This window comes from Larimichthys crocea, chromosome III (assembly GCF_000972845.2).
Source record: "Larimichthys crocea isolate SSNF chromosome III, L_crocea_2.0, whole genome shotgun sequence".
In the NCBI taxonomy this organism is placed as follows: domain Eukaryota; kingdom Metazoa; phylum Chordata; class Actinopteri; family Sciaenidae; genus Larimichthys; species Larimichthys crocea.
In genome coordinates, this window is record NC_040013.1 from 50,028,848 (window position 1) to 50,145,345 (window position 116,498).

The following is a 116,498-nucleotide window of genomic DNA, read 5'->3' on the forward strand; positions in this document are numbered from 1 at the left end:
ACCTCCAGCTTTGAGTTCTGTGTGTAGCCTTGCAGGAGGACGGAGAAGCTGAGAGTTTTGTAACCTGGGCTCACGTGGGTGTCCCAGTGGGTTTGTGTGGCATTGTTTTTCACCCTGTCGTTCCCAGTGAGGTCATGTCTCAGGAGGTCATTTCACCCAGGAGGTCTCCAGCTCTTACTAAACACATTCCACTCTGTGCTGTCTGGGAATGAACCGGGCAGCTATTTTTACTCAGTTACAAACTTTCAATTACACTTTAGAAACCCCAATTATTATTATTTAACGAATACTTCATCATTTTAATTTATTAGCCCTAAAGGTCATTACTAGTCATCAACCTTTGAATCTGGACTACTTACATTTAGATGAATTCAACTTTTACAATGCCCCCCTGTAACTCAGCCTGGTCCTGGTAATAAAAGTATTACTCAACCTAAAACCCAGAGTCTTTATGGGCAGCCAGTCAAGAGGAAACAGTTCTGACATGTTCTGTTAGACCTCTGTTTGTTTAGAGAAGGATGGGGCTGTTCACTGCTCAAAAATGGATATTTATTATGAAATGTAAAATAATATACATAATCATGGAAGAGTGGAATAATCGTAGTGTTGGTGTTTATTGTGTAACGAGGCCTGTAAATCAGTCTACCATCTCAATGGCTTGCTTATATTCTGTCATCAAGGTTCATAGTTCATTTATTTCCATTCTATAACACAGATTTGTACAAGTTGTACTCTCTTTATGCTACACAGAAAACAAACAAATAAAAATGATGATGGACTATTGAGGATGAGCTGAGAAGTTGTATAGCCTGAGGAAAGAAGATGCTCTGTAGTCTGACGGTATGGCAGTGGATACTTCTGTATCACTTGCCACGAAGCAGGGTGAACAGGGTGTTGCTGGAGGGATATTGTAGCATTAAATGTCTTGTGTATCAAACAGACCAAGAGAGTAAAAGTATCATGTGTGCGCTGACAGCTTGGATGACCTGAGCAGCTGTCACATGCAGGCGTGTGAGTCAGAGCGGACAGGGTGACAACTGTAGCAACACAAAACAAGGGTGGGGAAGGAATATAGGGTCAAAGGTCAGGGACCACAGCACAGTCACAAGGTCCTGACACTGTGTTGAGAACATTTATTGACCATTTACACAGATGGGTGCTGCAGTTGTGACTGTGTGTGGCCTAAAACTACAGCTCCCTTACCTTAGCACTGTAGAACTTACAATAAAGAGAGAGAGTGTTGGAGACAGGTATAGCCTGGCTCCCTGCTGCTCTGGTTCACACTGCTTTCAGTGTGTCATGACTTAATGACACCTCTCATCATCTCCTGCCTACTTGACTTTTATATTTTATCAAGATGACTGCCAGTATTCAAAAAGGAACCATTTTAACAAGCAGTGTTGGAAACTTACTCGAGTACGGTGTGGCAAAGTTTAGCTTGCTTTAATCAGTCCAGATGGTGACTGACTCATGCATGTCTTCTCTCTGGCTTACTGTAGCTTTATGCACTTGCTGCTGAGAACGTATAGTACTACAAACCTGTATACACGATTACACTGAATTTGACTCCGCTGAGCTGCTGCTGGTATCAGCACTTGCACATACCCGCTACCTGCGACACTTCTTGTACATGTTAGACTGCTCCCTATATGCCAAAGAATACCGAATAGAGTTCTTGGGGAGCTTCAGACCTGTCAGATTTGTGATCAGTGCTTAGCCTATGGGTACTATAATCTGTTGCTTTCTGCTTTCTGATCGATATCAGGGCATCCTCCTGCACCCTAATCCTAACACCTCGGACTTGTAAACCCCAAGAAAAGTTTGATATATTTAGAAGTCCACATAAGGTTTAGACTGAAGCAACTAAAGACTTTAGCACTAGTTCAGCCTCAACATGGCTGTGGACAGTCACTGTGTCTTGCTGTTGTTCACCAAGAAATCCAGGTCCAGCATGCAGCACCCACATGTCACAAATTATTGCGTTAACATTTCTATTTATGTACAAGTAAAACATCTTTAGAGCACAGCCAGGTTAGCTGTTTCTCCCTCCACCAGTCATTATGCTAAACTAAGCTAAACCTGACTCCAGACAGGAGATTGCGATTGGTCTCATCTCACCCGAATAAATTTGCTTCATAAAATATTGCAGGATTCCTGGCTTCTTCCTCTTTCAAGTTTCTACCCAGTGACCTTCAGCTCTCTGTTCTGTTTCCCTGACTTTTAAACTGCAATCCATCTATGCAAAAAGCTGCCGAAAACCAACCTTGGTTTCTCTGTGCCTCTTGGTCTCATGAAAGCTATCATGGGACCATCTATTCCCTGCGTTATGAATTATGAATCACTGCTAATAGCCTGTTTCTTTCTTGTTTAACTTATTGTGGCCACAGCTTTATCACTGTTGGCTGCTTCCACTTGGACTCCCTACCTCAGTGATCATCACCTACATTACACTTCCTATCGCTGTGTTATTATCTCATTATAGTATTACAGAGGCAGGGGCTTCCATAGCTTGAAGAGGAGGAAGCAGACAGGGTCTCCGTCCGAGTGACCCTCCCTGAGGACTTAACCTACACCGTCCCACCTCACTGCTGCATAATGGATGAAGGACAGACATTTGGAGGGAGAGGGAGGAATGGGGAACGGGGCCCTTATTACCTTGTGATTCATTTTTAATGAGGTAAACAGGTCTTTCCAGGTCACCTGCAAGCTCACACACACCCATGGCGGGTGGTGTGTCTTCCCCATCGGCTGCCTTATTGCTGCCCGCTTTGACATCCTCCATGGCTGCAGGGGCTCCATAGTATAATTAGGTCTCACTGTCATTGACAGAACGTGTCTCACTTCCCACAGAGTCCCTTTCCTTTCCTTCAAGTTAGATGCCACCAATTATACAGTGGCAAGAAGACCTTATTATAAGTGCTCGAGGCAACCTTTGCCTCACTTTTCCTCTTGCTGCCACTAGATTAAGTTTTCCAGCAGTACGTTATACACTATGAATACCAGCAACACAATTAAGTTAGTGTATATTGTTTCATAATTGATTTCATTGCACTTTGCAGCTCATAAATTGGATTTTAAATAGGTTGTGTAGTGGAAACCTGTTCTTTTAAATAGTCCTTTTGCAGTCCAATCTCATACCACATCAGTGCTGTAACATACAGTGCAGGTAGTTGTTCTCTCTCTTTTTTCTTGGCATGTTATTGTAACATTTCTCCGTCTGTATATATGTTAAATGACAGCTGATAAAACTGAACATTGCTGTGCTCTAATGGAAATAAAATGGGCTCCCTCAAGCAGACGTCTGGTTCCGGAGCGGCAGAAATTGGATGACAGGCGAGGATGCACGTATGGGGTGTCATCTGGGAAATCAAACCCGCTCAGTTCACTTGCTCTGCAAGTCGGTGAACAGGTACGCCTTTGCAAACAGGGAGGTGGAGAACTCCCACAGCAATTCTCTGTGAAACCTGGCAAGGCTGTGAAGGAAGGAGAGAGAAAGGGAAAGAGAGAGTGCGACAGGAAGGTGAGAACAGGAACAGATGGAGAGATGCAGGGAATCTACATTTACAGTCATTTAAAACAGGTGCTATACATAGCCAAGCTTTCAACCCATCATATCATCTAAATGATATCATTACAGCCAGAAGTCATTAAAAAAAAAATCTATGCCCCCGGACTATATAGATTTCTTCCGTCTCCCCGGGGAGCGCGGATGAAAATGAATTTAAGGCCCCTCAAGTCATTGAATTCGCTTTATATCACCAGATAGCCGTGCTACATATGTGCCATTGTGCTGTATATAGGATTAGAGAGGATATTTTCTGCCTGACTAGCTACCGGCTCTCAGCAACAAGATGAGGATCATTTCCCCTGCTGAGAAAAGCTTCACTCAGTCTGGACGAAACCCTCAGCATGCACAACCCACTGATGTTCCGTTCGGATCTTCACGTATACCACTTTATCAACATGTGGCGCGTTTGAGATTGAAAAATCATATTTCCCCAAAAGCTTTTTCCACAGAAGTTGGAAATAATTGACTTGTTCCCTGGACATGCGTCATTAGCACTTCCAAAGTTTGCTCAAGAAATGATACATCAAGAAAAAAAGAAAACCTGCATTTGTGGAGGTCTTTATCGTTCCCCACCGTCATCCCCACCAGCAAAGCTCTGTATGATCAGTCTGAGGGGTCATATTCTGACTTAATGAGTGTCTCACCATCCTCCACACTGACGCTCATGGAAGATCTTTTGATGAGAATTTCTTTGCCCTTTGAAGTCTGTGTTTTTCTCCTCAGAATAAGGGGTCGATAGAAGCTGGCACAGGATCCTCTGGAGCTCTTTGTTTCTGTGTTTATTTGAGGGGGTTCTGCCCGTTTAGATCACATTCATGAGTGCAGAACGGCTGGTAATTGCAACCAGCATATACCTCCAGCAAAACCTAATCAAGAAATGGTTACCAACCGGCTGTTTGATCCAGCATGTTTCTTTGTTTTTTGTTTTTTTGTAACTTTTTGATTCAAGGGCAGTCACTGACAGCCAAACAGGTATACAATTTCAAGAACTCAAACTCAGAGATACCAAAGTCCTAATCCTTAAGATTTGTACTACTTCATGTTAGCTGTTAGCTCGTCAGGTACAGTTGTTCTCTAACTAGCTATGCAAGTAGTCACTGTTTTAATGATTTACTGAAGCGCCACCATCAAGTGACAACCAAGAATAGCAGCAATGATCAGCAGTATTCAGTGTTTGCCTGGCTCTGCATCATCATCAGTCTCACAAATGGAGTTGAGGTGGTCAGTGTTCTCTCTGCTGCTTTTAAGTTCTTAAATGCTATGTTAATGCAGGCCCTGCATTCACTCATATCTTGCTCTCCATTGGCTTGCCTGCTGCAATTTGCTGCTAATGGTACAATCACCCCCCTCCCCAAACCCCCCCACCCCTCTCTCTCTCTCTCTCTCTCTCTCTCTCTCAGTCACTCTCTCTCTCTCTCTCTTTCCAGCCTTGAGGCGTCCCGTTTCAGCTCCTTCGCTTTCAGTCACAATGCTGTGGAGCTGGTGAATGGGTGGGGGGCATTTAAGAGAGCAGTAGGTGGGAGTGGAGTCTGACCGCAGAAGGACTACTGTTTAAGAGAAAAGGGAATTCTCTCTTTCACTCACTCTCTCCCTCTCCCCTCTCACTGCTGCTCTCCGTCTCTCTATCTCCCTCTCTCACCCCTCCCCCCCTCTCTCTCTCTCCTCACTGGCTGCACAACATCAGCTCTCTAGGTAGACTCGAGTAAACACTCTAAGAGAACAGAGAGGAGAGGGAAGATGACAGAGCTGTCAGCACTCTGAAAGATACAGGCTGGTGAGAACATTTGTCAGGGCTGGCTGATAAGGCTCTTTTCAGCGCTGCGTCTGCTTCAATTTTCTAATCAGTGGAGAGGCTGTGAGCATTGTGTGTGAGGTAAGTCACCTTCTTTACCTGTATGGAGTTGGAGTGTTTGAATAGGAACAGAATGAATGGACCAAATTCTGTGTCTAAGATAATTGAGAAAATAGAATTGCAGAGCTTGACAACTTAATAACTTCAACCACATCTCAGCTTTTTTTTTTACACTTTTATATGAGTTGATATTAAAACTTTCTGGACAATTATTTTCATTTTTATCAAATACACAGGGTACAACTGAGTATCATTTCCATGAGCCATTTCTTCTGTCAATGATTAATTGTTTGATTGTATGAATGAAAAAATCTTAATCACAAGTTCTGAGTGTGAAACATTTGATTTGCAGTTATTTTAACATTTGAAAAGCACAAACCCCCCGACAGTTATGCTTGATAAATGACACCAATTATTAATTGATTATTTAAATGGTTGTCAATTAATTAACTACAGTAACTGCTTCATGTTAATGACCAGGCTTAATGCTGTATTCTCACCTCCGGTGAAAAATGTGGGTGATGTTAGCAATAAAAAAGATCATTTCCATTCATCAAAGCGGCTTCTGTAATTCATCCTCGTGTTTTACAAGCATGGACTTCAGAGACTGGCTTAATGTTGCTCTTTACTGCATGCACCTGGGTGCTAATTATGTTTTACTGTGAAAGTTTTTCCTCTTGTTGGCTATTTTTTTTATTTATTACCAGAGCAGGTAAAAGAGTAATGTCTTCAGAGATGGAAGTCTGTGATGATCTACTGAATTATTCCACTTGCATTAGGGCTGATGCTGAGTTGTGGTCTGATGGGATAGCAGAGGGGAAATGTGTAGTGTTAGTATGTGTGTGTGTGTGTGCTGCTTCTCAGAGTAGGTCCAGCTGTACACTTTATGGTTAGCAGCAGACAGTAGGCTGTGTAACCCAGGAGACGGACAGCTGCTCTGTATTAGATGCTGCTGGTTGGTTCCTCTCCAAGATCTCCATATACACTGGCTGTAAACTGGCAGCTCCGCTGACACACAAACAAGCATGCACACACTCAGTGACTGTTTGTCTCCATGTGCTTTCCAGTCTTTATCTCAAGATCAGCCTCATTTGTTTGTCAGTTGTGTCCCACACAGAGACTGCAAAGAAAGACAAACAGAAAATGTAAAGGAGAGGATGTTTGATGGATTAGTGGATCCATGGATGGATCTTATTCTTGCCTGAGTGAGCTCTGAAACTGTACCTAGACTAGAGTGGAATTCATCACTGAGAGCTAATGAAGTTCTTTAAGGTAAGCCAGCAGTTCCTTAAGGCAGGGTAAGACCAGATTTATTGCAGGTTTCACAGATATACACTGCATATCCTGAAGTTGTTTGAGGAAAATCTTATCCTTAAGGGACAGGGTAACAGAGCCCCTATGTACATCTTGAGAGAAGGTTAGAGGAAGGGAGGGAGGTAAAATGGTGAGTCAGTGAGGAGAGAGAGATAGAAGTGGGTGTGTATAGAGATGTAAGGTGGGCTGTAATGGAGACCCACGGGGTACCAAGGCATAAACTACCAGATGGTAATTGTGTATGATGAGGAGATGCGGAGATAATGAAGCAGTGTGACTTCAGGTTCACTGCAGACTTGTCAATTCATCTGAAATAAGATTTTTGTTTGATAGATGAACACAAGTTTCTGCTCACATACTGACTACTTCTGCATAATAGACGTGCTATCCAATCATAGGTGGCAGTGCAGGCTTGGTGCATTAATATTTCATGATGCTTTGGCTGGGCATATGAGTAGCCACTAACAGTGACACTCAGCATAACGATGAGTGGGAAACAGGCCTTTGTTTGGACAGCTGTTAGCTCCCAATGCTCCATGCCCCCCAAAGCTCTCTGGGTGGGTGACTGTCTTTAACCCCACTTTGTTCCTCGACTGGTGATTGAGAGCAAACAGCAATCGTGGGTATTCAAGATGACCCATGCTGGGCAAGACTCAGGAGAGATGCAGAGATGTTTTGGTTTGACTAAATGAAAGTCATCTTTAATTCAGGCTGATCCAGACTCCCTTTGCTGCCTTTGTCTCTCTTTCCTGAGTATATGTTTGGATAATTTCACCTGTCTGTGCTGCCCAGTGCATATGAGCACCTGTGGTCCAGATGATTCTTGGTTCCTTAAATCTCGTAAACTAAAAGACACATTTGTTATGAGAGGAGAGTGGGGAATACCTGAAACTGGGATTAATGGTTCCCAGGGGATGAACACTACTGACTTCCCCTGACCTTTCCTCTAGCGCCACTAGTTGGTCAAAATGTTTATTTGTCAATTACTTGTTAACAATGTATGTGGGGCATCTTCTATCCTTTCCAAAAGGGCATGAATCACATTTGGAATATGAATCATTACATGTAAAAAAACAAAAACAAAAAGACATGTATGCTGGTATACTGCATTTGTATGTATACTGATTTTCTGAAATAAGCTCATCTTCTGGTTATAGAAGAAGAATCTTGTTTTCTCAAAGTCTTGGCTGTAGTTGAATTATTGCATGAAAGAGTGGTGTGCTTCTTTTTTTCTCCACAGGCTTTGTGTTCTAATAAATGTTTGTAAGGCTTAGAATTTGCACCAGTGTGTGTACAAATGTCACCACAGTCTTTTCCTGTGTCCCAGTCAGATTAGTCATCACCACAGAACAAAGACCCCCCTCAAAGAAATCTCGAGTTTTAAGCATTCCAGATGGTTTTTAATGTTCCTCCAATGCTAATGTACGGGAAAGGAGTGGAAGTCTTGGAGCTGTGGGATCCGGGATGCCTTTGTATTGGCTTGCCCTCCATTGGAGGCACCCAATAGATGAACACATGTGGTAGACACTTCGTTCTGACACTTTGCCTCCACCAGTGACCTCGCACATTGGAATGCATGAGCCATAATGTTCTTGGAACAAGATGGGGGCCCGTTTGAGAGGGACAGACAATTTAAACTGGGGAAAATGGTAAAAAACAGGGAAGCCAATGAAGAGACGACCCCAGCGACCAGGGTCATTAGGCTCATACAAGTGTCTGAATGGAAGGCACTCCCAATTTGGACACGCAACACGCTTCAGGCTTTTATCACAGACAAGGACAAACAGATGTCCGGGTATCACAGCCAACATGCTTGCTTCCATTTCTAGTGGAGAGAAAAAACCCTTTCCATCCTGTTTGAATGGAAGTAACCAATAAACCTCCAGTGTAAAGTGCTGAAATATGCAGACTTTCAAAAGCTTTTACATGCTTACTCAGCATTCTTTGGACTTGGACTTAAAAATATCTCCCTTTTCAATGGTAGAAAAAACAAGAATCCGGACAGTTCTTGGTCGCTTAGTATCTTTGTTGGTAGTACCTTTCAGTCACTGGTAAACTGATTGATTTCCATAGTCCTCTATATACTTCTTGCTCACAAGACGTGACAATCATGCAAAATAAGCTAGCCAAAGATTGAGATTGATTACCTGAGAGGGAAGGTGTTAGTTACATGGTAAGTTTAGACGAGTCCCAGAAGTTGACATCAATACCTCTGTGTAGCATTACGACACAGCAGCAGCAAGGTACAAGCTAGATTTTTATAGTAATTGCAGTGCAGTGTGAAAGCTGAGGAGAGGAAGTAGGTAGAATGGAGGGCTTCGCAATTACAAGTGTCTGGAGAAAACAGCAGGTGGATGTGCTGTAAAGGCTGTGCATGAGGCTGCCAAGTCTCCACACCACACAGGGGTTAGGCTAATAAATAGTAGGTCACCAGCACCCAGCATGTTAAAAAGCTCATGAACAATGACTAGCATCCAACCTCTCCATCTGGACCCAGTGAGAACAGCAGCGCAAGACGGAGGCACTGCAGGGGAAGAGCCATAAAGAATATTGATGGGCCTCGGGGCGAGCCGTGAGTCAAATCACAATGCAGTAAAAAGTAAATTGAGAGTTGACTGTCTGCTGTACGATTGACCCAGGGAGCGCCCTCATTCGCTCAACATTCGTTTTCTCCGTATCTTAGTGTCAAAGTTGGAAATTGGTTTTGGTTGAAGAGATAGACTTTTTTGAGTGCGGTATCAGTCAGACATGTCAACACAGGCTCCAAATCACTCTGGCGGTCCTGTGAGCCCGATAGTGCTCAGCCTTGGCAGAGCACTCTCTCCGAGTATCCTGATAAGTGTTTCTGCTGGTATCTCAGATCCAGCCTCCCTGTCCGCCTTATCAGTCATGAACACACTAACCCCCACCACTCCCCCACTATCTGTGTCATCAGATCCAATGGGGTCACATCAGAGAGCCAATGAGCGCAGCGTTGGTTTGATGAAACCAGTCTTCTTTTCATCCATCAAAAACAGCGTATTCCCCATTTTACCTGTTTAGCAAGTCAAATTCTTTATTTTTTACCATATGGGAAATAATGATAGAGTGATATTGATATGCTTTATTGATTTTCACGTCAGTGCCCTCAATCAGATTTGCTTGATGTGAAGTAAAATATTTATTTTCATTCTTCAGAGGCAAAGAACCTTATATAAAATATAAAAATATAAATACAGTTATTATATACATTTACACTCATCATGCCAATCACGATGGCCTGGCTATATATAATATATATATAATCAGGACCTCTCTGAAAACAATCTCCTGAAGTATGAATAGTAATTTTCAAAGTCATTTGTCAAATGATTTCACTGCACTCCCATTCTTCAAGTCATTTTCTTAATGTGGAAAAATCTGCCAGTGCAAACAACAATGTATTCTTCTCTCTGCTTGTGTCAAGAAAATATGACTTTAAACGTCCAGCGTGTCAGAAATAGGGGGCTGTATTTACAGAATATGGCAGAAATGGAATATAATATGCAAAACCATGTCTTTAGCAGATTGTAATCACCTGAACATAAGGATGCTTTAGTTATGTTTCGCTAGATTGGGCTTTTTATATCTACCATCTGAATATATTCACTTTGAAAATAATCAACTAATCAGTTAATCTACCAATCAGTTCAGCTTTAAACTTGTTAGCAAACATATACACATTCAGCTGTTACAGAGCAACATCAGCTTTTTGTGTAGCTGGTTCTAGGCTGGTCATCCTGACAGATTTCTTTTAGCTCAGATCACATTTGGTCAGGTTGGCCTGTGAAGCATGCACTGACCTGCTGAACCCTAAGTTGGCTTTGAAATATGCATCTAACAGATTGGACAGAAGCTGGAAGATTTTTTCAGAGGAGCAGACTGAGAGGAGACTTGTCTTTACCCAATTAGCTGTGTCCTAATGTCATGGTCTGACCACATCACTGCAACCAAATCCTGCACTCAGCCTCTTACCTGTTCAGTCAGTTCCTTCACATGAAATAAGTAAAACCTGACCTCTTACACCGAAACCCTGCTGAGCCTATCCGCGGCGCGTTGTGTGAGCATTGCATGTTTGGTCCGTCCCGCACGTGTCTTCAAACCCCACCGGGAGCAGACGGGCCGGTGGGGTTTGGGCTTAGTGTTAGTCTTGTTTTCTAACACTGCATCTCTTTAGCCATCAAATGAGCAGTTTATTCTGCCATCAGGGTTTTGTGTACAGTTCAGTGCAACAGCTATGGCCGCATTGGTCATAAAAGGAAGAAAAAGAAAGACGGTGTGTGTCTTCCAGAGCGTGAGGTGATAAAATTTGAAAGACCTTTTCTGAGAAGCAGCAACAACTGTACCATCGATTGTCAACTCAAGCTATGCCTCTTCCTGGAAATTCATTTCTGTGTTTGATGATTATAACTCACAATGATAGTGCTGTCCTCAGCAACTCGCTATCTCTCTGGCTATGACCTTGGTGGAGATACAGGATCCAAATCAATATTCACCTGCTCTGGCTCAGGACATATGTGGCAGGCTGCTTTTTCACCTTGCAAGCAAGTTAATTGTGATAAATATGTTCGTCAGCAGATTTAAACCCTTGTGGATTTGTGGTTCTTTGGGATATGAGATTGCTCTTTAAAGTGGGATTATAAAAAGCGGTTTATTTGACATGGCAGTGAGTGACCATGATTGAGGTCCATTTTCCTTGTTACAGTGTGACAGTATCTCAAGGTGACAAGAGCCCCAGACAATAACCCTTCATTCAGTCCTTATACCAGCGACCCAGATTTGGATTCTGCAGAAGGCAAGCTGAGTTTTTTTGTCATGAGTGACCTACAAAACTAGGCAAGCTTGATAAATTCTTCAGAAATGAAAAGAAAGCATGTGCATCCCATCAGACCTGTTTAACATAGAGTCCTGGGACTTGATTTGTAGTTGTAGCCATTGAATATTTACAACTTTTACACATCAAGTGGGGCACACTGCTTCATTATTCAGTTTGTTTGTTGTAAAGTTATCAGACGAATACTGGGTTGTCTGTTCACAGTGCTGCAATTATCCATTGATAGTTAGCAAATCTTTCTTTTCCATTCTTACAAATCACTGGCGTGCATTTAAATAACTTACCACACGTTGCCGTTGCAGACTGATAACACTGGCCTTTCCTTTGTGCCAAAACAAATTGCATTTTCTCTTCAGAATGGCTATACAGATAACCGATGCTTGCTGAGTAATAGTTTTATTTTCTGATTTATCTTGGACCTGCCATATGGTAGAGTCTCAACAAAGGTGAACTACAGTGATGATTGAGGTTTCCTGCATGGGGCCCTGCCTAATTTGAAATAAATCCTGACTTGTGTGTACATTTGTGTGCCGTCCTCCCAGGACAGAAAGTCTGCTCATCAATCACACAACCAACTGAAAGTAAAACTTGCGTTTGAAAGAATGCAGGCAGTAGGAGGGAAGGAACGGTGGTAAAGCAATCATCCATGAAGGATTTATTTATTTCCACTGAAATAGCACTGTCCAAATGGAAACAAGATCAATGATATAAGTGATAGAACACTCCAATAAGACAAATCTTTGGATGCCATGTTGGGTAGAGGGTATTGGGTAACTTGTGGATTTGCACAAACTAAAGTCCTGGTTTTACACTTATCTTGATCTCCCTGGTCCTGCGGTCCTAAGAAACAAATGCTTTCTTTTGATTTACCTAAGGATTAAGTGTCTAGACTTTCACAACATGGGAACAAGGCAACATCTCAGAACATGCTGGAAAATACTTGTTCTTACACGGAAGGATGAGGTTACTGTAGTGTCAGCTGTTTGGAGGTGCAATGTAATGTTTTTTACATTACACTAATGGGAAAATCAGGGATGTATGAGAAGACTTACGTAAAGAGGCACCACAGTGGATCGTAAATTCTATATTCTTTTGATGTCAGTGTTTATTCTGGCCATACACACAGATACACTTTTGATAAGGAAGGCTTGTGCATACCACTGGCATACATTTTAAGTTGCATGTTGCATGTTGCACATGTGATCTACATGAATCTGTTTATATTAAAGAAAATTCATTTTCTATGTAACATTCAGTTAGTATTCAAATTTGCACATCTTTTTGGGCATTGGCCAAAAGTGACACACACACACACACACACACACACACACACACACACACACACACACACACAGAAGCTAGAATGATGGAAAATAAAGAAGTCATATTTAAAATAACATTTGGGCCATTGGCTGCTAATACTAATCTTGGGTTTAGGGAAAGGGTTAGGGTCAAGTTAAAATGATTTGATGTTTGATTGATACACCATTTTACTTTTATCCTGAAACAACAATTGGGTTCAAATCAATGTAACATTCCTGATGGCAAGCTAAATAATCACTTTTGAAATGGACCCCAATTGAATCTTTAAAGCATTTCCAGCTCTCCACTGTGTGAGGTGTACATCTTCAAGTGTTTCCTTAGCACTCATTTACAACACAGTAATTTAGATCAGTTCCACCAAATCTGTGTGTGCCAGCAGGTTTCCCCCAGTAAAATTCGGCTAACATGCAAGCACAAGGCGGGCAACAAGCTTTGTTGCTGTTTGAGAAGCTAACTATAGAGCACAACCAAGTGAGAGAATAACAAAGCAGCAGCAGTCAGATTGTATCAAGTCCATGTCTGGAGTGCCAGCAACCAGCTGCATTAGCATAGTGCCAGGACCACAGGGTGCTCAAGAAGGAAGTCCAAACAGAGGGAGCAGCTCTGTGTTTCTCAGGGTCACACTCAGATTCTCGTATTGTGATTGTTCTGCTTCATAATAAATAGTAATAAATGGCAGCTAAGAAGAAAAGGGGGCAAATCAGAAGTTTTCTCTGACTCTGTGGAAGTCTCTTCTCTTCATCTATGTCTGAATAAAGCCGAGTTTTGCCAGAGCCACAGATTCTCACACAAAGCTTGCTTTGGTCTTTCAGGGTTGCCTCGCTCAGAGGTCCATGTGGAGAGCAGCCAGCCTTCAAAGTGAGAAAGCCAACCATCCGCCCAGAACTAAAACCTTAGCAGCAACTCAAAGCAATTTTCTGGCTATTTTGTTGATTTAATCCCTAGTTTGTGATGCTTGGGCACAGCGGTGTGACTGTATTCGGGTGTGTGTGTGTGTATCTGAGGGGGGGCTCAGCACTCCCATCAGCAAGCCACATTAGCAGTTTTACAGTCTACCTATCATGGAAGCGCTCATCCTTGCCTGTCTAATCAGAGGGCTGGGGAGGGCTGGGGGTGAACTGTGGGATCCCTCCCAGCTGAGCTCATCTGTCAGCTTGCCTAATCACACACCAGGTTGGGATGAGGAGACCAACCACCTCTTCCTCTTTCTTTTGGAACATTATCTGCTGACTGTCAGCCACCGTCTCAGCACACGTGAAAATGGCCCGCAAAAATGCCCCATGTTTCTTTTTCTTTTTTTTTGCTGCATCAACATCAGTGCGACTAAGTCAGGTGTAGCAGAGAAAATTAAACTCCTTCATACATATTCCACCACAGGGTTGGAATACGCTGTGTATGCCTGCAATCATGCATTTTCATGTCAGCTACCCAGACATTTTCATGTTGGCTACTAAGAGCTGCTATTAACCTTTAGAGCAGCCAAGGCACACACTGGTTTTATTAGAGTTAGGAAATGATTGGTGTCAGCATCTCTGACAAGGTGTGGTAAAAAGTGAAATTATATAAACTCACACTGAGCCAGACACTTTAAAAACTTTAGTGCTGTGCAAAGAATCTATATTCATCATTTTGTTCCTCCTTTGGGTTCCTGTGGCCTGTGTCTATTATCATGTTTCAGTATCTAAATAACTCAAAACTGGATTATTAGAGAAACAATACATAAATAACATAAATAACACCTAATGATGGATGTAACAGACCAACACCAGCCTGCAGCAAGGGCATAACTTTGACCAACCTGTACATTTAATTTAATGCTAAGATCAAAGAGCAAAAAAAGGTTACTTCAGGGTTTTTTAAGGTTACCACAAGCTCAGCACATTTTAAAAGAACCATGTCTAAGAAGTGTTCAGTAAAAGCAATAAGATTTGTGTTACAGGAATGAAAGAAAACCAAGTGGCTGTCAGAGCAGTCCAGGAATGCTGACCTGCTGGTTTGCAGGTGGCAGGGATGTTTGTGCTTGCCCTCTGTGCTTTACAGGAAACCTACAGATGGTCTAAACATACGCTGGTATTAATCTGTCAGCTTGGTTTGTGGTCTGCAAGAGGAGGCTCTCTGCCATGCAGGTGTTCTAAGGCTGTTTGTGGCAACCAGAGAGTCAATGGTCTCCACATGGTCAGAAGAAGAAAGCTTCACATTCCCAAGGTCACACACCACCCCCGCTGTAATTGTCACTCTTCGTCTTAGGTGGAATTGTGAAAAGAATGCCCCAATGTCCTCTGAGAGCAGAGGGGCTAAAATGGGTCAGAAGCAGCAACAGGGTTGGAAGTGGTCTTTTGTTAGGGGCAACAGAAGAAGGTTAATTGCTTTTTAGTGGGATACTATAATATTTCAGTCCAGCTATGGTCCCCAGTGGGTGTATGTGGGTATGTCATGGGACTTTGTTAATGAATATATCCCGAATGGCAAGGTCAAACCAGAAAAGTGACTATCCAATAGAATTCTGCATGTGTTTCTATGTGTTCTACATTAAGAAGAACTATGTGAAAATGTTATGTGCCTGGAAAGTGAATTCTGAGTAAAAAATATATTTGTTTTTTTCCCTCTGTCTGTTTTTTTTTTAGAGACCACCTATTTGATACCTGATTCTATTCTGCACCCAGCTCCTACTCCCACAGAAGCCGCAGTGCCAGGGTGGTATCATGGGGATGAAAGGCTTCTTCTTAGGCTGCATGACCATGGCCCTGCTCTTTGAGCTCTCCACCACTGGCCTGGTCAAGAAGGTAATCCGCCACCGTAGAGACACACTGATGCCCAAGAAAACCCAGGAGAACCTCACCATGCCCCACCCTGACCAGCCAGTAGTGTTCAACCACGTCTACAACATCAACGTCCCCTCCTCTTCTCTCTGCTCCGTGGACCTCGACTCGCCTGGTGGCACTGAGCCCAAGCACAAAAATGTCCCAATGGACATGCAGAACACCGAGCACATAGAGCACACGGAGGATGGCGACAACCAGATTGTCTTCACACACCGCATCAGTATCCCCAAGCAGGCATGTGGCTGCGACAACCAGCTGCCAGACATCAAAGATATCCTGAACAGGCTGGAGATGCTGGAGTCTGAGCTGTCAAGTCTGAGAGAGCAGTGTAGCAGTGGGGCAGGCTGCTGTGGATCTCAGGTTACAGGTAAGTCTATACCTATACCTGTATGTGCTGTTGTACTGTAATTAATGTGTTGTAATGCCAGTGTGTTTTTAGTTTACTATACCTGCAGTCAAATCAATAAGGGAACCAATGGAGCCAATTTTGCAAAAGTTGCACGGGCAATAATTTCTGAAAGACCATAGTAATGGCTTTGCATCTTTTAGCCCATTTACTACAAACTGACTGTATTTTACATTCCAAAGCATTTTCCATTTTCATTCATTTTATTACGATATGCAAATCAACATTTAAAGACATTAAAGTAGGTTGTTTGCAAATGAAAAAAAATGTTAATATTTAAATATATCACTATAACTGATTGTTTTTCTTTGCTGCATGAAAATAACGGACCTCTGATTTATCAGAATCTAACACTGACAAACTTTGTAATAAAAAAAATGACCATTATCCTTTCCAAAATGTCCAAGTTTCTTGCTGTTAGTATCCTATCACTACTTGAATTTGAATAACGCAAAGCTTTTTAGCAGCTGACTGTTAGTTATGAGTTGTTCACCGCATTCACCATTGGAGGAAGTTTAGAAACTTGTAACCGTCATACCACTTGATATTAGTGTAAACTGTCAAACTATAAAGTAGTTCTTTCTTGCCTTCACCAGGTGAAGTATCTACAAAGCCCTACTGTAACGGACATGGGAACTGGAGTGCTGACACCTGCAGCTGCATATGTGAGCCTGGTTGGAAGGGCCCCAACTGCACTGAACCTGAGTGCCCCAACGACTGCCAGGACCAAGGCCGGTGTGTGGATGGCAAATGTGAATGCTTTGAAGGCTTTGGTGGGGACGACTGTGGTATTGAGCTCTGCCTGCTGGACTGTGGTGACTATGGCCACTGTGTTGAAGGCTCCTGCCTCTGTGAGGAGGGCTTCATCGGTGAGGACTGCGCCCAGACCAACTGCCTCAACAACTGCCTGGGCCGCGGACGCTGTGTGGACGATGAGTGTGTTTGCGATGAGCCATGGACGGGTTTCGACTGCTCTGAGCTCATCTGTCCAAACGACTGCTATGACCGTGGACGCTGCATCAATGGCACCTGCTACTGTGACGAGGGCTTCACTGGAGAAGACTGTGGCGAGCTCACTTGTCCTGGCAACTGTAACAACCGTGGCATGTGCGTAAATGGTCAGTGTGTGTGCCAGATTGGCTACAGTGGAGAGGATTGCTCAAAGCTTACCTGTCCCAAAAACTGCAATGAGAGAGGTCATTGCTTCAATGGGAAGTGCATCTGTGATCCTGGATTTGAAGGTGAAGATTGCTCCATCCTCTCATGCCCTGACAACTGCAGTAACAGGGGCCAGTGCATTAATGGACAGTGTGTATGCGACGTAGGATACCAAGGCGAAGACTGCAGTGAGCTCTCCTGTCTTAACAATTGCCAAGACCGTGGCCACTGCGTTAACGGACAGTGCGTATGTGACAAAGGCTTTGCTGGGGAGGACTGCAGCATCAAGACCTGTCCAAAAGATTGTATGGGACGTGGTGAGTGTGTGGATGGCAAGTGCGTGTGCTTCGTTGGCTTCAAGGGGAAAGACTGCGGCGAGCTGACTTGCCCCAATGACTGCCTGGACCGTGGTCACTGTGTGAATGGGCAATGTGTCTGTCATAAGGGTTTTGCCGGTGAGGACTGCAGTGAGAAGACATGTCCCAAAAACTGTCTTGACCGAGGTTACTGCGTCGATGGCGAATGTGTATGTTATGAAGGTTTTACTGGGCCAGACTGCTCAATACTGACCTGTCCAGAGGACTGCCTGAACCAGGGACGCTGCGAGAACGGAGTGTGTGTATGTGACGAGGGATTCATTGGAGAGGATTGCTCTCAGGGTAAGGTAGACTGTGCAATGCATAGTGTGTAGCTTTCAACAGGTTCATAACAGCGTTTTAATAGAATAAAATAAAATTCTTCGACATGTCTTAGATGCTACAGTCTACAGGATTTTATTCCATGTTTGCCACAGTCCTTTAATCCTTTTTTGGTAACTTGGAGGCAGTACTTAAAATGACGAGTTTACAGTACATCAGCCTGTAAAGTTGATTTTTATTGCCTGTTTACACATCCAGCAGACACATTATCAGGAGATTATAGAGTCTTGTTCCTGGTGAGCGAAATATAGCAGTCTAATGTTTACTGTACTCCTTTTTGAGACGAACACCTAAATCTCTGACTGAATTAGCTTCTAAATGCTCCACTATGTTAAAAATATAGTTGCTAACATAAGATGATGATTTACTTTTATGAAATTTATTTTGTAGTTTATCTGATTTTTTCTCAGGTTTAGTGAAAGAATTGGAATAATTGAATGCCTTTAGTTGGTTGGCAGAGTGATGTGAGGTAGAACAGTGAGGTGATTATCAGTGTTCTTTGTGCATTACTCAAAGTCTAAAAGTCATTTAATTCAGTAACAGTCAAGTTTATAGTTAACGCTAAGAGTAACCAGTGTTACACTAACTTTGTCTATCTCTATGGAGCTTGTGAGAGTAGTGAGTCTGAACCAAAACATTACAGTTAGCTAAAAGATGTAATTTCACACATTGCTTTATTGATTTTTGCAGCTTTTAATTAAAACAACGTACACGCAGCTTGATTTTAAATAGACACAACCGAGCTGACCTTTTGTGCCATAGACTATACTATATAACAACAATAGCATCCAGAGACATTACATAATGTAAATATCTATATGGCACTGAATCATGCATTCAATGTTCAGATTTACTTAAATTATGAGATAATATAAAGGCCATTCCAAATGAATCAACTCAGTGTTATCTCATCTGCTATATAAAAATGTTGCTGTAAAAGTGTACCAAATCAATGAACCATTGGCACATTTCTTACCTTTCATTTCTCAGGGGAAAACTCATGTGATTATATTACAAATGTTTTAAAACCATCAATACAAATCACTGATTTTCAGTGTGTCTTCACAGTCTCACCACCCAAGGACCTAACAGTGGTGGAGGTCACCCCAGAGACAGTGGACCTTTCCTGGGAAAATGAGATGCGTGTTACTGAGTACCTGATCACATATGTGCCGACTGCCCCTGGAGGTCTTGAGCTAGACATGCAGGTGCCCGGGGACCAGAAGATGGCCACTATTCGGGAGCTTGAACCTGGTGTGGAGTATCTGATCAGCGTCTATGCTGTGCTTAACAACAAGAAGAGTGTTCCTGTCAGCGCTAGGGTGGCTACACGTATGTCAATCTTCTTGTGTAACAGTTTAAAAAAGTGTATATATCTAGATGAAATAAAGTCAAAGTTTTATTCTATGCCTCCCAGATCTGCCTGAGCCTGAGGGACTCAAGTTCAAGTCAGTGCGGGAGACATCAGTGGAGGTACAGTGGGACCCGTTGAACATTCCCTTTGATGGATGGAATCTCATCTTCAGAAACACAGTGAGTCTTGCTCTCCAATATGTAAATTAAAGGAGCCTCTGTATTTCAGGATGGCATTGAAAACTAGAGCTTACCACAGCCTACATCATTATCCCTATTTTCCTCTGGAAGAAACCGTATATGACCTAGTGCTGATCCCTTACTTCAAATTCAGTAATTGCCTAATGTGCATACACGAGGATCAGGATGACTATCCTGTGGAAAATGGTTTAGTCAGGCCAAAATATAAAAACACAGCAGTTCGAACTCTTAGCATGTCCTGACATGGCGAATATTACTCTGTTTAACACTTTATTTTCCTTTTTGAATGAAGAAACTTTCATAGAATCTTTAGAAACATGGAATCTTTTTCAAACACTACTGGGATCTAGTCAAAGCCACACTCTATTAAACTGAGTCCCCTGTCAACTCTTAAGTCCAAACGCCACCCAGAGCGCCATTATGTATGATTTGGCAGTTTTTTCCTCCCACTCCCACTAGTCTTTGTAGTAGTTGATGACTGGTGTTTTCGGTGCTGGCAGAAAGAGGAGGATGGCGAGATTCTTAACTCCCTTGGCCGTCCAGAGACCACCTTTGAGCAGTCGGGTCTGGGCCCTGGCCAGGAGTACGAGGTCAAACTGGAGGTGGTGAAGAACAACAAGCGCGGACCGCCTGCCTCCACGAATGTCATTACAAGTAAGTGTTCACGCTGCTAACTGGCTTATCATGCTTTTGTTTTAGACTTACAGGAATGGTCACTTTGCAGCAGGATGCATACAGACTTATACAGAGTTATACAGAGTTTGCAATCGGTTCTCCAAGTTAACCCTGCACTGTATTATTTGCCTTTTGTCCTATGAGGTAGAGTTGAATTGTGTGGTATGAATGTATGCCAGAGGCAAAAAAGAATTGTTACAACATTGTGAATAGGTAGTCCTCAACTGCTGACTGCCTGTGTAGACTTCATCATATGTTATATAATTTATACATTGGAGGGATATACCCCTCGATTATGGGTTCTAGTAAGGCAGATAGAAATTGATTACAATGCTAAGAATTCAAGATATATATCAAACAATTGTAATCTCAGCCTCTTGGTATTGATTGTAACCACTGTATTCAGACACATGCAGGAGAATAAGCCTAAACGGCCCTTTCACCATTCCGGCCCAGTGCTGCAGATTTAGTGTGTGATTTTCCAGAAATAGAGCTTATTGTGGGATAAATTGTCACTTGGAGCCGTCAACATTAAATGCACAAAACAGGTTGTCACCTCCATACCTTGTGTAGATTCATTGGTTCTGTATCAGGGTTGTCCATTTTGCAGCCCCCAACGGAGTATTGAAAACAGTCTGACATATTATGTCAGGTTGAGTGATTATCTCATTAGATTTCATTGTTTTGTTGTGATTCAGTGAAGGTAGTAAAAAGAGATATGGATTTCCAACTCTATTGGCAAGTTATGAGATACCTCCATAGCTCCACCAAGTCATAAAACTCAATGGCGTGTAACACTCTGAGGAACTCAGGGATGGGGATTAGTAAAAAGAGGGAAAACAGGGCTGCATTTGTGACTTCACCTGCCAGACCCACCACCAACTGCCAGGCTATTTTTAGGTGCCGACAATGGGAGTAGGTTAAAACCGCGCTCCAACTCTTGATAAAGTTGTTAAATGTATATTTATATAAGTGAGCCTTGGATACCAGCATCTCTGAAACTTAAACCTGGGCCTGCTGTTACCCCTGGGAGACTTCTTTTTCAGCAAAGTAGATTCAACAGGCACAGCAATGTTCACCACATTCAGCACAGCGATTAATAACTGGCAGGTCCATGTAGCAGTGGCTCAGGTCACTTCTATGTTTATTTATGGTGGGAAAATGGTCTGCACTTTGCCAGGACTAATAGAAGTTTATGCATGGAAATGTCATTAGAGGCCTATCATCACCTTTTCTTGTACACCCAGCAGTGAAAGCAGAGCTGGTATGTGCATTCAGATGGTTCTTGTTCAATTTCTGCAGTGTCATCTATAGTTGAACTACAGAAAAGGAAGTGCATTGAAAATGGCAGGGCTTTAATTTTATAGTATTTTGATGGTTGGTTCTTATGAGTAGCACACACTGTTCCATATGCTAAGAGGAAAATGTACCCTATACGCTCTAAATCCACTTTATGTGAATAAACAACCTGAAATATGACTTTATTCCGTCACACGTAAAAGTGACTGAAGATGCTTTTAAAGAAATAGTTAGACTTCTTAGGAAATAGTTTTATTCACTGTCCAAGAATTGAATTGTGACTTTTGCCATTATCATGAGGTTGCTAGGAAACTACCTGATACTCAAGGAAGTCAGTGCCCCAGTCAGGAAATATCCCATCGCACAACCCCCCCAAAAAAACTACAACGGATAGCCAGATTTTAATACCCTTGGACAGCGCCAGGCTAGCTGTTTTCCCCTGTTGCCTGGGCTAAACTAATCACCTCCATCAGCAAGAAATCGAAAAAGTGTAAATCCCAAATTTCTCAAACCCATGACATTCTCCGCCACACTATTTGCCAGAGATGTTTACAAATATTTTTTTTCATGGTCAGCAAGAGTTGGAGTTAGTCAGTGTGTATGGTTGTAAAAAAGGACTGGTGATTTTGCACACTGCTATTCAACACTGGTGGAAAAACAGGCTGTTTTTTCTTCAGCATAAAATCCCCAATGGAGTTATTTTAAACAAACCTTGTAATGCAAGAAAAAGTGGGATGATTTTTTCCCCTATCTGCTGTTTATGCACTCATGCACACACGTGTACACTCACGTGTAAGCACTGCTTAGATAATGAGGTTCAGAGTTTTCTGTGTCGCTCAGACTTAATATCTCCTGTTACACCAGCTTGCCATTACATATCGTGGGATTTACATATTTGCATACCCTCGACCCCCCCTCCCCCCCTCCAATTCAACCCACCATGCGTAGAAGGCACCTGTCAAGCAGACTCAGAGGGAAGCCGGCCTCCCAGGAGAATGGTATCGTGACCCCCCGAACAACACACATGCAGCCTCCTCAGAAGACGAATCTGCTCTCGAATGCAGATTCTTCATTTTATCAGTGCTGCACAGAGGGATGACTTTCTAAAGTTGCTTGCGTGTGACAAATCAATTTGAGCGCCGGTGAAAAGTGCCCTTCATGGCGCAGGGATTTGATTTGTAAATAGTTTGAATAACCCCATAAATGCAAGAGGGATGTCACATTTTTTTCCAGCACCTGCATTGCTGAAATGACTATATTCATATACACCTTCATTCCTCCAGCCCTCCTGACACCAAGTTTTTTAAATCCAAACAGCAATCACAAGCTGACCATAAGCACAAATAACTTCTCACCTTGCACGCATTTCCACTTTTTTTATGTTATACTCTCATGTAAATGAAATGGAATGTCTGCTATGTGAGTGTGAGCAAAAGACATTGAAATATTGCTAATAAGGGTCCTTTAACAATCTTCACTATGCCATCCCTTACTTCTCCAGTGATTGATGCCCCCAGCCAGGTGGATGTACGTGACGTGACGGACACCACAGCTCTGGTGAACTGGTTCCAGCCCGTGGCTGAGGTGGACGGGGTCACAGTCTCCTACGGCCCCAGCTCTAATCCTGCTGATCGCAACGTGGTGGAGCTGTCCTCCACTGACACGCAGTACCACCTGGGAGGCCTCACCCCCGACACCCAGTATGAGGTGTTTTTGACAGCTCGGAAGGGAGAACGGACAAGCATTCCTGTCTATGAGCCTTTCCACACAGGTTATTCTATACTAATAATTTGATGTGTTTTCAGGCTAAAAGATAGATCTACATCTACATCACATCACATCACAGAGCCTTTACTGTTTATTATAGCCAAGTATAATGAGTGGGGCGGTAGACCACACACACTTTATTTGCCTCTATGTTTATAAGGGAGGATATCCTGCTGATGTGCAGACGTGGATGTCTGTGTTTTTGAAGGACCAACTTCAAAAAAAGAGGAATAATGAGAGAATTCCCCCAATGACTCAACTTAAGAGTTAAGCCTAGATTAGAAACACAGTTAAATGCATGTCAGGGTAAGGTCTAAACTATCTAAAGGCCATGTCTTGTTATAGATCTGGATGCCCCCAGAGACCTGCAGACAGTGGAGCTGACGGATGAGAGCATCACTCTTGAGTGGAAGAACAGCCAAGCTCAGGTGGAGAACTACCGCATTAAGTATGGACCTCTGTCTGGAGGCGAACACGGAGAGCTGCTCTTCCCTCCGGGACCCAAGGACAGCACCCAGGCCAAGATCACTGGTACTGGATCCCCGTAGCACACACACACACACAAACATCCATTCAGGTTTACATTGCCACTATTAGCATACACATCTACATATGTATGCATATATACACTCAGTGGTTAGGTGTAGAACCTATGCTGACACTGTCACAGATGTTTTAGCATCTTAGCATAGTAGTGATGATGCATTATATTGGAGGTGTATCGAACAATCTGCTCCACTCATGTGTACATCATGTAACAACCATAGTAATATAACTGTGACCTCATTAATACACTTCTAATTTAATTTACACATTGTTACTAAAAAGTGAACATTATGAGCTTCATAAATGTTACGGCAGTGCTGCATTAGAATGTACCTCATAATCACTTACTAATGAGACCTTCTTTGACAAGAATTTACAAGTTGTTATTAATTTATAAATCATGATTACTAATACATTTATTAGTCACTAACAACTTCTGGGTTGACAGATTCTAAATGTAATATGTTGCTAATTTGTAATAAGCCATTCTCTACTCAGGGTTTATAAGTTAATAAATGATTTACTAATCCTTAATAGAAACCACCGGCTAATGAGAACAACCTTGTTTATGTTCATATCGGTGTATTACAGAGTTCACGGGATTTTGCAGTAATTAATTTATGACCCTGTGCCCACTCACCATGTCAGAGCAATTAGAGTAAGACTAGTCCTGATCGCAGCCTGAGTAAAAAGCCTCCTACTCAGCGAAACGAACGGGCTGTTTCGCAGCATACGTACTCAGTGTTTTCTTTTGTCTGCTTTGAGTTCACATTAGCCCATTACCACTTTGCATCCAAATGACACAACTGAAAAGCGTCTGTGGGAAAGAAAAAAAGACACAATGTGAAGTGTTTATTCTCCTTATTCTTAGGCAAGTGTTTGTGGTGCTTCCCTGTTAAAAGTGAGTCAGTGTTATATTCAGTCTGCTCATTTCCAAAATGGGTTGCCTTTGGTTTGTGTCGTGAAATGTTTGCCCCATCTACAAAAGGCCCACTTTATTAGAAAATCACCAGGGGGGTTTGGCATTCAGACTTTAAATGGAATAACACTGCCACTTGTTTCACTGTGAGAAACAAGAAAAGTAGCGCGTTTTTCATCTAGCTGCACCGCTGACATTATAAAGCCATGCTTTGAGGCCGATGTGTTTTTTTTCCCCTCCCGTTTGTTTCTACGCTATTTCCTACGGCATGGCAGGATTAGACACCATGAGAAACAAAACAAAAAAAAAGCTTCCAAAAAACGGGCTAATGGTGTCTTTGTCTGGCCCAATTCTTTGTCCTTGGGAGGCCCATCCCATGGAAATAAAGCACTTTGTCCATTCAGTGGACGTCCCCCTCCGCTCCACACACACCTCAGCACTTCTTTCACACAGTTATTATCTGTAATTGCCTTCACGCTCGTGATTTTATTGATAATGAGTTTCCTGGGCATTAGGTGTAATTTCATGCTGCAAGACTCTGTGTGTGATGACCTCTGTGGGAGTTAATAAAGGAATTAGAGGCGATCAGGCCGAAAGAGGGTTTAATTGTGGAGACCAAAGGGCCTCCAGTGCCTGCTGTATCATAGCAAGTAGTGTTTCTGCTCCGCAACAAGGGCCCTATAGATCCATCAATGGAAATACAACACTTATGTTCCACAGTGAGCACAGGTTTACCATGAAATGCAATTAGGTTGCAATCTATTGTGCAATCAAACCACATGAGAGCGTTTTTGTGTTTACCATAGGCTCTGGGGCCATTAGCTGAAACAGCTGGCCACTTGACTACAGAGCCTCCCCATCGTTCATTGGGTGACACCTCAGTGAATTTGTACAAACAAAGCATGACAGGGCTTTTTATTTCTCTATCACAGTGTTTTTATGTTGCCCTGTTATGTAGGCCTGAGACCTGGCACAGAGTACGGGATGGGTGTGACAGCAGTGAAAAATGAGCGGGAAAGTCTGCCGACGACCACCAACGCAGTGACTGGTAAGATGCTTTCACTTACACAGTACCAATATAATTACATCATATGTGTGTGTTTTACTAAATCCACACTGTCATATACTCATATTCTCCTTGTCTGTCTGACAAAGTGCTCACACAAAACAATCACTGAAAGTATAATTAGACAGAGCTTCCTGGTCTGAGAAGAGAAGCCAACACAAAAGTTTCTTCAACCTGCATTCCCTCTAAATGTCAACAGGGGGAGGCTCTATGATCTACTAGATTGTATTGAGTTTTATGGGTAAATGAAAGTTTGATTTCATCAATGTATAATTGCCTGAAATTAATTGTTGTTTTGTTACCTTACCCTTCTTTTTAGTCAGCCATGTTTTAATGCAGTTTTTCTACAGTAGCCCAGAACAGACAAACCAAACAATGACTCAAGATATGGCCTTTAGCATTTTTTGTGAGTTTTTGCAACCAGCATAGTTTCTCCTCCACACCAAAAAGGTAGGGTGAGACTAGTGGTATTCAGTTGGTTTCAATCTGCAGTCTCACTGGTAAATGCCACTACATACTACACGTTTAATGAATTCAGTGAAGTAGGCACAGTTTCCTCCTCAGAGAGAAGTCCACAGTCTGAATATCCAAACATGAATCCAAATCATCCAAAAGCAATTGTACCAAGGGCAGGTGTGATCCACATTGTTTGGACTGTCCCGTAATGTACTCTGTGTGGAATTCCATTGCTCCCACTATGCCCAGCTCTGGTCCACCTTTCTCAGGTGATCAGCCTGTATGGAAGTGTGTTCAGTCCCTTCTCTTTTAGCTTCCTTGGAAATGAACCAACCCCAGACTTGCTGGTCCTGGCCTGAGGCATGAATGTGGTTAGATTAGATGGTGTTTGGATGATTTGATATTTGTCTGTCAGGTACCAACAGGGATACAGTCATGAGGAAAGTCATAAGGAGAGCTTTCTTTCCATAGCCAAAATGTTGATTGGCTATGTTACTGTGAAAAGGATGATTGTGTGTAATAGCTTCACTATGAAAGTATCAGAATCAGTAAGTAAGTACATTTGAATGAAATGCTTTGATTAAATGTCACCAATGCACCAAACTTGTCAGCTGCCATTGAATGGAACTATAGACTATAGAAGTAACAGCTGAATCACTTGCAATATTTCACCGCCCCTTGGCAAATTTGCATCCAATGGTGTCTCTCTGTTCTGATATTATATGCTTTGCGTTCAGTCGGAACAGTTACAGTAACACTTCAAATCATGGCACCAGGGTTTGTCACAGATAACCTTTCAGTCTGAATGTTTCAAACAAGGCAGTCATGGCTAGATGAATCTAAAAGATGGTTCCCTGAGTCTTTCAGCCCCTTAACAGAATCTATATCACCACCATTATATCAGTCTTGCCTACGGTATATCTCAGGCACTGTTGTCTTCATATAGAAAATATCTAATTTCTTCTTTGTTTCAGTACTGCTGGCCTTAAAGTTTCCACATGATCTATTTGATTTTGTCATTTTGATTGCTTTAACTCTTTTGCTGCTGCAACAATCAAATTTCTTCTTAGGGTGAAGTAGTTCCTATTTTTTTGGTGTTTTTCCACAGTATTTCATTCAGTCGATGTGTTTCGAGTACCTTCTCATCTTATCTTTAGCTATTCAGTAAGACAAGAATGTTTATACTGTCACTGACTGTGCAGCCACTCTTTGCTGCTTTTGCAGCTCTAACTTCCAGTTCTTTTCTTTATTTGAAAGAAAATGTAGGCAGAAAACAAGTTCATACAGAAATGTCTGAGATAATATCTCTCTGTAGTATCATACCTTAAACCTCCATTCACACCTTATTCTCTTCATCTATAACCAGCCCTGGATGGTCCGAAGGACCTGACTGTTGCAGAGGTGACAGAGACCACCATGATGCTGGAGTGGAAACGCCCTGTGGCCAAACTGGACTCCTTCAGGCTGGTTTATGTATCTGCTGATGGTCACAAGGCTGAGGAAGTGGTCCCAGGTAGCACCGAGTCTCACACCCTGAGGGGCCTTACACCAGGCATGCTTTACACCATCAGCATCACCGCCGAGAGGGGCCGCAGGACCAGTGCACCCACCACCATCTCAGCACCCACAGGTCAGCAGTGCAAAAACACACCTTAACCTCAGAAGCAATGATCCTGACTGTGTCATAGTGCCTTGTTTGACATTATAGAATGTCTGAAATGACCAGGAGGAAACAGTGGAAGACAGAGGAAGCTTTTTTGGCACACATGTCTGGAGGTTTAGAGTTATCTTGTTGGCATTTATTCCAAACACTGACATTTCAGAACCTTCACTCTGTACTATTACACAGATAAGATTTCTGGCAATAGATATGTTTTCACAGCACATCCCTGACTTTAAAGGGTCGATTCATCAAAACTACAAAAAAATTATTTTCTCACATAAGTGGTTGTCATGCAGATAGTTTGGGCTTTTCAGAAACACTGTTCTGGTTATTCTACCTTTGCTATGGATAGGTTTCAGTGGAATTATTTTCTGTTAAAGAAATAGTCCCTATGAGAACTGGGAAAATATTTCAAAGTCTGTGCAGATAAAACATAACTATCGGCATGGCAACATACCACCAAAATAAATCATATTTTTTATACTTTAACTGAGCTGACCTCTAAAAACAAACCAGAAAGTTGTTAAAGTTTTGCCTTTGATTATGTAAATAGCTATAGGCTGAGCCTCGGTATTCAGTTTCTGTAAAACGTGTCTGAGACAGAGGCTCGTCTGAATGTAGCCCACTGTTTCCATGAGGTTTCTAGCTGGTAGCACAACGTTAGAGAATAAGAGAAGTTAACCACAGGTTCATTTTTTTGTCCTTTAGTACTGCAGCCAAACCGAAGCAATGAATTGAATTCATTGTTAGCTTCTGAATGTAAGTCACTCTGTCTGTATTCCCTGCTTCCCCCCAAAGGTTCATTATAGCATGTGGGACTATTTTTCCTGTTTCCCTGTATTTTTTTAAATGAAAACAAGAAAAGACAAATGAGGTGATTGTGGCATATTTTTCGTGCTGTGGTCAGGCTGCCTCCAAGCCAAACATTTCACAAGTAAATCTTCCAGTTATGCAACAAGAGCCCATTAAATGCATGGCTATGGGCAAAAATCAATATGGTAAGCAATAACTGTCTTTTGTTGTATTATTTTTTTTGGATTGCACGCTGCCAAGAAGAACAGAATACAGACTTCTAACTGTGTGTGTGTGTGTGTGTGTGTGTGTGGTGTGTGTGTGTGGGTGGGTGAGTGTGCACGTGCATGTCTACTCTTTATGTCTACTTGTCTGTGTGGTCATGTGTGACACGTATGATTGAGGGACTGAGTGGCTAAAAAGACTGAGATAGAGTGAAACTGAAGGGTGTGTGTGTGCGTGTGTGTGTGTGTGTGCGTGTGTGTGTGTGTGGGAGACTGGGGGTTTCTATGGACATGTGTGTGTGCGCCCCGCACAATGTTCATTCATGTGATAATTGTTGGCGTGAGCCCTGCTTCCCTCTGGTTTTGTGCGATTTGACCACGATGAACTGTGGGTCTGTCAGATAAAAGGCCACATGCTGGGACCCCTGTTAAAACATTGTCTCCAAAAATCAGCAGTCCTCTAATCCACAGCCTGGCCAATCTGCAGCCTTTATCGCCTCTAGACACGGAGCGCAAACACAGATCACATTCATTTTACAGGAGGGATTGAAGGAAAGAGGAGGGGTCGAGTGAGATGAGGTGAGACGAGGTTTTGGTCGGGTGGGGGTTCTACTTGTGCCTGACAATCATCGAGAGGATTACAAGAATTTATGTCTGAGTGTCTCAGGAGAGCTGCTTAACCGGCTCGCTTAGAATCGATACCAAGCCAAAATGTGCTTCTAAAAATCTCAATACTTTTAGAAGCAAAATCATACATGTTGAAATAAAAAACGACGTCATCCAAAGAGGGAAATTAGGGGACAAAAAACAGGATTATCTTAATTTAAACTAATGAGCTGAATGGAATCAAACACTGGAAGTTAGGCTCAGGAAACAATGACAACAGACATGTGGAAATGATAATGACTTCAGCAGTAGTCCAAACTTTAAATGCCCATATTTGTACAAATAGAAAACATGAACAACAATGTTTTATTGTTTGTTTGCACACTGTTAAAACCCCAAAGTATGAAACTAATCAGTCAGCTGTCTATTGCATTTGTTCTGTGTTTGATCACCAGCACAAACACCATATCATGATGACAACTCAAATTGCCATTCTTTTGTGCATCATGTCAGTGTGTCTTATTTCATGTGGCGACAGTGCATGAGCAATAGATTTCTCCGCAGAGAAAAATGCAGAACATTGAGCATGAAAAGAACAAGACTGTTGTCCTGCATGCATGAGGACGAAAGCACGGACATTGCCTGGTTTTAAGACATCGTTCTCATTTTCAGATTCTACTACATACTGCACAGTAGTATGATATGAATGAGTGTGTATCAAATGGCCGATATCAGAATGAGAGAATGATATCTCAGGGGATCATTTGATTAAGTCATGACACACATCTTCATCTGCATGTGATGGCAGTGAAATTTGACATTTTGAAAATTTAACAGCAGTTTCACGTCACCTTTACCAAATACAACTAAAAACATGAGAAGTCTCTTCAAAAGAATGTGTATTGCAATATGCAAACATTTAATACATGGTGTTTAATGTAGTATTTATAGACTTATTCATTATCTGTTTATACAGCAGCCTCCAATTATGGGTGAAAGGAGTGTTGAAGTTTTGAAAAATGTGAATTTATACTCATTTTACATCCTTGCAACTGTATTATAATGTCTTATAAACCATTTATTAAATGTTTATTTACGTTTTATAAACGCTGCATGCAACAGGAGCAGTAAAAGTTGTGACCTCAGATGAAAAGTTTGCAGCTATTGAACACAATGCTGACTCAAATCCTTCCCATACTACAGGGCCAGGACCTTGTGAAATAGTAAATGCAATTTCCTTGTCCATGAGAGATCTCATAAGCGATGATTCTAGCAGTGACCCCACCCCCCATCTCATCACATCGCTATTGTCTACCAGTCCATTTGCTCTCCTCTCTGCCACCCAATGAGAAGAGGATAATGGGGGCCTTGATTTCTACCTGCGCCATCTATCTCTGTCCCTTTCTAATCGCCTCTCTGAATGCTTGCACACTCAATGGACTCCAATTACAGGCTGCTGTGCGTGGCTCTGCATGGCCTCCCCATAGGTTTGAAGTGGACGGCGTACTTCTGCCATTCTGGCCAGGCTACGCTGCACCTTCAAATGTTAATGGCTCATTCACAGCCATTAATGGTTACTAGCTGCATCAGCATATATGCCTGCTCCTTTCTATCTTCAAGTCTTCCCTCTTACAGTATATGGTAATGTAGAGGAGATGGCGATAGGCAGTCATTGATAATAAGGCTCTTTTTTCTCAGTGACTGATCATGAATGATGTCAAGGCGGATTCATTGTTGGGCAGAAGCTCAGGCTTGTTTGTTTTTATATGTGCATTGTTGTCAACAAGAAAGGTTCAAATAGAAGCCAAGATATTGTCTGGACCTGTGTATGTTTGTGTGTTGTAAGGATGGACTGATACATGAAACCAGTTCTGGATTTTTGAGTCTCAGTCCCAAAAATTCCAGGATCAGCTCTGAAAAAACCTGTATCAGTCTACCCTTCAGTCTTCATTCTGTATGTCTGTTCCAGTCTTGTAACTCTATGTTGATGTGTTTGTCATCACCCAGAGGAGGAGAAGCCTGTAGTGACCAACGTCACCATCAGCGACGTATCGTGGGACAGCTTCCTCTTGTCCTGGTCTGCTGACGAAGGGGCCTTCCAGGCCTTTTTGATCGAGGTTACCGACGCGGAGACGGGCGCTGAGTGGCAAAACCACACGGTGCCCGCCGATGCTCGTAGCCTCGCCGTCTCTGGCCTCTCCCCCACCACCTGGTATAGGGCAAATCTGTACGGGTTGTACAGAGGGGCCGTCTTAGATCCTGTCTTTGCTGAAACCATCACAGGTATCGACACCATCAAAGCTGGGACCTTGCTCTTTCCTTTGCTTCCTTCTTCTTCTTCTGCTCACACAGTGAATTAACCAGTGTTTTCCATGTGGACTTTCTAAATGATGGTGTTTGTCTGTTCTTTGAGCTCTGGTGTGGCTGTTCACTCCTGTCCTTAATTGTTAGTTTTACTTCAATAGGTGTTATACACTTGTTATCACTGTCTACTCTTTCCATGCCCTTCAAAAATATCTTTCTTAATCAGCAACACATCTGCCGCTGTCATTGGCTTCAACACAAGTTCAAGAACATGATGCAGCAAAAGTGGAAGCAAAATCTTTGAAAGCAGAATATTTAAGTGAGCGTGCATCTTTTACATGTGATCACATAGATCTTAGTTTGATGAATCTTTGTGACTGGAACCTTCTTGATACTGTACCTGCAGGGATGGAGGCTTGTTTTGTTCCTCCCGTTGACATTTTCTAAGGCAATGAGTTCCATTTTCTGAGCGCACGCTGTTTACCTCTATGTTGGAAGTACACTTCAAAGAGGTGTACTGTATATAAAGTATATAAAGAAAGTCACTGAGGTGGAAGTAATTCTTCACGGGATAAACAAAATCTTATTGTCATTCAGACGGAGTGCAATATCCAAAACACCATAAAACACCCCCTCAGCAGCCATCCATCGTGCACATATCCTTCCTTTGATGCAGGGATTGTGAAATGGGCTAAAACTCCACCACAACACCCACACAAAACCCATTCAATCTATATTAGCCCAGCCGCAGATACACGTTTGATCCACCTTTAAGCTGTCAGTCTGCTTATTGGTATGGGTCCAGCCTGAAATGGCACATAGTCTGTTATGTAAACGGGTAGAAACACATAAAAAAAAAGGTCAATGTGCTGTTTAGCTGGTCCACAACAGGTGCACTGGTTTCCCACCCACTATACCAGTCGCTGTGATTATCAGTGATTAACATGCTGTGAATAATAATGTGTGCTTAACAAATGGGCTGTAAACACTTAAACCAAAATCTGCTAATGATACCTCGTAATGGCTTCTGAGTACCTTTACAAATAAAGCCTATCCAAACCACATACCTTTTGAGGACTAACATCCTCACCGTCAACTTATGAAACCATTCTGATGAGACTAGAAGGTCAAGAATAGCCAGTTTTGGTTTACTTTTTTTTAATGTCAGCATCTCTTCTGGCATTATCATTCAGCATTTCACTGATGAGGATCAGTCAAGTGGAAGAAAGATGGGAGGATTGACAGAGGACAAAAAAAAAAAAAAAAGAAAAAAAAAAAAAAAAAAAAACAACCCTGAGGCGCTTTTGTCACTTTGTGTGAGGCCTCTCTTCTGTATGCATCCCCAGTTCCCCCAAGCCTGGACTGCTCTTCATTCTCATGCTGCCATTGCCCCTGGGCTCTGGTGCTAGGGTGCCAGGGGCTTCTGGGGCCACGCAGAATATGGCATGCGCTCAACATGGCCCATTGTCTGCATGCTAATGGCTGGCGAAAACCATCTCAACATTTTTCATTAGCATTACTTAATCCATAAAACATTCCAACTTGTGAATACAAGTGCTGACTAATTTGATTATGTTATGCACGGTGGTCATGATCAGTCTGCTGGAGAGAGATGCTGTCGGGAAAATAAAGTCCTCCTCTGAAAAGCAAGTAAGGAAACTTTGATTACCAGAGAGGGAGTTTTATACAACAAATGACTGATGGAACCACAAAGAGATGTGGACATCACCCAGAACAAGTTTGACTCAGTTGTGATTCATAAGACCACAAGCTGCTCTCGTTAAGTTATCAGGCGAGACTGAATCAGATCTGGGCTTCCACTTGCAGACACCCTTTTCAGCAGGTTAGCTGGCGCCAGCGTGTACCTCCTCCAATAACAGGCTCCCTTTTGTGAGAAGGGATTGTGTTCCCTCAGGTCTTGGGGGGTGTGGAGGGATATGTGGTAGAGGGGTAGAGGGGTAAGAGGGGTGGTGGTGTTGGGAGGGTGAAATCAGTAGCAAGCTAGCACATGTTAGCTGATGGATGTGGCCCTCCCTCTCTTCCACTGACCAGCTAAAGCCTGGCCCAGCGGCTAATGAAGAGTGACAGCTCCCTGGGATTTGTCTGCTCTGCTTCTCATTTCCACCACTTCTTCTCACAACAAATGCCTCAATGCATTTTCCCTCACAATAAAAAAAAGGGGTTTCAGGCTAGTTCAAGGACCCCTGAGACCCTCACATTTGGTGTAGTGTTTTAATGAGCAGTGGGCTTTATTGAGGCTTTCCTGAGCCCACTTATATCTGCTTCTATCCAGGCTGCTTTAAAAGCTCTGTCTGGTCCATGTATCCATCTGTGCTGCGACCGGAAGTTCCTCTGGCTAATTAGCTTCAGCGGACTCATCCTCTGGAGAAAGAGAGCTTTTTTCTCCAGCAGCTGTAGAGTCTTGCTGTCTCTCAGCCTCTCTTCTTACCACTGCCATTATTAGCTGCTGCTGCTAATGACTGCTTAACTACCAGCTCTTACAGCACCACATGCACACACTCCCATCTTTATGCACATAGTTATGTCTGCACTGGACTGTGTTTGAGAACTGTTCTCAGAGAAGCAGCTGTTGTTCGACAAAGCTGCTTTACTTTGAAATCCCTGGAATTGTGCAAGAAAGGTCCAGGTCTATCACTTTTTTCAAAAGATTCCATTTTAGTAATAATGTAATCTACTACCATGGGAAGAAAGAAAGTCTACATCAGTATAAAAAAGTGAAATTGCAGTGAAATTGTGCTGAACAGAACCTGGTCCAAGTCAAAAATGGAGGAAGCTGTCTTAGCTTTTTAGCTGTGTGGCACCATACACTAACCTCATCTGCTGAAGTGTTTCAGCTCCATGAAAGAGCAGAGGGCAGAGGACTGCAGACAATTAATGAGGCAGGAGTCAGTGCAAGTCTGTCTTTTGACTAACTGTGTGAAATTAGACCTGTTGTAACAGAGTTAAGTATAAGATTATGTATTTCACTATTTCTTGAATAACTATACAAAATATTAGCATATGGATAATAAATAATGAGAAGCTGAGAGAGATATTGTGACTTACGATTCACTAGCCTGGTTGGTAAGCAGTTAGCCTTACAGCTACAGTAGTAAAAGTAGTTTCAGAACTAAACATTTCTCAAAGACGTGCAGATAAACTTCATGGTGCCACATGACTAATAAAAAAAAGACCTTTATTGATGCTTCCTAAAATTATTTCTGGTCTATGGTTTGCACAGCTTGTTATTTTTTTTATTTATTTTTTTTTTCCAAACAGATCATTTTTGATTGAATATTGAATATTGAATGTGTTCCCATGTTCAAACAGCAGTTTAAATTTTGATTAAACAGTGACCCAGTGCAGCCCCTAGGTCAGACTAATGTATTGTGTTACTAAGATTTTCTGAAAATCACTTCTAGTCACCAGTTTTTATATTACTAACCTCAGTGGCTTTGATATGTCCAGTTAACTAACCTGAAAAAAGATGCAGCTGGATACTTTTGTCGTGTAGCTCAACAACCTGCCCACTGTTTCCTGTTCATTTCAACCAGACTGCATGAAACTCTTTTTTTTCCACTCTGCAAACTCCTTATTTGTTGACTGATGCTGAGCTTCTACATAACAAATGCTGGCATTTGCACAATGACTTCACTGCCATGTTCCTCAAATGTCAAAGCACTCTTAAGTCCCACAGAGGAAAACTGACTTTCCCCTGTCAATCAGAGGCCGAACCAGAGGTGCAGGCTCTCCTAGTCTCTGATGTCACCCCTGAGAGCTTTAGGCTGGCTTGGACAGCTGAAGAGGATTCCTTGGACACCTTTGTCATTATGGTCAGCCAGTCCGAGGGCCCAGGTCAACCAAGAGAGCTGGTGCTGGGTGGCGAGGAGCGAAGCACGGTCATTACAGATCTCACAGAAGACATCGAGTACAAAATCGAAATCTTTGGGCTCATTTTGGGAAAACGCACCAAGTCTGTACTCGAGGGGGTGAGAACAGGTACACAGTGAAAGGACAGAAACGAGAAATCAGAAGTGTGAACTGAAACTCTTGGTCTTATCAACGTGGTCATTGTGGAGTCTTTGTCTTTTATGGTAACAGCATGAAAACATTGTCCCAATACCTATGTTCTAACACTTGTTTCTTATTGTATCACTAGTCTTTTGTCTACTAACTCGGTAACAAAGCGTCACAGTTTTTGTCCGAGGCATTTAATGCTGCAATTTGGCACAGACTGTCTCTGTCTTAAGAAATGAATCCATTTCAATGATGATGAACATGAACATGACCAATTCTGGCTGTGTGCCAGCAGCTATGAGAAACACTGAACACCCCACCTGTCTGTCAGTGTACCTGAGATAGCAGCAGAGGGCCTGTCATCATAACCCAGGTTTACAGCAATATCAGAGACCACATGGCAGCTTACCGGCTGCTGATCTCAGGGCTCCAGACTGCTGCTGGACCAGAATTAGACTGACATATGGGTTTACTGATATCAGCCTTCTATTAAAAATAGGTCTTGGCCAGTCTGATATGATGGATGAAGGTTTATTGATGATGCCAAGTTACCCTGTTTGTATTATAGTACTGACCACTTATGTTTACTCATCATTGAGTGATTATAATTCTGTGTAAATTGTGCACATATCAGCATTACAGCTTCCTGAAATATCTGTTGACCCCACTCAGGTCATTTACTCAGCTCTTGACGCTTGCTGCTTTCATTGTGTTGTCCCTGTCCAGTCATCCTCCAAAGTGTTGTCTTTGACCGCCTGGCTCCATGTGTCGGAGTAGTAATGTAGAGGGGGTGTGGGGAGGGGAGGGGGGCAGTTATCTGTGTCACATAGAACGGGTGGCTGTGTCCCCTGTCCTCCCTGGGGGTAAGGCTGTACTCTTGGGTTGCGTGGCGCATGTTTCACTTTTGTGTTGCCATGAAATGGGGGCAAGTTAATCTCCTCAGGTCTGTCACGGAAGATACTGTGGCTCTCTGTTAGCTGGGACGGGTCTCTCCATGAGCCCAGGCCTCCCCAGGCCCCCTTTGTCTGTCTACCTCGCTCTTTCTTACACACTCTCTTTTTCGCTCTGTTCTAAAACTAGTTCCTTTCAGTGGTGGATCTGCCTTGGCTACACATGTGTGTGTGTGTGTGTGTGTGTGTGTATGTCTGTTCTTATCTTGCTGCTTAAATTCTAAAGCAGGAAACGCTCACCATATGTTGACTTTGTGCCTTTTTTTGATGTTATGTGACAACACTAACACAGTCCTCATCAGTCCGAGAAGGCAGAACACATACTGACTAAACCTTCTGTTTTTTGTGTGTGTTTTCTCCCCCACCTGCGGTTTCTGTCTTTTTTGTGCCAGACCTGGGCTCACCCAAGGGCATCCGCTTCTCTGATGTCACCGACACATCAGCCACCGTTCACTGGGTGGTTCCAAGAGCTCGGGTGGACAGCTACAGGGTCACTTATGTGCCTGCTCATGGAGGTCAGTGACTATATGTGTGACATTCATTCACTACCAAGGGAGGATGTGGTCACTTATCACTTACTTAAGGGTTTTTTTGTGGGCAAGTTTTTCCTCACTCGAACCGAGGGTCTAAGGACAGAGGGTGTCACTCCCTGTACAGATTGTAAAGCCCTCTGAGGCAAATGTATTTTGTGACTTTGGGCTATACAAATAAAATTGATTTGATTTGATTATCGCAGCACTGTCGCTTGATTCAAGAATCCTCCAAATTATTGAAAACAAATTATAGAAGTTAAATATTTACAAAATAAAAATGTGTCCCCCAACAACCTTAAAGCGCTGACTTACATCCCTGCTTAGACTTCTTCCTATAGGCTGATTGTAATATCAGTATTAGCATATATATTCCAGGTTATGGATGACTTTATTGCCAGTATAGGCATTCTTACTGTTCTTTCCTCCCAACCAGTTTCATCCTCCATCATCTACATTCAAAACTCTTTTCTCCAACGATAGGCTGATTCTGCCCCCTAGTGACCAAACTGTGAATGAGAGGCTGAGGCTGAGAGCTCCAGAGCTAATGAAAAAAAATCAGAAATTGAGAAAAAATATTAAGAAAAATGTTTTGTTTTTTTTATTCCATTATACTCCCATTATATGATTGCTGCATGTAATATTTATAGATACATCACCAAGTAATGCCATTTAGCCATGTCAGACTCAGTGTCTATGTTTTGAAATCAAAAGTTAGTTAATTAAAAGTAGATTATAGATATTGATATCTACCCCTACAAATAGAACTGCTATGAAAAACTGCTAAATGCTAATAAAAACAACACAACACAGGTCTATGTATGTGTATGGGTTAAACAACCATAAATGGGAAAATCTATTTTAATGTTTAAAACATTTCAGATTCTGTCAGTTGACTGTAATAGATGAATGAAATATATAATATACAGTTTAGACAAAAGTATAGATTTAGCTTTAGAATTCTATTATCTAAATGACTACAAGCTTCTCTGATATATATTGTTATATAAATAAAATTGAATTGAATCTTATCTTAAACTCATTTTTTTTCTAATGACTCCCAGGTAATGCAAAGACACTGACAGTGGACGGCTCTGACTCTCAGACTGTGTTGCCCAACCTGACCCCTGGGGTCACCTATAAGGTCACTGTTGTTGCTGTCAAGGGTCAAAGGGAGAGTGAGCCTGGAGCAGACAGCGTCACCACAGGTAACGTGGAATTAACAATAATGATAAACTGCTTATATAGCCACTGTTCGATAACATTCAAAACAACGATGGGGTGTTTATTTATTAACATGTCTGACAATGTGTGTGTGCATGTGTGTTACAGCTCTGGATAAGCCCCGTGGTCTGACTGCAGTCAACATCACAGACACTGAAGCTCTTCTGCTCTGGCAACCTGCCATCGCTACTGTAGACGGCTATGTCATCACATATAGTGCAGACTCAGGTATGTAGTGTATACCTGTGTATGTACACACAATACAACACAGACAATACACAACACAACAGTTCTTCTCCCATCATATATTCTTGAATTATCATCGAGATGCTGAAAAACACAGAGAACTGATTCTTTCTGCAAAGAATTAGCACAGATATGCAAAGAAAATCAAGATTCTGGAAAGACAACATCACCAATATTCCTATAGGCAGGTTCAGATAAAAAGTCATAAAAGTCATGTTTGCTTCCTTTATACAATCAGCCTCTTACCCTACATGCCTGTCCTTGATGTGTTAACTTAAGGCCTGTCTGTTTGTGTTGTTCCAGTTGCTCCAGTAATGGAGCGTGTGTCAGGAAACGTTGTGGAGTTTCAGATGAGCTCTCTGACACCGGCGACACACTACACAGTAAAGGTCTATGCTGTGAGGGACTTGGCCAAGAGTGCAGCCACTACAACTGAGTTTACCACGGGTCAGCATTTCTTCCTAAAAGTTGATCTGTTTCTACCCTACGCCGAAGATACTGTTGTTTGTTTCTTGCATTGTTTGTGACATCAAGCAGAAATTTGTGAATGAATGATCAATTAAAACATAATCGTCACAAAAAGGGGCTGAACACCTGACACAAAGAGCAAAATATGAATTTATTGAAAAGGCTGTTGTGTTTTTAGATGTGGACGCCCCTCATGACTTGGCAGCCACTAACATCCAAACAGAGAGCGGCATGCTGACCTGGAAGCCGCCTCGTGCAGACATCACCGGATACATTCTCAGCTTCGAGTCTGCGGACGGCACCGTCCGGGTGAGTAGACACCACCAGATACTTGTCAGTAGTTCATCATATCTATAAAAAATGTGTTCTGCAATAAAAATATTGAACAATAGAACTTGTTTCCTTTTTCAGGAGGTGGTCCTGAGTCCCACTGCTGTCTCCTATAACATGGCTCAGCTCAGCGCCTCCACAGAGTATTCAGTCAAGCTGCAGGCTATTGCTGGTCCTAAGAGAAGCCGAGTCATCACTACTGTCTTCACCACCAGTGAGTAGAATGCACACACACTGGACAGGTTTCAACCCTGGTGGGCTGTGTCTGTTATAAGATATCTCATAAAGTATAAAGTAGGTGTATTTTAATATTAGTAATGATGCAGTGGGAGGGCATTTCGTAACACCTGGAAGTTCACTAGAAACATGATCCTTAAAGATCAGCAAACTTTTCTGCAGAGACAGCAGAGACATGGAATTTATCAGAATTTGGTATTTTAGTAGTAGTGACATTACTGTCAGATAATCAGTGGCAGCACTGTCTCCTCTCATCAAGAAGGTCCTATGTTGGGCCAGGGGCCAGATTTTTCCAGGTGGTTCAGTTTCCTCCCACAGTCCAAAGGTTAGATAACTATCAGGTGTGAATGTGTGTTTGTTTTCTTGATGGACTCATGATGCCCAGTGCATGCTGGGTTACCCAAAAAAATACCAAACATGATCTGCCACTCCCTCTGCACTACCTCATTCACAAATCCCCAGTCGGCTTAGATTATACTCCCTTGTTACAGAATCGTCCATTAGTCCATTTCATCATATCGTATGTTTCGTGTGTGTTTGTGTGTGTGTAGCTGGCGTGCTGTACAGATACCCCAGGGACTGCTCCCAGGCCCTACTGAATGGCGACACCATATCAGGCCTGTACACCATCTATCTGGGTGGAGATGAGAGCCAACCCATCCAGGTTTACTGCGACATGAGCACTGATGGAGGTGGATGGATCGTAAGTCATCGGCTAAGAGACATATATGTCCAATAATTCAAACTAATTCATATTTCTTTATTAATGACAATGTTTGATGTGATTTCTTTTGTGATTTGAGCTTCTTTCATTTTGTATTTGAAAAGCCATATCTGGGTTTTATGGCAATGTGTAGTGATCAGTTATTAAGTTGTTCATTTCTTATCGTCTTTCTCCTTGCAGATTTTTCTCAGACGCCAGAGTGGTAAACTGGAGTTTTTCCGCAACTGGAAGAATTACACAGCTGGCTTCGGTGACATGAATGATGAATTCTGGCTGGGTAATTTCTAGCAAACATCAGAGATCAACACTCCACAAAACAGGATATGTTCTATCTCAATATGTCCCCCCAGTAAATTCAAGAGTCATCTACTGTGATGTGATGTATTTTGTGTGAATATATATTTGTTGCAAATTTATTCCAAAAGATTTTGATCAAAGAAATTCTACATTGTTAAACATTCCACTATCCACTATTCACTAATAGTTTTTTATTATTAAAAATCTTGAGCAACTTCAGCAAAGTCAGACAAATCATCAAAAGTCCTGTCAATAGAAGGTGGTCTAAAGGTTTTAGGGGACGAGTAGCAGAGTCTAAACCACTTCTCGGGAGGAGAAACACTTGTGGACTGAAATATCAGCATTTCACAGTAGATGACTGAAAAAAGTCATATTTACTAATGAATCCAAGTTTAAGATTGGTGGCAGTGATAGAAGTTTGTATGCAAGACAAACCAAACACTAAGAGATTCTTCTACAATTTTCAAAGATCACATATACATTTTTACTTGTTTCAATGTAAATTAACATATCTGATAAGCACGTCTTATCAAAGCCATGGCTGAATTGTTGTTATTGCTGTCCATCTAGCGTATATATAATCTCTCTCTCTCAGGTCTTTCCAACCTGCATAAGATCACAGCTGGAGGTCAGTACGAGCTCCGAGTCGACCTGAGAGATAAGGACGAAACGGCCTACGCTCAGTACGACAAGTTCTCTGTCTCTGAACCTCGGACCCGCTACAAAGTCCATGTAGGAGGATACAGTGGAACGGCAGGTAAAGATGACTTCTGTAGTCTGCAATCAAACATTTAGACATTGCTTTAGTTTGTCTCGTCTCTCAATGCAGTTCACCTGCAGTTCACCTGTTCCCAACAGAAACTGTACCACACTTCATTTAGTCAACTCTCTCTCTCTCTCTCTGTTGCTATCTTTGTAGGTGACTCTATGACCTACCACCATGGTCGCCCATTCTCCACTTATGACCACGACAATGATATTGCTGTCACCAACTGCGCCCTGTCCTATAAGGGAGCATTCTGGTATAAAAACTGCCACCGTGTCAACCTCATGGGACGATATGGAGATAACAGTCACAGCAAGGTACAGTACAGGCATAGCCTACAGCACGACTCATACTGTATGTTCTGAAATAGAGGGTGATTCCTCATTTAGGCTCCTTGAGGGGCTCCTGGGACCACTGACAGCCATTGATAGAGTTCTATTAGCCTTTGAGTTAAGGGTATTCCAGGATTTCTGTAGATGTGTGTTTGAAGGGATTCCAGAAGGTCCCTAAAGGTGTTTCATACAGTAAAGAGAGACCTTCAGGCAGTTTCTGATGGTGTCCCATTAGTTCTTGCGAAGATTCTGAGGATCTTTCTGGGGTTCTAGGGGTCACTGACGGAGTTCCATTGGTGCCCCTGTACAACAGGTTATGGTCATTGTTAAATTAAATTGTTAGGTTAAAAGTTAAGTTAAGTTAACTTCTATTTTGACTAACATAATTTGTCTATCTCTTCCTCTCCAGGGTGTAAACTGGTTCCACTGGAAAGGCCACGAGCATTCAATCGAGTTTGCTGAGATGAAGATCAGGCCATCCAACTTTAGAAACCTGGAGGGGAGGAGGAAACGATCATAAATGATCTAACACCAACAAAAACCACCACCACCAACAACAACAACAACGCTGCGACTACTCTGTCTGGATTCCCCATAAAACCACCTCAACTCCCACACCCACACTCCCTGCAGCAACCAAAGCCACTGCCAAGAGCCCTGCTGCCTCCGCGCAAAACCAACACACCTTCCCTCCTCTCATTCGCTCACAGATCAACCCCGACTCCATAACCCCATTCCCCTGTGATACGGTTGTGGAAATGCTGCCAGTGTGGAAATCGATGTGCATGTTACAAACTGGACTTAAATCAAGCCCACATAGATTCTACTCACGCACCAAAGAGAGCAAAAACAACTCCATCTCACCTGATTCTTATCCTTTCTCTTGTGTTGCAGCATTTGTGGGGAGGCGAGTATGCAGCTTGGGCATTATGTTGTGTACAGTAATTAATACAATTCCCTATTTCACACCCAAGCCGCATTTAGGAATTTACAGAAAGGACAGGCTGTTTATAGTATAATGTGGTCTTGTTTAGGTTCAAGGCCTCTTTGCTAAAACTGATAATACAGTGATAATTCAACTGCATTATCCTAGAAAATTGTACAGAACTGCACATGTATACATCTGATTTAAACATTTGAAAAGGGATATTCCTCAGATGGCACTGCTCAGATGTCAGATATCTCCATCTAACTTGCCATTTGTTTGTCTTTGTGCAACTTAACATGTCTCAGTGTCACTTTATCCTCCCCCAGGCTCCCTCATCTCCCGCAACATAAACCGACATCTGATGTGATAGAAATGGAAATAAAAAAAAAAAATTAAAAAATTTCCCATGTCCATGTGGGTGGCAATGTTTGCATTCATTATGTGAGTCCCTGAAAGCATCATGCTCCAGCCACAGTATTGTGTTTTTAAAAGCTAATGAACAGAGAAAAGAAAAGCTGATGTGTTTTGTTTTGTTCTCTCATGAATCCGAGACAGGACCTGTTATCCAGTATATAATGAAATGCGGATGAAATGCGGTGATAAGAGTTTTTTTTTTCTTTCTTTTTGCAAAATGTGAATACAGTGCATATATATGTCATGTGTTGTTCACACAAAAGATGTTGATGCTCAAGAACATGAAAAAAAAGGCCAATTCTAATTGAAGTACAGTTGATGTAGTAAGGTCTCTATGCTTATGTTGATGACAATAGTGTTTGAACAGGCCAAAACTAGAGAACTAGTGACTGTTTCTACCCTCCCAAACCCCCACCCCAACCCTTGCTACAGCAGCATACTAAACCACTGACTATCTAAAGAATGCCTGTGTGTAAATTAAGTTTGTTTCTATTGTTTTGTTTGTTTATAACTGGGTGAACAACAGGTGTTTCTCTGTAAACTGTATTACAATAAAACAGTTCGTTTAAAAGGAAGGTGTCCAGAGGATTTATTCACGGATGTCAGTGATAAAGAAAAGCTCACAACAAATCTTGACCTGTCTTTCACCTTTTTTGGGGGAGACCAATGTTCTGACAGTCCGGCGACATAAAGGAGTCTCACTGTGATGCTTCTGTTAATTTACTGGGGACACTGCATATTATTAGGGCCCGAGCACAGCACGCTGGGGCGAGGCCCTATTGGATTTTGAACGCTGAACGACGTTTAAAAGTAAATTGCATTTCCGGCCCATATCCCCATGAAAATTTGAAAATTTGCCTACCCCCCAAAAGTCGGGCATGAAATTACGCATTTCGGGGGTCTCACACATGGCCACCTAGGCGTGTGTTTTCAGGGGCCCCTCGCCACGGTTTCGTCCATGTGTATGAAATTTGGAGGGAGTATGTAACATGCCGAGATGCACAAAAAAGTCTCTTGGTGACCCGGGCTACAGTGAAGCGTACGGCGTCCAATTTTTGACTTTTGTGTTTTTGGGGTCATTTCCAGGGGTCGCATTTGAACAAACTCCTCCTAGGGATTTCATCCGATGTGCTTTAAACTTGGCGTGTGTGTTCTCAAGGCCTTGACAATGAAAAGTTATCAAAATCACAACATTTCATCAGAGGGCATGGCAGTGATGGCGCGTCAAAGTCAACATTGCCGATTTAAAAAAAAAAAAAGAGACTCCATTGATTTTTGGGCTGATTTTCGGGCAAAAGTGTTGCGCTACCATATACTTCCTCAGAGCTGTCTGAAACTTCTTGTGGTTGTTAAGACTTGTGGTTGTTAATGCACAATTCGGCTGCATAATATCATTTGGTGGGCATGGCAAAAACGCTCCATAGCGCCCCCTTGAACTTTTCTTTGAGGCAGCCCCGCCACAGTTTCGGGCACAGAGTTATGAAACCTCAGCCCAATGGCATCAGTGTGGGTGTGACGATCCATAAAAATCATTCAAAGAAGAAATCGGCAGGAAACACCTGCTGATTGCTTGTGATTCTCAGACATTCACGTGTAGTGCTTTCATATACTTTCAAAGAGCTGTCTGAAACTTCTTGTGGTTATTAAGACCAATATTATGCAAAATTCGGCTGCATGATTATTTAGGGGGCAGGGCAAAAGCGCTCTATAGTGCCCCCTGGAATTTTTCTTTGGAACAGCCCCGCCACAGTTTTGGACACAGAGTTCTGAAAGCCGAATTGTAGAACATGGCAAGACCTACAAAAAAGTCTCTTGGAGCAATGGGCTACAATGAACAGGAAGCAAGATATTTAAGAATGAAAATCACCATTTTTGGTGTTTCGGCCTGGTTGACAAGGGGTCATGTTTGAACGAACTCCTAGGGATTTTATCCAATTCACTTCAAACTTAGTAGGTGTGTTCATATAGACGTACTGAGTGAAAGTTATCAAAATGATGAATTGTAAGGAAATGGTGTGGGCGTGGCCATCCATAAAAATCATTCAAAGAAGAAATCAGGAAGCACCTTCTCAGAACTGTCTGAAACATTTCGACGTGCGCACATGTGCGAGGGCCCGACCATCGCTGCTTGCAGCTTTAATTTTAGCTGAAACTCAACACAATTCTGTGTGGAGACAAGGTGTGCTTAAACCTCAGTCACTGGTCAATTTAGGTGAGAAATGGGAAGGAGGTCTTTTACACTGTTGATGTCTTTGATAATGGTCCAGTCACTGATTAATAACATATTTCAAAATGCTGAGATGAGAGTGTTCATCTTCCTCTGAGCCACGGTGTGTGTGGAAGGATGATTAACATGGGAAACTCATATTGATAATTATGGTAAATGTCTTCTTAGATATCTTTTTTAGATATCTTTTCACTTGCATATATTTTATATTTAATCAGGAAACGTTATTTAAATTCTCTGTATATCCTGCACATATGGCAGAATTGACAATAAAGTAAAAGTAAAAGTAAGTAAAGAATATTCGAGACAACCTGTCTTGTGATTTCAGTCATGACAGGATCCACTTCTATTCTTAGCCAGCTGGGCCAGGTCCAAACCACGTCCTCTTCCTGCTTTACAGGTTAAACGAGGAAAAAACTAAACTAATTAAGGGCTCCATTGTTGGCTTAAACAAACTAGAAAGTACAAACGTGAGAAAAGTGTCTGCTTTAACATTTGCACAGAAGCAGTGTTGTCTGTGGAGGGCGGCATGACGGCTTTCGGTGTACTGCCTGCCAGACATTGATTAGATGAAGAAGAGGAGTCGGTGCTTATCGGGTGGGGTATACCGAGCAGAGCTGTCACTCCTGCCCGCTGTGGTCGGTTCAGGCTACGGTCACACATACGCGAAATAAACACCGGCGAATTTTGAATTGAGCTTTGGTGAACTTTGAGCGACTTCCCGCCTGTTTTTGCGTATGTGTGACCGTAGCCACCGTGATTTGATAAATGAGGCAGCTGTTCCATTTCCTGTTCAGACCCGCCTCGCCTCGCCTGAAGTGGGAGTGACCGTGCCCTCCGGTCCGGACTGAAATGCCGTGCGACTTCACCGGGACCCTATCCCAGGGCTACAGAGGGAACAAGCAGAGAACTCTGAGGCCATGAGGATAACTTATGCCTGGAGATTGGTGAAGTTACTCGCCGTTTCAGCCGTGTTAGTCCTCTCTGCTCATATAGTGAGCAGAGTAGCACTGGGTAAACATTCAACGCCGAGTCCTGTTCCTGTTGAGGAGTACAGGGTCCTATCTCCTCAAACATACCGCTACATTCTCAACCAGCCCGCTGTGTGCGAGAACAGAAGCCCCTTCCTGCTGTTTATGGTCCCTGTTGCTCCTCAGGAGGCTGCAGCAAGGGAGGCCGTGAGGAAAACATGGGGGGCTCCTAGTCAGGACACCCTTACTCTGTTCTACGTGGGGGTCCCTGGGGGGGGGCAGGTAGTGTCCAGCATCCAGGCTCAGCTGGAGGAGGAGAGCGTGAAACATGCAGACATCATCCAGGTGAACTTCCAGGACAGCTACCAGAACCTGACTATCAAAACCATGATGATGATGAACTGGCTGGCCACCCACTGTCCAAACACCGCCTATGCCATGAAGGTGGACGCTGACATCTTTGTGAACGTTTTCTACGTCATCAGACGCCTGAGGGGCTCCCCCAGGCAGGGCTTCATCACAGGGTCAGTGATACGTGACGGCACTCCGAGGAGGGACAGCAACAGCAAGTGGCACGTGTCAGAGGAGCTGTACCCCGAGGACAGCTTCCCCTGGTATGTGTCTGGAGCTGGGTATGTCTTTTCTGCAGACTTGGCTGCCAGGATCTCCTGGGCGTCCAGGTTTGTCCGGATGATCCCCCTGGAGGATGTCTATGTAGGGTTGTGCTTGCGAGTGCTGGGCGTCCGGCCAGCGTACTCCCTCAGCCTGCTGACCTTCAGGAACCTGTTCGAATTAAGAAAGCTGGACTACGACAGGTGCACTTTTGCCAAACTGGTCATTGTCAACCAGTTCAAGCCTTCAGAGCTCCTGCGTGTTTGGCCAGACTTTTCCAAAGGCCATACAAGCTGCTGACAGCATTACCAAGGTTCTCAGTAATGATACAAGTAGCCTGCTGTAAAGGAAGAAAAGCCATTAAACACACCCCACAGGGAAGGGGGTGTTCAGGTTAAAGGCTGGTTTAATTGGCCACCTGTACATTTTCTGTATAGGTTAATACAGGTTAGCTTTACCTCTCAGAGCCATTCAATTAAAATGACATTAAACTCGTATGACACGCATGCAGCATGTTCCACGGTCCTGTGAGGAGGCCTGGAAAAACTGCAGGAATGTGAGTATAGCAGCTTTTCAACATTCCGAATGTCAGAATGAAACACATCCCAACAATTAAGAAACTGAAACTAAATAATATTTGGTTATTAAAAGAAATGACAATATATTCATTTTATAATCAGGGAATTTAACAGTTTTAGATGTTAAAGAATGTAGCTCTGACATAATTAATGGACTTTCAATGAGTCAGCTGTTGTCAGTTGTCAATTGTTTACATCATTTAAGTTAAAAATCTGATGAAAACATGCTGAAAAGCCAAAGATATTCAGGTTTCAATCACATCAGTGATATCAAAGACCATCTGTGTTTGAATTTATATTTTGTGCGCCTCTGAAACACTGTGTAATGTAGAAATGTTTACATACATTACTTACACAAGACCAAAAAATGCAACAAATCACCACAGTTGTAGATTATTTTTCTGTTGTTGATGGATCCATTGTATCAGCTCTAATAGATAATCAAAGTATCAGTTAGCTGCAGCCTTAAAAGAATGTACCGCGTCTGTCATGAGCTGTTTGCATTACAGCCTACACTTCTAAAGAGCTAATATATTTACTGCAAGCAGCTTTAACTTCTTTATCCAAAGTGCTGGAAAACTCATATCATATACTTTTGCTGCTGTTGGTCTGTCCTGTACGTGGCTATGTGACATAATGTGTTTGTCTGTTTAAATAATCCATTTAATTGCCATTGTATTTATTCTTCAGTTAGATATAGAGAAAATATCTCTGTGCTACATTGCATTGCTACTATATACTATATAAAGAGCTTCATATAATATGGAATTCTGTAATAACCTGCAGCATATGTCTCAGGTTAGTGTGCCTATTTATGTGTGTTGTAGTTTCACATGAGGGCCAACAGGTGTCAGTGTGTGCTCATGATGTGTAAATCACTTCAACGGTTCAGTTTTATAATTCTGTTTGTTGACTCAGTGCCTAGAGACAGTGATCATTCTTTTTCTGTCACTCAGAGAGCAGTGTGACACTGTTAACTGTGATACACTGTACACCACAATACCTCAGAGATTTATAATGTACTTCAGCATTGGATATTAACACTGCATATTAATGAGAAAAATAAAGATACTGCATGCAGTGTTTGTCTGTGAGTCACTTCATTATAATTTAAGTGTGACTGAGTAATTTAAGGTTATTTTCCATCACTCTTTATTACTCCTGATGTTTTGTTGTTTTCAGTCTGGACCACTTTAGGTGGTCCAGGTACAACTCCGTTCTTCAGTTTTCCCTGTCTGGAAAACTGAAGACAAGAAGAACAGACCCTCCATGGGTTAATAAAACCGAGCATTTCTCATATTGCATTGTGAAAGCTGTTCCCATCCAGACAATCTGTTAGTCCTGTACACAACCATGCATTGAACCTTTAGAATATTTTTGTTATTATTTTAGAACATAATGTAAAAAATGCCAAAAAGAAAATACAAAACAAACAAACAACAAAAGAAGTAGATTTTTTTTTTTTGTTAAATTGAGTGACTACAGTTGTCGTGTGTTGTAATGAAGTAAAAAGTTAAGCTTTTTCCTCTGAGTGTTGTGGAGTGTAAAGATAGACAGTATAAAGAAGCATCAACTGTAAATACTAAAAGTAAAAGTAGTGTAGTCCTTGAATAAATTTATTTAGTTACTTTACTGTAATACAGTTTTTGAAAAGATGTCTTGTCTTTCCTAACCTATTTTTTTAGATTGACTCTGAATCAGGCATTGCATAATGTTCCCATACTACATAAACCCTCTGGTAAGAATAGTAGATATATCCAGTCCAATATAAGACATTAATGAAGTGATCTGAGGAAACATATTCACACAATATGTAATGCATATAATTATAGTTGCACTTTCTTCCAATGAGCATTTCAGTTTCCCTTTATAAACTTTCCCTTTTTATTTAGCAGTAATTTGGTAGTAGCATGCATAATGGTCAGTTTCTAGATTATTTCCTTTCCTAACATGCCAAAAGCTCTGTATTCTCCAGAAATACCACAGACAATAGGTGAGACTAGCCATCTCTATTTATAGAGACATCGAAGAGACAAGCATCACATCTATGGCATTAGGAAGAAAATACAAGCTCTGTGTAAAGTCTTTATTCTATTACAGATGCATGAAATCCTCTCACACATCATCCCATTATTCATGTAATATCTACATTAAATTCCCTTTTCCATGTGCCTTTTTAAAGTGACTGGGGGCCTGCAGTAGCATACAATTACCTTCCTCTCTGCACATGAAGAACTTAGATTGGAGAATAGTGCCTTCCTAATATAATTCTGTATCTGTAAGTAATAGGAAATAAAAGACATTAAAGTGGAGAGGTCAGATAAATCACACGTTAGAAAATGTAATTTAATTGTTAGTTTAATTGCTGAGGTGTACAGATAAAGACATGCATTTTTCAGGTTCAGAAGTGGACCCAATTGCAGACATAGAGGTAACACATTAGAAAAGCATTTAGTTGCCCAGATCTAGAAACCAGTGTCTGTTGTAGCTGGCAAGAAATGAAAGACAGATCTGAGTTCTACCTTCCAACCTGAGACATTTTAATAATAGTACAAAAGGTAACTGGCAAATATTATTAATCAAAAATAATGAGTTCAGATGTCAGGAAGGTGAAGACCACCCTTTGATGAAGATGCAGCATCGTGACTTGTTAGCCCTTAAGAAGGAACACAACCAGCTATTCAAATTATTGATAGTTTTGTTTATTTGGATCAATTGAAGGATCTTTTTCAACAGAGCAACATGACCCAACTGAGGACATTCTAATTTTCCAAATCTAATGTAATGTGTTCAAAGAGGAGAATAGAATTAGTTTGTTATGTATATTCCTAAGTATATTTTAAAGAGGTTTTTCTGTTTCAGACTGCCCACAGGCATTGCTTCTGACATTTCTTCTGTATCCGGAAAAGACACTGAACTTGCTGATGAAGGGTAGAAGTGGTGCAGCATGTTTAACCCCAATGTTTCTACACGTTTTGCAGCCGTCATAGGAACAAGAGGGTGAGTCAAGGCAGTTGCAATCAGAAACTGCTCCTCTGGATGCAAACTAAACCCTAACAAGCTGGTCCTTTAATGAAACCAACTTGGTCCTCATTAATATATACATCCCTTTGCTGCATGTGTAAGATATAATACTTCTTAAAAACGCTTTCCCAGCAGTGATGGATCACCTGTAGAGTGAGTTAATACTGATTTCTGATTATTAAAAAAAAAGGCCTGTTATATATGCAATCAAAAGACTGAACGATGGTGAACCACAGAGAGCAGAAGGTAATGGCATTACGTGCTGTGTAATGACTGGCCGGTTGGCTGTCGCCGGTGGCAGAGCCAGTGAGTGGGCTCTGAAATAGACGGCTGCTGCTTCATGATTCACCGGTGCGGCCAAGTGTCAGCAGATGGCAGCCACACAGCAAACCTGCAACACCTACAGCAGTCTCACAAGTCCACAATTCTCTGCAGAAACCAAACCACAGCTGAAATCTGCAACCAAACAGATCACTGTGTCTTTATCACAGGAGAAACAGTGTTATGTCAATGGCTCTTTATTAACAATCAGATCAGGCGATTGAGCAACGTGGTTGTGAACAAGTTATGTTTGCAGCTTCCTAACTTTCTCTCTTTAGCTCTCTTTGACATAAAGTCCCTGAGTTGGGCTGTAGTTCTAAGACGATAAAAAGCTGATCTTATTACTGCTTTATGTGGTCATAGAATAAGATCAGAGTCAAATAATGCTGGCCAAATCTAACATTTGGGAAATTTGATTTAATTGTTAGTTTAATTGCTGAGGTGTACAGATAAAGACATCCATTTTTCAGGTTCAGGAGTGGACCCAATTGCAGACAGGCATATGCAGGGAAAGAAACTTTACTTACTTGAAGTGGATGAATGTCAATGACCGGTTTTAACTGTGAAACGTGAAATACAGGATGCACCCTGAGGGCAGAGGGGAGTTTCAGTTTCATGGTAACAGGGTTAATGACTGATAGAATCTTGAATGGACCCAGGTAGCGAGGAGACAGTTTTCTCGAATCTGTCTTAAGGGGAATGTTCTTGGAGGACAACCAGACACTCTGACCTCGTCGATAGGCTGGTGCGGGGGTGTGGCGCCGGTCAGCCAATAGGCGGTTCCTTTGTGCCAAGCGGAGTAGAGCGGAGCGAGCCTGCCTCCAAATCCTGCGGCAGCAGCGAAGATGATGGGACTGCAATCTCCCCCTCCTGGGCGGGGAAAAGAGGTGGCAGGTATCCTAGGGTGCACTCAAATGGAGCCATACCTGTGGCTGAACTGGAGAGGGAGTTGTGGGCATACTCAATCCAAGCCAGATGGGTGCTCCATGATGCAGAGTTCTGGGCCGCCACACATCGCAGGGCTGCCTCGAGATCCTGGTTAGCCCGTTCCGCCTGGCCGTTAGTCTGGGGGTGAAATCCTTAGGACAGACTGACTGATGCCCCCAGAGCTGAACAAAAGGCTTTTCACACTTGGGAAATGAACTGGGGTCCCCGGTCCGAGACTATGTCCAGAGGGTTTCCATGGAGTCTAAACACATGTGATACGAGCAGATCCGCTGTCTCCCAAGGGAAGCTTGGGCAGGGCGACAAAGTGAACAGATTTAGAGAATCGATCTACTATGGTGAGTATAACGGTGTTACCTTGTGAGGGAGGCAGCCCGGTAACAAAATCTAGAGCTATGTGGGACCAGGGGCGACTGGGGATCGGCAGGGGATAAAGGAGACCCGCAGGAGGCGTGTGGGATGCTTTACCACGGGCACACACCTGGCAGGCGGCAACGAAGGTGCATGTGTCCGCGTCCATGGATGGCCACTAAAAGTGTCGTTTAAGTAACTGCAGGGTCCTGTGGGCTCCTGGATGACAAGAAAAACGGGATCCATGACTCCACTGCAGGACTAGGCACAAAGCGTCTGCTGGGGGGACCGCCTCCAGGGTCAGGTTGATTGCGTAGTGCCTCGCGGATGCGGGTCTCAATCTCCCATGTCACTGCTCCTACCACGCGGGAGGGAGGCAGAATGGTATCCTGGCTCAAGGGGGAGTCTTTAACAGAGAACTGTCTGGAGAGAGCATCTGGCTTGACATTCTTATTTCCAGGGCGGTAAGTGATAGTGAAATTGAAACAGTCAAAAAACAAAGCCCACCAGGCTTGACGTGAATTAAGACGTTTAGCGGTTTGGATGTACGCAAGGTTTTTATGGTCAGTCCATACCAGGAAAGGATGCTGCGCCCCCTTGAGCCAGTGCCTCCACTCCTCCAGAGCTAGTTTAACCGCCAGCAGCTCCCGGTTTCCCATGTCATAGTTACGTTCACAGCTGGTGAGTCTGCGGGAGAAAAAAGCACAGGGGTGTAGCAGGTTGTCAGACTCACCACGCTGGGACAGGACCGCCCCTACTCCCACGTCAGAGGCGTCCACCTCTACAACAAACTGACGCTGTGGATCCAGTTGGGTGAGGATGGGAGCGGAGGTAAATAGACCCTTGAGGCGCTGGAACGCAGCATCCGTCAGAGGTGAATAGTGGAAGGGGACCTTGGAGGAGGTAAGTTGCGTTAAGGGGGCTACCACAGAGCTGTAACCCTTAATGAATCTCCTGTAGAAGTTGGCGAACCTGAGGAACCTCTGTAACTGCTTCACAGAAGTAGGGACCGGCCACTCTGCGACAGCTCGGATCTTCTCTGGATCTGCCATTACTTGCCCACTCTTGATGATGTACCCCAGGAAGGTGACTGAAGCTGTGTGAAACTCATACTTCTCACCTTTGACATAAAGTTGATTCTCCAACAGCCGCTGGAGAACCTGCCGGACATGGGTCACATGCTCACCTAGGGTCTTGGAGAAAATCAGGATGTCGTCTAAATAAACAAAGACAAAGCGATTAAGAAAATCTCTCAACACATCATTAATGAGAGCTTGGAAGACGGCCGGCGCGTTGGTTAGGCCAAAGGACATCACCAAATACTCAAAGTGGCCAAGAGGGGTGTTAAACGCTGTCTTCCACTCATCTCCTTCTCGGATGCGGACCAGATGGTAAGCGTTCCTTAAATCAACTTAGAGAAGATGGAAGGGACGGAAGAGACAATTTATTACATTTTGTTGCACTATTACACAGTGTGTTGGAACACGCCTTTTAAGTGTGTGAGTTTTTTTTCGCTATTTTTGTCATTAGAATTCATCAGCTGAACCTCCTTGTTTTCTGTCTCTTCTCCTCTGTAATATTCTGGCCACTTGAGATCAACAGAACAAGCTGTAAACACAATATCGACATATGATCAGTTTACAAAGTTATTTTTACAAGTGACCTCCTTTGACATTCCAGTTATTTGGTTGTTAATATATACACATATTGATTATTAAAGTTTTAATGTCTGCTGTCAAATAACAAAATTAAGTTTTTTCTGCCACCAACTGACAGAGAGAGGAATTGGACGAATACCACCTTTTGACAACATACTGTCTTAAGAAAAACATGCTGATATTCAATATAGGTATTATATAAATTTGCAATCATAATATAGCCTAGTTACAAAATGAATTGCTCAAATCAAGCAATGTGATTGGCTGTTAATCATGGTGTAATACTGTAAACATTGTACAATGGAGACACACTGAATCGTTTTTGTTCCATTTTTTTTCACGAGTAAAATAATGAAGACTTCTTGCACATAAAAAGGTTTATTTCTCTCAGATTTTATTCACCAATGTATTAGAATACACAAATTAGTGAGCCAAGATCCACATAACAGATGCGGCATGACAAGATGCCGATTAAACAGCACGACTATGACATAGGTGAGTCCTGGACTGGTAAAAAAAAAAAGCCACTCTATAATTTGCAGTTTGATCTTGAAAAAAACACAGTAGACACTGAACATATTTCACATAGGGCTACAGATATATATTTTTTTTATTTTCCAAGAAGGACTGCCTCTGATTGGCGTATCCTGATATTCCAGTAGTTAGGTAGGTAACTGCTGTCAGAAAAGGTAAAGAACTCGATGGCCTGAACCGATACATTGACCCATGATACATGTTTATCATGTATCATATATCAGAAAATGTCTACAAAGTGATAAAGAAAGTGCTAGAACACACTGGAGGGGTTAGTAAATAAAATGTGATTTGACGTTCAGCTACACTTCAAATGCAGCAGGGGAAGTGAGGACGGTTGTCAGCTTAAACCTTGAAATCATTCACCACCAACAGAACCAAATCAGACAAAAGTATGACCCACAGAGGAAGTCTAAAGAGAGCACATGATGCTTCATCCAGATGTTTGGATGTTGATCATCTCCCACCATAAAATTTCAGCCTCACCTCTTTTCTCCCTTGTTTGCATATGTGCTATGTGTTTGTCTGTCTCTCCTAGCTGTGTGAACGCCCTGTTGTCCTTGTTATTTTGTTCTGTACACTCGACATCTGTCATTTGTCAGACACCTGTCCATCCTGGAAGAATGATCCATCCTGAGTGGCTCTTCCTGAGGTTTCTTCCATTTCCCCCTGTTAAAAGTTTTTCATAGTTTTGCATATGCATATATTTTCTGTTTCATGGGCAGTGTTTCTTAAACTCCATCATGCACAGGGGTTTTCACAAACCTGCATGTGTGCATCATTCAGCACCATTTCACCATGTAAAGCTCTTCTCCACTCCGCATAGCGTCCATTTGTCTGTTATTTGTGTGCCTTCTGTTCGAGTCTATTCATTTCCCACACTGATTGAGTGGGAGTTCATGCTCTGGGCCAGAGCTCAAAAACACTCCCACCTCTGTGCTGTTCTGGATCCAGATACTTCTGATCATTCCACATAGTCACCATAAGGCATTATATAGCCGGACCCAGTTCTGTAAGTATGAGCGTTTCCTGCAGTGTGAGACTGGGGACTTGTCTCTCTTTCAAAAGGTTCCATGTGAAAATCGACATCAGTTCAACACTGTTCTCCTGACAATAGCCTGCCTGCCTGCTGTTCAGCTCTGGCCTTCCTCTGCTCGTGGGTGGAGTTACATTTACCGTCGTGCTCGGCGAGCCTGGTTCCTAAGACAACCCATAAAACATGCATTTGCATTAGCGAGGCTCGTTTCATTTCACCAGCGCGTCCACAGTGAAGTGAGCGAGCCGCAGGACACTGAACGCACCGTGTGGACGCTGCAAGACACGCAGTGAGAGGAAAAGTGCGTTAACACCGGGACTGCATGCACAGACAACACACTGAACGGAACTATGATGCTTAATACTTCACGGAGAATATAACCCTTTCACCGACAACGACGTATCTTTGTAAGTAGACTGTTTACTGCTCTCTGTTGCCTTCTGCTGTTGTAGAAAGTTTATTACTGACTGCCACAAAATGAATGTAGGAGGATTTTACGTGGGATAGGTATTATACAAGCATGACAAAAATGTACTGTTCATTAGCAGTAATTCATATTCAGAGCCAACTTAACATACTAACATATGTAAATGTTATCATGGGCAGTGGTTCCCAGTCCAAAAACAGATCAAGGTACAGGCAGAAGAAGTATTTTGAAGGTTCTCTGTGTTGCAGTCACTCATGATGAATTTGTATAGTAATGCACCAATTACACTTAATTAAATGCTAAAATCATAAGGGGCCCTAAGGTGGCTTCTACAGTTTTATCCAATCTTGAGGGCCTATTCTGCAGGGGGACCCTGAATCAAAATCCTGTCAGCAAACAATAAATCAAACGTTAAGGAAAAGGGTCTGTAATAAGTCAATCCAATCATTTCAGTCACCAAGATGAAATGATTGGATTTGTTACCTGCCTGTCTGCCTGCAGGCCTCTGCCAGTGCACTCACTGCACATGGAAATCTGTTTTGGGTGTCTTTGTGAGGAGGCCCGAAGGGAGGGGGTTGTATTGTCTCTTGCTAGTTTCTCCAACATTATGAACTCTCAGAATAAAGTTTTTCTGGTTCAGGGCCCTTTAACGGGTTAATCCTGTTTCCAAAATCTATTTTCTTTTTATTATTATTATTATTTTTGCTTTCATCTTGTAAATGTAGTAAATACCTTACCCCTTCAAACTTTTAGCATCTCTCTGAAAAGAATCCGAGAAGGACAAATCACACTTTGGTTGAACTAACAAGGCTGGGAATCACTGCCATAGTGCTAAAAAAAAAAAATCAAGTGCAGTCCTCGCAGGGTGAGAACATTGTCTGATGTCTTGATGCTAGTTTTCAGTGCTGCTTGCTTTACAGCCCATATGTGTTGTTTTTGTGGAAAGTCCTGTGTCTGTGCTTTTGCTCATTTGCTGTTGCATGTATGTGGTTCCTCCTCAGTTTCTGCACAGAGACTTCTGGGTTTGTTCCACCATCCAAGATGCATATGAATAGCTTATTAAATCAATGGAGTAAGTACTGAGAGATTAAAATACTTTTTTTTCCAACTTCTTCTTCATAGTGTTTACATTTCTGCATCATTTCCTGGTTGGTGTATTTACCAAGAGGAAGTGATTTTTATGACTTTTCACTGGTAGGTGAATGTTTTCTGACACTGAACTGAGAAACCACAAACTCGTCATCTGTCCTGCTCGTGTGATGCTGCATTGCTCTCAGTGGCTCACGTTCGTTACAGCAGTTAGAGTTTGTGTTAAAACTTTGTGTCTCCTGTGTGGTGTTGTGTCTTCGATGAAATGGGGGCTTTAAACAGGTGAATCTGCTGCACGGTGATTGTATGTAGCTCGGCATTGTTCTGAAACAGAAAGACGTTTGCTCAGCGTCCTGCCTTTCTTCACATGTCAGAGAAGTGTCCTGTTACCTGCCCTCCATGTTTAACACATCCTGTAAAGACGACCCGCTTTCTCTCTTTTTTCCTGTCCCCTTTTTCTTTTTCTTTCTGTTTTTACCTCTTTCAAACGGCCTCTTGTTGAGATCATCTGTTTTATTCAAGTTAAAGAATATTTTAAAGTAGTAGGTATATATGGGCACATAAAGTTTGTGAAGAACCAGCCGTGGTCTGGCTCTTTTTGAAGAACCATTATTGTTTTGAGTGTGCCTCCTAAGCTAATACCTCTACTAGCTCAACCAATGCTTAATGTATTCTGAATTACCCAGCAAAAGGCTGCTTTTTATTTAACATGGAGCACTCATCTATAGATGACGCATAGATCGTTGTTCTTTTCCCTGAGCTCCAGGGATTGTTCAGGCTTAGAAATACAGACACAGCAGTCATACAACAGTATCAGATTGTGCTGATCCGTGGCCAAAACAAACACCTGCATCTGAGAAATTCCATTTAACACAGGGAACCAACCACTTGCCTACTTAGCCACAAGGTTCATGTTTGCACTGGCTGCGTAGGTTGCAGCAGGCCTTTGAAAACACTTCTTTCTGAGCCATCTGTGTCATCTTCCTCTATCCCTCACCAAAGGCAGGCGGTTGGATTTATATGCAGACTTGTTGTGGAAGTCTGTGCGGTGAAGGGACGCAGGGAGCGATAGAAAGGGAATCCTGATGAATCCTCACTTCTTCCATCGCTTTTGATGCCAATGCACAGATTTGACAGGGATTCCCTCTGGCTGAGGGATCACACTGATCACCAGTGTTGTGTCCTCTCAGTCCTAAACCTTCACCTCACAGATGGTAAATGCTGAGAATAATCTCACCATAGAAATATAGAGGAATCCTGTGAACTTCACACCTTAGCAAAATAGGAAAATCCTGACTCCCCAAAAGAAAGCTCATCTTCCAGCGCAAGAGAAAGGTATGAAGCTAAATCATATGCTAAAAGGCCACAGAAAGAGCTAACGACTGGGCCTGAAACTCTGATAGTGGGTGACGGAGCTGTGGGTGAGATAAAACGCTTTTGCAGCAAGAAAAACACCAAAGTACTCTGTTTTACCAAAGATATGGTGTCTGATATTTCAAAGAAGATCCTGAAGATTGCTACTGAGCATCCAACAGTTAAATCACTAATCATACACACAGGAGCCCTCGATGTTGTGAAGCAACAGTCGGAGGTATTAAAACGGGACTTTGTTGATCTGATGAAGAGAGTCCAATGCCTAAATACTGAGGTGTTTTTCAGTGGACCTCTACCAACAGTTCGGCGAGGAGATGAGCGATTCAGCAGGCTGATGATGCTAAACAGATGGCTCAAAGATACATGTGCTACTCAATCAATAAACTTTATTGACAATTTCAACATCTTTTGGGAACGCAGGCACCTCTTTAAGGCAGATGGATTTTGCCTTAACAAATCAGGAGTACAGCTGCTAAGCTCCAACATTTTTTATTTTCTGCGTCAGACACCAGCAGCCACTGCCAAGGACCAAAGACAAGACAATCCAAAACAACAGATAAGGCGGCGCTCTGGTGAGGGCGCTGAGATTAGGACTGAACAGGGAGGACAGCAGACCCAGAAAGAACCGGCAACATCATTATTCTCACCCCAACAAGTGGAGTCTCCCCCAGCCCCAACAGGGGACACTCAACCTCCACCCCCCCAGACCCCACCCAGCCCCCAACTCTCTCCATTCAGTCTGGACGACTCCCCACTTCTGGATTTCACAGACAGGATGAAGAGTCTTGTCAATATGGGAATCCAATTAACACCACGCCAAAATCCCCTATTTTCTCCCCTTAAGCTACCACACCGTCCAGCCCCACCTATTCCACCTCGGAAACAACCCTCGACTAAAAGTCACCGAGCCCCCCCACCTCCTTTGAATCATCATATCTGTGAGTCTGACTGATATGTGCCGGGTCCAGGCTGCAATACTGATATAAATAATCTTCACCAGGAAAAGTCAGGGCCCTATGGAGTTCAGATACCCTTCTCAATCCCTGTGATGACAGGTAACAGAAAAGTGGTTAAACTGATGAGAAATAAAAAGGGTTCATTTAAATCTGCCAATCTACTGAGTATAGCATGTCAACCACGAAACTTACCAGTGTCTCCTGTTATCCCCACAAGGATAGCCCTACTCAATATCAGATCACTAGTCAACAAACCACTGATAGTAAATGACATGATTATGACCTATAATCTAGACTTTTTACTTCTTAGTGAAACATGGCTGACTGAATGTAGTTGTGCTACCATTCTTAATGAGGCAGCGCCAACAAATTACAGTTTTATGAGTAAGAGTCGAAATGGCAAGAAGGGCGGGGGTGTTGCTGCCATTTTCAAATCAGTATTTCAGTGCAAGGACATTACATTTGGTGATTTTAGTTCTTTTGAATATCTCTGTTTTTTAATGAAGGGTGATCCAAAAGTCCTTTTTCTAATCATTTATAGACCACCAAGGTACTCAGGAAAATTTATTGATGAGTTTGCTGATCTGATGTCAGTTATCTGCACTGACTACAACTTTTTTATCGTAACTGGGGATTTTAACATTCACATAGACAACAACATGGATACTAATGCCAAAGACTTCTGTTCTCTACTTGACACCTTTGGCCTTGTCCAACACGTCAAAGGGCCCACACACACTCGGGGACACACTCTAGATCTGGTTATCTCTAAAGGTGTTGACATTTCTTCTGTTGTTGTTAAGGACTTGGCTCTTTCTGATCATTTCTGTGTGTTCTTTGACTTACAGATAATTCCAAACATTCAGATAACCTCTGTGTCTGTTAGGAAAAGGTACATAAACGAGAATACTAGTGCTAAGTTTATGGAGGCTATAGCAATGTCACCAACTGTGAGTGCAGAGACAGTTGATGAACTCCTGGATAATTTCAACTGGAAAATCTCAAATGTCATGGATGCTGTTGCACCTATTAAAACTAAGATGACCTTGAGTAGACAGAGATCACCATGGAGGAACACTATGATGGTAAAGGCATTGAAAACAGAATGCAGGAAAGCAGAGCGTAAATGGAGAAAAACTAAACTCCAAATTCACCACGACCTCTACAAACAAAGTCTCAGTAATTTCAACCATGAGTTAATCAAGGCTAGACAGCAACACTTCTCTAAAATTATTAATAAAAACATCAACAACACTCGCACTCTGTTTGCTATAGTTGATAAGCTTACAAACCCCCCAAAAGAGATAGTTTCAGAACTCTCTTCAAAAGAAAAATGCAATGAATTTGCTCACTTTTTCGATGAAAAAATCAAATCTTTAAGGTTAAATATCAACACAAATCTACAAAATGATAAAGTGACGCAATCCCTAAAACCGCCTAGGAATGAATCAACTGTGATGTCAGAATTTAATACAGTTGATCAAAAAAACATAGAAGAAACAGTTCAGCATCTTAAATCATCGACATGCTGTCTTGACACAATGCCATCTGACTTTTTTAAAGCTATTGTAAAATCTGTCCAAACAGATCTGCAGCAAATAATAAATTGCTCACTTCAATCAGGCACGTTTCCTAAACCCCTAAAAGTAGCTGCCATCAAGCCACTCTTAAAAAAGCGAACGCTGGATACTTTCAAGTTAACCAACTACAGACCTGTCTCAAATCTTCCTTTTATAGCCAAGATTGTTGAGAAAGTGGTTTTTAATCAACTCAGTAATTACTTGAACTCCAGTGGACTTTTTGACAAATTTCAATCAGGTTTTCGAGCTCACCACAGTACAGAAACAGCTCTTATTAGAGTGTTAAATGACATAAGGTTGAACACTGACTCAGGCAAAGTATCAGTTCTGGTCCTGCTGGATCTCAGTGCTGCGTTTGACACTGTGGATCACAGCATACTGCTGAACAGATTGGAAACATGGGCAGGACTCCGTGGAACAGTCCTAGAATGGTTCAGGTCCTACTTGGAGGAACGGAGTTATTTTGTGACCATTGGAAGTAATCAATCAGATCGAGTGGCTATGACATGTGGGGTTCCTCAGGGGTCAGTTCTTGGACCCCTTTTGTTCAGCCTATATATGCTGCCTTTGGGTCAAATTCTGCAGAATTCTAATGTCAACTATCATAGTTATGCAGATGACACACAGATATATCTTGCGCTGTCCCCAGATGACTGCAGTCCTATAGAGTCATTGTGTAACTGTCTAGAGCAAGTCAAAAATTGGATGAACCAAAATTTTCTTCAGTTAAATCAAGAAAAAACTGAGGTAATTGTTTTTGGCAATAAAGAGAAGAGGGTTGCTGTCAGTAAACACCTTGAGTTACTGTCTCTAGAAACTAAAGACCAAGTCCGAAACCTTGGCGTGTTGATAGACTCAGATCTGACCTTCAACAGTCACATAAAATCAGTCACCAAAACAGCCTTCTACCAACTTAAGAACATATCCAGAGTTAAGGGCTTTATGTCCCAAACAGATCAGGAGAAGCTGATCCATGCTTTCATCTCCAGTAGACTTGACTACTGTAATGGTCTTTTGACTGGACTCCCCCAAAAAAGTATCAAACAGCTGCAGCTCATTCAGAACGCAGCAGCTCGAGTTTTGACCAGAACAAAGAGATCAGAACACATCACCCCAGTTCTTAAGTCTTTACACTGGCTCCCAGTTAGCCACAGAATAGATTTTAAAGTTCTGCTACTAGTTTACAAATCACTGAATGGTTTAGGCCCACAATACATAAACGAAATGTTAGTAGAATATAGACCCAGTAGGGCTCTGAGATCTACTGACTCAGGTCAGATAGTGGAGCACAGAGTTCAAACCAGACACGGTGAAGCAGCATTTAGCAGTTATGCTGCTCACAACTGGAACAAACTACCAGCAGGACTGAAATCAGCCCCAACTCTTAGCACTTTTAAATCCAGGTTAAAAACTTTTCTATTTTCACGTGCTTATGGCTGAGCTCTTTTAAAGAACTTTTAAAGAATTTTTAATCATAATCCAGTGATTCGTTTATTGTTTTAAATTGTTTTCAATTTGCTATTTTAATGATTTTAAATGACATTCTGATGTTTTTAATTAAATTTTCTTCTCTTTTTATTTTTTTATTTCTATTGCTATTGCTTGTCTTAATGTCAAATGTTTTTCCTTGCCTCTGTAAAGCACTATGAATTGCCTTGTGTACGAATTGTGCTATACAAATAAACTTGCCTTGCCTTGCCTTGCCTTGCCTTGCCTAGCATCTTTGTCTTACTATGCACCGTCTGTGTTGTTTTTCATGAGGGGTTTCACTATAGACGCAATATCACCCCGCCCGTAGTGGTGCTAGTATGCTGTTGTAGGGCAGTGCCTTTACAAACCACCTCGTCAAAGACACATACGAAAGCTTTACCAACACAAAGGAACTGCTAAAGTTGTGACCATTTGCTTTGGTCATTTGGGTTTTTATTGATTCAGCCGACTAAACAACACAGGTTTGAAAGCACCCCTTTTTTCAAAATTGTGCCCAAATTAATGAAACACAAATTCTGATTCCTACTAACTGAAATTCACACACTAACTTTCTGGCAAATTCCAAGAAAAAAACAGAAGTAATCTACTGTAATCTTGCTAAGCTAGTAAGTAATTCATACTTACACAAACTAAGCCAACAACAAGGTCAACTACACAGCAACAACTAAGAGCAACGAAAAAAAAGCACAACAGCACACTGCTCAGATCAAATCACAGCCCAGCCCAGGGGGGGTTGTGATTTGATCTTGGTTATTATGTTGCCTCTTACGGAGGACTTTTATCACTTGTGTGTGGTTTGAAGCAATCAGCCACGGGTGTTCTGGTGACGTCAATCGATGGGTATGACAGTCCAATGAAAACGATGCATAGCAAGGTGGCATAAGCCTCCTAAAGCTTTACAAAGGAACTTAAGAGAGTAGCCCCCCAGGTTAACTGTTGTAGGATTACAAGGTTACAAGGGAGAACAAAGTATAAACCATAGTGGACACAGTCGTGAGAATAATACCCAGACTGAAAAATCCCCAAATATTTCTCTCATTGTAGCGCTGTAGCCAGGACAGCATGGATAGCTTAGCTTAGCATAAAGACCCAAGGGAGGGGCCTGGACCCAAGAACAAAACCAGACTGAGCATCACTGAATCTCAGTAACTAACACATTGAATTTGATTTGTTGAATCTCTAAATCGATTTGTTATAAAGGTACATGATGAAACTGTTTCTTGGGAAACTTCTGGATAGTTGTGAAAACGCTTCCAGTAGCTGATTTCTTACATAGATAAATAGACTTTTTACATCTGATAAAAATATAAATTTTCCCATCATTTAAATCTTGTCAGGGTTTAATTTAGGCCATCACATAAACGAGAACCCAGGATGATAATATCTGATTTAAAGACAATTCCGGCATTTCTTTTAAAATACATGTTGGAAAATAGTTGCTGAAAACATGTGAAAAGACTTTCAACGATCTCTTCTTCTTCTTCTCCTCCTTTCAGCTTTTCCCTTCAGGGGTCGCCACAGCGAATCAGTTGATCCTCTTCTCTCACACCAACTACCTTCATGTCCTCTTTCACTGCATCCATAAACCTCCTCTTTGGTCTTCCTGTAGGACTCCTGTCTGGCAGTTCAAAACTCAGCATCCTTCTACCAATATATTCACTATCTCTCCTCTGGACATGTCCGAACCATCTCAGTCTGGCCTCTCTGACTTTATCTCCAAAACCTCTAACATGTGCTGTCCCTCTGATGTACTCATTCCTGATCCTATCCATCTTGGTCCCTCCCAAAGAGAACCTCAGCATCTTCATCTCTGCTACCTCCAGGAAAAGACTTTCACAATATATTACTGAAATGTAGAGTTAGAGAATGTAGAGGTTAAAACATTTTTTCACCAATTTTCAGTCCAGGATTTTATGGGAGGTCCTGAAGGGTGGCTTGATTATGCGTTGAGGCCACTCTGAGCATAATCCCCCTGCCTCCCTAACCCACAACAGTATAAAAGGCATTGTGTTAGCATCTGGGCTTCTCCGTATGCTAGTTTTTATTCTTGTTTACACTCAGTTGCTAGCTAGCTCTGCCTTTGAAGTAATATAAAAATGCATTTTCCCTTGATGAATAGCTTTATTTAAACTTCCCAAACACAAAGAGATGAAGAAGAGGTGGATTTATTTTTGAAACAGATCTGAAGTGTGTCAGTAATGGCACCTCCCTGGGCTGCAGAGGCGCTGTGCTGTTGGTGTTTTTTATTCCACACAGTGCGTTGTTTCACTAAGGTACATGACATATTATTGAGACAGAGAGAGAAAAGACAGAGAGAAACAGAAAGACAGAAAAAACAGAGACAGTGAGAGAAAGACAAGTTTCCTCTAAAGGCACTGAAGCCACATCCCCACAGTCTTGGATAGAAATGTTCTGATACCATTTTTTCCCTCCCGATACCGATTCCGATACTTGTGCTTTGGGTATTGGCCGATACAATTTCCGATACTGGTACAACTCTAGTCCTGGAGCTGAGAATTCATTATTACCTGATTTTGGCACCTAATTTCATAAACTTGTCGATATTTTTTATCATTTAAATTTGGCTGAATGGTTAATAACACTTAACTAACACATATTTATTTTTACTTTACACAGGCTTTAAGCTACTGCCACCTCTACTTCAACTGTACTACAGGTCACCAGATGCTGACTTTGTCATCCCTCACATGGCTATTGGTTATCTTTGGGTGCATGTTTACATTTTTTCTACATGCATTGGCATGAATGAGACACACATTGAGGATTGGCATGGAACACTGGATGAATTCAGTGCTGTGGTGGTGGGAGACAGTAGAAAGGGACAGAGGTACATTGTGTTGTTTCTACATTTTTGATGACCTCCAACACTGTTTCCAGCACTCTCGCCCTTCTCTACAAGCGACATGTTGTTCTCAAACAGGATTTAGAACGAGGCTTCTTACCGTGCCAACATTCTCACAAGTGGTCAGGGTGTCCCTCTGCTGTGGGATCAAATCTTTAATGTTTGGTCAGATGCCACGGGAGATACTGGCTAATATGGTGAGGCTCTCAAATTCCCAGATGGTCTGACTGCAATTGGAAACAGCCCAGTGATTTAAGTTGTTTACAACCATTTTGAACCCACACACCACCAACAGAACAACACAACAACAACAATCACACATTACAAATGGAATTAGCAGTTGCCAAAAGTATGTTGAACACAACAAAATGGCGTGTCAACCAAATATTCATCTTTGTATGGCCAATGTTGGTCTGACTGAAATATCTCAAGAATGGATTGCAGTGAAATTTTTGTACAGACGATCTTATCAACATCTGAACGCCTGACTAAATGGATTCACACACACATTTGTTCTTTGGTTTCCAAAAGATTGTTAAGACTTGACCCCTGAGATTATTCATTAAGTTGGACAGTCAATCAGCATCAGCTGTATTGTGTATTTAGGGCTAATTAGCACATGTTAGCATGCTAGTATGTAAAACTAAGATCGTGAATATGGTAAACATTATACCTAAACCTCAACATGTTTGCATTGTGAATGTGTTGCTGAGTCAGCATTTAGCCTAAGCCTACAGTAAGCAGTGCTTCATCAGTCGCTAGCATGGCTGATAGGGATGTGCCACATCGTATCATTCACGATAACATCGGTATCGTTTTTCATTCATTCATCAGAATGTGATAATGCCAATATTCTTACTTGCTGACATAATCATGTTGTTATGTACAGCAACAACAAGCAGGCTAAAAGCAAAAGTAACATTGTGGCTGGCTCCACGGTGGAGGAGTGATGTCAGTAGTGTTGAAGTGGTTACAAAAGATCAGATGAACATCAAAACACAGTAATATGTAAGAAGTAAGCCTACGATGACAAAAGGAGGCAATATAAAAAATGTATTTCACCACCTAAAGCAGAAACATGAGGGGAGTGAGGAGAGCCAAAAAAAAACCCACAAGGAGAGCTCGACAGCTATTCTGAGGTCCAAACCAAAAAATGTTAAAATTAATTTTAGTACATTTTTCATATTGTCATGAATAGAATTATCACATATTATTTCAGGTGTATATAGCCCACCCTAATCACCAAGAACTGCTTATTTTACTGTTTCTACATAAATGATGGAGATTGGCACAACCACCATCTCCAAGTCTTCTGAGGGACTTTTGATTTCTCTCACTGGATTCTATAAAATAAAAACAAATGCAAAAGCCATTGTAACTATTTGATCTTTTTTTTTATTTAAATCTTTAATCTCAAATTTGGGACAAGAAAAAGAGTTTTAAAAGGCCCACCATGGACCTCTCCAAATATTTAGGAAAACAACATAACCCTCTCCCTTTTCTGACCACTAACCTCCTGCACCATCTAATATTTTATTTTTTAATATAATATCCCTTAACACATCACATTCTGAGATCACCCATAAGTCTGTGTCCACAGCTGTGACGTCTTTTTTCTTGGAGCTCGGTGTTACGGATGCAACAGTAACCACATTGCCATTCCACCATGGTATTAGGAGGTGTACCGCAGGGCAGAGCACATTACAGCCATGACCACCGTAACAGCTTTCTATTGCATCTGAGAGTGTTTTCCATTATGACATAGGTGCTGTGCAATCAAAACAGTAAACACGTTACCCTATTTATTTGGCTTGACATGTAGGCGTTCCAGTATAAAGAGAATGACTGAAAAAACAGTGCGAGTTAGCTGAGAATGAGCTGCTGTGGCTCGTGGCTTGATCACAGAAATAGTAAAAAAACAAAACAAAGCAGTGTAACCTGAGTTTAAGCACTGTAAGTGAAGCTCTTGGGTGAGGTCAGTGGAGAAGAAAGACACAGAAGAAGGAATGTATAATGTATAATTTCCTGAGTGACAAAGGAATGTTCCAGGGAAAGACCTTGAAGAAAACAGAGGTTTAGATGCAGTAAACCTGTTTACACACACACAAAGACAGAATTATACAGACATGCAACAAGTAAATAGACACCTTCATTCGAATTCAAATTAAAGGCTTCTTCAATGTCTGTGTATGCATCAGATTTTAAAAGCCCTGTGAAACTGCACATACACACGCCTCATTTCAACTCGGATAGTTAACGTAAAATAATCTAGAAAGAACCTTACCACTGTTTACATATTGATACTTGCTCAGATGATCTGTCAGCAAGATGAAGGGCAAAAACACGGTACCAATTTACCAACTGTGTTGCATCTGCAATGTTCTTTAACAGCATAATTACGCACGACTGTTACGTATGGCTGTGGAAATTTGAAGCACCCATACCACTAATCATCACATGCATCACTGCACAATATCTAAATCCTTGTTATTAAACGTCGGAAGGATGATCAATAATTAGTTTATAGGGCTCATATTGAAACAGACTTCACACAGTCCTTCACACTTAAGAATCATATGATAGATCAGGAGATAATGACTTGTAAATAAAAAAGAGCAATACAATTCATCCCTTAAAATAAATAAAAGTTGGAGTGTTGGTTAGATCAGTATGGACAGCCGCCCCATGTACAAAGGCTGTCATTCATGTCATTCCCCATCTCTCCCCACATTCCTGTCACTCTTCAGCTGTCTCTATCAAATAAAGGCCAAAAAAATAAAATAAAATAAATAAAAGTTATAAATGTGCCTTTGAGTGACATATTACTCAAACTCCTGTTGATGTTCTTAAAATAATTGATGAATAAACTAATAAATGTTTTTTGTGCACTGCTAATACATCTGGTCGTAAGTGTTCTTATTAGCTAAAACGCTTTCAAGAACTGGAATCACTGTGGGAATCAATCAGCGACATTTATTTATAAGACAATTTAATAAACTGCTAGGTTAAAAAGTTTTGTAAGAGATGACTATTGAATCTTTGTTCAGGACAAATGTTGCTTTCAGAAATGATTCTCTGTGAAGATTTGCATGGAACAGCATGACGCTGAACTAAGGATGCTGTGATAAACTCAGACTGCAGTGAAATCCATTTAAAGCAAAAGGCTCCCCTGTCCAATCAGGGCTCACAGACTTCACATTAATCTTTTCAATCCTAACCTCTGACATTGTGTCAATAAATATGAATGAGATCTATGTGAAACACCTTTTGACAGCTTCTTTAGTGATATAAAACTAAAGGTCATGTCACATCAAGCATCAGACATATTGTGCATTGCACTAAAAAGAAAGAAAATGATGCAAAAGCTTTTTTTTTTCTCCTAAGACCCTCAGACTTCATGTAACTAACATAACTAAAGTTTAAACATAAAGTTAATGCTAGTTGTTTGAACTCGGTTTCATCCCTCTCACTCTCTTACATTCTCCAGCAGCAGTTTGGTTATTGCAGTAACATCCAGACCATCATCAGTGGCTAAGTTGGAGCGTTTTCTTTGGCACCAAGACTGGAAACAAAGACAGCCAGCGTGTCTTTGTCAAGAGATAAAGATTCACCAAAAGCTCAAAAACTGAGACATTATATAAGTTACACAGGCTGCAGTGAGTAGATTCATATTAACAGTGCAGATGGAAGATTGATGTCGATCCTCTTATCTAAGTAACAGCAAGAAAACTAGTGTATTTCCCAAAATAACAATTCCTGTAATGTAGTTGAGTGTACAGTACACACCTCTTTTGACCACAGTCCTTTGTTCGAATGTTTAAATAAATATTCTTAAAGTCAGGCTGTTTTCTTCTATGTTAGTTAATTCCATGACTGAGCTAATAAACGAGAACACACGGAGGTTTGAAACAGTTTTGGACTTTCCCAAACTTTCCCATGGAGGCTTGTTACAGTAGCCCTCGTGGTACATTGGTTAATATAGCAGCCGCCTTCCTGACAGAGTAACCTTTAACCACATACAGTAAGTCAGTCATGGTGAGTGGTGATTGCATTACCTGTGGCTCCGCATCATGCTCTGTTCATTATCCAAAATGAAGATTTGCTTCCTCACCGCTAAGATTACAGACCATTAACCCCATAATTGCAGCAGTGTGGACATCTAGGAACAGAGCTTTGATCTCCTGCATATATTAGACTGGAGCTGTCATATGTTTACAGTCATTAACATTCATTACACACTGTTTACACAACCACATCAATATTGCATTAGTTAGCAAAGCACCGAACACCTGACTGCAGCCTCCTCACTCTGATATATCTCCACAACACAACATGTCTGTTTGCACATGTGTGTATTTCAGGCCCATGGGAAAAAATAGCAACAGAATAAAAAGATTTAAGACAGTAAAGAGGTTGTTAATTTCCAATACTTCACATATTGTGTATGTGTTTTTTAGCTGGCTGGAAATTGCCCAGTACAACCACAGTCTGGTTTGCTAGCCACTGGAGCATTGGGATCCAGCTCAAGGGCACCTAGCGGTATGAGGCCACCACTGTGTAATAACATCATCATCATCTAAGCACTTTTCCTATGAAATGTTAATATCATAGACAGTATAAAACATGACGCCCCACACAGGTTTCTGAAGAGCCGTTGTGAAGCTCAGTGTGGGGGCTCTGGCTGCCACCCTGTTGGTTGTCCTCCTAGCTGATCTACAAATGAGCAAAGGCGTAGTGCGGGGGTGGAGCTGGTTGCTCAAACACGACACCTGTGGTGGTACTTAACTAGTAATCAAAGCGAACACTCTTAATTCTGAATAACTTGTTGTCATGAACGGGGAAATTAGCTATAGAGACCAAAATTTTAACATGGGAGCCTATGGAGACTGACTCTTTCTGTAGCAAGCTTCAAGTGGCTTCAGATACCTAATAACAGCTTTGTTTAACCACTTAAATGAGTATGATTTAGTAAATCTGCATTTTCTCTATCCTTATCCATCCACTTTGTCACATATGTTGTGAATATTTGTGCATCAAATCACTCTCAGAGGTACAACTTAAGTTTATGAGTATCAAAACGAGCACCCAATGTGTAAATGCATAGTTCATGTTCTGCAACAGTGGCGTAACACATCATTGCTGTGTCCACCACTGAGTGTGGTTGACGCCAGTGGAGAGCCACAGCTATGTGCGGTGTAGCTCTGGCCACCCGTTATTGATCTGATGTCAACTCATCTGACATATCACTGATCCCTGCCTGCCATGAAATCCTGCAGACGAAGGCAGAGCTTTGTGGCTGTTGTAGCTCTGAGATGAGCACTTTGGAAAATCCATTAAGCAATTAACAGCTACTGTGGCTTGGCTCAGGCCAGCTTAAATGCTCGACTTTAATGCGTGAGGGTTGCAGCCAAAAATGTCATGAGTAGAGGGCTGTTAAAGGCAGATTAATGCTGCTGTGGTGCAGTTGCCCTTGTCTTCTACATACTTTATTCTTGAAGTCACTTGAGCTCAGTGCTTTACACCCTGACTCTATAAAGTCTATATTGTAGACTAAATTGGCATTCGTTTCCTGTTTTGCACCTGGAAATTACCTCTTTTTGTGTGTGTGTGTGTGTGTGTGTGTGGTGGTGGTGGTGGTGGTGGGGGTGGTGGTGGGGGGGGGGGGGTTTGCTGGCAATTTTTTTTGTCCTTCATAGCAATTTTTTCTGTTTCTTATCTTTTTTGGCATGAATGGGCTTCCATAGTTTTAGTCCATGATACTACTTAAATAAACAGTTACTCCAAAGCCAAACTTTCAAAGCCTCCTAGTCAAATCATCAACACCTATTTTATGTGGAAGGAGAGAGCAGATTGAGCTCAGCCCCTCACCCTCTTCTCGTTCTCGCATGGTGTGACTTTTGGTTGTTGAGTCACTACCTTGGCGTCACCTAATGACGTGAATCTGCACTGTTTGGGAGGTGACGCTGTCCTTCAGTGTTGCTCAGAAGTCATTGGTCTAAGTGTATGAGCACACAAACACACACACACACAAACACACTTACGTTCTGCTTTGAGCTAACATCACATCCTGGTCTGATCTTTTGGACATTCCTCAGAGATATCCTTGCATTGAGTGATGAAGCAAAAGAAATCTTGCTTTGGTGTGAACTGACTTTTACTGTGAAACTTTCATGAGTGGCATTCCTTATCTGCTAGAAGGACGTCAGCACTGTGCTGGCCAGCCCCGATATTCCTGTTGACGATGTGCGTGGTCAGCCACAGGTCAAACTCACAGTAGGTTGTGAGTTTGACAGACAGACAGACAGACAGACAGACAGACATATTTCCTTCATGTAGCCTTCTCATCTCATAAAGGAAGGGGGAAAAAATGTTTGAATCTTGTGTTGGCTTACATATCTGAGTCTAAACTAACAACAGAACAGCCAAATGAATTGTTGATGTTGGTACATACTGTTGCTATGTTCAACCTGATTCTTTATGCATTCCATAAATCTCTCTCGCTTGTAAAACGTGACGTAGCAGATGGGGCGTTTTATTTTTTTATGTTTTTATGGTCATGTAGGACATGTGTGCTGGTTTGGATGGGAAAAAGAGAGAAAAGCAGCTAAAGTGGCAAATGGATTGTGGAATAACGAAGATAATGAAGACTGAGAAATAGGAAAGGATGCACCAACTGTAGAATGTGACTCCTCTTTGTTTTTTTAAGGCTCCTAAGTTGGACACTGTAGTTTTTTAGCAAACATTACTGAAACAAATTAAAGTGAATAGTGCATTTGTTGGAACTATATTCAGTGTGTGATTAAAGGCTTTTGTTCTCCAGTTGTGTGATAGAGCAGTGCCGAATTTCAGAACAATCCATGTTAGCGGGATCATTGTGAGTTTTAGTCTTTTCATTAGATTTAAATATAGGATATTTTTCAACCTTTGAAACAATGGGTGCCAAATGAGTCATTGCAGAAGGGGCACACATGACTAGGTGAAAAATTGTTAAAGTTAAATAAACTTGTCAATTAGCAATGATTTGTGCTTCCTATGATGCCATGCCAAAATGACTGCTGTGAAAATGACCTGTGAATCTGATTCATCTGGAAGCAATAAAGAAACAAAAGTCCTCTAATGTTAGCAGCAGGAATGGTTCAGCAAGGCTGATTCAGACACGACAGAACAGTATTGACAGGACAGGAAAGAAAACCAGGTAATGGTCATCAGACAAACACATCCAGAATCCAAATTATGATTGTGTGTTTCTGTCTGGTTTACTGCCAGAATATCTGTTCCTGTTAGCACTTAATGAAAATGGAAATTTACTCATGTGTGGGTATGACATTAGGCTTGACAAAAAACTGTTTGGGAACCACAGCTTTAAAATAAGTAGAGACCTATGTAGAAAGAGAAAGGAAGGACAGATTGAGGATTGACAGAGTAGAAAGCAGTCAGTAGAAAGACAAAGAGAGTGACAGCTAGATGATAGGGCTGCACTGTAAGCGCTTCTCTCCGACAGCCTCGTCTCTGAGCTGTGTAGTGATTGTTTAGTCCGAAGCCAAATGAACAAAAGCAGCATGAATAGCCGGGGTTGATTCCCCCCTGGCTTGATTGACAAAACCATGCCAATTGTGTCAGCGTGTCAGTGTGTGCTTTCCACCTGCGTCATCGTAAAGGCTAGAGGCTGTTGTGAAAAAAACAAACTCTGACCTTCAGTGTTGTCGCCCCAGTCATCTGTGGATGAAATGAGGTCAGGACTACCATCTTTGTAAGGAAAGGAGAGCAATGAAACAGTCTCACTGTGGGAAGTGAAATTTAATCTACACAGCTGTTTGAACCCCTCCACATTTCACTCCAGTATGTGACAAGAGGAATGGTACATGTAAATCATATGGAGTAATAATAGACTAGTCATCATTTGAGTTTATTTAGTTGCAGGTTCAGCTCTTAACTGGGATCCTACAGTGTCTTTTGGACTTGACAGCATGTCTGTATTGTTTGTTTGCTACAGACTGCTGCAGACGCTTCAGTCCGCCCACTCCACAGTGTGGACTGATTCGGGTCTGGCATCATGACATGAAACAGCGGCTTCTCGGTTAAATAAGCAATTATAACAGATCATTTCAAACATGTGTGATATTAAAATATCTGGATGATTACATCAGTACTTTCTGAGCGAGACCAAGTCTACAGGCGTAGCTGATGGTGCTGCCGACCATGAACATTCCCGACCTTGAAGCTAATGTTATCTAGCATTATTCTCTCACTGCAAAGCATTGCTGCCACATCAGTCTCCGTTCTGTTCTGCTTCCCCATGAGATCAGAAGTGGTGCTGCATCACTCCCGCTGGCACGATAATCTTACTAGGAACTGTAATACTCATTTCCAGCTCTATAGACTCTACTAGTGTAGCTTTGCATGACTAACAACCTTATTTATCTTATACTGAGAAGCGTTTTGCTTACATCACATAATCACCATCAGTAAACAGCACAACTACAAAAAATCAGACATGCAAAAACTTTGAAGAGTAGTGCTGAGCAAAGTGGGCGAATAACTAGACTGAGCTGTACTATCATTTTATCTTCATCTTGTGGTGTGTGCGTGTTTCAGATCCGTGAACTTTCTCTTTATGTATGCAACAAGATTTGTGTTTGACTGAGCCTCGCTTTGTTCAATTTTTTTAATTTAAAGTCGGTGAAAGATGTGATCTTGATCTTCATATCAGGTTGGTGATTTGTAGGTTTTGTTTTGTTTTTGTTAGAAAATAACATGCAAGGAGCAAAACCAAAAATACGTTAGTCCATCTCTCAATACTTTCTGACTTCCTAATATATAGGAAATATCATGTATATATTGATAATGTAACTGAAACAGAATCAGCTGTCTATGAGGAATAGACCTGTGTGTAAACAGCTTACTTACACTATGAACAATGAACACAGCAACAAAGCACGAGGTGGTCATCTTGCATCAGTAAGGTCTCTCATACTGTAGGCAGAAGTTCTGAAGAAGCATCAAGTAACAACTTAAAGTTTTTGTCGAAAATGTTGCAATCAGCCAATGACACTGAGTGCAGCAGACAAAAGACACAAAATGACGTACCTTTCCATTTGGAACATGAGCCAGAGCTACAGATGGTGATCTGAACACCATGGAGTCAGTCTGGCATTACATGGAGAGACAGAGAAGAACTGTGAGATCTCTGAGATGCTTGGAACAGCTTACCTTACAGAAGTGTGCACAAGAGGTTGATGCTGTTCTAAAGGTGGGGTGTCCACTTCTGGAGAAATGACTAATGTTATTACTGCTGTGGGTTAGAAAAGTACAGTTTGTCCTTTGTCTAAAACTAATGAAAATGATTGTACAGATATAAAAAATAAACTCTTTTGGCCTCAACAGATACACAGCTGTAATGCACATTTACTTTAATATTAGTCTTTATTCTGGATACTCAACATGTGTTTATTTTCAGCCCTCTCAAAAATGAGATTAGAGCATCCCTTGAGGACAAACTTTTACGTGCACACTTGACCACGATGGAAAGTGACCGGCCCTGTTATCCATCAGTCCTGCCTCTATTTTAAGCCTCACATTATTCACTGTCTTTGTTTCACTCTGTGAAGTAGAAACACTTTGCCTCATCCATGCAGCCAATAAGTGGAGAGTGAAATTAGACCTTTTGTGAGCCTCTCTTTCATCCAGGTCGCTTTCATACTGTTAAATGCATAAATTGCCCTTTCGGTTGTCACACAGTCTTTGGTGTTGGTGTGATCGGTTTAGCAGCAGCGTGCAGTAACATTATTATTTTTTTTTTTTTTGTGTTGGGCTGATATGTTCCAGTATAAATGTAGTATGAATGTAGTGGTTGTTGCTGGTCCAATGGCCTTTCCATTGTCATTTTAGTAGGATTATGAACTGCAAGAGCTTAAACTCTGAGTGAATAAAATTCAATCTCTTTTATACATGATGTTCTGGTCCAGTTAGCATTTCATCAGGTTAAATTTGAAGGTGTTGTACCTCATTGTCCCCTCAACTTAAAAGGGTTACAAAAAATTATGTAAGTATGTACATATGTAAATACAGATTGTTTCACTTCTAGTGGCACTTCACCAAGTAATGCTGTGAACTTAATTAATTTCAACTAACTTATTTGTCTAAATTAATGTAAAGCCCCAGATTTACTGTTTAGATGTCCATGTTCTTATTTATTTTGTTAATCAGTCTTTCATCAGAGGCCGCTTCTGATACGGCTGTGAGCTGTTGCTAATACGAAGAGTTGTCAATTGGATAATATCTGACGTCTCTCATAGGATTTAGCATCTCTTTCACTTATTTATTACACTCATCTTCATATATTACTCTTAAATCCCTTTGACATACAGCTTCTAGTCCTTGTACCATTAAATCCATCAATGAGGTAGTTGCAGATCTCCCATGCCAGCCTTAGAAGCCCACTAAACAAATTTAAATTACACAATATAGAGGATTGGGTAGGGAAACTCTTTATGTTGAGCCCACCTGAGATAGACAGCCTCTAAGCTGAAGTAATGTCCAAATGTTTTTCCTCTGCAGATCGTAGAGTTCTCTTAGTTCATCAAATGTTTTTAATGTGTTGTTATGATAGAGTTGAGGTACAAAGTGGTATTACAAGAGTTAAACAATGGGCTGGTTTACTGATATAGGACCTGCAGGAGAACAAGGCACAGCCTGTTGTGCTTTTAGACTATGAATCTTTAATTCAAGAAAATGATACAGATCAAGTGTTCCACTTTTGGATAAACTGAATATTTAGGTTTGTGTCTCTATCTGTGCTTTTTTTGTGTGTGTGAAATAAATAATACCAACACATAACCTAAATATAGCCATTTAGCAGCTGCAGCCTAACCTGTGTCTGTGTTTCACCTTCTCCAGCTGACATCTCCAGGATGTGTGATGTGGATGTGTCCTCTGAGCCCACTAGTCCCACCCTGTTGGGTGAGTCCTCAGACAAATACTACCATGTGGACCGCTGGCAGAAGCTCCGTACCGCCGTCCGCAAACTGGAATTCTGGGAAAACTTCACAGCAGAGCTAATTGGGAGTGGCTTCTTCTCCAAAGTCTATAAGGTATTGCTTCTGTCCTCCCCCTATCTTGCCTTGTTGCCGGCCTACATGTGAGCCGCTATCAAAGCTCACTTTGTTTCAGCCACTAATTGGGACATTCTTGCCATTCTATGATTGGCCCACCAGCTTTGGATACTATGGGGGCGCAATATTCATCCCCAGCTGAGACCTTACATAACTCCTAATGTGACACCAGTGCTGCAGTGGAGCTACACGAAAAGCTGATTTTCAGACATTTAGGCTTTGTTCCTGATGAAATGAGCCAGAAAGAGGCCACAGGATGGATGAGGGATGAGGGGGATCATCTGAGCATGATCTGGAAAGTCAGAGTTCTGATGTGTCCAGACTGGTTAAGATTTAGAAAGCCTGTTTTTTGGTCTTGACTCTGAAAGACACAAAACAAGTTCTTGATTTCCTGTACAGGCTTTCAGAATCTGCTGTCTGCTGTAAATCTTCCAGCATCCCCATCACCACTGCTACAACTACCATTGTCTATTACTGCTTCTACTCACTGTCTCTGCTACTAACAGTGTCACTCCAATGTCCTGCAGGTGATTCACAGCACCAGTCGGAAAGTGATGGTGGTGAAGATCTACAAAAACGACGTGGACCAAGACAGCATTGTACGAGAGATCAGCCTGCTGCAGAAGCTCTCCCACCCTAACATCGTCAGGTAACAGTCCTCTCATGTCTTTTGTGGTTTGTCCGGTGAATTCAATTCTACTAAAGCAAAAGAAACTGCTTTGGGGTTTTCCCTCACAACACATTCAGTGTCTGTCTCGACAGGCTCTGCACCCTCTCTGACATTACACTCAGTCACACTAACACCCTGTACAACTCAGCTTCACAAGCTGTAGTTTGGTAGCACCATTTATGGCTAACTCATCATCATAGTTATTCAGCTTTATAATAGCAATATCTTGTTCTAACTTCTAACTCACTTATTACTATATTAAATATGTATGCTGTGGTTCATGATATTATTGTAATGATACTAAACACTGATTTTAAACACTATGAAAATATAAGTCCACACAGCCCTTGAAATGCATTTCAATGAGAGTCAAATGTAACCATTTAAAGGAGCAGTGTGTGGGATTTAGTGGCAATGTCGTTGCTGATTGCAACCCCCTCCAACACACCTCCTTCCTTCTAAGTGGAAGAGACTACGGTGGTCATGAAATGTGTGTTTGGTTTGTTCGACCTGGGCTACCATAGAAACATGGCAGTTCAACATGGAAGGAGATCAGTAAATATGAATCTGTAGATATAAAGGCATCTAAACATAATTCTTATTTTCTTATTAATGAAAGCAGTTATGAATATTCTGTTTTATTTCTGCCATAGTCTGGGAATATCTGTAATCTGTTCTTCTTTTTTCTTTTTTTTTGCATGTTTTTAGCACATTTTCTGCAGTCATTCACAGCACTCTTTATAGTCTTGTTTTGGTTTTGGTTTTGGTTATGGTTCTTTAAGTTATTGTTCATAGAATCATATGACCTTATACATTGCTACTTATAGCTACTGAAGTAATGTCGTTAACCCTCCTGTTGTATACAGGGTATTAATTAATGTAAACAAGGTCTATTGGTCATAAATCTGAAAACAAAGGGGTAACAGAATTGATTGACAATTTATACTATAATCTTTAAATAACAGTCAAAACAGGCATGGTCATTTTGTGGTGTATGGTTAACGCATCATTTATACATTTATAATGTGTGTACATGTATTCATTTGGCCTGCAGGGGCAGCAGAACAAGTTGCAACAACATTATTGTCACATTGCATGCAAGTTGCTTATTTAATATCAGCAGACAACAAAATATTAGCACTTTGTGTCTACCTGATCAATGACTGCTGGAGAGTTTAGGAAGTGGGTCTGGATTAGGTTGATGAGAAATTTTGTACGTAGAAAGGGGAGCTGAATCTGACTGCCGTGCCCAGAGACAAGCCACAGAGAGGGTGTGGTTCATGCAAAATGGATGCGGTTATTGTTTTTAACACTGGGGGAGTTTGTACGCACCCCGAATTCAAAAATAATAGTATAGAAGAGCTAAAAAAGTGATTTTTCCATAATAAGTCCAATACGCACTGTTCAAGTCTTCCAAAGATATTTCCCCTGATGGAACTGTCTGGCTCTTTAGCTGCTAAATGCTATATGTTTGGTAGCTGGTTGATAACCTTGTCTCTCTTTGGTGTGCAATGGATTTATCAGAACTTTTCCCGTAAATAACAACCTTCATGAAAAGACGGTTGATGAAAGCGGTTAGACTGAACAAAAAGAGTAATCGCAGGTCATAAAAACCAAAACAAGAGCTGTAAGAATCAGAAATGCTCTGCAAACTGCAGAATGACGTGATATTTCTCTATAAGTTCACTACAAGTAACTTATTTTACAATATATAAAATTACTGATGAGAACAGCTTTAAAAAATTACATAAACATGTATGTAAAGCGGTCCTGGAAACTCAAAGAACTTGCACAAATCATGTTGATTTAGTTTGATAGTTGGAGCATGACTGAAGCAGAGCCTTGTTGTTGTTGACAGTGTACTGCAGCTGATGTCAGTGCAAATGAAATGAGGCCTTGGTGCTATTTAACAGTGGACCTGTCATCGAAAGCGGTTACATAAGGCGTAAAGCTCGGCAGACACAATGTTTGTCTAAGCAATCTTATTTTAGCCATTTAGCAAGGTCACAATGGTAAGGTTATCAGCGTGCAGCTTATCTACTCGGGGTGTGATGAAAGCAATGTCTTTATTTACCTTAAACCAAACAGTGTGTGTACATTATGTTTTTTGAAATCATGGTTCCCAGGACTCGATGCTCAATTGAGTGTTTGGATCTGTGTTATCTTTTCACACTGCAATAAGCAAGCAAGCCGAGAAGGTTTAGCCTTGAGTTTTGAAGTTACCCCATGAAAATTCTAAATACTAAACATTACTTATACATAGTACATTTCTTCATACAGATAAATAAGAAATAAACACATTTCCTCTTATTCTAGATATCTGGGAATCTGTGTGAAGGAAGACAAACTCTATCCGATCTTAGAGGTGAGTCCTACTCTTCTCTCTCACTTTATTTAAGCACCTTGTGAGTCATCGTGCTGTGTATGTTCACAGGCTGGCTTTGTTCTGAGCGTGGAAAAACACGACAGCTTACGCTGATATAACCTGATAATGATAATGAAATGGTGAGCAGTTGAGTCAGGTGATTATTGTGTAACCAAGCCTGCGTTCATTGCTTCAGAAGAATGTAGGAAATTATACCTCAAATAATTGAATATTTTTGTATTGTCCACATGTAATAACTTTATGTTTGTATATAAATTCAACAATGCATTATTATTAACTTACCTTTAAGCGTTCAATAATTAAGTTTTATTTTGACATTGTGTATATCCTGGCATGTGTTGGCTGTTTCAGTATGTAAACGGTGGCTGTTTGGAAGAGCTTCTGGCCAGGAAAGACGTTCCTCTGTGCTGGAGAGAGAAGGTGGATCTGGCTTGTGATATAAGCAGAGGAATGATCTACCTGCACTACAAGAACATTTACCACAGAGACCTCAACTCAAAGGTAAGACCCTTGTGTTATTTAGCCGCTGCAACGATTTTCATCTGATCTCCAATCAGCTGCTATCAACTACCACCACAGAGACCTCAAAGGGGAAGTACTCCAGTTGATACTTGTGAGCTCAGCAGCTAAAATAAAAAAAAATTCTGAGGTGCTCCCACTCCACAGTGCTAAATAACAAGAACTAAGTGCACCATCACTGCCTTTACTTAAACCTTTACTGATCTGTAACCTAAAATATCCAACAGGTGGGGCACCCTAATGGTCTAGATATTAATAGGCTGACTATGAACTGCAACGTCCTTGCAGCAACAATATAAAACATGGATGTTGTATCTGTGACATCACCCACAGGTTTCTAAAGAGCTGTTGTGAAGTTCAGTGTGGAGGCTTTGGACACCACATTCCTGCCTCCACTGTGTCCTAACTAATCCAAAAATAATCAAAGTAAAAAAAAAAAAAAAAAGTGTGGGTGGAGCTGAGTTGTGCTGAATGAAGCCTCAGTACAGTTGTCATGTCTGTTTTTTGTACCAGGCTGTAAACATGTTTATTTCTGCTGTGAAGTTGGACATTTGAACATGGGGACTTATGGACACTTAAGGAGACTTGTTCTGTAACCAGCAGGTACTTCAGGTGCTGCAGCTTTTGGTACTTTTGTATTGGCTTCACTTCACAGTCGTGTATTTTGCCACTTGGTTGTATGTTATTACCCATCTCTTCCCCTTTCTCTCAATATATTATCACCAAATAAATTCAGCTACAACTTTCAGCTACCAAATACTTGCTGGGGCCTTTCTGTGTGGAGTTTGCATGTTTCCCCCTGTACAAAGACATGCACTTAACAGGGTAATTGGTGACTCTAAATTGCCCGTAGGTGTGAAAGTGTGTGAATGGTTGTTTGTCTCTATGTACCCTGTGATGAACTGGCAACTCCAGCCCTGATGACCCTGATGACGACAAGGGGTTATAGATAATGGATGGATGGATTCCCTAACCATATGCATATACTCATACTCACGTGGAACTATGTTTAAGATCAGTCACTCTCGGCTAAATACTGTTCTTTATAATCCAGTTCTTTATACTGTATAGTTCTTTATATTCAGTCCTGGTTTATTTGGAGACATCTGTGGTCACTGGCGGTAACAGCAAGAGCTGCTAGTCTACGGTCAAAACATTACTCCCATATCATCCTAACAAAAAAGGTTAATACTTTTTCATATAAGTTGTGAACACTGACATGCAATCTTTTTTAAACAGTTGAACTTGTTAGCAGACAGTTCCTTATAGACATATAGACCTATAGCATACATACAGAAACTTGATCATTCATTTGGAGATGTGTTTTACCTCTATTTATGGTCTCAACTCCAAAGATGAGATATCTATCTCTTTAGCTGCTTTATTTTAGGTTCATTTCACAGAAAACAGCTGCTTGCTGAGGCTGCAAATGACGCTATGAGAGTGGTGAGAGTGACTCAAAGTTGTAAAGTTTCAGACAATGAGATCAAACTCACTATAAAGCTCTGTAAAGTGGAGGGAGCTTCCATTCAGAGGATAATTCTCTGTAGGTTTCTTAAAAATATTGATCTGTATTTGTATTTTCCTGCATTTTTTCTCCAGAGACTAGATGCTGTAGTGTGTTCTCATGTGACATTTGTGTTTTCATATTTATTAACCGTAACAATTATGCAGTATGAGCCACTGCAGATCTTCATCTACCACATAGTATTGTGTGGGTACGCTTGATTGTCTGTGCTGTGTGTGTGTGTGTGCGTGTGTGTGTGTGTGTGTGTGTGTGTGTGTAGGTGCTGTCTGTCTCCCCTGGTTGCCAGGCTTCACAGAAGAAACAGTCAGTAATGCAAATGGACAAGGCAGCACGACAGTCACTCTATTGTCATGTTAATAGATTGTTGCAAACTAAGTGCTGTTGCTACACACATAACTTGTTGACACTCACACGCACACTGGATTTGTGTGGGAAAGGGGGCCTCTTCCCCTGCACCAAAGCCTCTCACCACACACGTCACCCTGAGGCAACTTATTGGGCTTAGTCCCAGTTCACTTTATTCACACAGAGGCCACGGTTGTTTTACGTCATGCTCAGGCTACAGAAAACTGTATTGATCCTAGGGATGTGACTTTTCATCAAAAACACTATTCGAAATTCGCTAAAAGCTATTCGAAATTCGATTCGAAAATCGACAGAACCCCGCCCGCCCCCACCCACACACCCAAACGCGCGCACACATGACAGACAGGGTGAAAGCGGTAACGGTTTAATGAGTCAATAAACAATGCTAAACAAATAAACAATAAACTTCCATTCACATCACATAGCCAACAGTCTCAAACAATAATATAGGCTTCCAATTTTATTATTTATATTTACTATTATTTACTATTTACGTCTATTAGAAGGAACCGCGGGTGAAACTGCCCGTTTAGGGAACGATATTGAAAGCGCTCGAACAGAGTAGAATAAACCTAAGACATATTTTTGTTTAGAAAAATTAACATGTCGACGTGGTCGGGATGGAGACGGGTACGCAGCCTATTGACAATCAGACCGGCTGCGGAGAACACACGTTCCGATGGAATGCAACACAGGTAGGGCGCCTACCTGTGTTGCATTCCACTTCATTTTCATTTATCAAAGTAAATGAGGACCATACGGAACTTTTGCTACCTCGCTGCATCTCTGCATCACACTACACGTTACCGATTGCAATTCTTCTTCTGTTATTTTGACTACCTTTACTGTACGATAGCGGCACCCTCTGGCCGAATTAATGCAACAGAGTATGTTAGGAACTAGGAAACGCCTTTCCGTGCTCATTTTTTTTAGTGGAATGCAACGTAAGCCAAAACGGCATTCGAAATTACTATTCAATATTCGAACTCGTCACGAATATTCGACTATTCGAAAATCATGTCCCATCCCTAATTGATCCATCCATAATGTTGACCTGTGGTGAATGGTGATAATTGAATGAGTTAAGTTATTAATTAGTCTTTATTTATTTACTCACTTTAAGCTATGTTTACTCCAGTATTAGGGTGTATGGTACCGGAAAACAGTCTCCCCCAGTATAAGACAAGCCAACCTGTGATCTAGCGTCATTGTCATCAGTTCTGATCTCAACTAAGGATGGTCAGCAGCTCTGCAGTTTAGATAATATAAGCCAAAACAATGAAGTTGCAGCCAGACAGCTCAACAGTGACACTGTATAGCTCCATAAACCTTTTTTACATTGTCACTTTTCCACATTGTAAATCCAAAGAACAGATTATATCTGCTTTACAATTATGGTAATGGTATGGGCATTGATTTAATATTTTATTGTAATAATAAACCCCTGAAACCCCTTGTGACAGATCAAACATAGATAGATAGATAGATAGATAGATAGATAGATAGATAGATAGCAGAGAACACTATATACACAGGCATGCATAAAAATGGTGACACAGTATAGAATAAACTCTAATGAGGCAGAACATATGGTTCTACCTCTAAAAAAATATATAAGGGCTCCAGAGCAGTCCCCAGCACAGGGCCAGCCTTCTTGATCAGCCTTTCTGATGCTGCTGCCCCAGCAGATGGCTGCAAAGAGGATTGCACTCGTAACAACAGACTGGTGGAACATTTGCAACATCTTACTGCACACATTAAAAGACCAGAGCTTCCTCAGGAAGTAGAGTCTGCTCTGTTCCTTCCTGTAGACAGCCTCAGTGTTGCATCTCCAGTCCAGTCTGTTATGCAGGTGCATGCCCAAGTACTTGTAGTCCTGCACCACCTCCACCTCCTCGCCCAGGATGGAAACTGTGCTCAGGTCAGACCTAGTCCTCCTGAGGTCTACAATCATCTCCCTCGTTTTGGCCACATTCAAGACGAGCTGGTTGCTCCTACTCTACTTCACAAAGCGGTCAACCACATCCCTGTACTCAGTCTCCCTCCATCAGTGACACAACTACAGAGTCATCTGAGAATTTCTGCAGATGACAGGACTCCGAGTGGTGCTGAAAGTCTGAGGTGTGCAGCATGAAGAGTTAAGGTGAGAGCACAGTCCCCTGTGGTGCTCCCGTGTTGCTAACCACCTGATCAGACACACAACCCTTCAGACCCACAAACTGTGGTCTGTCCATCAGGTAGTCAGTTACCCAGGGAGGTGGCCACCTGAGGTCTCAGACAGGCCAAAACCAGTCTCTCCAGGACTTTCATAATATGTGACATCAAGGCAACTGGTCTCTAGTTGTTGAGCACAGCTGGATGTCACTTCTTGGGTATTGTAACAAGGCAGGATGTCTTCCACAGCACCGGATCCTTCTCCTGCATCAGACGAAGGTTGAATAGGTGCTGTAGAACCCTGCATAGCTGGTCCGCACAGGCCTTCAGGACTCTGGGGCTGATACCATCCGGGCCTGCGGCTTTGTTCCAGCATAGTTTCTTCAGCTGTCTTTTCACCTGACTGCTGGAAAGGCGAGTGGGGGAGGTGACGAGAGGCTCAAGGATCACGGATATGTGGGAAGATGTTGATGATAGGGAAATGTTGGACCATAGTATGGAAGGTGGGCTAGTAGCTGGAGGGGTGCCAGTTCACCTCCTGGGCACTGCTGATGTGTATCACTTTGTATTTGGGTAGGGAACGTTTAACTGGATTAAGTCACCAACTGCAAATCCAGTTAAATGGCTGGACATGTAAAGGTTCTGACGCCACATCCAAAGGGCAAATTACATTCCACAGCCCCCAAACCAGTGCAGTTAACATGAACATGAAGTTAACATGAATGACAGTTTAAGCTCCTGGAAAGGTTGAGGTCACTTTTAATTAGTACCTACAAGCTGCCTTTTCCCTTCTCTGCATCTACTAATGTGTTCCATTTTTGTTCCTCAAAAACTGTTGCTTTGCTTGGCGAGAGAGGCCGAGGCTAAATTTAGAGGCGAAGTCTGAGACTGAAGTTTTTCCCAGAAGAGCCTCGTAATGACAGGCTACTGGATTGAAAAGGCTTCTGGGGCAATGAGAGCCAGATGCTGAGATGTCACTTCCACAGAAATCCACAGACATACACATGCGCGTGCACACACACACACACACACACACACACACACCTTTAAAAACAGAAAGTGAAACACACAAATTTCACACGTTTTCATATCGGCATTTTCCATTCGTCACATTTGTTTTGTGTAGTTACCAACACACTGCTTTCACATTCACTCATACACACACTTCAGGCCACCCACTATTGTTATGCAACTACAGCTCTGCCACTGTCTGCCTCTTGTCACACCTCCAGCTCTCAGCCTGTAAAATCAATGAGCCCTGATTTGTCTTCTTCCACAATCAACTTTTCATAATCATAGCCAGAGTCAGAGGGATGGAGGCTATACTGTACAGTACCACACAGGCAGCTTCACCAAGTCTCTGTTGTGTACTGAGTCTCCTCACATGGGGTCCAGGTGAATTATTCAGTGTACTGGAAAGGTGCTGATAACAGAGTCTTTTTGAAGCAGAGAAACTAAAGAGAGACTGTTTGTCTGGCAAACACTTCCTCAGTGGAAGCACATTGAAACATCAGGACTTTTTATAATTAGACAGAGTGGGCTAAAGAAACTGTTGATGCTGCTTGCTTCTTCAGATAGCTGACTTACACTGCCCTCTGCTGGAAAAAATATTACACTGCACTTGTATCATCCTGTGTTACCATTGTCCTTTTTTTCTTGTATCCTTGTTTGTGTTTCTCCAGAACTGTCTGATCCGGGTGTCATCTCGGGGTCGGGAGGCCCTTGTGACTGACTTTGGCTTGGCCAGGGAAGTGGTGGAGCTTCCAGTCAAAGATCCTGGCAGGAAGCTGTCACTGGTGGGTTCAGCCTTTTGGATGGCCCCCGAGATGCTACGAGGAGAACCATATGACCGCAAGGTAAGAAGACCAGAAAATAAGTTAAATGAACTTCTAGTATAATTCCAGATTTCAAGCATTTCCAATATTGCTCTTAAATGTAAGCCGATATCAAGTCTCAAATATATCAAAAAATCCAAATATTTTAATATTTTCATTATTGATTAGGAGTCAGAAAACCGGAATCCCAAGGTGTTGTCTAAAAGCTTATTTTTCCAACCAGCAGTCCAAGGTATTGATATATACACAAGGTACAAGGTGCATTTATTAATAATTCTACAACACATGGTTGTACAACAGAACAGACTACAAGCCCTCACAAAACAAAAATCCCATTAATTGCATATGCATAATTAAACATTCATCAAAATTAATACATTTGTGGTAGAGTGGAGAAGATAAATTAAGTCTGAGTCAGCCTGAGGGAAGAATACGCTCTGTAGTCTGGTGGTACAGCGGTGACAGCAGCAGTGTGAGCAGGCTGTTGATTCTGTGCAGTTTTAATCACATGCTGCAAAGTCCTGCTGTCCAGGGACATATACAAACCATGCAGGTTCATATTAACTAACTAACTAACTATCAAAATATCCAAATAGTTGCTGATTAATTTTTATTTAGACATTTCAGCTTTAAGAAAAGGAGAGCTACATGTTTTATTAGGTATGTTATTCTTTAAAAGTATATTTCTGTACAATTGTAATTAAACAGTTAATATGTTTGTGAATTATTGTATCATGTCATGCTTGTTCCAGGTGGATGTTTTCTCCTTTGGCATTGTGCTCTGTGAAATTCTTGCCAGGATCCCTGCTGACCCAGAGATACTCCCCAGAACACAGGTAGTAATCAGTACGAATCATTATTATTACCACAGCAGACCTGCTATTAGGGTTGCACTGATTATATTCAATTAGTTGTTTTCTAGATAAAATGTCAGAAAAACCCCATCAGACATTCCCAGACCTGAATGGGACACACATTGCTTATTTCAGAATTTAAACCATAATATAAAATATAAAAGGAAAACAGCAAATCATCACATTTTAGAAGCTCGGACCAGTAAATGTTTGGCACTGATTTATCTGTTAGCAAATACTCATGAATACTGAATAAGTCATGGTTCACTCACTAACTTTTTTGTAGAGTTTTCAACCATATCCTCAGTGCAGACCTGCAGTCACATGATAACAAGTGGCTGTATATTGGGAGGAGGTTTCAAGATTCCACTGCCATTATTATCCAATGCTGTGAGGAAGATACAAATGTCCAAACGAATAGCTCCAGTTGCAGCACATGGATGTGTTGAGCATGACCCATCTTTGGGAAGTCCCTGTGAAATGTGCACAGCACTATAGTGACTGTTGATGTTAATGTGTTTCAGGACTATGGGCTGGATGTGACTGCATTCAGGGACCTGGTGCCTGACTGTCCTCAACGTCTCCTGGAGTTATCAGCCAGCTGCTGTATGGTAGGTAGATATAGAGAATGTTCATATAGAAAATAGAGTAGCAGTACAAAAACAAGGTCTAGGATCAAAAGGTCAAGAAATGCACAATAATCTCTGTGTGAAGACAAATGAAGATAACTACTTGACATCAGGTGACAATTTATTAGCAGGTTGTTGTGTCCTGAATAGTCATAAGGTCTTTGCAACTGACAAGCAGAAGCACAGCAGGAATCTCAGCGATCCATTTAGAACCTGGGAGATGAAAAATAAAATTAAAAACTCTGCAGAAGAAGTGAAGTTAGTAACATGCATGAATGCAACATGAATGTGTAAATATGAGAAAGAGAGAAGAAGAGAAGAGCTCAATGCATCATGGGAATCCTTCGGCAATCAAGTTTTATAGCAGGATAACTATGAGCTCAAATATCTATAAATATCAAAAAGGAAAGTTTTAAGTCTACTCTTAAAAGTATTAACCATGTCTGCCTCCTGAACCCAGAAGGGTAGTTTGTTCCACAGAAGAGGAGCCTGATAGCTGAAAGCTCTGGCTCCCAGTCTACTTTTGGAAACTATAGGAACCACAAGGAACCCAGCGTCCTGAGAGCGCAGTGTTCTAGAGGGGTAGTAAGGTACAAAAGGAGCTTTGTAGGTGAGGAGAGGATTTCCAGTTCTATTTTAGATTTTACAGGGAACCAATGCAGAGATGCTAAAATGAAAGATATGTGATGGAAAAGATTTACGGTATAAGAACTCTCAAGCCTAAAATAAGATAAGCTTTACTTTGCTACTTTTACTTCAAAGAATGTGACTTCTGCCACCACTGACTGATACCATCTGCAAATCTCAGTAGACATAGTCTCACTCTTCTCTCATCCAATCCAAGGTGGAGTCCTTCAGACGACCAGCGTTCACAGAGTTGCTGGATGAGTTGGGAGAAGTCGCTGAGAGTCTTGAGCCGCCAGCAAAGTCTGACATGACCATGAGCTGAGTCATCTGTCTGGAAATGTCACCGTTACAGCAACAGAACCGGAGTGTCTGTGATTATTAGTCACTGCCAGGAACAGAAAGCTGGACTCAATTTAAGCAAAAAAAACACCCTGAATATTTCAGCCCATTGTGGCATCATTTTCCTCCACTGCACAACACACAACCCTGGCTGAACTTTGTCTTAAGTGAGGTGGTGCAGATGTACCAAATGTATTTTTGGAGGGGAATGAAAAGTGGGTACTTCATGGACGCTTGGCTTTGACACATTTGTGTACAGAAGAATAATAGTTTGAATTTACTGTGTGGTCTGTTTTTCTGCCACACATCTTACTTCTACTTCTTACTTCTACTTAATCTTCTCTTCCTTCTGTTTTTGTTTTGTTTTGTGAGAGGTCTGTTTCTTCTTCTATCTGCTCGCCTTGACTGTGATTCAGCACTTCTCCAACAGGAAATTGCATTTGTTGACTGAGCGAGAATGGTCGCACAGAGAATGGCTCTTTACTGGGACTTTAACAAATAGACCACCGGATATCACCTTGGATACGATGGGACAAAAAACTGTTTCATAGAGCAGTGCAGCCATGGATACACATGACAAATAATAAATCAGGAGCTAAAGAGTCTACAAGCTGACTTTCCAAAAAAGTATTTTTTTTTCTTGGATAACACTGACAACATATCAGGTTTTCAGGAACAATAATATTTTAGGCCTTATTAAGCATCATGACTGCATTTTTCAGTTGTGTAATATAACCATACGTTCTCAAGAATGAAATCATAAAAAGTGGTTGTTTTCATTGTACAATTTAATGTTCCTATCTCTTTTTGCTTGTTTTATTTTGTGGTCATTTGTCATTAAGTTACTTTGAACTGAACAACTGGTTGTAAATATTTAAGTTTTTCTCGTTTTGCTCACAACATTTCTTTTTTTTTTTTAATTCTGCCACCTTTCTAGGATTGAAAAGGTTCACATTCTTTTAGGTTTACCAGTATTCACTACTTTCTGGTTTGTGTGTGGACTCATTTTTCAGGCAGCTACAACCCAAAATAAACTTTCACAATAGCCACAATTGAATCATGTCCTAATACATTTCAGCTGGGATCGGCTACAGCTCCCTGCCACCCTCTAAAGGATTAGCATATAATATAGAAGGTATAGCTAATGGATGGATATTTTTGATAGAAACATTGAAGCCAAACTTCAGAGATACAGGTTTAGTTTAAAGAAAATGAAAACAGATGAAACCCAGAAAGGTTTTACATGCAGGAATAAAACTGAACTCACCAAGGAGAAGACTAGTCTAAAAAAAGGCAAACTGTTTCTCGTTGAAAAGTGTCTGTATAAATATTAATCTGCATTCAGAGTACTGTTCAGAAGTCACTTTCAGTTTTCACATTACATCATGGAAAACTAATGAAACCATTTTCACTTAATCTACTTAAATAAAATTTTATATGAATACCTGTGTGTAATTCATTAATATCCAATTCCTTAGGGATCTTAAATTGGTCATTGACTGTGTTAATTAATTACTCTTATGATTCCGTATTAATGTTTGGTCTTATTTGCCAAATCGTGTATGCCATGCTTCTTTATTTGCACACTCTGTATGGCCCACATTTCAGCAGGACAAGTATACTGCAGCCAGGAATGATTTAAGAGGCGGGATGTAGAGCGGGTCGTCTACTAACCAGATGATCAGTGGTTCAATCTTCCAGTCTGCATGTCAAAGTGTCCTTGGACAAGGACAAGGCAATGTGTGTGACTGGTTAGCTTACAAAAGCTAACATGACTGATATGTATGTCAGCCAGTGTTGACTAGAAGACTAGAAAGGCGCCATTCACCACTTACAACACATTACAACAATAAGTGACCAGAAGCTGAGCAGAGTGGGACACAGCCCATTGGTGGACTTCATAGTGCCATCTAGTGGGCCACAGAGGCAGTGGTATAAGAAGAAGAGATATTTTATTGATCCCTCAACGGGGAAATTCTTTTTTTCACTCAGTTTATTTTACATGCATTTTAACCCCAAACACACATACATAGACATGCACACATACCAGGGCTCATAGACATGCAATGTGGAGAGAGATGGTGGAGTGATGGGCAGCCCCCCTGAGGAGCACCCAGCAAGCAGTTGGGAGGCAAAATTGTTAGAATTGTTCAAATTAAAAACAGTTTTTACATCTTAATATGCTCAAGACCAGGTATGATTGAATATCACCATGCCAATCATGACACGTCATCAGGTAGAGACAAATGTGTTTTGCCATTGTCAGCTAGTTTATGTTAATGTTCATTATTAGATTATCAGTATGAATTGCTTTGGTTTAAAAGGTTAAATTAATTAATTAATTAAATTGCTCATTTTAGAAAAAATATGATGAAGTTTTGTTATGTATCTTAGTTAAGTCATATGGTCTTGTCTAAATAATACAAACTATGATGAAGATAAGTGTCCACATCAACTCCTCCCTGCACTCTTTCACTGTAATATATTTCAGTCATCAAACCATGTGAGCAGAAAAGCCTGATGTGTGAACTGGAGCAAATGTTCAATCTTACACATTAATATTGCCTCTCATAATAAGAAACACTTCATATCATAATATGTATGTTATCATTATGCATTGTTGAAGGCAGAGCCCTGTAGAATTGTGAGACTTCCCTGCCTCGCAGGCAGCAGGGTGTGGTGAGGCTAAGCCTTTATACATCCCAGAATACCTCGAAAGGATTTGGGGAGCAGTGAATCTATGACCTGCTCTCCCACCTGAGCCACAGCACCCCTGATGCTAATTAGTACTGCAGAGCCCATGTTTGGAGAAGAAGAGGCTCTGCATATGATTATCTGTGGACGTTTATTGAGTTAATACAAATGTCTGGACTAAATTTCATGTGGATTGTTTTATTGGAAACACGTTTAATGAAAAATAATGTTGAAATTCTTCTTTCCCCCGTAATGTACAAATTTTTTCATCAATCTAAAGAGATGGACTGACCAACCGACCCACTGATATCCCCAGAGCCACGCTGTAATGTAATTTTTAGCCCTTCTCCACACTCTGATCACTTTCACGTCTTCACTTAAGGGACATTGTACGTAAGTGGTTTCTCTGACAATTAAATTACCGTACACAGCATAGAAAACACAGTGAGCTTAGAGTTTCACTCAGGTCCCCATGCAGTTACCACTTTGTAATCTTGACAGAGTCCATTAAAGCCATGAGCATGTGCTTTCAGACAGCCTCAGACAGGTTGTAATTCAAATCAATTGATACAACAACATCTGGACCTTCATCAGTCATTCTTATCACAAATGACTGCTGAGTTATATATTGAACAACTACATACTGCTATGATTTTTTAAGTTTTGATCAAACAAGCATCTGTTGCAGCAGCTGTGTCCAAACTGCTTTCATGTCTGGTTATTGAAGCACTTAGTGCCTTGGTGAGAGCTGTTGACCATGTTAATTGCATATTTATGAAGCAGAGCTTTTTAGCATAATCAGTATGGAAACATAATGGAAATTTTTCCCATTAATGGACCAGAGCAAGGTGTCCCTTTGAGCTGTTATGTAACACCTAGTTGTTCAGATTTGTTTCCTGCCTCTTAAGACTGTCCAGACGGCCTCACCCCCGCCCCCACCAACAACCCCACCGACCCCACCTAAACACACAGTGCCTACCTGACATAAAGGCACAGCACATCAAAAGATCATAAAAGATTCAGTAGCTTCTTTCAGGGTTTTCACAACATGCCCCTTCTGCCCACATCAGAATATAAAGAATAGGCCTGATGAGGAAGAATTATGCAGACGCCGATGTGTTTTTTGTGGGTGTGTTTCGTCTGAAGAGGAGGATAATAGGCTTAGTTGCTCTCTGGCTATGTTAGGTCAGACAGGGCACAAAGAAGGGAGGGCTTCAAATGTGAGCTGTTACACATTACTACTAAAATGTTTGGACCATATATGGCTATATAATCAATTGATCCATGAATAGAACATTGACTTCAGATTCATGGTTCAGCTTTACTCTCCACTCAGTTCCACAGAATGGATTTTTTAATCATGGAAACTTGCCTTGGTCTCACTAGCTTCAGAAATCAGGAAATAAATACATAAATGCCTTTTATTCAGTCCAAATAAAGTATTGCTAGAACACTGAGGTCATGCTGTATAAGATCTGAATGGTACTTGGTAGTGAGTTGAGCTTTTGTAGGGGGGATTAAAATGGTCTCTTTCAGCCTGTGAGACTCTGTGACCTGTGAAGAAACCTTACAGAACAGTGGATGTGAGATGGGCTCTCCAGGATCTTTTTTTCCACTCTACTGAATGCAGAGGTGTTGTTGATGTTGTAGTTGTTGTCCAGATTTACAGAGAGCATTAATGAAAAGTGTGCGGTGGTGACTGTGGTGAACAGAGCCAAGAAACAAATGTAACAAAGTCCTTCAAATTGTGTGGGCCATTGTATTTGTCAGAGTAGAAACTGTCTGATATTACTGTATTTACTTCTACTGCATACAGAAATGTATAAGAAAAATACGCTGTAGGTTAGCTTCATTAAAATAAACCTTTCATCTCAACCCATACATGGCTAACAAAGCTGAATCTCTTCAAAATGTCTTTAAGTTGAATTCCTCATTAAAAACCACAAAGCATCTTGAACACTGTGCTGTTGCCAGACATTAGAATGACTTTCCACAGAGGGGCAGTGTTTGCTCAACCAAGACTCTCTGCCACTTCTCCACAGTGTCTGCATACACTCTTAAGATGAACGTCAGAGTTATTGATGGCATTGCTTTGCATTTATACCTCAAGGAGGTATACCTGTTATCCAGAGGATACCTGTTGTTTTGTTTGTTTGAATCGCTTACACAACATGAAACTAAAGTAAATTCAGTAATGCAACACAAAGCTGGACTTGATGTACTGCACTAAACCCAAATATGTTGTCTGTGCTCATAACCATATCAATAACTCCTTACAAAAAGTAAGCTGCTCCATCCTCCTGCACTGTGAATACATGTCTATGTCTAGTGTGTGTGTGTGTGTGTGTGTGTGTGTGTGTGTCCTCAGTGAAGTGCATCAGTCTCTGCAGTAGCTTCCAGCTGCAGCAGTCACTTCAGTTTCTGTTCAGTCTAACTGAGGGAGGTTTTTTGCACCACCCTTTTTCACTGTGTGAACACATACTGACTGTTGATAGAGTGATAACTCTGACAGTAGTAAACTGCTGCATCTCTGAATCCCTGATTGTCGATAAGTAGTGCTATTAATGAACAGTTTAGGAGTTTCTCCATCTCTTTGTTGGAACCAGGCTTAACACTGATAATTGTTCCAGACCTCAACGTTCCGACTGGTCTTACAGTTGATGGTGACGGAGCCTCCCACAGCAGAGCTCACTGCTCCAGGCTGAGTCACTGTGACCTGGCCATAATAAACATAAAGCAGCGTCATGGTTTTGTGGGCTTCATTTCAGAGGGACAGATGTTCATAGAGGAGAGGTTTGATTTTCTGGACTTTACCTGTGAAGCAGCAGCAGAGGAGAGTCCAGATGAGGACGGAGATCAAAGTCATGTTTTTGATGAGGAGGATTTCTGTGGCTTCTGTTGTCATGAAGGACAGCTGTCAGTCATCCAGTGTTCAACTCTCAGGACTATAAACTCTCCCAGAGCACTGGAGCATGGTGCTGCTGATGCAAAGTGGCTCTCTATGGAAATGCTCTGAATGAAGTTTTAGACTTTTTTTTAAAGGTTTTACTTGATTTTCAAAATGTTTCATACATTGTATGTCAGAAAAGAACATCTTAAAACATCACTGTTATATTTAATTGTTTTAATACATAACCCAGTAGTTGTGTTAAATGTGAATTTGAATAAACAAAGCAAACAGTCTTTTCTGTTTCATGTAAACCTGACATTTTTTACATTAGGTAATACATCTTTAAAGGTTAAAATTCATCATTTGTAGTTTGCTGATTGAGCATTAATACATGAGATGAACAAAATACCACTTTTATCTTAAGTCCTCAAACCTGTGACTGCTGTCATGGTTCATTAGTGATCTGTTGCCATGGTTACTGAGCAGACAAAGCGTCTTACATTCTTTCTAACAGCCAGCAAGCAGATCAAAGTCATGTTTTTGATGATGAGGACTTCTGTGGCTTCTGTTGTCATGAAGGACAGCTGTCAGTCATCCAGTGTTCAACTCTCTTCAACTGTCCCAGAGCACTGGAGCATGGTGCTGCTGATGCAAAGTGGCTCTCTATCGAAATGCTCTGACTGAGTCCAACAGGGACTTACTCTGTAATCATGCTTTTATCAATGGATCAGTCTTTTTATCAGAGTATTGATTAGTAACGTGTCAGTGCTCATTGGTCCGTATCTTTGGTTTGAGTTTGATGAACACATTTTCTTCCAGAACATTTTGTGAATTCCCGATAATTCACGACCAAACAAATCAAATCACTGTGGGACATATTTCACTAAAATTAGATTCTTCATCAGAATCGTATAATAAACCTTTGCTGATGATAATAATTCACTTTTTTTTTCATCTTCATTGGACAGTTTTATTTAAAAGCCACTTATTTCAGGTTGTTTTCCTGACAGAAATGCACATTGTTTTTAGTCATTTAGAAAGAACAAAAAGTTACATTTATAGTATAAGTTATAATATTTCGGCTCAGTAACATTTGCTTTAGTGTTTAATGTGTATGGGTCTTACTCGATCTTTCTCCCAGACTAATGATTTAAAAGCCATTCAACATATTTTTTATGAATATTTTAAAAGATTTAAAAAGTAGTTCAGTAACTGACAATATTCATTAGTATTCTGTTCAATAATTTTATATCACATACATTATGCTTGAAATATAGAAATGATTGCTTGTGTTTTTAAAGTTTGAACTGTAGCGACTGACGTGCCTTGAACATCTGAATTTATCCTAAAAGCATTGATGTTTCTACTAAAACGTTTTCAATCTGAATCTGAAAAGAGTTTGAAGAAGAGGAGGAAAAGGAGAGAGACAGATTTATAGGTAGGGGGTCTCTCCAGGGAAAAGGGCTGTTTAGAGTTGTCTCAAGATATGGTGCATGTCCCCATTAAAGGGCATGGATACAGACTTTTCCCGGTTCGGATATTTTAATCTGGCTGTGTTATTTTGTCAGCAACGAAATGATAAAAATACAAGGGAAGGGAAGGAAAAACGGGAGAAAAAACACCATTTTAGTATCAACAGATATAGAGTATAATGTAAATGCTGATGACGTCATCAGAGTAAAATTTATCAGCACGCTGTGAAATTAAATACTGAGCAAGAAAAATAACTGAATTCTTCTAATGTGGGCTTCCTAACAGTTCCGCTCTGTTTGTTTTCACACTGATATAATCAGACTGACAGGTCAGAAACTGTCTGTGTCTGCAACTAATCTAAAGATGATACAGATATCTGTAAAGAATCTATTTTTACAAATTGAATGCTTAGTTGTTGTTGTTGTTGTTGTTGTCGACATGAGCACAGCACAGATTTAGCCTTCATGATGTCTGTCCTGTCTTATTACCTACAAGAAGGTCTGGACTTTGTCCAAGCTGGTTGTTTGAAGTGGTTAAGGTCAGCAGAGCAAATATCTGTGAGGTGTATGCACTGCCTCCTTGACACTCGGATTTAAAAGTGATGAGCCCACTTTTGGCAATATGATGAGTTTTGAGACTTGTGGGTGAGACTATAAAGAATAATCTCTCTTCTTTCTCATGCAAAAAAACCATAAAAACCCAGAGCCATTCAACAGGGAGGGCACACAGGGGTCTGTGTGTGTATGCGAACATTTTCTGTGTGTGTTTGTGGAACCTAAATAAATATGTGCAGCTTGGTGAGTGAATACAAATTTTACAGTCTGTACCAATCCATGTGTAGGCATGTAGGCACTTATGTGTGTGACATACACATGCCTAAGTACATGCTTTTCTGCATCTTCATGTGTGTGTTTGTGTGTGCATGTGCATGTGTGCGTGTTAATGTGTGTCATAACAGCCTGAAATTGAAGTTATATTGGTGAATAAAAGGCACGGTTAAGGTTTTTTATGAGTCTGCCTGCTAAGGGAACAATATCAGCGGTGTAATCACTGTAGATCAGACAGAACATCTTCCAGTTTAATGTTGTGTGGAGGTGATAACAGGAGTCTGAAAGGGAGAAGCACTGGGGAAATTCATATTGACCTTTAGCTTGAACTCTTCATCTCACACCATACCACTCATTGCCAGGAATTATTCTGTAAAAGATCTTTGAAAGACAGATGATGCTTTCTCCATCTTCATGTTCATATTCACTGTATGTTCCAAAAGCATAAAAAGCATAGCACCACCTCCAGCTGGGTGACCATCCGTCCACCCACTGAACACCTACTGAATCTATCTAGCTGTCTGCGATTGTCATATTCTCATTGAGGCCAACTCTAGTGACACAAAGATGTCAAAGATACAAGCAAAGCATGTCCATTGCTCTTCTGTTGGGTGCAAGAATCAACAATGAAGTAGGATTTTGCTTGGGACCAGAGGGTGGCTGGTTCAAGTCCAGCTTGGACCAATGTATGAAGGGTGAACTGGTAGCTGGAGAGGTTCCAGTTTATTTTACATTCATTTTTACTCCAAACACACATATAAGGGCTCATAGACATGCAATGTGGAGAGAGATGGTGGAGTGATGGGCAGCCCCCCAGAGGAGTGCCCTGCGAGCAGTTGGGGGGGTTCGGTGAATTGCTCAAGGGCACCTCTGCAGTTCCCAGGAGGTGAACTGGAACCTCTCCGGCTACCAGTCCACCTTCATATTTTGGTCCATGCTGGACGTGAACTGGCAATGTATTCCACCGATTCTTTATCATTTTACATTGATAAACATTATTCTTAAATTGTTAAATCGTTACTTGAGAGACTCAGCCGAAGCCCGTAGCTACTCAAACATCCCTGCAAATGTGTGTGTGTGTGTGTGTGTGTGTGTGTGTGTGTGTGTGTGTGTGTGTGTCAGCCGCCAGTTAATTGACTGAAACTGATGCAGTCTAAATCAGGGTTTGAACTTGTTCTTTAATGTGATTCTACGCTCGGTGCTTCAGTCCTTGTCTCTAGGACAGTATTCAGTGATGCATAGAAGCTGAGTCATCACCTCAGAGGCTGTCCACGGTGTAATCTAATGGTTCTACATAAAGAGCATGATAGGTGTCATTACAGAGAATAGTCATAGCAATACATGCCTATAAGAATTACTATAAATACTGAAAAAATAATACAATAATATTTTGATGATGATGTGTCATACACCTACATGCTCCTCCTTTATTTAAGATCAAATGTATCTTCAGATGTTGATGGTTGGTTTGATAAAACGTTACAGGATGATGCACACTGATCACTGAATCTGCCATGTCTTACAGATTATCTCAGAGCCACGATGAAGCTTGTGTATGATGAGGCGTTCCTCGACCCACCAGACTTTCCTTGCATGATGAGAAACCATCAGAGGGGGAAATTCTTGCTGGACAGGTGCCAAGCTTCAGTGGCCAGCAGCATAAGAAAGACATGTCAGGACGGTCATATGACCTGAGAGCTCCATCACCAGCTGAAACAACCTCAGTGGACAAGTCAAACGTTATTATGGGTTTGACAGATCACAACACACTGTAAATTGTATAATATTCTCATTATCACTTTATTTCAAAAGGGTTTCAAACATCTAACTTTAAAAATAGTAAATAAATTATTGTTCCACACTATATAACATCATATATACCTGCACATGAACATTTTAATTTTGGGTGAAATATGCATACCAGGTGGAAATATTCTATATATTGTGTGCAACATTTCATACACTGATGTAGTAGCTAATTTAATTTCTTTCAATATGGAATTGAAAATAATCGTCACTGTGATTGAATCATGTTCTGTAATGATGGATTCACAAACAGTCTTAGCTTCTCTGGTCATAGATCATTGTTTGCACTACATTAATATAAATGGACATGAAAATGAAGATTCCAGTTTTATCAATAGGCGCTGCAAAATCCAGCATTAGCAGGAACATTTTCTGTAACATAATTTGCACTTTAATCTCTTACAGCCTTCAAAATGACAAATTACATAAACTGAATACCACCACTTACATATTTTCCGTCGTCTTTGCACCTCTGCCCAGTTCTATCAACATATCAACCGACGTATGGAGCCTTTGATTGATGAACAACCTGGAAACGTCAGACCCCAGGCAGGAAAAAGCAGGCCAGAGGGATACAGCAGTATTTGGCATGGCATCAGATCAGTTCCCTGCAGATTCACAATGAATGACCTGCATGATTCAGTTAGACGGGGGTGTTTGAGAAATAGTGCGTGAAGGTGTGTTGGGAGATAGCTTTTTAGATCAATAGCTAAGAAGGTTATGTCAGTGATGTGTGCAGCGTGACCAATAAGTCACTGTCTGATTAGAATGTGTCCTTCTTATGTGCTGAAGTGCTTCATAAATATAAAAGTGTGTAACACGTTATGATAGGAACACACACGTGTCACACACTATTTCGTTTTTCTGTTCAACAACCCAGATAGCAGAGTTTGTTTTGAAACGGAAGATTCTTGAACACTTTTCAGGTCAAAGTCAAGAGTTGCAAATTGCTAAAGTGTGTGTTGTTGTGGGTATGTGTGTGTTTGTGTGTGTTTATGACTGAAGTAGGCCAGGAGGACACTCTCTGGTCTACAGAGATGGGACCAGCGAAGGTGACCTAATATGAAAGAATGATGCACAAATTGATTTTGGAGGATGCATTTTGGGAAGGGCATTTGCGTCAGGCAGTGTCAGCAGTGTGTGCATGTAAGAGGACCTGTAGTCCAACCAGTCCACCGTGGGGGTTAACTCTCCATCAATCTAAATTGGCAAGTGCCTGGCACAGAAGAATGTGTTTCTAACTGAACTGTGGTAAGATTTAGTGACCACATGGAAATGACTTAACACTAACCATGAAATGCACTCATTCAACGTGCATCCCTGATTGCCTTTGACAGTAATTGTAGCTAGACAATAATAATATAGCACAGATGTAAATGGGCTACAGTGACAATGAATAAAAATATTTGCAGAAAAAGTTATGATAAGATGGAGCACATCAGTACAGCTACAGAAAAGACTTGCACTTCACAATAGATGCATTTTAATGTGAAGAGAGTTGTTGGTCATCACTGTGAAACCAAAAATGTGGACAAAGATTTCGGCAGTTAGTTAATGCTACTAAAACTTTGATCCATGTTGTGTATAGAGTGTATACATTGTTTCGAGATATATGGTTCTATATATATGTTCTACATCTATAGTGACAGTAATAAACACTACATTGTAAATGCATTCACGGGTGCACCCAAACCTAGGATCCACATTTTATACATTTCATTAAAGGTCAGGTTTACATTATACTGCATGTGATGCCAGAGTGCATCAGTGAAGAATTGACCATGACCACAAAGTACTGATCATGCTTGAAATGTTCGGTGTGTGTGACTGGAGTGCAAAGAAGTTAGTAAATTAGCAATGCTAACATTAGCAGTTGTGGCAACCAGTGAGCAATCATTGTTATAGTCCAAAGGGGCAAAGAGTGGAAGTGATCATTATTATGCAAGACGCAACAAACCTGCAAAACTGATTCTGCACGAGTCGTGTCTGTCATCCATCATCGGGAGAGCAAGTGGAGCTTTCAGATGAGACATGAGTGGATTAGCCAAGCTGTTTCATCAGCAGGAGAGGAATAACAGAAAACCTGGTTGTATTTTACCAGCTTTCTTTGCCAGGAGGATGGATTATACTGTACATGTCATTATACACAGTTCTGCATGGGTCTGGATCCCAGCTTTCAAATAATACACAGATCAAGTTTGGTTCAGGTACATTCCTATAAAAGGGTGCCTATAGAGGCGTGCTCCCTCTTTAAGCCCATGCCCAGAAGCACAAAGGACTGGAAACAGGTGACAAGCCACATTTTCTGTCTTGCACTATTCCTCAATTCAATGTTTTTAGGAATACATTTAACTAAGATGACCACACTCTATGTATATCATCCAACATAGCAAATCAGTTAAACAATTAAAATTGTAAACAGCACACAGTGAGGGTATTAGCACTTCCTCACAGAGTAATTATGGATTATAACAGCAGATGGTCTTTGTAATGTTGCAATTTCATAAATCTTCTACAAAATACAGATAGCAGCAACAAGCCTAAAAAGCATAGTGGTGTATGAATGTTTCCACTTAAGTGAATTATAGAGGATATGAGTATAGTATTACAGTAGATTGGTACTTGGTATCTGCCAGTGCACTGACTTTGAGTCACAGAGTCTGTTTTTTTTGGGGGGGAAGCCAGATTTATATATTCCAACCAAATAACAGAAAAAACACACAAAATTCATTTGAATCATCATCACATAATCGCTCATCTGTAGGACTTATCTCTGTCACTTCTGAGTGCACACGCCTGTAATCAGCTTTCATTTGAATTAATGAACAGGATCTGTTGTGCTTGAAGGTTTTTCCAGGAACTGACCAACATTCTCCGAGAGTCATTGGCAGTGAGCCCCTCAGTAGACCATTCAATTATTGGCCCAGCGGACCCTGTAAGGCCCGGGCTATTCATTTGTCTCCCTGCAAGTGGCTGACCCTTAAAGTGCTGAGAGAGCTGAAAGCGGAATGCCTGACTGTGAAGGCATGCCGTTAATGGATAGTTGGAAGGAGACATCTATAAAGCATACAGTGTGGGTGTGTGGGTGTGTGGGGGGGGGTCTGGCCAATCCTGGAGGTCGTACAGTACAGATGATACCTTGCAAATGAATTTACACCTACCCAACCCCCACCACAAGAGCTTCATCAGTATTCTGGGAAAGCTCTCCTTCTGAAGTGTAAACAGGGTTGTACATTACTGTTGTTTTCTATAATTGAAGTGTACCTGCTGATGGAGGATTTACTGGTGTGCCAATAGGGGACAATTGAAGATAGATCAGGGCTGGCAGAGTGGTGGTTGTTGTTGGGCCTTGGTGACAGAGCCGTTTGTTATCTGTTGACCACAAGCTAAAGTTGGCTTGATGCCAGCACGAGGACTCCTGCAAAGGAAACAGTGATGAAGTGCAGGCACATAAGCTTTAAGAGTGGCTGGAGTAGAAGGAAGATGGTGGAGGAAAGGGTATGATTGGTATGAGTTTTTGAATCACAAGGCTGTTTGTAATGCATCAGTTATGGGGGGAGAATATGTTCATGTGGTCCAGCTTAGTTCTAAGTTATGATTTTGACCAAGTTTTTCCTTAAACAAAGACAGACTGTAGAGCAGATGTCATCCAGATCTGGAGACAAATCCTGGAGCTGATCAATAGACAGTGAATAATAGGACAACTCTAGGGACACAGAGACAGCACACCATTATAATTTCAGTCTTAGTGCTCTGATTCAAAGCTAAGGAAGAACATTTGTGTTTAGAGATATTTATCGTATTGTCACTTTGTACAGTGTAAATTCAGTTTTAGGGTAAAGAAGTTGAAATCAGCAAATCCGACTTAACATAATTATATGATAATAACATTCTTAGTATTACCAGTTGGCCAGGATGCCAACTAGGGATGTGATGAGTATCAAATGCCTGTGCTAAAAATATCATAGCCTAAATGACTGCATCCCAATATTCATTCAACTTTCCTTAAATACTACTAAAATATAGAAGATTTTGTTCACATCATGAAAATACTGAATTAAAAAAAAAGTAAGTTGGTTGTTTAAAGTTTGACAGACAGAAATGACTTTAAATGCAGCATCTGTCTTAGAATAAAAGATTCCTTGTATTCACTTTATTTCAATGTTTCCATCTTCAGACTGCCATAGGATAAATTTCATGAGCAGATTTTTAAATTCTTTCACATCCAGAGTTTATGATCCAGATTTTATAAGGTGCAAGAATTTTGCAGAAGAGTTTCTTTCAAGGTGTTAACAGATAAAAAGGTGAATAGCAATGGACTGATGAATTGAACCAACAGTGGTCTGGTGTTGCACACAGAACAAGTCAAATATATAATATAATAATATTATTAATATGACATTCAAAATATCATGCAGGTGATACAGTGCAAAAAATGTTAGGGTTAGAGTAAAATCCACAGAGGCCATAGCAAAGGTACCTGTGACGTAGCCTGACATGTGCTGATTGGCTGGAGAACGTCATGTGGTTCTACTACCTCACTGAGAGACATGGGGCACTATTTTAAAAGGCTGTGGAAGTGACCATATGTGGTTCCCCGCCACTCCATTGCCCCATAAAGTGTTAACTGAGTTCATTGGGACATTAATTTAATTCGTTCTTTCACCTCGACCCTGCCTCCGGTCTGCATTTGCATCCTTAGTCCTATTGCCATGCACACACACCAATGACATAGAACCAACTAACTCCACTCATGATTGAGTGAGATGTATGAAGTCCTCATCAACATCACAAATTTACCTATTAACTGTTACAGACAAGGTGCTCTATAGTGGAACAGTAATTAGATTAAACTTGATAGTGTGATAGTATAGTATTGGAATACATCCCTATTTAAGACATAAGAACCCGGTTAATTACCTCTGCACCTCACAGTGGAGACTCCATGGTGGATTGATTGTTGGTGTGGTTAAAAGGTCAAATGCTCCACAAATTAATTTATGTTATGCAACCTGCTTCTGAAATATTAATTAGGTCCTTGACCAAGGAAACACAACTTCTTTTGGTGCTTTCCAACAGGGTGTCCTTACAAGGGTTCTTTCTCCTGAGTGGATCTGAATTTATTTAAGCAGTTATTTGTATGTTTTTCACCTTTTTTCAGAGTTCATTATGAAGCATTAGCTTTAATACAGTTTACGAGAATGTTATAAAATTATATTGCCTAATATAAAAGTTGGAACGTGAAAATGTTCAAGGAGACCTCACTGAAAAAAGTAGGTTCTGAGGTGGTATGACTGATGTTGGCCTGTTTAAATTGCAGTCAGATTAGTGGGGCCTGTTCCAGATGGGTTTTCAGTTCCAAACAGCTGTTCAGTTAGTTCAGTCAAGTCCTGTGATTCAAGTACTGATTCATTAACATTCATCAGAGCAAAGGGTAAATAAGGACCAGAGCTTTAATTTTAATCTAGTGGAGCTAGAAATATGAACGCATGCCAACGCAGACCATGACATTTATCTTTACAATACACCGATGCAGTGTGTTTCATCCTCTCGTAAAGACATTAGGAAATCAGGAACACTTTATTGGGTTAAGAACTGATAAAGGAATGTCCGTACTGGCTTGTGGAGACCACTGTGATGACGATTACAGACTTGCTTACACTACCTTTATACCTCAGAGTGAAGCTTCACTCAGTGATTATACAACATGTTGAGAAAAGAGCTGAACTATGCTGAGACTTTAGACTGAACATTCTTTGTCAAACACTTCTGTACTGATTAGCATTATAACTACCAAAGCTGCATATGACTAATTGCTGATTAGGTTATTTGTAGATGTAACAACACATGTAATAAAAGGGAAGGGGGCCCACTGAGGCTACATATGGGGTCTTTATGCTAGCATTGCTCATAGAAAGTCAGAGATGTACAAAGAATCATATAATCATTTATTTGCAAAACATTTTTTACTGTCTAACAAATATCTGTTAATTATTTCTCACCATGTTGGGATTCATGCAGTTCATTGTCTGCGTACCAAAGTATGATGTGTAGGAATGAATAAAAGACATAGTTTGGTATGATTTTGTGACTCTTGCCAAGTGTCTGTTTGGATCCAGATTCCTGCTGCCCCTGAGGGCATGAAAAGCTTCCAGTCTCCCTGCTGGCACTGTGAGCACTTTGGCTGCAGAAAACATCCCAGTCTGATTCCTTTGCTGCAGGGCTGAACCTGGTCAGATCCCTGGAGGCCTTCCTGTCCCCTAACACTGTGCTCTGCCATGCTGGCCTCTGTCATGCCTCCACCACCACCTCCTTCCCGCCCACCCTGTTGCAATTACAAACAGCCTGATTAGGCAAATGAACACTGCAATCAAGAGTGGGAATTAGTAACTGGACTCAGCTGGAAGAGGCTTGGCAAAGGTTGCTTCAATTACACCCCCTGAGGCAGACTTTATGCAGTCTCAGGTTGTAAAGCTAAGTTCTTTTTAGTTTAGGAACATTGATGACTTATTGGTATTATTGGAGCTTTAGTTTGGAGAATTCAATCGTCTGACATTTTTATAAATTGGCTCCAGATTTTAAAGCTGTTCAGGTAAAACAAACTTGCGTCCGTTTATGGTTCATTTGGGATGGTGTGAAAGCTGTTCAGCTCTGTGAGCCCATTTCAAACCAGTAAAAAGGGCACAGAGAAGAAGAAAAAATGTCTCGACTCTAGAAAATAGGTTTTTAAGGCCCTCGATGCATGTCTGCCACAATGGATATTTCTCTAACAACACTACCTGTTAAATCTAGAATAGAATTTCTTCTCCTTACATCTCTCTCTCTGTCTCTGTCTGTCTCTTTCAGGGTTATGCCTAGTCAGGCATGGTATTGGTTGAAGATGCAGTCACATTTCCCTTTACTGAAAACTCTCTCTCTCTTTCTTAGTCTCTCTCTCTCTCTCTCTCTCTCTCTCTCTCTCTCTCTCTCTCTCTCCCTCCATCACCGTTACCACCCCCATCTGTAAACATACATGTCTCATTAATGCATGTTAATGCATGTTACTAACTAAACTTCTTCTCTCATCCAGCAGGTTCTCATGGATCGTGGCTGCTGCTGTGGTCCTGCATGACATCCACTACATATATTATTACTGTCATTATTGCTACCATATCTCCATTACAGTTTATAGTTAGTTGATGATTTGCTGCTGCTGTGCATCTGTGTCTCTCTATCACAGGTTCTATTGCTACTGTAATAATTTTATCATTCATTGTAATTGTACAATATGTTTATGTTGTTCTGTACATGTGACATCCATTGCACGTCTGTCCATCCTGGGAGAGGGATCCCTCCTCTGTGGCTCTTCCTGAGGTTTCTTCCACCTTTTTTCCCTGTTAAAGGTTTTTTGTGGGCAAGTTTTTCCTCACTTTAACCGAGGGTCTAAGGACAGAGGGTGTCACTCCCTGTACAGATTGTAAAGCCCTCAGAGGCTAAATGTGTTTTGTGAAGTTGGGCTATACAAATAAAATTTTATTTGAATTTAATTCTTTGTGTTAACTACACACATTATTCAAAGATCATATAAAAGAAAAAAACAACAACTGGAAAAGTCCTTGTAGCAGTTTGGTATTAGTATTTTATTTTAAAGTTGATTCAAGCAGACTTTACTTTATCAAAACTCAAAACCCTATGCAGGTCATGAACAAGTTGCAACCTCTGTGTCTGTGAAGTGAACCCCATGTATAAGTGTCAAAAGGCAGGCTACAGAACGAGTATATGTATCTATAGCTAATTTTCCCGTTCATGGCAACTGTACCGAGGGTGACTTTTTTGTCCATTATCTGTAACTGCTTCTCCTCATCAGGGTCACGGTGGGGCTGGAGCCTATCCCTTCTGGACAAGTCTCCAGTTCATCACAGGACACAGAGATAAACAACCATTCATACTCAAATTCACACCTACGGGCAATTTAGTGTCACCAATTAACCTGTTAAGTGCATGTTTTTGGACTGTGGAAGGAAGCCGAAGTACTCAGAGAACCGATGCAGACACGGGGAAAACATGCAAACTCAGCTGAGGTTCAAACTGCACCACTGTGCTGCCCTTATATTAAATCAGCTTTTGCATAATTAACAGCGTGGCCTCTTTGATTGACAGGTGGCTGCTGTTACAGGTGGCTTGTTTGAGCACCCAATGACCAAAGCTTCACATGACCCTTCAAAAAACTGTGACATCACAAAGACTACATCCATGTATTATACATATACAGTATATAACTTACACATGTGTGGGCATTGCTATTTGTGCCTGCTGTTTTGGTTTATGGAGTCCATGTGCAGCAGCGAAAAAGTGCAAATAGAAATATACATCACAGGGTTTACACTCTCAGCCATTGTTGTGAACACACAGTCCCTCAAATCTGCAGCCAGAGAAATCAAATCATACTCATTTTATCAATCCAACATTATTTCAGAGACATTTCTATTATTTCAGAGATGCTGACACACAGGATTAATGTCTCATGAATACTGTATACAGAGTTATGACTGACCACTCTGATCTATGTGTGGTTATTTAGTAGCAGACTGATGATTTACAGTAACACAGTGGATGGCTGCTGTCCATAATGTCATTGTGCACTTCTCACATCAGAGGCTGATGATTTATCATGTGTGCTGCTGCCTTGAGGTGGCTGCAGGGATTCCATGAACTGAAGAAGAAGCTTTTCAGAGCAGCTGCAGGCAACAGATAATGCACTCTGCTCCAGACACAGACATGGTTCTCAGCGCAAAGTCCTTCAAAAAATACCAACAGTCCACGTTTGCACTGCCTCATTTGAATGAACTAACCATGTGATGTGATGTCCTCCTCTGTAAGTCGCTTTGGATAAAAGCGTCTGCTAAATGCAATGTAATGTAATGTAATGTAATGATGGGTACCAAAATACCACACACACGAGCAATGTGAGTTACAAGGTGTCCTTTTAGCTCATACCTGTGTTCGACATTTAACAAAAATGCAACACATAACACCATAACCACACTGTGCATGTTGCTGCTGATTACTTGGTTTCATTGGTTTGTTCAGAAGACACAATCTTGTACTTGTTGGATCCAGCATGTGGTTAACAATAATGTTTAGTATCATTTCATTACTCTCCAGGTGGCTTTCTCCAGGCTCAGCTTCAAACTGAATACATTAAGATGGTCAAATATCCTGAGATACCATCTGTTCCTATCATGAACATTCATGGTTTATATGAGATTTACATTTATGGATTTATGGAGTTCTATGGACTTTATACTCAAAGTAATTTTGACCAAACACACACAGAAAGAAGAGGAAAAAAATAACACTTGCTCAGCAGAGGTTGTAACCGACTAGCAGGTGTACGAGTTCAGCTGTTTCCCCTATGTGCTCCCCAGGGTCAAGTGAGGTAGTGTGCTACTGACACAGCTTTCACAGCAAAGACAGGTGAAGCTGTGGAAGAGCTGAAGAATGCTGACATGGTCCTATAGGAAACATGTCTCTTTACAAAGAACAACAGAGTTGTTTTTAAGCTTTGTGATGGTGCAAATTTTAATAAAGGTCTAGGATATACAGATATCTCCAGTGAATTTTAAAAAATACAACACTAGAGTTGGAGGTAAACATCTGCATGAGGCGAGGCCTTGAGACGATATATTGTTTGACAACCATGACTGGCCATAACCACTAGATGTGTATATATCTGTATATCTAGTGAATATGAATATAGAACAGTTATCTGGGGAGTCATGTAGGCTAAATTAGTTTACAGCAAGTTTTTTCTCCCCTGGGAATTCTGCTTTAAATAGCAAAGAAAACAATAACAGCTTAGTGGTTGAAGCTGCAGCCCCCAGCATAACACAATGAAGAGGCAGGGTTAAAAATGCCTATATCATGGAGAAAATCACAGAGAGATTACAAGTGAAAACAGGCAGGTTTGCTGAAATTGGGTCACTGTTAATACAGGCATCTATGGTTAATCACACATGTTAAGATTAACTGATATCTTACCGTCCATGTATACCACCATAAAACATTCTGGACTAAATATAACTGTTTTTTTGTTCATACAAATAAAGTCTGTGTGCATCTCTCCAGTTCACATCTTTGTTCACTTAACACTACAAATGATATCATAAAATCGAACAAATAGCTAATTATCTTAGTTTGCACCATCCTCACACAAGAAACTGTAATACTGCCACACACTCACACACCTCTTCACACTTTCAGGCTCACAGCACAATACACTGCTTTTAAAAGGATTACCAAGTGTTTACTTAGACAGTTTTTACATTTACTTCAACACGAAAGCTGAAAATCAAAAATACATTTTGGATCTCATCAATTTGTCTTATTGTAATTTTATGTTAAAGACAGATATTCTTTGCAGTGGGAGTGGTGATGAGATTCCTAATGATGCTGAAAGAGGCCAGGCTGAGGCCAGTGATGAAGTTGCTGCTGATGTGCGTCATGATGTCATGACGGCAGCAATCAGTCTGGTGATGGAACTGGTGCTGAGGGTGAGAACGAGGTTGATGATGAAGGTGTTACAGATGAGCACCGAGCAGAACACACCAACCTCTCACAAAAATGCTGAACATCTGAATCCCTGTCCGTTTCTTTTATGCCTCTGTCTCTCTTTCACACACACACCGATCTGATGATGTAAAAGATGATTGATTTAAACTCTAGGATCTATACCTGTGGTTTAACCCAATTAACCTTCAAACAAAGGGTGTGTGTGGGGGCGAGGGGCTGTGTGGAGTGATGCGTGCAGAGGAAAAAGAGGGAGAGAGGAACAAAGAGAATGAAGAGAGCTGGAGGAAAGCTAGAGAGAGATAGATGGCTGACACAGCTGGAATTGGACAGCAGAAACACGAGGTGAGGATAACAAACATGACAAAGGTTAATAACACTGACAGCACTCATAATTCTCCTTTTTTTACAGTCACGGCCTGCAGAGAGAGCCAGCTCTGGAACAAGGAGGCTCATGTATCAGTTGCTGTATATTTCTGACTAAATGTAAGTTAGTTATTAATTTGGAAAAACTGCAAAGTTAGTGTATAATAAGAATATGTTTAAATAAATGCCATGGCATGTGGTATTTACAATAAGCTGAAAAAAAAAAGCTGATACTCATACTCAGAAAGTGTGGAATAGCATGATGTTTTTCCAACCTTAAAGGTCCAGTGTGTAAAATTTGAGGGGCTCTATTTACAGGAAATTGAATATAATATGCATAACTATGTTTTCATTAGTGAATAATCACCTAAAAATGAAAGATTCATTATGTTTTTGTTAACTCCCTTTGAGCCACTCATATCTGCAGCCAGGTCCTTTTCAATGGAGTCACATTTCTACAGAAAGGACAAACTAAACTTTCTAGCATTCATATATAAAGTTATAATCTCAAAGATTTTCATTCAAATAAACACCTCTGGAGTTGACTATTATTATGAAGTAGTCACTGGAAATGCAATGTGTCAGTGAAATTAGCACTGACGTCATCAATGCGTTTCCATTATTTAACAGCAGATACGTTTGAAATATTACATGCAGTAATGGAACAAGAAGGAACAAGGAGCTGTCACTGTGAGCTGTTAGATGATGAGCTGTAGACTCTCTGCTGTGTGCAGCATAAAATCAGATCACACTTCCTCACAGAATAATGGAAACGACAATAGTTTTTTGGCTGGACTGGAAGCAAGCACACCAACTGATCTTATGTTGTAGTTATCCACAAGTAGCTGCTGGAGTTGGTGTTTTGACCTGTAGTATCAAATCACATTGCTGTTACAATGAGTAACCATTAGGTGTCGCTAAATCAACCAGGACTGTAATTTGTACACACCACCTGCCTGAAGGACATTGCACCTATTGACTATTTTTATTCACATTTTAACATAAATTCAGTGAAGTGTAAAATGAATGGATGGGCATTGTTTTCTTTGTCAATGCCTAGCCCCTGGACAAAATATTCATGATGGAGTTGTATTGATTCTTTTTGTTTCTCCACACATATCTAGATTCAGAGCAGAACACCTCCAGTTTGCAGTCTGAGTACTAATCATTTTATAACTCAATCACAGTGATGAGTTATATTAAAATATCACACTGCAAGATTGTATTAAGTGTTAGTGACTATTTATGGTTATTATCCATTAAAACACAAATATGAAGATGTGTGTTTGGACCGGATCAGAGTCTATTCAAACATACAACACTTTAACAGTGTTTAACAGAATTATCTATTCCGAAGCTGTCCATATGGAGATTACATTCATTAAAACCAGTGATGCACCAGTACCTCACCCACACAGTGGAAATTCCATTTGAGAAGCACCGCAGGGCAAACAGCAGTGAGATTTAAAGGCTCTGTTATTGTAAAGGCATTTTATTGAATCTATAAAATCTGTTCAGTGATTTCAGGAATGAGAGTTGTCAGTGAAGAGGGGGGGGTGGACAGGGGTGATGAAGGTCAAGGCTGCAGTAAAGTGTACCTTTTACAGTCCTTCTGCAGCAGGGTGCCAACTACCCAATCAGATGTTATAGGTTAGCCTCCAGTTTCAATCAGAGATCTGGAGACCTCTCATCAAGTGTATCTCACACTTCTCCTCATGAGATGGTCCTCGCTCACCTTCAGTCTCTTTCTGCATTGCATCCCTGGCTTGTTCAGTACTAACTTTGTTCTTGTGCTGGTGTGGTCTGATTCCCTCCATCCTCTCTTCAATTATTCATCACAGGCTGGTTACTAGAAAACTCCTGCCAGCTCCTGTCCCCTGTATATCTGTGCGTGAGTTTGTGGTGTAGTAGCCTACAGTATTCAAGCGTGCAGTAAATTCAGAATCAAGTGTTGATGTACCTTTACCATGTTGAATTTCAGCATCATTTTACGCAATTCTTTAAATGACTTCATTTTACCTTTTGCATAGATGATCCTCATTAGTATTTGACATCCAAGAAACAAAATAATACTAGGTTAAATAAAGGTAATCTTGTGCGAACAGATACATCATAAAATAACACCCCCAAATCCTCACCACATGTCCAACAGCACATGAGCACTGCTGCTGCTGAAAATGTATTTTATGCATTTTATGTGTTTAGGCTGCCACAGACACATTTTCATTTCATGTATATGTAATAGACAAAGTTTCTTACGGTATCTTCTGTTAGCACAGATGTTGGCATTATGTGTAAGGAACATACAATTTTAGTAAAATTAGTTGGATTTAAGGATACAAGTATTCAGGATTTAGAATATTAGTGAGCTGAAGCATTCATGAGCTGCATTGTTGGAAAGACACAAATGACAACAAGCAAAAACTGACAATGGAAGTCCCATGATCTACCTTCCCAGGTCTTGTACGTAGACATCTTGTTTGTATGTAGACATACTAGATAATAGTGGTGATCATATCTGACCTCTGGGACCATTAATGTGTACGAAATGTCATGGTAAACTATCCAATACTTATCAACACTCGTGGTGGACACAAAGGTGGCAGCCGAACTGCCGAGCAGCTGCATGTGACGTCACCCACCTGCCATCCAAAGCACCCATGGTCTTAATTCTGCATAACTTTAAGCCTTAATATAATTTGAACAGGTGAGTTCTATACAATTCTCCCTCAGTACAGGTTTTTGTAGCAGGCTGTAAACATGTTTATTTCTGCTGTGAAGTTTTAACAGTTTGCAGCTAGTCTCAAGTGGTTTGAGGAACGGCAGTTTTTGGCAGTTCCACATTGGCCTCATTTTACAGCCATGGAGATTACCGCTTGTTATATATCCAGCATCTCATTTGTAAGATTAGGTGTGCTGTGTCTTTACTTAACAGTTCCGTACCAACACCAGCACCAACACTTAGATGCAGTCTTGGCACAGCTGACCAGACAAGATGAAAAGATGGTTGAGGACTGACCCTTTGTGTTGGCTGACTGCCATGGAGATGGTGAAGCTAATGGGACCCCTATATTTTGTCTTGATTTCAGAGGTTTGAATGCCAGAAAGACCACAGCATGCCTATCGAATGCCAGTCTCTGCAAGGAGCTGAGTGTTTCTGCCCACTGGATCAAAGCAGGGACAAAATGGCTGACGGATTCCTTGTGGCCCGTTCCATATAGTTTGATCTTGCCAGAGCAATGTTCTGAAGTTTGATGGAGGGGTCGGTTGGATGGACCATGATGAAGTGTGAGGGGAAGGTATGATGTCCGTCCGTCCGTCCGTCTTCTTCCGCTTTATCCGTTTTTATCGGGTCGCGGGGGCAGCAGCTTTAGCAGGGAGGCCCAGACTTCCCTCTGCCCAGCCACTTCTGCCAGCTCTCCCAGGGGGACCCCAAGGCGTTCCCAGGCCAGCCGAGAGACATAGTCCCTCCAGCGTGTCCTGGGTCTTCCCCGGGGCCGCCTCCCGGAGGGACGTGCCCGGAACATCTCACCAGGGAGACGTCCAGGAGGCATCCTCACGAGATGCCCGAGCCACCTCAGCTGGTTCCTCTCGATGCGGAGGAGCAGCTGTTCTACTCTGAGCTCCTCGCGGATGGCCGAGCTTCTCACCCTATCTCTAAGGGAGAGCCCAGCCACCCTGCGAAGGAAGCTCATTTCGGCCGCTTGTATTCGCGATCTCATTCTTTCGGTCACTACCCAAAGCTCGTGACCATAGGTGAGGGTAGGAACGTAGATCGACTGGTAAATCGAGAGCTTCGCCTTTCGGCTCAGCTCCTTCTTCACCACGACGGACCGGTGCAGAGTCCGCATCATTGCAGAAGCCGCACCGATCCGCCGGTCGATCTCCCGTTCCATCCTTCCCTCACTCGTGAACAAGACCCCGAGATACTTGAACTCCTCCACTTGAGGCAGGATCTCATCCCCGACCCGGAGAGTGCACTCCACCCTTTTCCGGCTGAGAACCATGGCCTCGGATTTGGAGGTGCTGATTCTCATCCCAGCCGCTTCACACTCGGCTGCAAACCGCTCCAGAGAGAGCTGGAGGTCACGCTCCGATGAAGCCAACAGGACTAGATCGTCCGCAAAAAGCAGCGACCCAATCCTGAGGCCACCGAATCGCAGCCCCTCAACGCCCTGGCTGCGCCTAGAAATTCTGTCCATAAAGGTTATGAACAGAACCGGTGACAAAGGGCAGCCCTGGCGGAGTCCAACTCTCACAGGAAACAGGTCCGACTTACTGCCGGCAATGCGGACCAAGCTCTGGCACCGAGAGTACAGGGACCGGATAGCCCTTATTAATGGGTCCGGAACCCCATACTCCCGGAGCACCCCCCACAGTATCCCCCGGGGGACACGGTCGAACGCCTTCTCCAGATCCACAAAACACATGTAGACTGGTTGGGCGAACTCCCATGCACCCTCCAGGGCCGCGCTAAGGGTATAGAGCTGGTCCACAGTTCCACGGCCCGGACGAAAACCACACTGCTCCTCCTCGATCCGAGGTTCGACAATCTTGCGGACCCTCCTCTCCAGAACCCCCGAAAAGACCTTCCCTGGGAGGCTGAGGAGTGTGATCCCCCTATAGTTGGAGCACATCCTCCGGTCCCCCTTTTTGAAGAGGGGAACCACTACCCCGGTCTGCCAGTCCAGAGGTACTGCCCCCGATGTCCACGCGATGTTGCAGAGACGTGTCAACCAAGACAGCCCCACAACATCCCGAGCCTTGAGGAACTCCGGGCGGACCTCATCCACCCCCGGGGCCCTGCCACCGCGGAGTTTTTTAACTACCTCAGCGACCTCAGCCCCAGAGATGGGCGAGACCACCATGGGGTCCCCAAACTCTGCCTCCTCAAAGGAAGACGTGCTGGTGGGATTGAGGAGGTCTTCGAAGTATTCCTTCCATCGACCCAAGACGTCCCTAGTCGTGGTCAACAGCACCCCGTCCCCACTGAACACAGTGTTGACAGTGCACCGCTTCCCCCGCCTGAGCCGCCGGATGGTGGTCCAGAACCTCCTCGAAGCCGTTCGAAAGTCGGTCTCCATGGCCTCACCGAACTCCTCCCACGCCCGAGTTTTTGCCTCCGCAACCGCCGAGGCCGCATTCCACTTGGCACGTCGATACCCGTCAGCTGCTTCAGGAGTCCCACAGGCCAAAAAGGTTCTGTAGGACTCCTTCTTCAGCTTGATGGCATCCCTCACCGCCGGTGTCCACCAGCGGGTTCGGGGACCGCCGCCACGACAGGCACCGACCACCTTACGGCCACAGCTCCGGTCAGCCGCCTCGACAATGGAGGAGCGGAACAAGGTCCACTCGGGCTCAATGTCCCCCACCTCCCCCGGGACATGAGCGAAGCTCTCCCGGAGGTGGGAGTTGAAACTCTTTCTGACAGGAGATTCAGCCAGACGTTCCCCACAAACCCTCACAGAACGTTTGGGCCTGCCAGGTCTGACCGCCATCCTCCCCCACCATCGGAGCCAACTCACCACCAGGTGGTGATCAGTTGACAGCTCCACCCCTCTCTTTACCCGAGTGTCCAAAACATGTGGCCGCAAGTCCGACGACACGACCACAAAGTCGATCATTGAACTGCGGCCAAGGGTGTCCTGGTGCCAAGTGCACATATGGACACCCTTATGCTTGAACATGGTGTTCGTTATGGACAATCCATGACGAGCACAGAAGTCCAATAACAGAACACCACTCGGGTTCAGATCAGGAGGGCCGTTCCTCCCAATCACGCCCCTCCAGGTCTCACTGTCGCTGCCCACGTGAGCATTGAAGTCCCCCAGGAAGACGAGGGAGTCCCCAGAGGGAGCGCTCTCCAGCACCCCCTCTAGGGACTCCAAAAAGGGTGGGTACTCTGAACTGCCATTCGGTGCATAGGCACAGACGACAGTCAGGACCCGTCCCCCCACCCGAAGGCGAAGGGAGGCTACCCTCTCGTCCACCGGGGTGAACCCCAACGTACAGGCGCCGAGCCGGGGGGAAACAAGCATTCCCACCCCCGCTCTGCGCCTCTCACCGGGGGCAACACCAGAGTGGTAGAGCATCCAACCCCTCTCAAGGAAACTGGTTCCGGAGCCCACACTGTGCGTCGAGGCGAGCCCGACTATATCTAGCCGGAATTTCTCAACCTCGCGCACCAGCTCAGGCTCCTTCTCCACGTCCCCAGAGCCAGCTTCTGCAACCGGGGGTCGGACCGCCAGGGTCCCCGCCTCCGACTGCCGCCCATCTCTCTTCGCACCTGGTCCCCCCTGAGACCCCTCCCATGGGTGGTGGGCCCAGGGGAACGGAGGCCCATGTCTCCTTTTCGGGCTGTGCCCGGCCGGGCCCCATGGGTAAGGACCCGACCACCAGGCGCTCGCCAACGAGCCCCACCCCCAGGCCTGGCTCCAGGGGGGGGCCCCGGTGGCCCGCGTCCGGTCAAGGGAAACGTGGTTCCTTTTGTTCGCATATCATCAGGGGGAATTTGAGCTGCGCTTTGTCTGGAACCTCACCTAGGACCTGTTTGCCTTGGGAGACCCTACCAGGGGCATAAAGCCCCCGACAACATAGCTCCCAGGATCATTGGAACACGCAAACCCCTCCACCGCGATAAGGTGGCAGCTCCAGGAGGGGGTTGGATGGACCATGATGAAGTGTGAGGGGAAGGTATGATGGTTTTATACTAATACACTTGCAAGATTGATATCCACGATATCCACCTCAGTTGTGCATTCCTGTTTATTCTGCCTCTCTGCAGCAACTCTACTTTCCTCCCAGATTTTGTTTAGCTGTTTGGACTGCCCTCTAGGTGTTGACCCTATGCCTGTCTCATGATTATGTTAGTCTATATCTACTGTCTCTGCTGCAATAAATTATTTAAATGACCCTATCTGCCTGCTTCTCTCTGTGTCAGGCTTAAAACAAAACTAGAACTGATTATTATAGTTCCCTTAAATAACTGATATATAGATACATGTACTGTAATATATTCTCTGCTGCAAGGATTTAAATTATCCACACTCAAAATATAAAGTGTATTTGTATGTAATGGATGAATGGTCAGTGGTAAATATCATGTAACTTGCACACAGAGTTGACTAATATAATTGGAATATTTCAAAATTGGAGTGTTTTGGCTGCCACCCACTGAGCTACATTGAGAATAGACCGCAATCCATTCTACTGTTAATAGCATCGCTCAGTTAATGAAAAGACAGTGAAACAGGTTGTGTAGAACTAAGGTTTACTGGAAAATGCTTTAAAAACAATAATTTTCTCACAGGTTATTACCAACATTGTGCAATGCAACAACATTTCTTTGCTAGTAGTTGAGATACAATACAATTTCACATGGATTAAAGTTCCACCTGTAATGTCTATTCTAAGGAAGAACCAAAAAGCCCAGGAAAGCTATCATATATATTCTTAACTTTTACTAGTATCTAATTCACCAGATACAGTAATGTTAATTGCTATTGTAGCTTT

At 41.8% G+C, this 116,498-nt stretch overlaps 3 protein-coding genes across 6 annotated transcripts; all 3 read left to right on the top strand.

The window, feature by feature from the left end:
* Positions 1-5,031: 5,031 nt before the first annotated feature.
* tncb (tenascin Cb) lies at positions 5,032-43,524 on the top strand. Of its 3 annotated transcripts, XM_010745754.3 has the most exons (23): positions 5,032-5,441; positions 15,534-16,098; positions 16,734-17,954; positions 19,062-19,325; positions 19,411-19,526; positions 20,048-20,201; positions 23,023-23,292; positions 23,634-23,819; positions 25,712-25,801; positions 27,642-27,905; positions 31,568-31,843; positions 35,591-35,863; positions 37,224-37,346; positions 38,426-38,569; positions 38,694-38,813; positions 39,135-39,278; positions 39,478-39,608; positions 39,711-39,843; positions 40,418-40,569; positions 40,771-40,867; positions 41,483-41,644; positions 41,807-41,970; positions 42,395-43,524. In XM_010745754.3, exons 2-23 carry the CDS (start codon positions 15,612-15,614, stop codon positions 42,503-42,505), a joined length of 5,082 nt encoding a protein of 1,693 aa, XP_010744056.2. In that variant the 5' UTR covers positions 5,032-5,441; positions 15,534-15,611; the 3' UTR covers positions 42,506-43,524. The 3 variants fall into 3 exon arrangements, with proteins under 3 accessions (XP_010744056.2, XP_010744057.1, XP_010744058.1); XM_010745755.3 differs by lacking the exon at positions 35,591-35,863; XM_010745756.3 differs by lacking the exons at positions 31,568-31,843; positions 35,591-35,863 and having other exon boundaries at positions 5,033-5,441.
* Positions 43,525-45,969: 2,445 nt separating this feature from the next.
* b3galt8 (beta-1,3-galactosyltransferase 8) lies at positions 45,970-48,796 on the top strand. The gene has a single exon (XM_010745757.3). It carries the CDS (start codon positions 46,475-46,477, stop codon positions 47,435-47,437), a length of 963 nt encoding a protein of 320 aa, XP_010744059.1. The 5' UTR covers positions 45,970-46,474; the 3' UTR covers positions 47,438-48,796.
* Positions 48,797-54,485: 5,689 nt separating this feature from the next.
* On the top strand, positions 54,486-89,818 carry zgc:162952 (PKc_LIMK_like_unk domain-containing protein). Of its 2 annotated transcripts, XM_010745758.3 has the most exons (10): positions 54,486-55,991; positions 57,013-57,083; positions 76,261-76,454; positions 77,003-77,124; positions 79,462-79,510; positions 79,883-80,032; positions 85,781-85,954; positions 86,686-86,769; positions 87,312-87,398; positions 88,261-89,818. In XM_010745758.3, the coding sequence occupies exons 2-10, from the start codon at positions 57,053-57,055 to the stop codon at positions 88,363-88,365; spliced, it is 996 nt and encodes a 331-aa protein (XP_010744060.1). In that variant the 5' UTR covers positions 54,486-55,991; positions 57,013-57,052; the 3' UTR covers positions 88,366-89,818. The 2 variants fall into 2 exon arrangements, with proteins under 2 accessions (XP_010744060.1, XP_010744061.1); XM_010745759.3 differs by lacking the exon at positions 57,013-57,083 and having other exon boundaries at positions 54,491-55,991.
* The last annotated feature ends 26,680 nt before the right edge of the window (positions 89,819-116,498 follow it).

What these genes read in the sequence shown, in the direction of transcription:
- tncb (XM_010745754.3), top strand. Translation starts at nt 15,612, where the DNA reads ATGGGGATGAAAGGCTTCTTCTTAGGCTGCATGACCATGGCCCTGCTC. An exon ending in TTATGTGCCTGCTCATGGAG is followed by an intron (nt 37,347 to 38,425) that starts GTCAGTGACTAT and finishes AATGACTCCCAG; the next exon opens with GTAATGCAAAGACACTGACA. An exon ending in AGGATACAGTGGAACGGCAG is followed by an intron (nt 41,645 to 41,806) that starts GTAAAGATGACT and finishes CTATCTTTGTAG; the next exon opens with GTGACTCTATGACCTACCAC.
- b3galt8 (XM_010745757.3), top strand. Translation starts at nt 46,475, where the DNA reads ATGAGGATAACTTATGCCTGGAGATTGGTGAAGTTACTCGCCGTTTCA.
- zgc:162952 (XM_010745758.3), top strand. Translation starts at nt 57,053, where the DNA reads ATGCATATGAATAGCTTATTAAATCAATGGA. An exon ending in GAGAACCATATGACCGCAAG is followed by an intron (nt 85,955 to 86,685) that starts GTAAGAAGACCA and finishes TGCTTGTTCCAG; the next exon opens with GTGGATGTTTTCTCCTTTGG. An exon ending in TATCAGCCAGCTGCTGTATG is followed by an intron (nt 87,399 to 88,260) that starts GTAGGTAGATAT and finishes ATCCAATCCAAG; the next exon opens with GTGGAGTCCTTCAGACGACC.